General features: G+C 44.6%; 5 protein-coding genes across 31 annotated transcripts; 2 read left to right on the top strand and 3 right to left on the bottom strand.

The window, feature by feature from the left end:
• Positions 1 to 8,209: 8,209 nt before the first annotated feature.
• LOC110534562 (lymphoid enhancer-binding factor 1) lies at positions 8,210 to 65,419 on the top strand. 22 transcript variants are annotated; one of them, XM_090210282.1, is made up of 12 exons: positions 8,210 to 9,315; positions 11,390 to 11,456; positions 12,974 to 13,101; positions 38,896 to 39,028; positions 46,992 to 47,082; positions 47,884 to 48,003; positions 48,871 to 49,036; positions 50,162 to 50,269; positions 53,743 to 53,782; positions 54,823 to 54,888; positions 55,477 to 55,520; positions 63,890 to 65,419. In XM_090210282.1, exons 1-11 carry the CDS (start codon positions 9,115 to 9,117, stop codon positions 55,509 to 55,511), a joined length of 1,155 nt encoding a protein of 384 aa, XP_090066408.1. In that variant the 5' UTR covers positions 8,210 to 9,114; the 3' UTR covers positions 55,512 to 55,520; positions 63,890 to 65,419. The 22 variants fall into 22 exon arrangements, with proteins under 22 accessions (XP_090066408.1, XP_090066407.1, XP_036809966.1 ...); XM_090210281.1 differs by having other exon boundaries at positions 53,740 to 53,782; XM_036954071.2 differs by having other exon boundaries at positions 53,734 to 53,782.
• Positions 65,420 to 67,489: 2,070 nt separating this feature from the next.
• On the bottom strand, positions 67,490 to 70,883 carry LOC110497328 (hydroxyacyl-coenzyme A dehydrogenase, mitochondrial). The gene is made up of 8 exons (XM_021573383.3): positions 70,699 to 70,883; positions 70,007 to 70,135; positions 69,764 to 69,921; positions 69,102 to 69,228; positions 68,799 to 68,888; positions 68,557 to 68,629; positions 68,249 to 68,365; positions 67,490 to 67,941 (listed from the first exon to the last, which is right to left on the bottom strand). Exons 1-8 carry the CDS (start codon positions 70,813 to 70,815, stop codon positions 67,823 to 67,825), a joined length of 930 nt encoding a protein of 309 aa, XP_021429058.3. The 5' UTR covers positions 70,816 to 70,883; the 3' UTR covers positions 67,490 to 67,822.
• A 317-nt stretch (positions 70,884 to 71,200) lies between these two features.
• LOC110497324 (cytochrome P450 2U1) lies at positions 71,201 to 76,970 on the bottom strand. 4 transcript variants are annotated; one of them, XR_016488801.1, is made up of 6 exons: positions 76,346 to 76,970; positions 73,798 to 74,116; positions 73,257 to 73,591; positions 72,907 to 73,068; positions 72,527 to 72,630; positions 71,201 to 72,165 (listed from the first exon to the last, which is right to left on the bottom strand). XR_016488801.1 is itself a non-coding variant. In XM_036954057.2 (6 exons), exons 1-6 carry the CDS (start codon positions 76,794 to 76,796, stop codon positions 71,957 to 71,959), a joined length of 1,644 nt encoding a protein of 547 aa, XP_036809952.2. In that variant the 5' UTR covers positions 76,797 to 76,970; the 3' UTR covers positions 71,294 to 71,956. The 4 variants fall into 4 exon arrangements, 1 of the variants encoding a protein (XP_036809952.2); XR_016488802.1 differs by having other exon boundaries at positions 71,294 to 72,165; positions 72,527 to 72,694; positions 73,180 to 73,591; XR_016488803.1 differs by having other exon boundaries at positions 71,294 to 72,165; positions 73,180 to 73,591.
• A 111-nt stretch (positions 76,971 to 77,081) lies between these two features.
• LOC118941430 (phosphatidylcholine:ceramide cholinephosphotransferase 2) lies at positions 77,082 to 101,812 on the bottom strand. 3 transcript variants are annotated; one of them, XM_090210275.1, is made up of 6 exons: positions 100,660 to 101,812; positions 87,435 to 88,042; positions 86,913 to 87,030; positions 84,648 to 84,801; positions 84,026 to 84,192; positions 77,082 to 77,882 (listed from the first exon to the last, which is right to left on the bottom strand). In XM_090210275.1, exons 2-6 carry the CDS (start codon positions 87,887 to 87,889, stop codon positions 77,697 to 77,699), a joined length of 1,080 nt encoding a protein of 359 aa, XP_090066401.1. In that variant the 5' UTR covers positions 87,890 to 88,042; positions 100,660 to 101,812; the 3' UTR covers positions 77,082 to 77,696. The 3 variants fall into 3 exon arrangements, with proteins under 3 accessions (XP_090066401.1, XP_090066402.1, XP_090066403.1); XM_090210276.1 differs by having other exon boundaries at positions 84,131 to 84,192; positions 100,660 to 100,771; XM_090210277.1 differs by lacking the exon at positions 84,026 to 84,192 and having other exon boundaries at positions 100,660 to 100,771.
• Positions 101,813 to 101,830: 18 nt separating this feature from the next.
• On the top strand, positions 101,831 to 128,236 carry LOC110497325 (bifunctional 3'-phosphoadenosine 5'-phosphosulfate synthase 1). Its single transcript, XM_036954056.2, has 12 exons — positions 101,831 to 102,042; positions 102,760 to 102,874; positions 103,408 to 103,643; positions 103,897 to 104,035; positions 107,190 to 107,308; positions 107,605 to 107,718; positions 107,915 to 108,026; positions 110,371 to 110,576; positions 114,581 to 114,716; positions 114,837 to 115,105; positions 122,296 to 122,525; positions 126,630 to 128,236. The coding sequence occupies exons 1-12, from the start codon at positions 101,980 to 101,982 to the stop codon at positions 126,769 to 126,771; spliced, it is 1,881 nt and encodes a 626-aa protein (XP_036809951.2). The 5' UTR covers positions 101,831 to 101,979; the 3' UTR covers positions 126,772 to 128,236.
• The last annotated feature ends 1,539 nt before the right edge of the window (positions 128,237 to 129,775 follow it).

Below are 129,775 nucleotides of genomic sequence, written 5' to 3'. Positions count from 1 at the left end.
CACTTTGAAATGTCAGACTTGATTTGCCGTACAAAACATTTCCATTAATTATAATCCACATAATAATTCACATTTCCTGTTGCTGCAGGATTACAATGCCTGGCAAAAGTATTCACCCCCTTGGCGTTTTTCCTATTTTGTTAAATTACAACCTGTAATTTAACAACTGGTCAGAATTGAAGGAATGATGGATGGCGCTAAATACAGGGAAATTCTTGAGGGAAACCTGTTTCAGTCTTCCAGAGATTTGAGACTGGGACGGAGGTTCACCTTCCAGCAGGACAATGACCCTAAACATACTGCTAAAGCAACACTTGAGTGGTTAAAGGGCAAACATTTAAATGTCTTGGAATGGCCTAGTCAAAGCCCAGACCTCAATCTAATTGAGAATCTGTGGTATGACTTAAAGATTGCTGTACACCAGCGGAACCCATTCAACTTGAAGGAGCTAGAGCAGTTTTTCATTGAAAAATTGGCAAAAATCCCAGTGGCTAGATGTGCCAAGCTTATAGAGACATATCCCAAGAGACTTGCAGCTTTATTTGCTGAAAAAGGTGGCCTTACAAAGTATTGACTTTGGGGGGTGAATATTTATGCACGCTCAAGTTTTCTGTTTGTTTGTCCCTGTGTTGTTGTATGTGTCGAATTGCTACGCTTTATCTTGGCCAGGTCGCAGTTGCAAATGAGAACTTGTTCTCAACTAACCTACCTGGTTAAATAAAGGTGAAATAAATAAATAAAATAAAATAAATTATTTTTCACAATGAAAAAAATGTTGCATCTTCAAAGTGGTAGGAATGTTGTTTAAATCAAATGATACAAACCCCCCCAAAAAAAATCTAATTTAATTCCAGGTTGTAAGGCAACAAAATAGGAAAAATGCCAAGGGGGGTGAATACTTTCGCAAGCCACTGTATTTTCCTGCTGTAGCAAACTGGCTCAAATGAAGATCCTGCATCCGTATGAGACAGTATATAAGTAGACAGACTATGATGAAAACAACCTTGAAGGTCATAACACATAATACATCAACACTATAATTACATTGAAAAGATATGATTACATTGTGTTTTGGTGATTAAACCACTGTTCTCATGACATTTCACAATAAACTTACATTTTGAATCAATGGTTGTGTGGTGAGAGATGTTTACAATCCAAATGAATGCACAGTGACAGGTTTTGAATGAAAGACTGGCTGTGATACAAGTGTGACCAGGTTGGTGCTGTGAAAATGTACCACATACTTGTGAAAATAGCACCAACGCCATAATAACAACTGCAGTACATGACACTATAAACATTTCAGGAACCCTGAACTTATCAGCAGTTGTTAGTCAGACTATTTGGTACTTTCCCCCATGTAAGTTTGGCCTTGGAGGCTATAAATGGAGCTAGACAAGGAAAGGGTTAAAAGGCTGTCCACATGAGCCATACAACCTTGCACAAGCTCTGCTGATTTGCATACAGTACATTCCTCCAAACTCACATTATCCCACTGCTGTGAAGGCCTAGTGTACTGTACTGCAGTGCCCCACCTGGGTGAAGTTAGTAGGTAAATACCCTCTCTCTCACAGCCAGCCAGGTCCCTTGTTCCTCTCACAGCACCTGGGTCAGCCAAGTGTTAATCTGCCTATTCGTCTTCACAAGTGACATGGGGATAATGCTCCGTGCCGTGTGTGTGTGTGGTTGTGTGTGTGTGTGTGTGTGTGTGTGTGTGTGTGTGTGTGTGTGTGTGTGTGTGTGTGTGTGTGTGTGTGTGTGTGTGTGTGTGTGTGTGTGTGTGTGTGTGTGTGTGTGTGTGTGTGTGTGTGCCTGCATAGGCCAGTCTGAGCGACAGTGCTTTTTGAAGCCTGGAGAATGTAACCCAATAGCATCTGGCCTGGGAGAGCGGGCCAAGACAGAGGGGAGAAGGAGGGATCCTTACACACACCTCTCTCTCCAGGAGAAAGCTTACTCAGTGTCTCTCTGTGTTATGCATCACAGAGTGCTGACTGGAGAGGTGGAGTCTAAAGAATAGGGGGTTGGTTTTGTTTTACTTTTGTTCACTACAGATCTGTCTTGTGTGTACGATAAGTTATTTCACATATATACACATATCATAATAATGTGTTGGTATGAGTGGTATGAGTGTGTGAAGACCCTGGTGTACTGTACATATGTGTGTGTGTGTGTGTGTCCGCATGTTCCTGTGAAAACACTTCACTTTGGATACCACTTTGGGTTATTTCAAGGTACACCCATCTCACAAATCAAAGTCCTGCAAAAAAATATATGCATTTCATGACAAATTCCCCAACCATCCCCTCCCACCCTCCTTCCCCTGCTCTCCCTCTCCATCAAGGGGATCATTTAATTTTAATAACAGCTTGTCTCTCAGGCAGCCTCCTGCCTGTGTCTACCATAAATCACCAGCTCACAAGTCTGTTCCTCTCCCCTCGCCTCCCGCCCCCCCGCCCCCCATACCCCCAAGACACTTTCCTCAACTTCAAGAACATCCACTTGTCTTCAGTCTCACCAATCAAAGAGGAGCACAGAGGACCTCCCCTCCGTTTTGATTTCTTTACTGTTGATAAATGGGGCTCCTTCACTTTAAAATCTTTAATTGCACGTCTCTTTTCATCTTAATTTGATGTTTGCTTCCTGTCTTTTATTTTGGAGATGGCTGCAAGCGTAGAGCTATAATTTATAGATCACGGGGAGTTGTCATGAGTGCAGCAGGTGGAATCTAGGAAGGCCAACATTCTAGTCCAGTGCCAACATTCTATAACGGTTAGGAGAGAAGAGGAAGTGGAGGCCCCCAGTAGAGGTAACGTGCAGTCTGAGATAAGTCATCAAACTAATTTAATACTTCGCACTCGCTTTAAGGTGATACACAGAGTCATGCGAATGTGCGCACATACAAACACACACATGCACGCAAACACACACTAATTATTATGGGTAATTTCTCTTTGAAGTGTCTTCCTTGAAATTAAAATTAAAATAAATGAGATAATAATAGATTTAAGGAAAACCTTGACTGATTACTGTTCAGTGTTTTTCCATAGTTGACAAGCCAGTATTTTGTCTAACACAATACAAATGATTATTATTCAGTTACTCAGAACACTGAGAACACTGATAAATCCAGCTACCCACAAACCATGTGCATATATGGCACATAAACAATAATGGTCACATACACCAGATAGGTGCAGTGAAATGTGTTGTTTTACAGGGTCAGCCATAGTAGTACGGCACACCTGAAGCAAATTAGAGGTTGTGCCTTGCTCAAGAGCACATCAACAGATTTTCACCTTGGGTCGCCTTGGGTATTCAAACCAGCGACCTTTCTGTTACTGGCCCAATGCCGTAACCTAGGCTACCTGCCACTCCTATTATTATAATTTTAACCTCTAGTAATGGTAGTGGCGGAAAAAGTAACCACATTTTCATGCTTGAGTAAAAGTATAGACAGTATACCTTAATTGAAAGTTACTTAAGTAAAAGTGAATGTCCGCCATTAAAATACTACTTGAGTAAAAGTCTAAAAGTATCAAAAGTAAATGTAATTGCTAAAATATACTTATGTATCAAAAGTAAAAGTCTAAATAATTTGAAATGCCTTATATTAAGCAAAGCAGACGGCACCATTTTCTGAATGGATAGCCAGGGGCACACTCCAACACACCATATTTACAAAAGATACATTTGTGTTTAGTGAGTCTGCCAGATCAGAGGCACTAGGGATGACCACCTGTTCTGTTGATAAGTGCGTGAATTTGACAATTTTCCTGTCCTGCTAAGCATTCAAAATGTAACGAGTACTTTTGGTTGTCAGGGAAAATGTATGGAGTAAAAAGTACAATATTTTCTTGAGTAATATAGTGAAGTAAAAGTATCAAAAGTAAAGTACAGATACTCCAAAAAAACGACTTACGTAGTACTTTAAAGTATTTTTACTTAAGTACTTTCCACCACTGAGTAATGGGAAAAACCTACAATTTATCAGCAAATCAAAATCTGAAACCTGATTCCTCATCAATATAAGTAATCTACCAGCGTGTGCTCTCATCATCTCATCATGAAAACACTCACATTGAATGAAATGATGACTAATCTCCCCCAGATTAAAAACATATATCCTGCTCAGATTAGAAATTCAAACATAGATGTGGATAGATACAATATATTTATATACACTGAACAAAAATATAAACGCAACATGTAAAGTGTTGGTCCCATGTTTCATGAGCTGAAATAAAATATCCCAGAAATGTTGTGTACAAATTTGTTTATATCACCGTTTGTGAGTATTTCTCCTTTGTCAAGATAATCCATCCACCTGACAGGTGTGGCATATCAAGGAGCTGATTAAAGAGCATGACCATTACACAGGGGACAATAAAAGACCACTCTAAAATGTAATGTTTTGTCACACAACACAATGCCACAGATGTCTCAAGTTTTGAGGGCTAATGAATTTATTTAAATAGACTGATTTCCTTAACTCAGTAACTCATTTCCTGTAACTCAGTAAAATCTTTGAAATTGTTTCATGTTACGTTTATATTTGTGTTCAGTATATATTCCTGGTCCTCCTCCCTTCATTATACAGCGGCAAGTAGACTAGCAGTTAGAAAGTTGTGCCAGTAATTGAAAGGTTGCTGGTTCGAGTCCCTGAGCTGACAAGGCTCTGTCAATGTGCCCTTGAGCAAGGTACGTAACTCTAATTGCTCTGGATTAGAGCGTCTGCGAAATTACGTAAATGTTATATATGATATTATTATAGAACATATTAAATGCAGTCGCCCCAGCGTGAGAGACAACTAGATTCAGGTCACAACACAGCAGGAAGGCTTCCGTTTCATCTGAGATCCAGAGGGGTCACTCTTATGACCTCATTAGGAGAGAAATGCTAATGTTTCTCTTCTCTTTTTCCTCCCTCCTCTTTTTCCATCCCCTCTTTCGCCTGCTGTTTTTAAACATTCAGGCTGAAATAGGGTGAAGCGCCTCAGTGGATGCTGTTGTCGAGTGTGAAGTGTGTGTGAAATGTGTTGGTGACAGCGTGTGTGTGTGTGTGTGTGTGTGTGTGTGTGTGTGTGTGTGCGTGTTGGTGACAGCATCATGACATGTCAATGTTAGCCAATAGAGGATGATGCTTTTCTCTCTGCCTTGTTAGCAAGCCGTGGCGGTGTCCCTATCCTTGCCTATCCATTTCTTTACATTTATATTTAATAGAGAGTGTTCTGCAATCTTTGATCTGAATAGCATTTCCGTTCCCTTATACCTTTCGCGAGAGTGATAGTGAACTCTATTTTGGGACCATACAATTTAGGAGCCCTCTTCAATGCACTCAGCACTCAGGAGGCCATGATCCTCCAGTGGCCTTTCATCATAGCCAAGAGAGCATCCCTGTAATGGCAGGTCCACAGGTGGCTCATACCTAGGCCATCCACTCCCTTTCCCTTTCTCGATTCGATTCAAATGGCTTTATTGCAATGGGAAACATATGTTTACATTGCCAACGCAAGTGAAATAGATAATAAATAAACAACTGAAATAAACAATGAAAAATGATCAGTAAACATTACACTCACAAAAGTTTCTCTCTCTCTTTCCATCTCTCTCTCTCTCTCTCTCCCTCTCTCTCTCTCCCTCTCCCTCCCTCTCCCTCTCCCTCTCTCTCTCTCTCTCTCTCTCTCTCTCTCTCTCTCTCTCTCTCTCCCTCTCCCTCCCCTCTCCCTCTCTCCAGATACTGTTCTTTCCTTGCAGGCTTGATGATGTCAGGGAAGGACATAGCCACCAGGTGAAACGTTCCATTGGCTACTGGATGATCCTCTCTACCGTTTATGCACCAATAACTTGTTTATGGTGCAGTGCCAAGCATCTGACATTAGTGGTAAGAAAGTGATGCTGGTATCATTGGTGATATTGAACTCTACTAAATGTCTGCTTTGTTTTATTGTGAACCTCTTTTACCTCGTTGTCATCCAGACAGAATGTGGTTGAATAAATTCCAATGCAGAAAAAATGATTGAGTACAATTAAATAGTGAAGCAGTGCATTTTAGACAACATCTAAAACATTCAACTTTGATGTCAGTTCAGACTTGGATTATATGTCCTCATATGACCAGTGTATTTGTTTGATTGTGGACAATACATTTAGAATTTCACAAAATACAAATAATGCTATTTTTTTATGCATCTTCATAGGATCTCAACAATTCATATTTTAATGTTGGCAGAGAATTAGAAAATTGCGGAAAGGCTGATTTAAAAGGGGAAAAAATCTAATTGCACATGGCAGGCCTATTCCAAAAAATAAATCCATCATTCTCTTTGGCAGTGGTTCACGCCAGGATATGAACATTTTCGGTTAAAAGTTAGGGGATTTTTTGGGGACAAACTAATACAATTAAAGGACGTTATTCTATAAGGAAATAGAACCGGCAATTTCTAAGGAATGCAGAGCGGGGAAAGAGAGAAAGATGATTGTAAACACTGAAAATTCACAGGGTTTCAAACAAGAAATAAAACGTTAGAGGATTTTTAATGAAAGGTTTGGTTGTATTCAGGTCTGTCTGTATGTGTGAAATCTTTCTAATTAACTCACTATGTATGTGTGTGCATGTGTGTGTGTGTGTGTGTGTGTGTGTGTGTGTGTGTGTGTGTGTGTGTGTTTTCCGCTATACACTGGAATGCGGCCAGTCTCGGCTCTTTCGAATCCACACTCCGTTCCAAATCCAAAGCCTTTGATCTGTTTCGCTGTCTCCTTACCCGGAAGAGAACTCTTGCCTTCTCTCTCAGCTGGGATGAACGCACACGTGGAAATATTGGCCCGGTTCCAGACTCGTACCAAATTTAGTCACACAAAGGCGAAGGGAGCGCGAGGGGGGAAACCCGGGATGAAAGAGCCAGCCGCCAGAAAGATCAAAGGACGCGGCGGCTCCGCCCGCTAACCCCACCTCGGTGCTTTATAAAGATCTGCCTCCTACTCCAAAGTTATTCTCACGCAATCTCTCCACACACAGCGAGCCGCAGCAGCGACACATTACTTTATGTTGTTCTTCTTCTCTTCTTCTCTCTTTCTTGTTTTGTTTTCTCATTAAACATTTCCGACTCGAAGAAGCCCCCATGTTATTCATTTGCTTTATACAACTCTGAACTGTTGTCTGAATGATATAGGCTACTGCGCAAACTGTAAAAATAACGATTCAAAACGATCAGCTGGCTGTGTACTGAAACATTGCGGCTGAGTTATGCCCTATGCAATACATCATGTTCACGAGTAGTATGCATTATATTTCTATCCAGAAACTGAAACATTTCTCCATTGTCCAGTGAAATAAAATCTCGACATACTTTGCAGTCGATTTACAGACCGCTGTTTCTCCTTTGAACAACATCACGGTAAAAGCTACTGCAAAATATACAAAAGAGACATGGTGGTTCAATTAGCTAAATGTGTTACGGGACAATCTATTAAACTCAAAGTAAGGGGGGAAGAGTTGTCTTGTTTTGTGAGTAGGCGAAAATGTTGTTTTGTTGATTGTAAAATCTCATATGAGATAACATTATGTAACATATTTAAAATGCACTATTAGGTTCCAAGTAATTGAAAGAACATCCGACAACAATGGACCCCAATTTAGCCAAATTAGTCGATTTTCTATCAATTATGCACGCCCTTTCACTCACCGCTCTGATCAGTGGACCAAAGACAAACGTTTGGTTTATCAAAGTACTTTAAAATACCAATCGACAACTTTAGGAAATAGCCGAGGCTACTATATAGGCTATTTTGCGCAAACAAACAATCCAATGGTACTATTGATTCGACTGTAACATTCTTTGTGCCAACATGCTTTTTTTTAAATCAATAGGATTCAGGAACGTTTGCGCACGAATTAAACCACCTTAAAATACACATAGTATTAAATATATAGGCTGTTTATGATATACCTGGGCTCCCTAGAACATTTACTTAAAAAGTAGGAGAAAGGTGATGCATTGCCATGTCCTTTGAATTAGTTATTCTCAATCACATAGTCCACAGTGGTCACCATCCAACAGTAATTCTGTGTATCCAAACGTCACCCTTTGCTCTTTGTTATTGTTTTAACGTCATAGCAGTGAATCTGTCTATTATAGCCTCTTAGGCCCTACTCTATCATATGCATTGGCGTCAGCTTCATCACCGCTTCGACCCGCCCCCACTCCTTCCCTGTCTACCCATTTGTTGTGAGCTACAGTATGTATAAATCTCCGTACCCCTCGCTCTCTTAGGAGTATCAATCGGTGTGGTGTCAATCACAGCGGCGGCTTCCCTTTCATCTCGATCCTCCCAGTCGCTGCGAGAGAGAAGGCAGAGAGAGAAGAGACAGAGGACGGGGAAGGAGAGCTACATTTCTTACGGAGCGGTGCTCCAGTTTGGAAGTCGGTCCACAGCGTAGCGGTTTATAACGCACTCCTCGATCTTTTGTATAGTTTATTACTTTTGATTGAGCCGTTATTCAGTTCAAGTATGTATGTTCATTCTAATAGGGATAGATGCGCAGTATTGTTTAAGTGGGGGAAATAAATAGTGTTCTACTTGTGGCAAACAGGCAGCACGAGATTCAGAGACGCGTTTTTTAAATTATATTTTTCCTTTTTTTTTTCCACGAAAGGACTGCAACTCTCACAGGACCCCAGAAGGAGGAAATATAAGCAGAAGTTTTTTTCGACATGCACTTTGACCGTTAGCGGAGCTCCCGGGTGTGTGCCCTCCGCTGCCAAATCTAACGGCACATCTGACTCTCGTGATGAGGTTTTGACTTCTGACATTTTAAAGAGCCGAACTGGCGAGTGCCGCGGGTTGAGCGTGCACTACACATCCGCTTTTGCCGATAACATCTTCAATTTCGGATATTTAGAATTTGAATCATTGTAAGAATCCATAATATTTCGAAAAACAACGACAAAAAAGCATATCCTGTTAATTTAGCTAAAACAAAAAACGTGATCGCACGCAGTTTCCTCCAGGGTACAACACTTCAAGCCGCTTCAAGGAACATTTTTGGTTTCCTTTTGGGGATTTCGATAGTTCCTCCAATTTGGACAGTGCGAGTACTTCGACTGAATCAAAATGCCACAACTAGCAGGTGGTGGTGGTGGCGGGGACCCTGAGCTTTGTGCCACAGACGAAATGATTCCGTTCAAGGATGAGGGAGACCAAGAACAAATATTCGCAGAACTCAGTCACTCAGAGGAAGACGAGGGAGACTTGGCAGATATCAAGTCATCTTTAGTAAATGAGTCAGAGACGAGTCCAAACAGCAATCATGATGTAAGTATTTCCTCTCTTGTACTTAAGTCCAGTGTTACATGTTGCCAAGCTTTTATATAGGCTAGCCTAAATAAATGTCCATCAAATTTCTAACGAAAACATAATCATTCAAGGTCACCTGTCCCTAAATAATAGCCCCCATTTCAGGGGAGTCAGTTGGACATTTTATGAAAGTTAATAAAAGCTGAAAAGCTGATAAAATGACTGGATATTTGCCCAAACTGTGTTTGGTTTTGTCATAATTAAGAAGGTGATGTGCAGCCTAATATTATATGTGTGTAATATGACTATTTTAATCTGTAAATAGTAGCCATGTTCTGTTTGTAATCAGTTGTAAACAGAGGCTCATAAATAAATCTGCTGCACGTGGCTGCAGAGCTTTTCAAAACATTGTTGACGAATTATACCAAAGGTCAAAACATACAGAACAATTTAACGTGAGATAATATTTTTATACAATTCAGAGAACTGTTGTACAGTTTTTACGAGGTTATTTGATATTTTAAATTAAATATTGCACAGTAGGTGATGAATTCGTGAATAGATTCTGAATTATTTTGTTAGGCCTATTACAATATTAAATTAGCCCTATTGAATTATTATTATTATAGTTATTATTATTATTATTATTATTAGTAGTGGTAATATTATTAGTATAACAATAATTGTCTTGATAAAAAAAAAGGTACTGCCTTACTTATAATTATTACAGTAACAATATCAATATCGCTATGGGTTAGGTGATTTAATTAAACAATGTTTCACCAGGTCGGATAATGTAAACTATGAATAATATAAAATATGAAAGTGTTTTTGGATCAAATTCCTATTTGATATAAAATAAATGTTTTTTTTTTGTTCAAAGGGAAATCCAGATGAAATGATCTTCGAAGGAAAACCACACGTGACAAAATGTAGCACCTCTATATTACAGTGACACTCATGTTCCCAATGTGAAATAAGGCCAACACATTTCTGCGTGTTTTGTGGAGATTATGGCCATTTCATGGAGAGACAGCACATTGTTACAGGACGGAATTAAATTGGGGGGGATTAATGGAAATGTTTAGTTTTGATATAGATCGAATTCATATTTGAAATATGAAAGAAATGTCACTGCCACAATACAGGGTTGAAGGTAATGCTGGTAGATATTTTGTTCCCATTGCTTATGTATTTAAATCATCTGTCATTCCTTTATCTCAATCATGTATCTAATGCATTTATCAGAGCTGTAACAAGAGTAGTTTACATCGTTTTAGACCTCGTGACTGTCACGTCCCTCCTCAGTGCAGTGAGTTTCATATTCAATAGTAAGTTTAACTTTGTGTCTGAATATATCTTTTTTTATCTGGGCTAGGCAGCTGTTACTAAGTCTCTAGCTCTGGATGCTGTATGTATTCAAATGTAAACCTAGCGCAATTAGCTGTTGCCATTTGTCATTATCCAATGTTAATGGAATTAGGGTACCTACTGACTCTGGGCCGAGCTCATATAGTTACAGCTGTCACAGACGCAAATACGACGGAGGTTGAATGTTAATTGAGAATCCAGTGAAGTTCCGTGACTCTGCTGGAAGCCAGCCCCAGGGAAGTGAACTCCAAAAGGAGGTCTTTCTACGCGTTCCCATTCGAGGAGGGAGGGGGAAAGGAGATGCATGTGGAGGGGTTCACGGTATTTTGGAAAAGCAGTCGACTACACCGTAAACATCATCCCCTCTTCTCTATTTTCGCAGTTATTTTGTGTAGAGCACGTTAGTATTGGAAAGCATCATATGCTACCGTGATGCATTTGATTTTGAATTTGGTTGGAGCTTTGATTAAATTGGTTGGTGAAAATGAAAGCAGACTGATGCAAGTTAATTTGTAAGCTCCTTAAGGACATAAAGCTTAATTAAGTGGCTCGTTGAGGGGTTGATACAGACCGCTCCGTCAACCCTTCTCGCCTCACTGTGTATGTGTTCTTAAGTCGGGGGACAAGCTGAAAGCACAGGCCATAGCAGCGTGTGTGTGTGTGTGTGTTGGTGATTTTTTTACGAATTTAATCACCTAATTTCTGTCTCCGTCTCTCACAGGGAACTAGACAATCCCAAATATCCCAAGACTCATATCATGAAAAACACAGAGACCATCACGACGATGGTAAGTGACACACATCACATTAAATATTATCCTGTCAGTTATCAGCATGTTGTAGAGATCTGCACTTATATATGGGTCACATTGAGCCAAGATAACGGTACAATATTACAATCAGTTTCCAGAGGCTTGATTATTGAAAGATTTTATTTGTATTTTTAAAGGGAAGAAAGATGGTAGACTGGAAAAGCTTCCACCCACTTCATTTTCTGTTCAGCACCGATCAGTCACACCATGGTCCCTTTTCTTATCTGACCCCAGTTCATTCTGATGCAGAGATGATATGTGAATTGATTCTAGTCAGGACATGTACAAACTGAATGGGAAAAAATGTTCTATATGCAAGTCTTTTGTGGTCCGTAGGACATGTTATTATTTATGCAGAGAATTGTTGAATAATCCCAATGGCTGCGGCCCCTGGCCTGGTCATCAGAAAGATGCAATACCGATGCATTTCAATTGTTAAGTTGACATGAATAAAAACCTGTGAAGATAGGCAGTGACTTAAGCATGTGGCTCTCTGATACTAGTAGTGAGTGACTCTTAATATTCTCCTTGGTTAATTTTGTACACACACTCTCTGTCGCCGTATCTCTCTCTTTGTCTCTCCGTCTCTGTGTGTTTTGTCCTGTGCAACATGTTGCTGCTGTGCGACAGCACCAGACTAATTTAATGTCTTTATTTGGTCCAGACTGTATTCTGACCCCAGATAGAGCTGCGGGTCATGATAGGAGCTCTGTTCTGTTAAGAGTGGCTCTTCTTTGTTCCCCCAGCAGCCCTGAATAGGACCCCCTCAAACCAAACACCCCCTTTCCCCACAACAAGCCCATGTTGCTATCAATCTACCAGACACACACACCACCCCCTCTCCCCAGAAAGCGACAACCAACGGCCACCAAATAGTTTGTCGCGAGTTTCTATTCAGGCAGGGGGACGGACCCGAACAAATGCTCTCTCTTTAGGTCAGAGGCGTGGGGAACAGTAGGGGCGTCTCTTGTTTTGACACAGTCTGTATGTTCCTCCTAATTGACGCTAATTGGCACGGAGGGACGCCATTGTTATTCTGTATAGTACAGCCCTCCTCTCCCCTTTCTCCAAGACATGAGAGACAAAAGACTGGGTGCTGGGTCACAGCGGCCGACAGCGATATCATTACGCCATCAAGAGGCATGCGTGGAGCGATGATGCGATAGTCATAGTGCCAGATGAACCCAGTGTTGTTAGAGACTGTAACTTGGCAATGACTATTCACATGTAACTGTATTAGTAGGCTATAAACTACAGGAGATTTTCCCAATGACTCTGAACTGCTGAAGTTACGATGGCGGTGAATATTGCTGTTATGTTACTTGATCAGACTGTTGCTTAGAGATGCTATTCTATAAAAAGGCCCAAATCCTAATGGAGATTAATGTGCTTGACTCAAGTTCTCTAACAAATCTTCCATTAATGATCGTAAATGTACGACTTTTTACCAAGCCTCAAGTTCACACTTTTCTGTTTCTTGGGCCCGTTTCCAGGGAAACACCTAGACATGTACAACAAAGGTCACCCGTACTCTGGATACCCAGGTTACATCATGATGACTAATATGAACAACGACTCCTACATGAACAACGGCTCCCTGTCGCCGCCCATGCCCAGAACGGTGAGTCTAGTTACACTATACCTCTATCAATCAATCACTTCCACCAATCTGTCAAGCTAGCTAGCCCAGTTTGTGTCTAGTGCATTTTCACTGCGTCAAGTTTGATTCCATCTTAAATACTTAACCAGGTCTAAACCCCTAAGAAGAGCGTGCTCACCCTGGGGTTTCTTTTCAAGTATACCTGTGTATGGACATTCCCATTAATCTTTTCTACCATCTTTTCAACTCTAGAATGTTCTTTGCCTCAGTTCGACCGCCTTCCTAGTGTGATGTAGCCGGGTTTGTGATAGCCGTATATAACATGCACCCAGTAATGTTGTGATGGTCTGTCCCCTTGGCAACCACGTGATCTAGTCTCCCCCACATGCCTCTCATACTTTCCAGCAGATTAACGACATTTATATGATGTATTATTTCTCGCGCCTTGTTAACTTAATCAATGTCTGTTTACACATCGACAGTAAGCCCACCGATTACGCTGACGTGGTCGCGGAGGCCTAACGGCAACATCCCATTTGAAGATGGAGTTTGCGGAAATAGCCAGGGTTGCCGTATGTCACCATGTTTATAGTCCCTATAAGATAACAGTATTCATTTCAGGCTGTAGGCCCTGTGGCTGGCTTCCTGTGTCTGTCCCTTTTTGAACATTAGCAGCAAGACAGACGCAAAACGCCAGGGCATGCCAGCAGCTGTCCACCCTAATCCTGTTTGGTGTGTGGGTGTGTGTGTGTGTGTGTGGGGTGGAGTTGTGTGTGGTGAATACACCCAGTCTCGCTATGGCTCGGTGCCTCCCAAAGCCTGTCCCTGCACCCTTCTAGCACATAGACTAGAGGACACAGACATATACGTATTGTTCAAGGACCAAAGACTCTGGCTTATGTCTGCCTGTGTGTCTGAGTTGGTTTCATCATGAAATTCATTTGAAGGGTTGGAAGTCTGTGTAGCGACTGTGTGAACACGGCTGACAATACAAAGTGAATGGTGTTCTGATCTCGTGGCAGCGGTACCCACTTTGCTGTTGTATAGGAGTCCTCTGACCGGAGGTATTTTTTCAGACAATTTTCATCTCCAATATAATAGTTTTGGATACTTATGGAATGGAGAACTTCTCAAGGACTGAGGGGCTTCCATCCAAACGTCCTTAAATAAAGAAATGACTCCTGTGATTTGGCCCCTCCTCTCGCCGCCGGGACCGTTTTAAACACTCATTTCATTCACCGTGGCCGCCGCCCTCTTTTTGATTTGCCAAATTTCCCCGTCTTCAATAAATCGTTAGTCAATTTTATGTACGTTTCTCTCACTTATCCAATAAAATGGATACGGTTGGTGGCGGTGCAGTCATGGAAGTTGGAACACAAGTCTGATGTGAAATGTGTATGTGCTGCCTGACTGTTGATTGGCTGGATGTGAAATGTGTGTGCTGCCTGGCTGTTGTATCAAGCCTGCCGGGCCACCGCAGCCACAGTATCTGCAGGCCTAGGATCAGTTTTCACCCAGATCAAAGGCGCGTTCTCTCCCTTTCTTCCCTCCCTCCATCCCCCTCTACAGTTTAGATTGATTTTCATTGGCCATGGCATTCCTGTGCACGAGGCCCAACTGACAGAGCTGTTCAGAGTTGCTGATTGTCAGCAGATTTTTGGGAGGGAAGCAAGGACCTCTAAGGAGCTGTGCTAGATATTTTAAAGGAGAAGGAATGGATGTCCTTGGTTCGGAGGGTTTGAGTAGATCAGCTGTACATAGGGTTAGTGTGGTGGAGTCCCCACGACCACTAGCACATATGGAGATTGTCTCTGTGTAGCTGATTCCATAAAGTTCTGTGGAAGGACGAGATGATCTCAGTTGGATATCCCTTCATCTCTGGAGGTGGTTGTCCAGGTTTAGAGTGCAGTTGAGGTCATTTTTATTTATTTAACCAGGCAAGTCAAATTCTTATTTACAATGACAGATTTTTACCTTGTCAGCTCGGGGATTCGATCTAGCAACCTTTCGGTTACTGGCCCAACGCTCTAACCACCAGGCTAGCTGCCGCCCCAGGTCTAAAGCTTACATGGTGAAATGAAAAAGAATGCCTCATTATTCTTATTATTCTGATCTTTATTATAACAGATCAAGTGAGGGTTGTGTCATATTAGGGTTTTCTACTTGCTCAGTACATGGTCAGTACAGAGTTTACACTTCGTAGCAGTATTTGTTGGCTCTTGGTTGGTGTGGTTTGTTCCATTGAAAACCCTGCCTGCCACTATTTAGTCTTCCCAGAAGCCTAGTGAAGTAAATACATCTACTATTCTGTTTAAAGTGTTATCTACAGTTATACTGTATACTGGTGTCAGTTAGAACTGTAGTGACATGTTCTCGCGTGTGTGTGTGTGTGTGTTCTTCGAGTCTTCACATATAGGGTCGTGTGAGGTTTGACTGTTGCATATTGGATTATTTAAAGTGACTGTGCGTGTGTGATGGCTCATATTTCCAGCTCCCATGGCCAGAGGGCCGGACTGTACAGAACTCTGGGAAGAGACGGGGGATTGTGTTCCCTACTCTGGCCTCTGTTAAGTCTTTGTGAAGACCACGCTCGATGTCTGGATGGGCTGGCAGCTTGGAATCAAGCTCTCACATCTCTCTGGCTAAAATCTAGGACTTATCGAGCTAACACATTCCTGTATGTGCGTTAACGCGACCCCTCTGTTTTCCGACTGTAGAAAGTGCATGTAGAACTTGTGCACTGGAGTCAATGAGAAATGCTATTTGAGTCTTTGTAGCAGATGTATAGCTTCAGGATTGCTGTAGTTTAATAGAATGCTCCTCTTTGGATCCAGTCCTAGTTTAAACTTCTGTCACCTTTTCATCAAACATCTGAATTTGAGGATGACAACTTTTAACTTGGAACCACCAAGCCTGTAACAGTGGAAGCCATTTTCACACACTACCTTACTTTAAAACTAGAACTTGAATCCACTACCTTGTTCCGAGCATAAGTCGAGGATCTCCAAGCACCCAGTCTCCAGCCTGTCAGTGCAGCATTCGGGGAAGATGGAATCGCCATAGCTGATTTTAAGCTGGGCTTCTGGTGTGCAGAGAGCTGAGGGAACCATTCGCTGCCCCTCCCAGGCCATACCTCCCTCCCCCTGTCTTCCCCCTCGGTGGCGGGCCCTTGTGGTGTGTGAGAGCCCGTGGGGGGAGACTGCGGTTCCCCTTTGATGTCAGCGAGAACGTGACGGATCTCCTTGGCGGCGTTGCGCGGCGGTGTGGAATCACTAACCCGGGCTTACCTAACGGGATTTACCGCGCTCCCCTTTTCTCGCTTACATCCCAAATGGAACCATATTCCCTATATAGTGCACTACTTTAGACCAGGCCCCATAGGACTAGTCAAAAGTAGCGCACTAATAATAGGGTGCCATTTGAGACGTACCCCTCGTCACCCCCAGTGCCATGTGTATCTGTCCTCACGGTCTCAAACCCTGGCCCCATTCAGCACCGATTCCTGTTATGAGAATACCACATTTCCCAGGAGCCCTTCATGTCCACACGCAGTGTAGTCTGCGGCAACGTGCGGCGCCATGTGTAGTTCTTTACCCACGACTGCGGGTTTGTAAAGCGGTTCGAGGCGCTGAATCGAGCAGAGCGTTCTGTTGTGATTTGTGAAGCAGCTGGGATCTATTTGATGTATGAGTCTGCTGCTGGATGTCGTTGCCTAAAATTGGCCTACAAACATATACAATATTATTATATTACTATATTTTGTGACCAAACATGACATTTTGAAAAGAGTCAATTATTTAAAGTAAAAAAAATAAAAATTGGGGGAAGGGGGGGGGGGGTTAAATTTAAAGGACCATCAGAGGATCATTGTAGCATTGATGTCATCTGCTATGCAGGTCTGACAAAGAGCAGGGTGTGTGTGTGTGAGTGTGTGTCTGTCTGTCACACTGTGTAGACCTCACAGAAAGCTCCAGCATCCTCTCACCCTTTGTGTGATTCTGGGTCTCAGCTCTCTATAAACAGTATCATTGACACGGAGCGTGCGTCAAACTACTGTACTGTATGGTACATGGCGAGGAGGCTGGTCGACACATTTATTCCATATGGCGTTCCCTCCACGGTAATGATTCCATGTGGTTGCAATCCCCTTATCAAAGTCTTTCATCTTGTTAAGTGGAGCTGGGAGGAATTATCCTCTCCCTAAATTGAAACGACTGGTGTTTTTTTTCTTTCTCTCCCTGTAAGATGAGAAGACAAAATAAGTCCAGGCAAGGATGCACCAAGTGTTCACATAATGTGGTGTGAATTTGTGTTACGAACTGTGGGACTGTGTATGTTGGTCGCTCATGTTTTGACTATATGAACAGTGTGACATGTTTTTTTACTTTATTTTCTGAAACTTGTAACAGAGCATTGTGGGAATATGGTAAAACATCTATCGTATCGTTTGTGTGTGTGTGTGTGCATATTTGTGAGTGTTTGTTTTCATGTGCTCTCTCATGCTCTCACCAAAATGAGACTGTCATCATAGCTGAGGACATCACAACACTCTAGCCCCCCTCTCTTCTCCCTCGTTCATCCATCCTACTGAGGGAAAGATAGCCTGTCTCTGCTCCATGGAGCCAGCCAGCCTGCACAGGCGAGGCCGGGCCCAGCCACAGCACCTGCTGAGTGGGGCTTCACAGGGAATACGGAAAGGAGTGGACAGGCGTGTGCTTGAGTTGGGGTGGGGGGGGGGGTTGGGTGGGTGGGTGGGTGGGAGTGGAAGGTTAGAGAGGATAGTGGCTTTTTTTTGTTTATGTGTGGCGTCGGTTGTCGTCACTCCAGCTTGTTGTTTTGACTCCCGGGCCCGCGGAAGGGCCCCCGGTGAAAGTCCCTCCACTCCCCAGGCTGCATGGCTCCTATTGAAGCCACTCTGTGGGAGCTCAGTTCAGCACACAGGGACCGGAGCCCGACTCCTAGCCTCCCTCCACCACCTAAACACTGTTGATAAAACTGGCTCCACCACAAAGCCAAGACGCCAAGCTAAACCCTTTTGATGCCATTAGTTTTATTTAGTCCCCAAATAGTTCCTCACTGTTGCAACATTATCATAAAATCATCCCTTTTTTAGTTGAGTGAAAACCAGGTCTATATTTGGTGCTTGGTACCATGTAGTTCAGGCAGTAACTGACCGGGACAATGGGAGCTGCAGGGGTGAAACACTGAGTGTAACTCCTCCCAGCGCTCTGTACTTAAGAGAGAACCAGCAAACAGCCCTGACTTGTCCTTGTGTGACTTGATCAATAGCCGCTCTGTTACCGTCAAGTTACTCTTGTTTTTTTCCCTCCTTTATATTTTACAGAAGCTCATTATTTCTTTGTGTGTGCTGTGCTGTGGTGTGTGTGTGTGTATGTGTGTGCTGTGGTGGGTGTGAGAGCTAAAGAGACTCACATGCTCTGTGTGTGTGTGTGTGTATCTGACAGCGCTGAAAGATGAATTCTCCTCAGTGTAGAAGGTTGGGTATAGGGCTGGTATAGTTACTGTACAAAGGGGTCTGTGCTGCTCGCCTTGCCTCGTCACCAGGCTTTATTAACCCAGCTGTTAAATGGGTAGATGGATATAGCACTTTTTCTCCCTTTTTTTTGTTTTTGTTTTTGCTAGCGCACATCGAATGCGTCATTTTTTTCTCCCCTCTTAACTATTCACAACATATACTGTACACATACTGGCTGGAGTGTGAGAGCGACCGAGCGCGTGCGCGCACACACACTGCGGAAGACACATTTCAGTTGAATGCATTCAAAATGCATTCCACTGAGTAGGTATCCCCCTTTCCCTTTCCTTTCTGTTGGAGCTTGCAGAACTAGGGTGGACAGGAGGAGGGGTTTGCTGTCAGTTCATTTTGTGTGGTCTTGGCTATAAAAAAACATATGAAAAACAGCTCTTTGAATGGTCTTTAATTTTTGGGAAACCCATAAAAGTTTGCCGCTCCTTTGATATCGGCCTCGGAATTGAAAACAAATGCAGCATTCTCCCCCCTTCTCATTTCAACTGCCCTATTATGGAGTTGTGAAGAAAAAACATCAGCCGTAGATCTCTTTCTCTCCCTCCTTTTCCATCCCCCCATTTCCCTTTCCCCTCTCTCCTGCCTTCTTTCTCCTCCTCCCTCTCCCCCACTCCCTCTCTTTTTCCTCCCCCTTGTTTTTGAAGAAACCTACGGGGGGGGGGGGGGGGATCACTGATGTCAAAGTAAAAACCAAGAGCATTAAGAAAACTGGCAAAATGCAATACAGCTGCAATCCGACATGACGCTGGAAAATAGGTCTGAGGAGTAGAGAGCCTCCCCGTATCCGTATTCCCAGGGTGCACAACTGCTCCCGGCCTCGGCTTTGATCTCTTCAAAGCCTCCTACTAGCTGGAGAGTCTTGGCTGCTGCTCACGCTGGAGTGCCGGAGAAGGGGAGGGAGGGAGGAGGGGTGTATGCATGTCGGAGGGGAAGAGAGGAGAGGGGGGCGGGGGAGGGGGTCGTCTTTTCCTTTCCAGGGCTGAAATCAATCACAGTGCCGAGGCAATTATGTGTAATTCAACAGGGCCAGATTAGTAACTCTGTTACCTGAGTGACTGACTGCGTGTCTGTAATCTCAGAGACTCACTGACTGGCCTTCGCCAGCCAGCCAGGAGAAGTCACCACTGGGTCACGGACAGGGGAGGGAAGGAAGGGGAGCGAGGGAGAGGTGCTGAAAAGCAGGCCGCCATGCCGCCGTCCAGCAGAGCAGAAAATCGGGCCACAATGGAGTGATTACACTTGCAGATGTAGCCATATTTATGACTGAGGCGAGCAGAGGGAGAGAGGGAGGGGGAGAGAGGCAGGCAGTGATTGCCATGGAGCTCTAGCTAGCTAGCTCCGTCTCTCTAACGAGCCCTGTTCCCTTTGTGTTGGGGCTCGTGCCTGGTGTTGCCCCCTCACCACGCTGTTCCCTCCGTCCCCATTCAGTGTCATATCTCTACCCCTCATGCCCGGCGCCTCGGATGGCCCCCAAATGCCAGGCTTGGCCCAGGCTCACACCCCGGGCACCCAATTTGCCGTGGCTGGAGAAGGGGAGCGCGGCTGGAGAGATAGTCTGCATGGCTGCGGGTCACAGAGAGAAGAGGGAAACAGAGTAGAATGGGACTACTGCCTCTCTCTTTCTCTCTCCCCTCTCTTGCTATGGGTCTGGGCCGTACCACTGCTACAGTATGCAACACACACCACACCACGGCACTTAGCAGCAGGTCTTGGGTCCCGGGTCATGTTTTGTTGGGGAACGATGCTGAAATGATGCGAATCTTTGCCTCTCCTGAAGTGATTATGGCCACATGATTCTGATTAGTGTTCTGTAACCACTAGAATTGACAAACATCGCAATATACCAGCCGTCTATTATTGGAACAGATGACCTCATTTAAAGGGAAAGATATTCTCTCTTCCTCATGAAGACCAAAACAGCTCTTTTGTTTAGCTGTGCTCGGCGGAGAGTCACTTGATGCCGGGTGATGAAACCCATAAAGATATCCAGCAAGAGTGTGTTTGTTCATCTGATGAGCTACACTCTGTTCTCCTCTCCTCCCTCCTCTCTCCTCTATTTCCTTTGATCATCATTTTCATCTGGGGCTAGTCTGGTGGTGATGGAAGGGAAGGCTGTTATTTTCTCCTGGGGATACACACAGACACACATTAAGGACATTAGATTTACACTGGTGTTAAGACAAGGGGTGGAGTAGAGCTGGGCCGATATGGACAAAAATCCATATTATGGTAAATCGACTGAATTCTCATGATAAAGACCAATTGAACGATTGCGTGTATAACATTAACGCACACCAAAGTTATTTTTGGGGCATTTATATTACCCTTAACTGCTGTTACAACTACTTTGGATGTTGTAGCTATCGATTGTCCCATTTAACAATCAACCAAATTAGCATTTAACACATTTCTCTAGTTGGGCCCTAGAGGTTATTTTTCCTAATGAACGATATCAGCCAAATGTCCACGGTAAGTGGTTGGTTTGGTCAGCGTCAATCATTTTCGGTTTGTCGTCCCAGCTCTAGAGTGGGGGTACCAGTGATTATATGATGACGTTGATTGTTTTATAAAGACAAACTGAAATGGTGATTAAATGAAACAGAGTGGATTGACTAGGAACTAAGTCTTGACTAGGAACTAAGTCTTGACTAGGAACTAAGTGTTGACTAGGAACTAAGTCTTGACTAGGAACTAAGTGTTGACTAGGAACTAAGTGTTGACTAGGAACTAAGTCTTGACTAGGAACTAAGTGTTGACTAGGAACTAAGTCTTGACTAGGAACTAAGTCTTGACTAGGAACTAAGTCTTGACTAGGAACTAAGTCTTGACTAGGAACTAAATGTTGACTAGGAACTAAGTCTTGACTAGGAACTAAGTCTTGACTAGGAACTAAATGTTGACTAGGAACTAAGTCTTGACTAGGAACTAAATGTTGACTAGGAACTAAATGTTGACTAGGAACTAAGTCTTGACTAGGAACTAAGTCTTGACTAGGAACTAAGTCTTGACTAGGAACTAAGTGTTGACTAGGAACTAAGTCTTGACTAGGAACTAAGTCTTGACTAGGAACTAAGTGTTGACTAGGAACTGTGTTGACAGTCTTGCTATTCTGTATTGAAAATATTGGAAAATACATGTTTTGATTTATAATTATTGATAGGCAATGTGAGACAAGGATTGAGCTCTAAAATTAGAACATTTAAGGGAGCTACAGTGGAAAAAAATGGCTCAGTTGGTGTGGCGTCTGTCTGCCCAATCTACCCACCCCAGTACATAGACCCTCCGTTTCGCTCGGGGAACCAGGTGAGACTTTTCATGTCTCCCGTCAGGGGAGACTTCAGAGGGACGTCCTCGGCTTTGAGCTCCCCGTCATCAAACAATGCATCCAAATATCAAATCGATCCAGAGCCCCAACCTCATCCCCCTCTGCCGCCCGCCACGCACCTATCTTTGAGATGAAAGGGGACGAATAAAGCAAGTGACCCCCCCACTACCTCCTATCCCTCCTCCTCATCCCCCTCTTCCGCCACCAAGAAAAGAGGAATCAAGATGGGTGCCTTGGTGGAGAGAGGGACGCTTCAATTGCTATTCAATCCCACTCCACCCTTCATGTGAACCCTATACACAGACAGGGTCTTCTCTCTGCACAGAGATGGACAGCTATAATAATGATGGGATATGACAGGTTCATAGACGTTTCACCGAGATTCTTTGACTTCATAAAAGTCCAAGGCGCACCAAGCCTGGCTTTGGTTAATTCATACCTCTGATATGGCAGGAGATCTGGATAGAGGTGTGAATGAATGCTAGGCTAGTCGCCCACCGGAGTGCTGCGTTCTCTTTGTGTTCCTGTGTTTTGACTGTATTCAGACCACAGAAGCTTTTGAGCATTGTAATGGTTTAATGCAATTACATACTGAGGTGCTATTCATGAGTCGGTGATCTCTGTTGATCTCACGCTATCTCTCGCCATGCTGGAAGAGAGACACTACGGTTGGCTCATACGAGATAGGCCTTGTAGTGTAAAGAGTGACGATTGGACTGATGGGAACATAGCTACCCCCCACTAAGTCTAAAATGAGACTCTGATACACAAAGGAAATACTGTACAAGTCCATTATTTTCAAGAGCCACAGAAAATGGAATTGAATTATAACTGTGTTGTGTTCATTTTGTTGTCATTCTGCATCTATTTCAAGTGTAGTGTCAGCTGAATGAATGGTGCTCTCGAGGCTACATGTGTTGGGCTTGGGCCCATGCAGTTTCTTTCTTTACAATCAGGATTTGAATATATCATGACAATGTAAGACGATTACCATTTCTTAAGGTGTGGTTGAGAGAAAGGTTCGACCGTTGTTAGGGACCATGTTTTAACACGGTCATTGTTTCGGTTTGCCTTACCTCTCTACAAAAGCGTCTCACAAAAGTAACCAAAAGGGGCGGAGCTTTTCTTGGGATCGGGTTGATCCTGGAAAGGCTGGCTGAAGTGCTCCCTCGTGCGCATTGCAAATGGCAACCTATTCCCAATATAGTGCACAAATTTTGACCAGAGCCTCAGGGGCCTTGTTAAAAGGTAATACACTATAAAGAGGATAGGGAGTCATTTAGGACGCGGGCCTAGTCATACATGAGTGGAGAATAGCCATTTGTTCCGAGGGGATTACGCCTTTTAGAATAGCTTTGTTTTCATTCAGATCTGAGGAGACTGGCCGTGTGTGTGCGCGCGCGCGTGTGTGTGTGTGTGTGTGTGTGTGTGTGTGTGTGTGTGTGTGTGTGTGTGTGTGTGTGTGTGTGTGTGTGTGTGTGTGTGTGTGTGTGTGTGTGTGAAGCTGAAAATGTGGGGTTTTAATGACTAATTCCAGGCTGAAAAGCAGGTGTTTAGTGTCTCACCGGTTAATCCTTTAAAAATGAGGAGTTGCACCTAAACAACAGTTGGGCTGCTGGTCGGACCTATTGTACTTCTGTCCTTTACTTTATAAAAGACAAGAATGGTTTGTAACCAGATCCACAATGATGAATGCTTTGGTTTATAGTAACGATGACTGGGCTTACAACACTATATCTTGATACAGGGCTAGAGAGTAAGATATATAGTAGTTTAAAGCCTCTTACGTAGAAACACCCACATTTTTATCAAAACATGCATTTAAAAAAAAATGTTGACTGACTTTGTAGGTTCCCCCTTCATATTTGACGACGAAGCTGAAATGACTCACTATAGGTAATCCTATAGCCTGCTGAAGTCTATTAGCTGCCTAGCCAGTGGGAGTAGACAGCTAGGAGGCGTTGGTCTTCAAAAAGCAGAGGTGCGCTGAGGTGAAAAGGCCATTGATCATGTGACTATGGGGTCAGAAGTTCACATGTAAGATCGCTAGGACACAGGCGTCATGGCTCTGGGGAAGAATGGATCCTCTGAGTTGCTATGGTTAAAACAGGAGCAAAATGATGGTCAGCAAAATTATTTTTAATGTAATATTCATTAATATACAATAGGTGTGCATACAACACATTTTTCTACATTAGTATATGTATGGACATATTTCACTGCCTTTTTAGATTACTAATATAAATATATATCAGCAGACGCAGAGTTAGCTCACTCTGTTGCTCTGTTGTCATTGAATTTAGATACCTGCCATTGTGCCAGAGTGTTTACTTCCCCAAGGTTGTGTGTGTGTGTGTGTGTGTGTGTGTGTGTGTGTGTGTGTGTGTGTGTGTGCGCACGAGTGAAACTAGGTCAGTACACTCCCCAGCTCAAGCGGCACCCATTCAAATCACTCACCCCTGATACACGCTCCTCTCCTCAACTCATGCCGTTTCAAACCATCCTCGTAAACATTCACTCCCCGCCAGCCTGTCGCCAAATGCCCCCCACTGGCTCTCACCTTTTCCATGACCCTATGGCTAAGCAACCTACCCTTTCCCTCAATGGCTAGTGTTTACTGGTTAGCGCTGTCAAAGAGGACTACTGAGTCAGTGGTTCCAAACCTGTTATTGTACCACCAACTGAATTCTGCTTTTCCCAGAGTACCCCTGAAGTACCCCCTCATTTTACCAGTAGGCCAGGCCTATGGTCTCATTATTCTTCAGTGGGAACCACTATACTACAGTGGGAACCACTATACTACAGTGGGAACCACTATACTAAGAGATGTTAGGCTAGTGTTACTGTATGAGTTATTATGACGCTAGCGCTTTGAGTGCGGTCTGCTACCTGCCTACAGCTCTCAATATCACATGTTAGTTACTAGTTAGCATGGAGCTAGCTAGCGCTCTGAGAGGGGTCTGCTACCTGCCTAGAGCTCTCAATATCACATGTTAGTTACTAGTTAGCATGGAGCTAGCTAACGCTCTGAGAGGGGTCTGCTACCTGCCTACAGGTCTCAATATCACATGTTAGTTACTAGTTAGCATGGAGCTAGCTAGTGCTCTGAGAGGGGTATGCTACCTGCCTACAGCTCTCAATATCGCATGTTAGTTACTAGTTAGCATGGAGCTAGCTAGCACTCTGAGAGGGGTCTGCTACCTGCCTACAGCTCTCAATATCACATGTTAGTTACTAGTTAGCATGGAGCTTGCTAGCGCTCTGAGAGGGGTCTGCCAGCTGACTGCTGCTTCCAGCTCTCTCCTCCACAGGTAGAGCCAGGCACAAAGACCCCCACCACTCCAGCCAGACTCCATTCTCCCCCCTCAACACTGAGCTCCTAAATCCAAACTGACAGCCATTCATGCCCAGAATACCTGGCTGAGAGCAGGGGGGGTGCACTATCTAGGTGTAGCAGGCAAATCCTCTCTTGTTCCTTGCTTTCTAAAACGTGGCGCATGAGGCTGACTTTCTCAGCACTTTTTCTCCCAATCATTCTGTGGTGTTTTTCTCTCTTTTCTCTCCATTTCCCCATTCTGTTATTGTGCTGTGAAGACTCAGGCTTGGGTTTTAGCGAGCGCTAAACATTAGCTTGCGCTGCGTTTTCATTTGTGTGCCCTTCTAAGGGTTCTGGCTCGCTTACCGTTCGTTGTTGTGAATGTGGCGATAACTTGGCATGAATGTAGCAACTCGGCAATCCAAAAGGTTTCTAGTGATATACCATGCAGTGTGTTCATGCAGCAGTGGGGTAGTAGCTAAAAATGGATCGACAGGTAGAAAAAAAGACTTGCCGTTTGATTCAATAAGAAAAATAAAGAGCAGTGCCAGATTCGTGTGCACAACATCTACTTGTTGTCAGCTTTACCGGTTACCCGATGCAGACCAGAGGTCTCTAGAGTTCCATTTCTCTCCATCACCTCATTAGAAACCAGTATTTCTGTCATCTTAGCTGATATTGTAGCCAACTACATGAAAAAATGTACACTCGATTTTAGATTTTACTCTATAACAAAATGTGTTGTGGGGATCCCTAGATGGCCAATCACAATTTTGCTTGACATTTTAGGTGAAGTGGGTGTGTGGGAGAGTTTGTGTGTTCTCCCTCTCCAATAAACTCTGCCAGGAAGAAGAGCTGCAGTCTGTTGTGTGACTCATTCATTGTGGGGGTTTTCCACTGTGTTTGCCTGGGCTCGTACATGATAAGTAGCGATTACGTTATATAGGTAACAACAAAAACGTGTGTGTGTGTGTGTGTATGTGTGTGTGTGAGCACACTTGCTGGTCTTGGTCAAGCTGGTAGGGGGAAGCCAGGCCTGCTGACAGTGGCACTTCAGTGGAATGTTTGCCCTTTCCTCAGCTCTTTGATGTGACCAGGTCCTGCTGTGATAATGAGGCCTGCACCCCGCCGCAAGGTGAACATCCTGCAGGGTGCCCCGGGCTCTGCCAAAACACACCCAGTCCAACCCCCACATAACGCTCTGTCAACCTTCACACAATGCTCCGACAACCTTCACACAACTACCAGGCAAGGCACTAAAAGGCTTCAAAACATTGGCCCAGCAGTGACATCATTTGAGTCAATTGGAGGTGTACCTGTGGATGTATTTCAAGGCCTACCTTCAAACTCAGTGCCTCTTTGTTTGACAATATGGGAAAATCAAAAGAAATCAGCCAAGACCTCAGAAAAAAATTGTAGACCTCCACAAGTCTGGTTCATCCTTGGGAGCAATTTCCAAACGCCTGAAGGTACCATGTCCATCTGTACAAATAGTACGCAAGTTTAAACACCATGGGACCAAGCAGCCGTCATACCGCTCAGGAAGGAGACGCGTTCTGTCTCCTAGAGATGAACGTACTTTTGTGTGAAAAGTGCAAATCAACAACAGCAAAGGACCTTGTGAAGATGCTGGAGGAAACCGGTACAAACGTATCTATATTCACAGTAAAACGAGTTCTATATTGACATAACCTGAAAGGCCGCTCAGCAAGGAAGAAGCCACTGCTCCAAAACCGCCTTAAAAAGTCAGACAGCGGTTTGCAACTGCACATGGGGACAAAAATCGTACTTTATGGAGAAATGTCGTCTGGTCTGATGAAACAAAAATAGAACTGTTTGGCCATATTGACCATCGTTATGTTTGGAGGGAAAAGGGGAGGCTTGCAAGCTGAAGAACACCATCCCAATGTTAAAGCATGGGGGTGGCAGCATCATGTTGTGGGGGTGCTTTGCTGCAGGAGGGACTGGTGCACTTCACAAAATAGATGGCATCATGAGAGAGGATGATTATGTGGATATATTGAAGCAACATCACAAGACAGTTAAAGCTTGGTCGCAAATGGGTCTTCCAAATGGACAATGACCCCAAGCATACTTCCAAAGTTGTGGCAAAATGGCTTAAGGACAACAAAGTCAAGGTATTGGAGTGGCCATCACAAAGCCCTGACCTCAATCCTATAGAAAATGTGTGGGCAGAACTGAAAAAGCATGTGAGAGCAAGGAAGCCTACAAACATGACTCAGTTACACCAGCTCTGTCAGGAGGAATGGGCCAAAATTCACCCAACTTATTGTGGTAAGCTTGTGGAAGGCTACCCGAAACGTTTGTCCCAAGTTAAACAATTTAAAGGCAATGCAACCAAATACTAATTGAGTGTATGTAAACTTCTGACCCACTGGAAATGTGATGAAAGAAATAAAATCTGAAATAAATGATTCTCTCTACTATTATTCTGACATTTCACATTCTTAAAATAAAGTGGTGATCCAAACTGACCTAAAACAGGGCATTTTTACCAGGATTAAATTAAAACAGAGTTAAAACGGAGTTTAAATGTATTTGGCTAGGGTGTATGTAAACTACCTACTTCAAATATATGTACATTACTGTATGTATACTTGGGTATTATTTTTCAATAGGAAATGTAAAAAAATAGCTGTAAAGCATCTTTAACCCATTTGACGGGGATTATCATCTCTATAGTCCTTTAAGTGTTTCCCCATAGAGAGTTCAGCGACTTTGTTTTTAGAACGCAGTGCTTCTAATGACACAAGGAAAGAACGGAGTTTCTACACTTTGAGAAAATGAAACCTGGGTCTTTTCATCAGAGCGGACTTTTTTACCTCTTCATAAGAGGTGAGTGCGAGCCAGTGTGATTGCTTCTCTTGGGGCAATACACTTGAAGCCGTAGGGTCAATGAGTTTGGGTTATGAAACCCCCCATTCAGCCTCTGTTGAATCCTCAATCTGAAAACTCAAGGATGTTGGGTAATACCTCCTAATTCATCTGTGTCCTATTCAGAGCTTCTGTTTGGTGATATGGAGAAATTACACTTAGCTGTAAATGGGGCCCTTTGTTTGCATATGCAGGCAGAGCAGGATGACTGTGGGTATGGGGGAGGGGGGTGGGTGGGTGTGTACACATGGGAGTCTAATCTAGAATGTGTGTGTGTACATTAGTATTTGTTTTGCGGGCTGTATGTGTGGATAGCGTTTCGCTATATGCCCGTCGTGTGGTGTCTCGCTGTGCATTAATGTACGGAGTTTGTATGTTCTCACGGTGGCGTTTGTTGTTTAAGGGAGGACTTATGATAAGTGACTGCTTATTCGCGTGTTAGATTCCCACTGTAATTCAGTCCACATCACTGTCGCATTGAAAAATGGTTTTTAATGTAAGGTTTTGGAATAACTAGTTCAGGCAGCAACGAGCTGGCTTTAGATGCAAGACTAGGCTGAACTATTGGACTGTCACTGACGCTATGAGATTGAGGACAGGGGTGAGGGGAATGGGGGGGGGGTTCCAGTTCATAGATGTACATTTCTCTCCGGGGCAGGCTTTCATTTCCTCCTCCACTCCTCTCTATCCCCTCGTTCGTTCACTCCTCCGCTCCCCTCGTTCCTCTCATTACCCTGGGCGCGTGGCGCTCCCCCTTTCCCTCCCTCTCCTCCCTCCCTCCCTCGCTGGCGGCCTGGCTTTCTTCTCTTATTAATTGGGTTTCGTTACATTAAGCCCCCTGGCCAAAAGGCCATCCTGCCAATAAAACGTTCAATTTTTAACACTTCACCGAGAGCTGGGCTGGCTGACTGACTTCCTGGGGGTTCAAACCTCTCTGGGAATAGTAATTGGTTATTTATTTAAACTTCACCCGGGTTGGTAGTGTGTTTTGGTGGAGAGGTAGTGGAGAGAGGAGAGTGGCGGTCCCTTTCTTTCTGTGGCCTATAAATGGAGAGACACTGGGAGGGGGACGTTTTTGGGGGGGGTGTATTTGCTCAACTTTGTTGTGCAAAGGTCAGGCATTCCACACACACAGAGCCACTGAGAGGGAACACCTGGACAGACTATGCATGTCTCCATAGGGCTTTAGTTTGCCCCACGCCCACAGTTCTCTCTATCTAATGCCTTTGTGTTCACAGCTTTTTACAGTAGCCCTGTACGGAGTCATCAGTGGCACTGTGTCTGAGAACTGTTTAAACAAGCTAGGAGAGGCAGGATCTGGGCTGGTTTTGCTCTCGTCTTGGTTGGTCTCCCCATTCTTTACTTTCAGATGAATTCTCTCTCAGCTGAGAAAGACTGATATAATTTCAGTAGAGGCTGAAGTGTCATGACGATCTAGTCTACATTAATGTACTGTATGTATACACTGAGATTTTCCTGTATACTGTATGTATACACTGTGATTTTCCTTTGTACTGTATGTACACTGTGATTTTCCTGTATACTGTATGTATTTACATTGATTGTCCTCTAACATGCTAGTATGTGCTGACTGACTCATAGACAGATTGTGTGTAGCTTGTCATCAAACAGTCCCGCCTGAAACACAGACCAAAAGGTCACGTGTGGTCAAGCAGGTGTGCTGCGATACAGACAGCAGGATAACGCAGCGGGAATATGTGTGTGAACCGGCCAAGAAGAGTAATCGTCAAGCTAACCAGAACATTAACCTAACGTAGCAGGTGTAAAAGAAAGGCCTGAGCGGGCTCAGACGAAACCGGAAGCATCTGGTTTTCAGGCTTCACCTCTTCTCTGCGTTCCTCCTGAAAAACAGGATGCTTCCGGTATCTTCTGACCCTCTGAGGGTGCCAACACATTCTGTTGTCTGTGGTTATACCTTTGATCTCTGTCTGTCTGTCTGTCTGTCTGTCTGTCTGTTTCTGTGTGTGTATTTACAATGGTGTTTGTTCTTGTGGCAACAGGTCACATATATTTATCTCTCTCTCTCTCTCTGCCTCTCTCTCTCTGCCTCTCTCTCTCTCTATGCCTCTCTCACTCTCTCTCTCTCTCTCTCTCTCTCTCTCTCTCTCTACCTCTCTCTCTCTCTCTCACTCTCTCTGTCTATGCCTCTGTCTCTCTCTCTCTGTCTATGCCTCTGTCTCTGTCTCTCTCTCTCTCTCTCTCTCTCTCTCTCTCTCTCTCTCTCTCTGTCTATGCCTCTCTCTCTCTCTCTCCCCTGCCTCCCTGCCTCCCTCCCTCCCTGCCTCCCTCCCTCCCTCCCAGAGTACGTGATTGGACTCAATCGGTAACAGTGTGTATTTTCAGGTGTGGCTGTTAAGGGCCCTGGCTGCATAACAGAACAGCAAGGAGCTGAGGAAGGGCTTTTCAGTCAGCGGATTTAGCAGCATGGGGAATCATGGGAATCTGCTACTTTAGTCTCTCCGTCCTCGATGGTTTGTGGAAACACCCCACGTGGTTCCGACACACACTTGATTGTAGCTACGGGCACGCTGAGTCCTCATTGCATATAAATTACAGAAGTGGGAAGCGATTATTATAAACTTCCCCTTTTTTTATTTTTCCTTCCCCCCTCACTCGGCAGACGATGGATAATTGAGTGGAGCACAAAAGGCAAGTGGTGGGGTGGGGGGTGGAGAAGAGTTAGAGATGCCAAGCAGGGCAGTGGGGGAAGGAGAGGTGGTGGGGGGGTGGAGAATCCCTTCCCATCTGAGACTGTACGACAATGTTAGCCAACTGTCAACTAGCGCTGTACACGATGCAAGGGAAGGGGTGGCGATATTAGTGTTAGGCATTAGGGTTAGCAGTGTGCTTAAGGTTAGATTTCAAATCAGAATCTAGGACTTTGTGGCTGTGTTGGCTAGTGACCACTGCATACATACTGAAAATGTATCAATCCCTACAAAAATGACCATTTAATTATAATCCACATAATAATTCACATTTCCTGTTGCTGCAGGATTATTTTCCTGTATGAGAAACTGATAAAATTTAGATGGGACTTCTGTATATCCATGCAGGTATACACACACACACACACACACACACACACACACACACACACACACACACACACACACACACACACACACACACACACACACACACACACACACACACACACACACACACACACACATACACACACACACACACACACACACAGAGAGAGAGAGCAGCACGCCAAGGCATTGAGCCTCCCTGTTCTGTTACAAAGCAAAGAGTTGGCGCTAGGGTTTCTCCTCTCAAACACCGTGGCTCTCTGCCATCTCCAGTTCCGCGCAATGAATTTCTTTTCAAACCACATCTGAGGCCGCTTGAAAAGGGCCGGCCAAGCCCGGTTATAAAATTCTCAAATGGAACGTTTATTTCCAAATCCGTGCCCTCTGTCTGTCTCCGTGTGTGAAATATGAATAGAAAAGAGAACCTAAGCCTATTTCCTCCCTGACGTTAAAAAAGACCGCTGCCGCCACAGTTTGAGCCATCGTCCCGGGGGACAAGAAGGGGAGATCAAATCGCGGCGACATTGCATGACCCTCAATGGTCGTGGTCAAGTCAGAGCTGTGCAACCACTTCCTCTAACTGTGTAGTACAAAAGTATATATAAAAAAAAGTTTATTCTTTGTAAACTTGGCATGAAGCAGGGAGTGGTTTAAAGGAAGGAAGGTACGGCTAGTCCATAAGAAACCACCTGAACTATTAAAGTTTTAAAATGGCAGCTCCTTCAGTTGTACCCGGTCACCTCCAATGACTTGTTTTCTGGGCGAACAGAAATACACCTTCCTTCTCCTTGTGCAAGTCAAGTCCCCCAAAACTCTATGTGTCCATTTAATATTGTGACAATTTAGCATTTTATTTTGGCATCTGTATACAGACATCTTGGTGGATGGTGCTGGCTAGTGGCTAGTAGTGGAGCTATGGTTTAGTTAGAGGATGGTGCTGGCTAGTGGCTAGTAGTGGTGCTATGGTTTAGTTAGAGGATGGTGCTGGCTAGTGGCTAGTAGTGGTGCTATGGTTTAGGTAGAGGATGGTGCTGGCTAGGGGCTAGTAGTGGGCTATGGTTTAGTTAGAGGATGGTGCTGGCTAGTAGTGGGCTATGGTTTAGGTAGAGGATAGTGCTGGCTAGTGGGTAGTAGTGGTGCTATGGTTTAGCTAGAGGATTGTGCTGGCTAGTAGTGGTGTTATGGTTTAGGTAGAAGATGGTGCTGGCTAGTAGTGGTGCTATGGTTTAGGTAGAAGATGGTGCTGGCTAGTAGTGGTGCTATGGTTTAGGGTTTAGGTAGAGGATGGTACTGGCTGGTAGTAGAGCTATGGTTTAGGGTTTAGGTAGAGGATGGTACTGGCTAGTGGCTAATAGTGGTGCCACGGTTTAGTCAGAGGATGGTACTGGCTGGTAGTAGAGCTATGGTTTAGGTAGAGGATGCATATGTGCCTCCTAGATTCAGTAAAAGCTGTGTCGGTCACAGAAGCCCCCAGGTTTCCCCTGGTGGATTTAGCCTTAAGGACAGCACACAATGGAGGCACAGTTTATTAAGAAGTTGAGAGAAATGGGCTGTGACAGCTGCAACTGGGAGAGCACAAAAGAGGTCTTCTCCAATATGGTGGAGGCAAGGGCATTTCAAAAGCTCCTCGGCTTTCTCAGGTGCCAGAGAGTCCGTCAGCAAACGGGCCATGTTGGTTTTTCTGCCATGGGATGGAGCTGGAGATATAGGGGGAAGTGTGTGCACGGGTTTGTGTGTGTACCTGCATCAATGACTGCATGCTTGTTAAATTGTCTAATTTATATGGTTTAGGATCCTCTCTCTTTCTCTCTCCCTCTCTCTCTCACTCTCTCTCCATCCTCACTCTCTCTCCGTCTGTCGGAAAGAGAACCCGAAGACTGGAGAGCTTAAATGAAAATCCTCCATCCAGGTTCTTATCTCGTTCCCGCAGGGAAGCAAATGTGAGCTGAAAGGCGTAACAATTAAGAGAAGAGGGGTGAGGATGGTATAATTTTAGCCCCAGTTAGTACAGGCATGTCTCTGGCTGCTCCAGGCCCAATTCAGGCCCTCTATTTGGGAGTCCTCTTCGGTCCTCATCCTGGTGGGATAAAGTGCCATTAAAGCTATTCCAACACACAGATTATCCCCTGACCTTTGACCCTGGCTGGCCTGGGTTCTCCTGGGCTTGAGACGTCAGGACTTTAGAGACAGGGTTTAGGGACTAATTAGTTGCTATGAGTGAGCTAATTTGGTTTGAAGTTGGATTGAGAATTTTTTGTAGTTGATACTCACTCTATTTTTGATCAGAACCCCTTTTTTGGTGTTTTTCATTACTATGCAAATTAGTTCTGAAAATGTTGGACTATTTTGAGGCAGGATCCAACATTACGTAAGAGATGGTCAAGCCAAACGTACTTGATATGTGTGTGTGTGTGTGTGTGTGTGTGTGTGTGTGTGTGTGTGTGTGTGTGTGTGTGTGTGTGTGTGTGTGTGTGTGTGTGTGTGTGTGTGTGTGTGTGTGTGAGTGAGAGCAAAAGAGAGAGGGCTGGAGACCTGGGGGTCTTGATGCATAACCAGGCTTTGGAATCTGACACGCATGAAAGCCATTTTAGTAAGGTGTGCATATCTGAGATCCACCCCACCCTACTGCTAAACCCCTGGTTAGGACATTCCCAGAGGGGGTAGGGGGAGAGGTGCTAGTTTGGTGCTAGTCTGTGAGGGGTCCGGTCCGGCAACACAGGAGTCGTGGCTCTGCCACAAATTAGCATGCTGAGAATGTCACCTTAGCACGAATCGCCTCGCTGCAAATCAAGCCAATGAAAGTTACCTAGTGGTGTTTATATATATACAGTTGAAGTCGTAGGTTTACATACACCTTAGCCAAATACATTTAAACTCAGTTTTTCACAATTCCTGACATTTAATCCTAGTAAAAATTCCCTGTTTTAGGTCAGTTAGCATCACCACTTTATTTGAAGGATGTGAAGTGTCAGAATAATAGTAGAGAGAATGATTTATTTCAGCTTTTATTTCTTTCATCACATTCCCAGTGGGCCAGAAGTTTACATACACTCAATTAGTATTTGGTAGCATTGTCTTTAAATTGTTTAACTTTTTGGATAGCCTTCCTCAAGCTTCCCACAATAAGTGGGGTGAAATTTGGCCCATTCCTCCTGGCAGAGCAGGTGTAACTGAGTCAGGTTTTGTAGGCCTACTTGCTCGCACATGCTTTTTCAGTTCTGCCCACACATTTTCAAAAGAATTGAGGTCAGGGCTTTGTGATGGCCACTCCAATACCTTGACTTTGTTGTCCTTAAGCCATTTTGCCACAACTTTGGGAGTATGCTCGGGGTCATTGTCCATTTGGAAGACCCATTTGCAACCAAGCTTTAACTTCATGACTGATGTCTTGAGATGTTGCTTCAATATATCCACATCATTTTCCAACCTCATGATGTCATCTATTTTGTGAAATGCACCAGTCCCTCCTGCAGGAGAGCACCCCCACAACATGATGCTGCCACCCCCGTGCTTCACGGTTGGGATGGTGTTCTTCGGCTTGCAAGCCTCCCCCTTTTCCCTCCAAACATAACAATGGTCATTATGGCCAAACAGTTCTATTTTTGTTTCATCAGACCAGAGGACATTTCTCCAAAAAGTACAATCTTTGTCCCCAGTTGCAAACCGTAGTCTGGCCTTTTTATGGCGGTTTTGCAGCAGTTGCTTCTTCCTTGCTGAGCGGCCTTTCAGGTTATGTCAATATAGGACTCGTTTTACTGTGGATATAGATACTTTTGTACCTGTTTCATCCAGCATCTTCACAAGGTCCTTTGCTGTTGTTCTGGCATTGATTTGCACTTCTTGCACCAAAGTACATTCACCTCTAGGACACAGAACGTGTCTCCTTCCTGTGCGGTATGATGGCTGCGTGATCCCATGGTGTTTAAACGTCCGTACTATTTGTACAGATGGACATGGTACCTTCAGGCGTTTGGAAATTGCTCCCAAGGATGAACCAGACATGTGGAGGTCTGCAATTTCTTTCTGAGGTCTTGGCTGATTTCTTTAGATTTTCCCATGATGTCAAGCTAAGAGGCACTGGGTTTGAAGGTAGGCCTTGAAATACATCCACAGGTACACCTCCAATTGACTCAAATTATGTCAATTTGCCTATCAGAAGCTTCTAAAGCCATGACATAATTTTCTGGAATTTTCCCAACTGTTTAATAGTAGTAGATGTGCTAACCGACTTGCCAAAACTATAGTTTGTTAACAAGAAATGTGTCGAGTGGTTGAAAAACAAGTTTTAATGACTCCAACCTAAGTGTATGTAAACTTCCAACTTTAACTGTATATACATACAGTATATATATGTTTGTTTGTTTAGGGATAGCATTTGTTATATGTTGGGCAAGATTGGGTGTAGTCAAAATGAGTAGGATGGGTTGATGGATGCCTTTCAGATCAAACGTATAGCCTTCTGAATATCATGCTATACGTTTACCCATCGTTCTTATACACACCCGAATAGATTGATCGTTTTTTCAGACAAAGCCGTATATCCTTTAGAAATTCTGTTTTGGCTCTACAAGTCAATCAGGTCCAGGGTCAGTGCTGGGTGCTCTGATTGTGAGTAGTAGATTTAGCATGGCTAAGCAGTACCATGTGTTCAGTGCTGTTGGAGCGTGTAAGCGGCTGGGGGGGCTGCCTGAGTTGGAGGGGCAGGCCTCTGTGGGGGGTGCAGGCCTCTGTGAGTCAGCCTAAGGGTGGGGGGTGGTAGGGAATTGGGTGCTGTGGCCAGACCACTGCTGACGTGATTAACCCTGCCTTTTGGTTCTACTGCAGACGCGTCTATGAGATCTCTCTCTCATTCTCTCTCTCCTTCCCTTTCTTGTCCTTCTCTTTCAATTCAAGGGGCTTTTTGGCATGGGAAACATGTTCTTTCTCTCGTCCTCCTTCCGTGTCTTGTCATCCTTCCCTCTTTCTCTTGCCCTATCATCACCCCTCCTCCATCGCTCATCCCTCCTTCGCTCCTCCTTCCCCCGGCTCTGGCTCTGTAATGAACTCCTCTTATTCACCGGCTAATGACTGCCTTTGATCTCACTGCTAAGACCTCTGCTCTAACGCTACCCTGTGGGGCTTTCTCTTTCACTCTCCCCCTTCTTTCCAACCCCCTCTGCCCTTAGGCAGGAAATAGGGGCAGTACTCACTGACCAAGGCTAAACAAAGTTTTGAGGTGTTGGGGAAAGGCTGGAAGGGGAGTACATTGAGACCTCCCTTGCGGGAAGGTGTTTTATTTTTTACTGTGCCATTAAAGCCCCCATGCAGTCTTTTTTTAATATAATTTTTTAGCATCACATGTGTTTAATAAATCACTGTTTATTTCAGGAAAATAACTCCATGCCACTTGAGCAAAATATATTTGTAATAATTTATTTCCCTGAGCCTCCTTTTGCCATTGAAATGCTCAGTCTGATCGTATGGGTGTGTTGATACAAATTTAAATATATTTACAGTGCCTTGCGAAAGTATTCGGCCCGCTTGAACTTTGCGACCTTTTGCCACATTTCAGGCTTCAAACATAAAGATATAAAACTGTCTTTTTTTGTGAAGAATCAACAACAAGTGGGACACAATCATGAAGTGGAACGACATTTATTGGATATTTCAAACTTTTTTAACAAATCAAAAACTGAAAAATTGGGCGTGCAAAATTATTCAGCCCCTTTACTTTCAGTGCAGCAAACTCTCTCCAGAAGTTCAGTGAGGATCTCTGAATGATCCAATGTTGACCTAAATGACTAATGATGATAAATACAATCCACCTGTGTGTAATCAAGTCTCCGTATAAATGCACCTGCACTGTGATAGTCTCAGAGGTCCGTTAAAAGCCCAGAGAGCATCATGAAGAACAAGGAACACACCAGGCAGGTCCGAGATACTGTTGTGAAGAAGTTTAAAGCCGGATTTGGATACAAAAAGATTTCCCAAGCTTTAAACATCCCAAGGAGCACTGTGCAAGTGATAATATTGAAATGGAAGGAGTATCAGACCACTGAAAATCTACCAAGACCTGGCCGTCCCTCTAAACTTTCAGCTCATACAAGGAGAAGACTGATCAGAGATGCAGCCAAGAGGCCCATGATCACTCTGGATGAACTGCAGAGATCTACAGCTGAGGTGGGAGACTCTGTCCATAGGACAACAATCAGTCGTATATTGCACAAATCTGGCCTTTATGGAAGAGTGGCAAGAAAGCCATTTCTTAAAGATATCCATAAAAAGTGTCGGTTAAAGTTTGCCACAAGCCACCTGGGAGACACACCAAACATGTGGAAGAAGGTGCTCTGGTCAGATGAAACCAAAATTGAACTTTTTGGCAACAATGCAAAACGTTATGTTTGGTGTAAAAGCAACACCCTGATCACACCATCCCCACTGTCAAACATGGTGGTGGCAGCATCATGGTTTGGGCCTGCTTTTCTTCAGCAGGGACAGGGAAGATGGTTAAAATTGATGGGAAGATGGATGGAGCCAAATACAGGACCATTCTGGAAGAAAACCTGATGGAGTCTGCAAAAGACCTGAGACTGGGAGGGAGATTTGTCTTCCAACAAGACAATGATCCAAAACATAAAGCAAAATCTACAATGGAATGGTTCAAAAATAAACATATCCAGGTGTTAGAATGGCCAAGTCAAAGTCCAGACCTGAATCCAATCGAGAATCTGTGGAAAGAACTGAAAACTGCTGTTCACAAATGCTCTCCATCCAACCTCACTGAGCTCGAGCTGTTTTGCAAGGAGGAATGGGAAAAAATGTCAGTCTCTCGATGTGCAAAACTGATAGAGACATACCCCAAGCGACTTACAGCTGTAATCGCAGCAAAAGGTGGCGCTACAAAGTATTAACTTAAAGGGGCTGAATAATTTTGCACACCCAATTTTTCAGTTTTTGATTTGTTAAAAAAGTTTGAAATAGCCAATAAATGTCGTTCCACTTCATGATTGTGTCCCACTTGTTGTTGATTCTTCACAAAAAAATACAGTTTTATATCTTTATGTTTGAAGCCTGAAATGTGGCAAAAGGTCGCAAAGTTCAAGGGGGCCGAATACTTTCGCAAGGCACTGTACATACACAACCCTGATTGTCAGATAAGATCGTTTAGAGACTCTAGAGCCTACCGCAGTTACCCCTTCAAAGTAGGAGGATACATATGCAAATAAAAGATTACTGGTCATTGGTCAGAATAATCAGATCAGATTGTGATGTCATGCCGTTGGCCAGAAACTCCATGCCACCTGAACAGGCTGAAATTCCAGGGGGGTTTACATTTCCAAAATCTGTTACACTAAAAGAGCATTTTCACAATTTCAGTCTTATTTCGACCTCATGGTGTGGAAATATAATTAAAAACAGGAAAATTGTGACTGCACCACCCCTTTCATCTTACCAGATCCTTTGTGTGTGTGTGTGTGTGTGTGTGTGTGTGTGTGTGTGTGTGTGTGTGTGTGACCTACACAAATCACCAAACAGCCGTACCCTTGTCATTTGAGAGAGGGCCGGGACTTGATTTTACACTGTAAAACTCTGTAAATGCTAGCTGCTAACTGAAATGAGGAAAGGTAATGTAATTCCTTGTTTAATGTGCTCGGCCTCTCTCATTGTGTCTCTCTCTCCCTCTCCATTCCAGTCCAATAAGGTTCCGGTGGTGCAGCCGTCACATGCGGTCCATCCGCTCACCCCCCTCATCACGTACAGCGATGAACATTTCGCCCCCGGACCCCACTCCGGACACCACCCCCAGGACGTCAACCCCAAACAAGGTAGGCAATGCCCCCCTCCCCTCAAATCACTAAAGCAGTGGACATCATTAACCATGGTAACACAAAGGAGACACATTTTGTACACAAATTTGTTTACATCCCTGTTAGTGAGCATTTCTCTTTTGCCAAGATAATCCATCCACCTGACAGGTGTGGCATATCAAGAAGTTAATTAAATTGCATGATCATTACACACCTTGTGCTGGGGTCATTCAAAGGCCACTCTAAAACGTGCAGTTTTGTCACACAACACGATGCCACAGATGTCTCATGTTTTGAGGGAGCGTGCCATTTGCATGCTAACTGCAGGAATGTCCACCAGAGCTGTTGCCAGAGAATTCAATGTCCATTTCTCTACCATAAGACACCGCCAACATCGTTTTAGAGAATTTGTCAGTACGTCCAACCGGCCTCACAACCGCAGACCCCATGTAACCACGCCAGCCCAGGACCTCCACATCCGGCTTCTTCACCTGCGGGATCGTCTGAGACCAGCCAACCGGATGGCTGATAGAACTGTGGGTTTGCACAACGAAGAATAGTCACAAACTGTCTCATAGAAGCTCATGCAGTTCTGTGTCGTAACTGACTTCAGTGGGTAAATGCTCACCTGTGATGCTCACTGGCGCGCTGGAGAAGTGTGCTCTTCACAGATGAATCCCGGTTCGTCTGTACCGGGCAGATGGCGTCATGTGGGCGAGCTGTTTGCTGACGTCAACATGTGTTCCCCATGGTGGCGGTGGGGTTATGGAAGGGACAGGCATAAGCTACGTACAATTAACACAGCATTTTATCGATGGCATTTTGAATGCACAGAGATACCGTGACGAGATCCTGAGGCCCATTGTCGTGCCATTCATCCACCGCCATGTTTCAGCATGATAATGCACGGCCCCATGTCGCAAGGATCTGTACACCATTTCTGGAAGCTGAAAATGTCCCAGTTCTTCCATGGAAGATAGAATACTGCATACTCACCAGATATGTCACCCATTGAACATGTTTGGGATGCTCCAGTTCCCGCCAATATCCAGCAACTTTGCACAGCCATGAGGCAAATGGTGGTCACACTAGTACTGACTAGCTTTCTGATCCACGCCCCTACTTTTTTTTTTAAAGGTACAGTGCCTTGCGAAAGTATTCGGCCCCCTTGAACTTTGCGACCTTTTGCCACATTTCAGGCTTCAAACATAAAGATATAAAACTGTCTTTTTTTGTGAAGAATCAACAACAAGTGGGACACAATCATGAAGTGGAACGACATTTATTGGATATTTCAAACTTTTTTAACAAATCAAAAACTGAAAAATTGGGCGTGCAAAATTATTCAGCCCCTTTACTTTCAGTGCAGCAAACTCTCTCCAGAAGTTCAGTGAGGATCTCTGAATGATCCAATGTTGACCTAAATGACTAATGATGATAAATACAATCCACCTGTGTGTAATCAAGTCTCCGTATAAATGCACCTGCACTGTGATAGTCTCAGAGGTCCGTTAAAAGCCCAGAGAGCATCATGAAGAACAAGGAACACACCAGGCAGGTCCGAGATACTGTTGTGAAGAAGTTTAAAGCCGGATTTGGATACAAAAAGATTTCCCAAGCTTTAAACATCCCAAGGAGCACTGTGCAAGCGATAATATTGAAATGGAAGGAGTATCAGACCACTGAAAATCTACCAAGACCTGGCCGTCCCTCTAAACTTTCAGCTCATACAAGGAGAAGACTGATCAGAGATGCAGCCAAGAGGCCCATGATCACTCTGGATGAACTGCAGAGATCTACAGCTGAGGTGGGAGACTCTGTCCATAGGACAACAATCAGTCGTATATTGCACAAATCTGGCCTTTATGGAAGAGTGGCAAGAAAGCCATTTCTTAAAGATATCCATAAAAAGTGTCGGTTAAAGTTTGCCACAAGCCACCTGGGAGACACACCAAACATGTGGAAGAAGGTGCTCTGGTCAGATGAAACCAAAATTGAACTTTTTGGCAACAATGCAAAACGTTATGTTTGGTGTAAAAGCAACACCCTGATCACACCATCCCCACTGTCAAACATGGTGGTGGCAGCATCATGGTTTGGGCCTGCTTTTCTTCAGCAGGGACAGGGAAGATGGTTAAAATTGATGGGAAGATGGATGGAGCCAAATACAGGACCATTCTGGAAGAAAACCTGATGGAGTCTGCAAAAGACCTGAGACTGGGACGGAGATTTGTCTTCCAACAAGACAATGATCCAAAACATAAAGCAAAATCTACAATGGAATGGTTCAAAAATAAACATATCCAGGTGTTAGAATGGCCAAGTCAAAGTCCAGACCTGAATCCAATCGAGAATCTGTGGAAAGAACTGAAAACTGCTGTTCACAAATGCTCTCCATCCAACCTCACTGAGCTCGAGCTGTTTTGCAAGGAGGAATGGGAAAAAATGTCAGTCTCTCGATGTGCAAAACTGATAGAGACATACCCCAAGCGACTTACAGCTGTAATCGCAGCAAAAGGTGGCGCTACAAAGTATTAACTTAAAGGGGCTGAATAATTTTGCACACCCAATTTTTCAGTTTTTGATTTGTTAAAAAAGTTTGAAATATCCAATAAATGTCGTTCCACTTCATGATTGTGTCCCACTTGTTGTTGATTCTTCACAAAAAAATACAGTTTTATATCTTTATGTTTGAAGCCTGAAATGTGGCAAAAGGTCGCAAAGTTCAAGGGGGCCGAATACTTTCGCAAGGCACTGTATCTGTGACCAACAAATGCATTTTTGTATTCCCAGTCATGTGAAATCCATAGAATCTATTTCAATTGACAGATTTTCCTAATATGAACTGTAACTCAGTAAAATTGTTGAAATTGTTGCACATTTTTTAAAAATGTTTGTTCAGTGTAGTAAAGATTTTCACATCACACCGTATTCATCACTACCAATCTCCACAAAGAGGCATTAAGCCAAAGCTATTCCTCAGAGGGAAATGTAACATATAAGTTCACCCAGCCACCTACACAAGGTGGTTGGGTGACGTTCTGTCTCAGAGAAAGAAAACTAGAACACATTCCTCCACACAGCGTATCGCATCTTCCCACCTACCTGAATGAAGCAGAGCTCCTCAGACAGGCAAGGCTGTCGGGGATTTACCACACTGCACTGCTGAAAACCCTTTTCTTTCTTCTCTATCGTTCTTTATCTTTCTCTACTCTCTTTTCTACCCCTCCATTTGTCACCCTATATAATACTATTTCCCTGTCTGTCTGGGTAAAAACGTCACAGTAAAACCCTTGACAGACTGTCTGTCTGGGTAAAAACGTCACAGTAAAACCCCTGACAGACTGTCTGTCTGGGTAAAAACGTCACAGTAAAACCCCTGACAGACTGTCTGTCTGGGTAAAAACGTCACAGTAAAACCCCTGACAGACTGTCTGTCTGGGTAAAAACGTCACAGTAAAACCCCTGACAGACTGTCTGTCTGGGTAAAAACGTCACAGTAAAACCCCTGACAGACTGTCTGTCTGGGTAAAAACGTCACAGTATAACCCCTGACAGACTGTCTGTCTGGGTAAAAACGCCACAGTAAAACCCCTGACAGACTGTCTGTCTGGGTAAAAACGTCACAGTAAAACCCCTGACAGACTGTCTGTCTGGGTAAAAACGTCACAGTAAAACCCCTGACAGACTGTCTGTCTGGGTAAAAACGTCACAGTAAAACCCCTGACAGACTGTCTGTCTGGGTAAAAACGTCACAGTAAAACCCCTGACAGACTGTCTGTCTGGGTAAAAACGTCACAGTAAAACCGCTGACAGACTGTCTGTCTGGGTAAAAACGTCACAGTAAAACCCCTGACAGGCACTAGAGCACAAAGGCAGTTGGAAAGCCCAGGCACAGTCAGGGTGAGACTTTGGCAGAGGTTCATAGGTCTTGTACTGGTCTGGCCCCGGCACTCCATATGCGCTCCCCTCCCCTCCCCTCTTCCTTCCGGCTGCTACGCACCGCCCCCTACTTAAAAGCAGGAGGCAGACCAGACAGGATGCGATGTGTGATGACGGGGCAGTTGAGTAAATAATCCAATATGGCCGCCATACACCAGCTCCATCCAGACATCGTAGTGATCTTATGTACCTGTACACAGCAGGACAACTGAATAGGAAAGTCATTCACTTCCCTTGTAGCTACAGGATTTCTTTACAGTAATGCTTTCCATAGGGCTCTGTTTTTTGAATGTTTTGGTCCTCGTTTACAGTCCTCATACATTTTGGTCTGAGTAGTCCCCAGGGATTGAGAGTTGATGATAAAACATAGCACAGGATGGAGTTATATGAAGAAACCGCTGCAGGAGATCTGAGTCTGAATCGATCCACACACTCCCATAGCCTGGACTGGTCCATGTAGAAGAGATGTGCTAGATGAATTAGCTGTAAATTAAGTCCCCTGGCATTTCCACGTCTAGATACTGTAAAAGAGCTAAAGATATGTAGGAAGCGGAGAGGGTAGTCTCTATCCATCTCTCTCTCTCTCTCTCTCTCTCACTATCGATCTCTCTCTCTCTCTATCCATCTCTCTCTCCCTCTCTCTCTCTCTCTCTCTCTCTCTCTCTCTCTCTCTCTCTCTCTCTCTCTCTCTCTCTCTCTCTCTTTCTCTCTCTCTATCCATCTCTCTCTCTATCCATCTCTCTCTCTCTCTCTCTCTCTCTCTCTCTCTCTCTCTCTATCCATCTCTCTCTCTCTCTCTCTTTTGCCTTCTCGTTCTCTTGCTCACTCGCTCTCTCTCATTTCATCAGCCAATCGGCTCGCTGCACTCCATAGCTGGATCAGGAATTTGATCTTCTCGTTTATTATTTCAGGAATCATGTATGTTCTCATTATGGGTCCTAATAAGCTGTAATATGTGCCGGGCGGTAACGTTGGATCCAAAGTCAAACTCCAGAGCCCTTTGAACACTTCAGACTTCACATTGTAATTTACAATGGAAAAATTTAACACTTAAAATATCATGTTTTAATACGAGATCATATTTTGAAATACAAGTTATGTCTACACGTGGATAAGGTTCTGAAAATCATTCAGATGAGAACGTGAGCGAGTAATTACGCACCTTTTTAGTGCCTTGAGTGACCGTGTTAACACTGAGCTCCCCTCACTCCATCTCTATCTCTCCCTCACTCTCTCCCTTCCCTCCTGACTTTCCTATCCTTCACTACCTTCTCACTTTCCCTCCGCCCCTTGCTCCTTACCCTTCCTTACATCCCCCATTCTTCTCTCTCCCCTTCCTTCCCTCCCTCCCTAGTGCCCTACAGAGCACCCTGAGACTGGGGTGGTGAATAAGTGGGCTGGGGGTGCTGGAATCCAGCGTTGCTACAGTGGCTTTGGAGATAAGCCTCCTCTCTCTGCCGCTCCGAGGGAGTTAGACCCCTACAGACTGCAGCCTGAGAAGAAAGAGGGGGGGGTGGAGAGAAGGGGGGGGGGAAGCATGGATCCATCTGGGATTAGGAGATGGTGTTAATCTGGAGGCGTTTGCCTTCTTCCTCTTCTATGTGTGTGTGTGTGTGTCACTGTAGGGCCTTCTACACGGGCCTACACAGCACTCCCTTGACCATAGCTCCCAGTCTGACAGATCCATTTACCTTAATTTCCTTCACCCTCCCCCTCCTCCCTTTCTCCCTCCTTCCATCCCAGTTTAACTTCTCGCCAGCCTCTACAACAAGCTGAGGGAGGCTGAGAGCCCTTGACCTTGAAGCCCAAGAGGCCTAGCGTTGATGAAGAGAGGGAGAGCTTAGCTGTGTTGAGGATCCAGTGACAGGGCAGGGCCCCAGTGAATGCTCTCTGTAGGGAGCATTACAAGAAGCACAGAGAGAGACTGGCCTTAATGAACACTCTGACTGGAGGGACTAGAGGGCTACATGGGGGGTACTAGAGGGACAAGAGGGCTACATGGGGGGGACTAGAGGGACAAGAGAGCTACATGGGGGGGACTAGAGGGACTAGAGGGCTACATGGGGGGGGGACTAGAGGGACAAGAGAGCTACATGGGGGGGACTAGAGGGACTAGAGGGCTACATGGGGGGGACTAGAGGGACTAGAGGGCTACATGGGTGTGGGCTAGAGGGACAAGAGGGCTACATGGGGGGACTAGAGGGACTAGAGGGCTACATGGGGGGACTAGAGGGACTGGAGGGCCACATGGGGGGACTAGAGGGACTGGAGGGCTACATGGAGGGACTAGAGGGACTGGAGGGCCACATGGGGGGACTAGAGGGACTGGAGGGACTAGAGGGCTACATGGGGGGACTAGAGGGACTAGAGGGACTGGAGGGCACATGGGGGGACTAGAGGGACTGGAGGGACTAGAGGGCTACATGGGGGGACTAGAGGGACTGGAGGGCCACATGGGGGGACTAGAGGGACTGGAGGGCTACATGGAGGGACTAGAGGGACTGGAGGGCCACATGGGGGACTAGAGGGACTGGAGGGCCACATGGGGGGACTAGAGGGACTGGAGGGACTAGAGGGCTACATGGGGGGACTAAAGGGACTAGAGGGACTGGAGGGCCACATGGGGGGACTAGAGGGACTGGAGGGACTAGAGGGCTACATGGGGGGACTAGAGGGACTAGAGGGCCACATAGGGGGACTAGAGGGACTGGAGGGCTACATGGGGGGACTAGAGGGCTACATGGGGGGACTAAAGGGACTAGAGGGACTGGAGGGCCACATGGGGGGACTAGAGGGACTGGAGGGACTAGAGGGCTACATGGGGGGACTAGAGGGACTGGAGGGACTAGAGGGCTACATGGGGGGACTAGAGGGACTGGAGGGACTGGAGGGCCACATGGGGGGACTAAAGGGATTAGAGGGACTGGAGGGCACATGGGGGGACTAGAGGGACTGGAGGGACTAGAGGGCTACATGGGGGGACTAGAGGGACTGGAGGGCCACATGGGGGGACTAGAGGGACTGGAGGGCTACATGGAGGGACTAGAGGGACTGGAGGGCCACATGGGGGACTAGAGGGACTGGAGGGCCACATGGGGGGACTAGAGGGACTGGAGGGACTAGAGGGCTACATGGGGGGACTAAAGGGACTAGAGGGACTGGAGGGCCACATGGGGGGACTAGAGGGACTGGAGGGACTAGAGGGCTACATGGGGGGACTAGAGGGACTGGAGGGCCACATGGGGGGACTAGAGGGACTGGAGGGCTACATGGGAGGGATTAGAGGGACTGGAGGGCCACATGGGGGACTAGAGGGACTGGAGGGCTACATGGGGGGACTAGAGGGACTAGAGGGCTACATGGGGGGACTAAAGGGTCTAGAGGGACTGGAGGGCCACATGGGGGGACTAGAGGGACTGGAGGGACTAGAGGGCCACATGGGGGGACTAGAGGGACTGGAGGGACTAGAGGGCTACATGGGGGGACTAGAGGGACTAGAGGGACTGGAGGGCCACATGGGGGGACTAAAGGGACTAGAGGGACTGGAGGGCCACATGGGGGGACTAGAGGGACTGGAGGGACTAGAGGGCTACATGGGGGGACTAGAGAGACTAGAGGGACTGGAGGGCCACATGGGGCAAATGTGAACCTTTCTGTATCTATTATAATAATACACACTTGGCACACACATGTACAATTCATATACTGAATTCCAACGCTGCATGGCACAGATGTCCTTGTCATGTCAGTGACATGCAGGATCAAACCATTCAAAGATGCTGGAGAAACCATTCAAAAGATGGGAGTGTACACACACACCCAAATAATACTGGGTGGTTACCCCTCATTCACGGTCATTAAATGTTCTAACAATAATGTACAGTATCAATAACAAGCATGTCTCCAAACACTTACAATATGGTATCTAATACAGCAACATTTCAACAACGTTGGGACAACGCGTCATCTTCATGGTCATTGAATGCATGTTCTGTTCCTTTTCATACAGGACAGTACCACTCATCCTGTCTCTCTACAGGCATGCAGCGGCATCACCCCGGGCCGGACATGACCAACTTCTACCCCCTCTCCCCTGGAGGAGTGGGACAGATCACGCCCCCACTGGGATGGTACGTTTAGGATGACACACACACACACAACCACCCAACCAACAAGGGAAGATTGAGACCAACTATATACAGTACTGTACATGTGGATCCATTGAGAAGGGTGACCAGACAGACAGACAGACACACAGAGGGGAGGGAAAATAGAGACCTTGGACTCTGTCTCATCAGTGCTGTGGCCTCACCACACTGGTTCTCCCTGTGCCCAGCACATGTCCCACAGACCAGTCCAACAGACAGCCCCATACGTGCTCCCGCATATTCAGCTGTCTATTTAGCTGCTCAAAAGACTCCCTGTGTCAGACTCCCTCTGAGCTGCACTATGTTAGTCGCTCTCGTATGAGGCTTCGCTCTCTCTCTCTCTCTCTCTCTCTCTCTCTCTCCTACTCTCTCTCTCTCTCTCTCTCTCTCTCTCTCTCTCCTACTCTCTCTCTCTCTCTCCTACTCTCTCTCTCTCTCTCTCTCCTACTCTCTCTCTCTCTCTCTCTCCTTCTCTCTCTCTCTCTCTCTCTCTCCTACTCTCTCTCTCTCTCTCTCCCCCCCCCCCTCCACTGGATTCTTTATTGCCATATCTCTCTTTCCTTCTCATTTCTCCCTCCCCCTTCTCTGGTTGGTACATGCCAGGACAGTCCTGGTATAGACAGGAGAGGCTTTGGACCCAGATGCTTCCCTACTGTGTTTTTCTCAAACCTCTCTCCTGTGTTTTATTTTAATATCTTTTAACTCTTATTTCACCTAGTGTGAGTATGTTGGGGAGAGAGAGAGGACGAGGTTCTAAAATTATTGCATGGGTTCTTGTTCCAGGTTCTCCCACCACATGGTCCCGGGTCCCCCCGGCCCCCACGCCACAGGGATCCCCCACCCGGCCATCGTCAACCCCCAGGTCAAACACGAGCCCCAGCACGACAACGACCTGATGCACATGTGAGTCCCCCAAACAGTGGCCCTGTCTGGGTCCACTTCACACAGGGCCAGCCGTGAGTAGAGTGTGGGTGGCTCAAACAAACCCTCATATGCCCCTCTATACTGTTATGCTGAAAACACACATTCCTACCAAAACACACCTCACTATTCTACTCCTTATGGTATTAGCAGCACATTGAGTTCAGGATACTTCCAGGTATTTGGCCACTCAACCACATGTCCCAACAACTCAGCAGTCCAGCCTCCCTTCTCTCCTATCACCTTGATGTGAGGAGATAAGCAACAAGGGACTCACAGAGCTGATAAGGGACCACCACGCTTCATTTGGCCCCTGGCATCACAACATGCATACCAACAGAGACACACACACACACACACACACACACACACACACACACACACACACACACACACACACACACACACACACACACACACACACACACACAGAGAAACAGAGACACACAGAGACAGAGACACACACACCACACACAGACACACATTAAGGCCCTGTGACTCTAGAGCTACTAAGCGATTGGCAGTGTGTGTGCTGGGGGGGGAAGGTTTAGTTGCCATTACTGGTGAAGTAATCTCTCTCTCCGCTTGAAAGCTCCAAGACTGTATGACTGTACATGATTAAAGATTCCTGGCGTGGCGGAAACGCCTCGCACGCACACACCCTCGCTCCCAATTGGCTGAAGTGTAAAACAGACCCCTTGCCGTTTGTTCTCACACTCCGGAGGCGCCCAGTTTCACCGTCGCAACCCTCCCTCCTCCGCCCCCCTCTCTTTGTTTTAGCACCGCTGCCACGCCCTTCTTCTTCTTTACCTCGCTCCCTTGTTCTTTTCTCGCCAATTGTTTTGCCAGGAAGCCTCAGCACCAGGATCAGAGGAAGGAGCAGGAGCCCAAGAGACCCCACATCAAGAAGCCGCTGAATGCCTTCATGCTGTACATGAAGGAGATGAGGGCCAACGTGGTGGCAGAGTGCACGCTCAAGGAGAGCGCCGCCATCAACCAGATCCTGGGACGGAGGGTACGTATGCGAGAACCCAGGATAGAGCACCCTGACTGGGGTGGAGAACGGTTAACCACCCCCTGTTCTGTAATCACGGGTCTGAAACCGTGACAATGTGATGATGTGTGCCAGGGAAATGGCCATAAGACACCGTTTGTGTTCCTGTGTTAACCATAACCACCTGACAGCATCTCTCGTTCAGCTAGAGGGCTTCGAGATCATAAAAATAGAATCCATAGAACGGACCTCCCCATGCAAATCATGGAGAGTGTAATAATGTCATATGATGTACTGGTTTCTCTTTTGTTTCGTATGTAACGTAAGTGCCTTAGTGTGTTTGGACCCCAGGAAGAGAAGCTGCTGCCTTGGCAACAGCTAATGAGGATCCCTAATAAATACAAAAACAAATGATGTCATGATGGGTGGACTGGTTAGAGGTTCCAAGACCTTTCTCTGGATTCTCTTTCTATGTTTGAGATGTTCCTTCAACTCTTCCACATCAAGGTCCTTCAAGGGACTAATCCCGATGACCATCTCCTTGTCCTAACCTGTTACTTCCCCTCATCAGACAGATCCCCTTTCTACCTGACTGACTAGCGGACATTCCACCAAATGGGTTTTTTCTTTAAACTTACCGTAGATAATAATAGTGTGGTTTGGAAATGACAAAATGTGTTCCTTTTGAGACTGGGAGTAGAAGAAAGAAAGTGAATGAGAAAGAGACCGATAGAACGTGTTTAAAGCCTTAACAGAAAGCCCTGGTGTTTGGGCCAGCCAGCCACAGCAGAGCTCTGTTTGCGGCCTGTGTTTGGTAATTGCCCGCTGACATAGTCTGAAGCAAAAGCGCCGCTAAATTGGAACCAGTGTTTTGATATGAAATCAAAGTATTTTTCTCTCTCTCTCTCTCTCTTTCTCTCTCTTGCCCATATGCTAATCTCTTCATCATGTTCGCCCGCTTTAAAAACAGAAATGATTCCTTATTTTTTTTCACCAAGCGTTTGTACATTTTTGTAAAGGATTTTTTTTCTGTAGCAAAACACTAGCACCCGTGTCTTTGGAGGGCTCTTTGGAGGGAACTTGAAAGTGCAGACCAGTAATTGACTGTGTGCTGTTTTTTCTTTTTTCTCTCTCGTACTGAATCAGTGGCATGCTTTATCCAGAGAAGAGCAAGCTAAGTATTACGAATTAGCCCGCAAGGAACGGCAGCTCCACATGCAGCTCTACCCAGGCTGGTCCGCCAGAGATAATTATGTAAGTATCATATAGAAACGGATTGGCAGCGGAGAGGTGTGTTTGTGTGTGGGATTTTTGTCAACTGGGATCGTATTTTTCTGACCGGGGTTCAAATAGTATTTGACATTTTTCAATTACTTTTGAGTGTTTGAGTCTGCCTGGAGTGCCAGATGAGCAGGGTTTGCACTTTTGGGGTTATTCCATTGATCATATTTATCCAGGCAAGGTTGATCAAGCACCGCTAAAGTATTTAAAAGATTTAAAATGCTCTTTGAACCCAGGCCTGTTCAGTTTTGACGTAGGCTATATGTTGTTTAAGAATTTCAGAACAGTAGCTAGTATTCTGTGTTAGATTTCTAAAGACAATGCTAGCTACAACATTCTAATAAACATTAGCCTTTTCCATGATAATGGTGTCCGTTTTTAGCTGCTATGCTACAGCCTAATGTGTAATTCATAGCACTCTACTTCCATGCTATTATTACCACCATAAAGGATTCTAGTATCAGACTCAGTATTATGCGACACTGAGAATAGTGGCCTGTGGATGGTGCTGCCAGTCTTTGATGTTCCGTATCAACATGGAAGCCTTGGATATGTAAACAGAGTTGATGCCCCTACCAAGAGCGTAGACACTTAGTGACGAGTAGATTACTGTGTGATTTCAGATGGCACAGCACCAAGATGTGTGTGTGTGTGTGTCAGGGCACCTGTCATGTTAGTAATATGTCAAGTTCATCTAGGTGTGTGTGTCTGTTCCATATATGTGTGTGTGAGACTGTTCCGTGTGTGTGTGTATGTGACTGTATGCTAGCGCCTGCCGTTGTTAAAAAGTGTGGCTCCAGCACTCACTTTCACTCCACCACCACAGGGGCTCTTTGTAGTGTTCATCTGCCTTCTCTCTGGACAGCCCCGCTCAGCACCTCTCACCTTCTGCCTCCGCCGCCCCGCCGCCACCACACCACGCTGGGGGAAACACTGCAGGACAGGGAGTAGAGGACAGGACAGCATAGGGCAGGACAATACAATGCAGTACAGACTTTAGTCTCTAGCCCTTACCCCATTGGTGTTGACAGATCTGAAAGGACTGATCTGATAGGCTAAAGCAATAAGCTAGGAAGCAGTGGATGACCTCCTGGTGTGTGATGGCCTCTACTACCGTATACCTGCGTTCGAATACTTATCCTAACCGTACTATTGTGACGTAAATTGAGTATGTAGTATGGACATAGTATGGAGGTTAGTATGCCAAAAGTTCCCGGATGTCGTACTAAATTCGCCAGAATATGAAAGCAGTGGACACTATTTCTGTGCTTTTAGGACCCATAATGAAATTATTCAGAAAATAGGCGTGGCTTCACAACATTTCCAGATTTGAAGAAAATGGCGGTAAATATGCAGCAGAAGTCAGACAAGAGCGGATACATATTCGTTGCTTTAACTAATTATGACAAATGTTAAGAAAATGTTGAGCAATGTAATAAAGTAATGACTTTTCAAATAAGTTACCTCACACGTTATGTTGGCTGACAATTTGTTAGCTACGCTGTCCTTACGAACCACATAGCATATCATTACAGCAGTATGGACAGGTATGTTAGCTAGCTACCTAACCTTAGTTGGCTACTAATACATTGTTGAACTTGCCAGTATATTAACTATATGCTATCTAATTAACTACCCAACTTCTATTGACTTATTATTCACAGCATTCTTAGCTTAGCTAAGTGGTATAGTCGGTGTGCGTTCTCAATGGACTGGCTATCTATTCCGATTTCAGAGCACTCTTGTCTGAGTGTGCCAGAGTGTAGAATAACTGATGAATTTACAAACGCTCAACACCCGTTGAATATGGCCGGTGTCAGTAAACATCGTCGGCAAAAAAGCATAATTAAATTGTTGTCAGCAGCACAGTTAGTCACCAACGCTCTGGATAACATAAAAACAGCCTAACCAGCTCTGCTAGGGTGAGTAAAATGGTCAGAGTGAGATGTTCTCTCATTTTTGTCTGGAAGTAGCTAACAGGTTAGCCAGATAGCTTGGGTGCTTGACTGCCGTTGTGAGGTCAGAACGCTCAGATCAATCCTACTCCCCGGCAGAGCGTCCAGTATGCGATCTGAACGCTCTGAATTAACGAACGGACAATCTGACAAAGCTCTAAATTTACGAACGCACAGAGCGCTCTATGGCAGTCCAGATTGAATTTACGAACACACATTGTAAGATGTCTAGCTAGTAATTTGTTATGCTAACAAGCTAGCAAGAGGTTGCATAGCAACAGCATCAACTTCCGGTAGACAGGCGAAGCGCTAGTACGCTTAACTGAAAGCATACTGCTCATTTACAGTATACTAAAATGAACTAGTAGTATATAGTACGTAGTATATACTCATTAAGTATGTAGTATACTGTATGTTTTTATGGGTATTCGAACACAACTTATGAGTCTCATAGACACTTAACACCAAGCACCCCTCCGACATAAACTAAGCCTTTCATAGTACTGTACCACATACACACACACACACACACACACACACACACACACACAAACACACACATACACACACACACACACACACACACACACACACACACACACACACACACACACACACACACACACACACACTGTCATAGACTACTGTACACATCACCTGCCCCCCCCCCCCCCCCTCCTCTCTCTGTCTGCCACAGCGGTGTGAGAGGAACCCAGATTAGCTCATCATAAATAAGTGGATTAGTAGACTTTGCAGCAGGAAACCAAAGTGCTGCTCATATTTGACTAGAATGACTGTTATGCTGCTATCTCCACCTATAGTCCCCCTCCCTAGGGGATTTGGGTATAAGCTATAAATCCACACACACTTACTCACAGTGGAGCTCAGTGAACAGCGCTCGCTGGAGGGGGGTTGACTGATGCTCTCCATGGTAATCAGTCGAGGACCAGCTCTCCCAAGTAATATATAGCCACATGTTTATGTTTTAATTACATATTGATGTTTGGTGTTAGGAGACTGAAAAAGACTACATACGCTGCTGCTACACGTTCAGTCTTTATATAAGAATGGTGATGGACGTTTTGTTCATTATAGGTTGTTAGAGAGCACACACTGATACAGGTGAGGAGAGGACAGCCAAGTTTGCTACTTGCTCCGATTGGAAGGCAAGGGTGGGGTTCAAAACCTAACATTCTAGAATGGATCCTACCAAACATGTCTGTTTGTTAGAGAGCACACTATACTGAAGTCAGGTGTGGAGAGGATGGAGACAACCAGCTCTCATAGGCAGGGAGTAGAGATGGTCAGCCCCTCTGACCAATCCCAGCGTGGTGATTGGCTGCAGGCCCAGAGAGCGAGGAGTGCTGGTTGGCTGCCCGGCGGGGGATGAGTGAACAGGGCAAACGGCAGCAGGACTAAGCGTGGTGGAGTGAGGGTGAGTGCTGGAGCCACACTTTAAGCGTTCACCTCGATATTTTCTAGGGAAAGAAGAAGAAGCGGAAGAGGGAGAAGATACAGGAACCGGCTGCAGGTAACCAACCTCTCCCCCTTTTCCTATCTCTTCCTCTCCTTTTCCCAATTTCGCTCTTTCTCTCTCTCCCTCTTTCTCCCTCTCTTTCTCTTCCTATCTTTCTCTCCCTCTCTTTCTCCCTCTCTTTTCCTCCCTCTCGTGCCAACCCTTTCTCTCCCTGCCTTTCTCTCCCTCTTTTTCTCTCTTTTCCTCCCTCTGTCTCTCCCTCTCTCTCTCCCTCTGTCTCTCGCTCTCTTGCCCTCCCTTTCTCTCCCTCTCTCTTTTCCTCCCTCTCTTTCTCTCCCTCTCTTTCTCTCCCTCCCTTTCTCAACCCTCTTTCTCTCTCTTTTCCTCCCTCTCTCTCTCTCTCCCTCTCTCTTTTCCTCCCTCTCTTTCTCTCCCTCTCTTTCTCTCCCTCCCTTTCTCAACCCTCTTTCTCTCTCTTTTCCTCCCTCTCTCTCTCCCTCTCTTTTCCTCCCTCTCGCACCCTCAATTTTCCTCCCTCTCTTTCTCTCCCTCTCTTTTCCTTTCTTTCTCTCCCTCTCTTTTCCTCTCTTTCTCTCCCACTCTTTTTCTCCCTCTTTTCCTCCCTCTCTCTCCCTCTCTTTTCTTCCCTCTAATTCTCTCCCACTCTTTCTCTCCCTCTCTTTCTCTCCCTCTTTTCCTCCCTCTCTCTCCCTCTCTTTTCCATTCTCCCTTTTTCCTCTCGATTGTTGTTCTATGAGGTGATGAGTGTTCAGTTTGTCCTGTACAAACTCTCCATGCAGTCTATTTTGTGTTCGTCTCTCACACTAGCCCAAGTCATTTTAACACTACATGCACCACAAGCAGTAAAAGGTCTTGTCACTGTGAAACAGACCCCTGTAATGCTGAGATAATCATAGCCAGGTGTTGTGCCATGCTTGTCGCACAGTATTGGGGAAGTTATAGCTGCATTTCCCTAGAAATAACCAATCAAGAGGCCCCACTTTGACCATGTGGGTAGTTTCACCTGGAATATGCATGAAAGGTTTCAGCCCCATCCGCCCATAACCACCCCTCTCCTCCTCCTCCCTCTCCAGACCCCCATAGAACTCCATTCGACCCCTCCGCCCTCACTAGAGTGGGCTTTCAGAACCACCATGCAGGTACCAGTGTCACTCAACCTGCACCTCTCCTTTGTACTCCCTCCCTCTCTCCTTTCTCCATCCATCCATCCCCCTCTCTCTCACCCCCCTCTCTCTCACCCCCCGCTCCACTCCACCTACTTTGGGATTAGTCTGTAAATGCTGGTTGGCTTCTTAACTGCTCTCTGGGCTTTGCACTCTATTGGTTGACCTGCTGTATGTCTCTGCCACTGTGCTCTTAGCTTAAAGCTCTATGTAAACACTGCACCGTTGTGTAGGAACCTATTGGGGGAGAAATATATATTTAGAAATCTAATCACTGTCGGCCCAGCTATAACGTAGACCGCGTGCTATATTACCATTTCCATATCTATTATCAAGTTGCTTCTACATCTGCATTTGCTTGCTGTTTGGGGTTTTAGGCTGGGTTTCTGTACAGCACGTTGTGACATCTGCTGATGTAAAAAAGGCTTTATAAAAACATTAGATTGATTGAATTTCTGCTGTCGTTTGTGGTGAGACGCTCCATTAGCCCAATTGGCTTTCTTTTCCTCACCTGGACATGCCTTATGTAAAGACAAACATGTTAAAAGATGCCATTTTCTGCAGGTACAGGCCAGAGAATGAAAACGGCGTACATCTGAGCATAAATGGTAAGACCCCCCCCTCCAGTCATGCCCATCTGGTCTGGTAGTATGTGTCAAGCCTTGTACACTGTTTACAGACTAATCCTACAGGGTCCACCCTCAACTCACCATGGTCATTGTGTCACTCAGTGGAGGCTGTTGAGGGGAGGACGGCTCATAATAAGGTCTGGAACGGAGCCAATGGAATGGCGTCAAACCATGTGTATGATACCATTCTGCTTATTCTGCTCCAGCCATTACCATGAGCCCATCCTCCCCAATTAAGGTGCCACCAACCTCGTGTGTGTGTGTGTGTGTGTGTGTGTGTGTGTGTGTGTGTGTGTGTGTGTGTGTGTGTGTGTGTGTGTGTGTGTTCTGGGTGTATATTGACCTGGCCACTCCATTGACAGTCTTTTGTCTGGCTAGTGAGATGACCATCTGAATCCTCTGTGTGAACGTTGGCAGTGCATGGCTGAGAAACTGTTGTTGTTGAGTCCTGTCTTAAATCCAAACTGATGTCCTTATTAGATGTAACTCCAACACGAATATGGACAAAGTGCTCTGCATTATCGCAAGATGTTACAGAACAGACCTTTTTCTAGTCTGGCCTCTTCACAGCAGCAGATATTCCTGGAGGAGTGGGAGGTTCCGTCCCAAACGGAACCCTATTCCCTACATAGTGCACTACCATACCCCTATGGGCCTAGTGCACTATATGGAATAGGGTGCCATTTGGGAGGCATGCAGCCTAGACCCAGATGGTCTGCATGTTTTCTGTTCTACCCGACACTGAATGGAGACTAGACCTTCCAGACTACATCTGGGCTCAGGAAAGCTATGAAACACCACGCTCCACTAGAATACTGTCAAATCACATCGTTTGGTAGAGATTTGTTGGCGGTTTGGTGTGAAGTGTGGAGGGTCTTGCTGTGTACGAGCACTATAACACATAAAGCACTACGTAATCAGTCAAATGTTGTGGGGTTGTTCTTTGTGAAAAGTGTCAGTTTGTCATTGGGTAAGTTGTGACCAGCGCCAGTAACAGACACAAACATGTAGAGCTTTTGAACCAAAGTGTCACCAGGCTTTAAACGGGGTAAAATAAATGAATGCCCTCATTTCTACCATTAGGTATCTCTCTCTCTCTCTCTCTCTCTCTCTCTCTCTCTCTCTCTCTCTCTGAGGTTAATCTTATAACATCCTGCTGTCTGCATTTTTATGGCATCCTCTTTCTCTCTCTCTTTTGTCTTTCTCTCTCTCTCTTTTCTCTCTTTTCTCTCTTTTCTCTCTTTTCTCTCTCTCTCTCTCTCGCTCTCTCTCTCTCTCTCTCTCTCTCTCTCTGAGGTTAATCTTATAACATCCTGCTGTCTGCATTTTTATGGCATCCTCTTTCTCTCTCTCTTTTGTCTTTCTCTCTCTCTTTTCTCTCTTTTCTCTCTCTCTCTCTCTCTCTCTCTCTCACTCTCTGTAGGGCAGAACTTACAACGAAATCAAACCCTGAACCAGACAAAGGTTTTCTGCTTGATTGATTCTTGACCGGTGGCTCCCCCCGCCGTACCTAAATTGGACCGCTTTTCTCTTATTCGTCGGCCGCACTTCGCCTCTGCCTCTTTTCAAAGGCGGAGAGACTTTATCCGTGATCCAATAATTAGCTGGGTCTATCCGAGGCAGGATGGACACCACGGCTGATTCATTGTGACAACCTTAAACTCATATGCATAATACCAGAGAGGACTGCCACGACTCCTCAATTTATGTAGATCCCAAAGAGCCTGGATTGAGGTTAGCGTTTGGCAATGCAGACTTCAGGCAGCGAACGTCTTTAAATGAACTTACTTGTCTATTTCTTTTTTATATCCACCCTCGCCTCGATTGCAATGGTTTTGTAATGGTTTTGTAATGGTTTTGTAATGGTTTTGTAGTGGTTTTGAAATGGTTTTGTAGTGGTTTTGTAATGGTTTTGTAATGGTTTTGTAATGGTTTTGTAATGGTCTTGTAGTGCATCTATCTATTCACTTTGAAAGGACACACTGGATGTTCGTGTTTATTTTTGTTGATATTGTTTGCATATTCATTTGCAGGGCATGATGAATCAGAATCCCCTTTTAAAGGAGAGTAGGGTAAGGATCAATACAACTCTTCTGTAAAGATGTAAATGTCTGGCTGAAAAGGTCACACCAATGAGTGCAGCAGTTCAACAGTGTTTCATTTCTTGGAGTGGATTGTTTGTTATCCCCAGTGGGTCAGACACCAGACCCAGCAAACAGCTGGTTCTCTTACCCCGCAGTTAAATAGCTCTCTGGGAATCCAGCTATTAGTTTGACATTGTGAAATGTGTATTTCCTCCCTCCCTCTCGCTCTCTCTCTGACACTAAATTTCTCTCGCACTTCCTCTTTCTTTGACACGTTCTCTCTCTCTCTCTCTGTTCCTCTCTCTGACACTTTTGTTCTGACACATAACTTTTCACTCTGTCGCTCGACTCATTCTCTCTCTCTCTCTCTCTCTCTCTCTGTTAGTCTCATTGTCTGACTCAGCCAGTCTGATTCACAGGGAGATGTTTATCTGATCGGGAAACACACATGTCCTTAAGGCTATCTACTTTTCAGCCACTGCACATTTGTCACAAAGGGAGGGAGACGACTACTAACAAAGGTGGCCTTTTCAATCTGATGAACAGCGTGGGCCATGAGTCACAAACTTTCATAAAAACTCCCCAGCGTTGTAACTGACAGAGTCATCTCAGTCTAACTCTTATGAACGTGCTCTTTTGTTTCCACCCGGTAACCGGATAGCTCTGTGAGAGCACACTTGAATTTCCCCAGTTTTTTCGTGTGAGTCAGTAAATCTGTAGCTCTACGTTTTGCATTTAGTTTTTTTGGGGGGGATTCAGCTTGGCTGTTAGAATGTCTTTTTTTCAACTGCCCCAACTAAAAATGGTTTGGAGGCCAAAGATGGTGTGTTTGTGTCGGTAGCTGGTGAACTAGTGCGGTACGAAGCGTTGACTGTAGTGGAGAGACCTCTCTGTGATGTGTGGAGGCAGAAGTCAGCTGTCAGGCTTTGATGAGCAAGGAGTGGGGGGGAGCAAGGGGGAGGGAGGGAGAGGGCAAAAAAATAAAATTCCTCTTGTGCTCGAGAGTTCTCCTTCTCCCAACTGTCGTTCCACTCTCTCTCTGCCCCTCATCCCTCTCTCTCCTCCCTTTCTCCCCCTCTCTCTCAAACAGCCAGCCGCACTCTCCGGCTGCAGTCAGGCAAGGTTCAGAGTCTTACCTTCAGTTTGATTTGGTGCTGGTTGCCTTAAGGCCACAGTGGAGGACACACACACACTCCACCACCACAGCATTATTAGTGACCTGGGATAATTGGAATGGTTTCGGGGGGCTGTGAAACACACAGGGTCTGGCTCTGAGTGTCTCAGCTCAGCAGAGTAGAGGAGAGGGATCTCCTGCCTCCTCTTTAAAACTAGACTTCACAAAGAAGGAAAAAAAAGAGTGGCCTTGGCATAAATCAGGGCGACAGCCACCGGCTAATGTTACTGTGGGTTAGGAAGTAGAAATGGAAATGTCCCCTCTCGCGCTCGCTCACTCACTCTCAATCACACACACACACACACACACACACACACACACACACACACACACACACACACACACACACACACACACACACACACACACACACACACACACACACACATACACACACATACACACACACAAAGCAGAGCCCTGTGAAGGAGAAAAAGACAACCTCAGCACTTGTGGCCTTCCAGGGGTGTAGCAGCTGTAGTGGAATGTCTAAACTATGCAGGTGTGTTTTAGTCAAACCCTGGACATAATCTCTTGCCTCTCCTCCTTCAGAGAAAAGGGCTCTCTTTGATACTTCTTAGGGGCACTTGGGGACTTCTAGTTTATGTGTGCGACTGAACTGTGCATCCCCAATCCCCAATGGCACCCTATTCCCTTTATAGTGCACTACTTTTGACCAGAGCCCTATGGGTCCTGGCCTAAAGTAGTGCACTATAAAGGGAATAGGGTGCCATTTGGGACACAGAGAATCACCTAAAGTGGGGCTTTCTGTTTAGACTGGGTCTGTCTGGGTCTTGTTTTGGTTGAGTCACTGGCCTATTGTGCCGAGGTCTGGCCAGCTGCAGGGAGCCTCTCCCTCCCTGCTAGGTTTTGTCATGTCTTCTCTACTTCCTCTCCTTCCTCCCTCCCCCCTTCTCTATCTCTCCCCGGTGGCTCCTTGAGACTGCAGATTGAGGGGGTGGTGGGGGTGTGCTGCCTTGTAAAACGTCCCCCCTTCTGAGTCGTTATCTCTGGATCATAAAAGGCCCGCAGGTAACAGAGGGAAGAGATGGGAAGGGAAGAGATGGGAAGGGGAGAGATGGGAAGGGGAGAGGTGGGAAGGGGAGAGGTGGGAAGGGGAGAGATGGGAAGGGGAGAGGTGGGAAGGGGAGAGATGGGAAGGGGAGAGATGGGAAGGGGAGAGGTGGGAAGGGGAGAGATGGGAAGGGGAGAGATGGGAAGGGGAGAGATGGGAAGGGGAGAGATGGGAAGGGGAGAGATGGGAAAGGGGTCGCAGGAAGATGTTGTCTTTCTTTCTCTATTTAATAAACACAAAACTCTGTTTTGAGATGTGGCTGAGTTTCTACTTCTGCTGAACAAAATGTGGCTCCTATTGTAGGTGGGTTTCTCTCCCTCTCTTTCCTCCTACTCTCTTTCTCTCTCTGTCCCGTCTTTCCTCCCCGTTCTCCCCTCTCTTCCCTCTTCTCCCTCCCTCCCATCCGATGGTGAGTCTGAGTGGCGGTGGAGCTCCTTTGAAGTGCGCCGCGGCAGAGGGAGCAGTCATTGTACGAGCCCTTTGATAGTGCCGCCCTGGCCTCCAGCCCTCAGCTCCAGCTTTGTAGCTGTGCAGTACTGCGGGGGCACACCACACTACACCACGCCGCGCTTGGCCAGACTTCAGCAGCTCGGGCCCCCAGCGACGGCGCATCAGATGTGGGTAGAGGGGTAAGGAGACAGGGCTCCTACCCCCAGACCCCCAACTCTACCCCAGTCTCACCAGCACATGCCTGAGGTTTGGGCTTTTGGTGGCTCGGTGGGCGGGAGCCTTACCCCCTACCGTTCCTCTCCCCACAATCAAAAACCCTCCCCTCTCCCTTCATCTAGCCTCGTATAGACAGAAACCTCCTTTACACACATCCCTTTCTCTTTTCTTCTCATCCCCCTCTCCCTCGTTCTGTTTCAAATGAACCCCCCCCCCCCCCCCCCCCCGGTACATCCCACCGTTATCAACAATACCATTGTCCGTGGTTCCCAGCCCAGACAAGAACAACAACGTTTCTCCCACCAAACCACCCTGACTTTTGGTTGGAGGTTAGAAATGACTGACACAACTATTCCTGTTTTCCTGTTAACGTTCTGTCCCCCAGCCAGAGAAAGTGCTGACAGGATGAAGCCAGTTGTTTAAAACATCAGTTTGACCTCTTCGGTTTGACCTCTTCCTTCTCAAGCTGATGGCTGCCAGTTGTGGCATTGTCACAATTGAATAGAGAAAGTGAGACTGACTGAGCCGAGAGGGTGTCGCCAAACAAAACCATAGTTTAAACTCTTCACAGCAAGGTGATTATCTCACCAAAATGGAGCACAGTCAGTGCAAAGGTTGGCCATCTCCGTTTTTTTCCTGGTTGTTTTGACTATGTTTCCTGAACTTAATGCTTTGTCTCAATCACTGGGTGGATTTGAATAGCCGCCATTTTCCTTTTCTTTCCACCCAGCCAATGCTGTGTTAAAACCTGATTCTGACCATTTAGGAGACTTGGCAGAGAAAATTACAAGAATTTCAGGTTTATTTCCAGATTTGAATGCCATCTTGGAGTAAATTCCAGTCGAGATGTACAAGTTCCTGGGTTTCTGTGATTTGGAGTTGATCTCTGAACTCATATTTCATAAAATAAGAACATTGTCTGTCTAGGTTGCTGACTTTGTGGTCGAGACAGACATGGCAACAATCAGTCAGCTGATTTGGCATTTCTTCCTCTCCTCTCTCTCCCAGAACTCTTTCTTTCTCTTTTTCCTCTCCTCCTCCTCCAAATGTCCCTCTCTCCCTCTGCCATGGTAAAGTCTACAGTCCTGCCTGTGTTGGAGACACCTCGCTCCATTTGGCTTATTTTCACTAATTTGTCGGCTGTGTTTTCCTTTTTCATGGAACCAAAAGAAATCCCAGAGCACCGCTGCAGCGAAGGGAAGGAGGGGGGAGGGGGGGAGGAAAGGAGAAGGGGAGGAGTAGAGGAAGGCAGGCGGGACGGGCCCAGCTGCGGGCTCTTTGATTTGCCCCGGTAAGGTGGAGGCGGCGATTGAGAGACGAGGGGCCGTGCCAGTTATCTTAACCTCCCACGCTTCAAAGACCCAGAGCCTGGGCCCCGTTGGTCTCAGTCGCTCCCCCCACCTCCCATCCCCTCCCTGGGCCAAGGAGAGAGAGAGCCAGAGCCAGGCCCCGGCCTCCACTGGAACAGAGGAGCGTTTCATTTCCTGCAAAGAAGTCCAGCCGGCATTCCTGAGTGCTAACTGAGGGGAGGGGAGGTGGGCAGAGGGAGAGGGGGCAGGGAAGGGGTCAAGTTGCTTCTGAATCCCGGCGTTTGTGTGTTGGTGTCGGGTGGGTCTGCTGTGAAGCCCTGGCCTGATGCCCCCTCCTGACCCAGCACCATCACACCCCTCCATCGCCCCCTCCACCCCCCAGCCCCCCAGGCTTTTTTTCCCCAAGACAGGAAGGACTAAGCCAGGGCTTTTCATCTTGTGGCCGGGAGGGAAGGAAAAAGCTCCCCAGGACGGGAAGGGGGTGCTGGGGCTGAGGGCTGGGCTCTCAGATCCTGGGATAAAAAGGGGGCAGTGGAGGTAAATAAACAGCGACAGAGGCTCTTTCTCTCTCTGCGGCCCTCACTACAGTACCTCCTCTCCTCCGCGCGGGAGGCTCAGGGTCAGCCATCCCTGGGAAAGGCGGCCTCCGTCCCACTCCCTTTCATCCACATGTGGTAAAGCAATCTGGAGGGAGGGGAGTGTGTGTGTGTGTGTGTGTGTTTTTGTGTGTGTGTGTGTGTTTTTGTGTGTGTTTTTGTGTGTGTTTTTGTGTGTGTGTGTGTGTGTGTGTGTGTGTGTGTGTGTGTGTGTGTGTGTGTGTGTGTGTGTGTGTGTGTGTGTGTGTGTGTGTGTGTGTGTGTGTGTGTGTGTGTGTGTGTGTGTGTGTGTGTGTGTGTGTGTGGTGCCAGGGTGGAGTTGCAGGGCTCAGCTGACTTCTCAACCCACAAAAACACACTTCTTCTCTGACCTCACCACAAGGGAGCGGTCCTTCCACTAATACACCTTCTCTCTCTTTTCTCTCCTCACATCTTTCACTCCCTACCCGGTCAGACATCTACCTCTGAATCTCTTTCCCCTCTCTCTTTGATCACGGATTCTATTTGATGCTGGAAAATAACCAACACCGCCCGTCCGTCAATAACTGAGGCTAACTCTTTTAGCTATGTTCGCCGTAGACTAGTATTTTGAGCAAAACCACTTTTGTGGTTTGACAAACAATTTCCCTTGCATGGATGGGTGGATGGTGGCCGGCGGGGCTTTTTAGAAGGCCCTGTAAAGTGCCTTCTCAGCTTGAGAAGACTCTCTCTACCTCCCCACAGCCCACACACAGCGGTGGCAGCAGAAATGTCAACAAGAAGCTGTATCCTAACTAGATAGCTGGTTGCGTTCAGAGAGAGAGCGGTAGCAGTAGGTAGATGACATCAGGGTGTCAGTCAGAGAGGGGGGCAGAGCAGATGGAGCCAGCTTGGGTCACAGTGACCTGATGTCAGAGTGAGATCAAAGCTAATGCCAACCCACATCCTGTCACTAACCTACGACCTAATGTTCAGTCGGCAACGCCATTACTGCTCTCTGAAGATGGCAGAACTGTAGTGCTCCTTCACTCGTCCAGGTCCTCTGTAGTGTGTGTGTGTGTGTGTGTGTGTGTGTGTGTGTGTGTGTGTGTGTGTGTGTGTGTGTGTGTGTGTGTGTGTGTGTGTGTGTGTGTGTGTGTGTGTGTGTGTGTGTGTGTGTGTGTGTGTGTGTGTAGCATTGTGAGGATGCAGCACTCATTCAATGTATGTGGGATGTGTGAGACTGTCTGGTTTCAGACGACGTTGACAGCAATGTGTTGTTGTGGCTTCATGTGTTTCAGCTCCTTTTTAGTTAGTGAGGGATTTTCCCTCAGACTGAACGGGTGCATTGCATCTCTCTGTTTCTGACCAGTATGAAAGACAGCCAGCACTCGCAAATGACCTATAACAGCAATCACTATGGACACGTTTAGGCCATCTGTTGTTGCCCATTGAACTGACAATGTTTCTCTCTCTGTTCTTCAGGAGGAAAACGGAACGCTTTCTCCACGTCGTGCAAAGCGAAGGCAGCAGCTATGGCCCCTCTGTTAGAGATGGAGGCCTGCTAGATTCCATCTTATCCCCGACCCCCAAGCCTCAACTCCTGTTCTCAGAGGAACTTGACTTTATACTCCTCTCCTGCAGTGACTCTCATATCTGCTGTAGAAACTCTGAGCTGAACAAGACAATCACTACTAAAGACCATCATCCAACCGCATGCAAACTCCCCAGCCCCCTCACTCCCCAGCCCCCTCACTCCCCAGCCCCCTCACACCTTTTTTTTCCTTACAAGCAGCTCTATCTCAATCCAAGGCACTGCACTGAAAACAGTTCAGCGATTTCACTTTGTCAAACACAATTAACACCTCCCCAAACATACCCCAACACCTGTTTCTAAGTTATTCCTAAGTTATTTGCCACCTCCGTTCCTTTCCTTTGTACAGCCCACTATGTTCGACCCATCAACACTCCCCTTTCCCCTCTCTCACTGGATTTCAGACCACATGTTTGGGTTGCGGCCTGACCCAACACCTCTTTAGACTGACTGCACTATCACAAGGAAGATGGAGGGATGTCAATCACATGTTGTCAAGGAAACATCCTCTCACGGCTCCTGTCCTCCATTTTGTTTTTTATTAACGACCAGTTGGTGCAAAAAATATCAACATTTTATGATTATAGCTTTTACTTTTGAGTTGGAATTAATTGAATGCTTTTTTTGTATTTTGAACTTGGTTTAAATTTCTCGGTGTATATTTTCAGTGAATGTTTTTTTGTTTTTTTTATATATATATATATACTGGTATATATGAAAATAAGCTTTGAACACAGGAAAGCCATTTGTTTTCTTGTTAAAGCGTCTTGCAGAAAAATGAAAATTAAGGCTTCTTTTGATACTATTTGTAACAAATAGTGACCTTGACTCGAGTCTTGCTCAGATGTAAGATAAAGCTCAGTATGTGTACTTTTTAAAGAAACTGTCAGGATATGTCACTTTTCTTGGTATTTTTACAGGCAACGTTAGGACAAAGGCAAGTGGTTGCTCAGAGGCCTATATTTTATTGTTCTAAACTGACAAATGAAGCAGATATATATTTACCCCAGCACTTGGCAGTGTTCATTTTATTGCGATCGCGGTTGGGGTCAATTCCAGTCAATTCAGAAAGTTAACCAAAATCCAATTGCAATTTGACATTTTCCTCATTGGAAAGCATTGAAGAGAAGTTGGAGTTTCAGTGTACTTCCTGAATTGACCCCAAGCTTGATTGTGATGGACTTTTCTCTTCTCTATCTGGTAACTGTGGTCTTTTTGCCCATGTTGTTTATTCCATGCATTTCTGTAACATTTCATTGATTTTATGCTCTATTTTTAGTATTACTTGATGCATTTTTTATTCATTGTCGTATTTTGAATCACTGTCATCTTGGCATAAGCACTTTGCTTCCCAAGTGGTCACATTTTAACAGTTTCAACATGTTTTGTTTTTTTAAGAAAAATAAAAAGGCATTGGCTCATTTGATCTCCCGACCAGATTTATGCGATAGAAGGTGTACCTTAATTACAGGAGAGAGATTAAACCTAGTCTTAGTTCAGTCTAAGAACCGATTCTTCATTGAGCATTGTTTTTAGTCTAGGGCTAAATCTCTTTCCAGAAAACCAGCCCAATAATCTTGTAGCTTGTCGGCCCATCATATGATTCCTATCCAGAAATTCTGCATTTGACAACACTGCCACTTAGTGGTCTTAAATAGAACTACCAAGTGGAATTATTGACTATAAATCATTCAAATCTCGAGGGGAAACTTCAAAAGGCCCTAAAACCAACCAATTAAAACTCCAGCAGCATGCCGAGACTGAGGTTACGTTCATACAGTCTTACAGCTATGCTGACAAAAGGGAAAATCTACCTCGAGTATTGAAGCTGCTCTTAAACTGTGAAATCCATGGAAAAGGGTGAGGTGTGATGTCTCATGTATCCAAGATGATCAATTTAATGCCGGGATATAAAGAGGGTAATATTTTCGAATTGAGTAGTAGGGATAACATCAAAGGAACTCTTGAAACAATATTGGAAATTAACAGTTGGGTTGAACACACAGGGGTTGTTGACTGACCATACAGTTCATTCAGAAAGTATTCAGACCCCTTCCCTTTTTCCACATTGTTACATTACAGCCTTATTCTAAACATTTTTTTTTTTTAAATCCCTACTCAATCTACACACAATACCCCATGATAAAGCAAAAACAGGTTATACATTTTTGATTTTTTTTTTTTAAGTACATAAGTATTCAGACCCTTTGCTATGAGACTCGAAATTGAGCTCAAGTGCATCCTGTTTCCATGTATAATCTTTCAGATGTTTCTACAACTTGGGAGTCCACCTGTGGTAAATTCAGTTGATTGGACATGATTTGGAAAGGCACACCTGTCTATATAAGGTCCCACAGTTGACCGCATGTCAGAGCAAAAACCAAGCCAAAACGTTGAAGGATTTGTCTGTAGAGCTCCGAGACAGGATTGTATCGAGGCACAGATCTGGGGCACATTTCTGCAGCATTGAAGGTCCCCAAGAACATGGTGGCCTCCATCATTCTTAAATAGAAGAAGTTTGGAACCATCAAGACTCTTTCCAGAGATGGCTGTCTGGCCAAACTGAGCAATCAGGGGAGAAGTGCCCTGGTCAGGGAGGTGACCCAAAACCCAATGGGCAACCATCTCTGCAGCACTCCACCAATCAGGCATTTATGGTAGAGTGGCCAGACGGAAGCCACCCCTTAGTAAAAGGCACATGACAGCCCGCTTGGAGTTTGCTAAAAGGCACCTAAAGGACTCTCAGGCCATGAGAAACAAGAATGCTAAACGTCACATCTGTTTTTTAGCGGCAGGGACTGGGAGACTAGTCATGATCGAGGGAAAGATGAACAGAGCAAAGTACAGAGATCCATGATGAAAGCCTGCTCCAGAGCACTCAGGACCTGACTGTAGCCAAGGTTCACCTTCCAACAGGACAATGACCCTAAGCACACGGCCGAGACAACACAGGAGTGGCTTCAGGACAAGTCCCTGAATGTCCTTGAACCCGATCTAACATCTCTGGAGAGACCTGAAAATAGCTGTGCAGCAATGCTCCCCATCCAACCTGACAGAGCTTGAGGATCTGCAGTGAAGAATGGGAGAATCTCCCCAAATACAGGTGTGCCATGCTTGTTAGCATCATACCCAAGAATAAGAGGCTGTAATCGCTGCCAACGGTGCTTCAACAAAGTACACAGTAAAGGGTCTGAATACTTATTTAAATGTGATATTTCCATTTATTTAATACATTTGCAAAAATTTATAAAAACCTGTTGTTGCTTTGTCGTTATGGGGTATTGTCTGTAGATTGATGAGGACAAAAAACAATCCAATACATTTTAGAATAAGGCTGTAATGTAACAAAATGTGGAAAAAGTCAAGGGGTCTCTACTTTCTGAATGCACTGGGTATCATTAATGGCAGGGTGTGTTGGCTCAAATGTCCAGAGGCAAATCCATCCCTAGAAAACAACTGTATGAATAGAAATCTCAGAACAACCTATGGGAAGCATTTGGAAAAGTCAGTTTAATGCCACAAACTCAGTTACTTACAAACCACACATAAAGATGACATTCAGAATATACAGTCAAAAGACAGATTTGAATTGATAACACCGGTCTACCATTCTTCAGGAAGGCACCGTGGGTGGTACGACCTGCATCTCTGTTCTACCGTTGTCAAAATTAACCCGCGTTTTTTTCTATTATCATTCATGCCCTTATCAGTACTGGGAGGGACTACATGATCTTGTCCAATCGGAAGCGCTTATTTTCATTTTCCGTTTTGTCACGGTGTGCCTTAATGAACAGGCTCCAGCTCGTGTTGATTCTGGGGTGGGGTTACTTGTACTTGTAGAAGCCCTCTCCGGTCTTCTTGCCAAACTTGCCCTCGGCCACCAGCTTGTTCAGCATCTCACTGGGCTGCATCAGCGGGTTGTCAGGATCCTTCTCAACCCAGCCTGGAATCAAGTTATCAACACAAACTGTTCACTTTAACTAACTGCTTTTGCATTGGTTTTACACTACCTGCATCTACTTCATTTGATGTTTTTGTTTCTTCAAATTATTCATCACCATTTTCAAAGACCACCGGCACCTCTCGTCCATCTCACCATTCTATAACCAAAACAGTGCTCTGCCCCTGTGCCATATGACATGCAGTTATTTCGATTGGGCCTGTTCCTAGCTGCTAATATAGTCCTATTTTAACTGGTACTGAAATCACTCTGTAATCGGAACACACTTGTGAAGCAGCCCAACACTCACCGTCCATGATAAACTTAGCCGTGTCCAGTCCTACGTAGTCCAGCAGCTCAAAGGGCCCCATGGGATACCCAGCTCCCAGCTTCATGGCAATATCAATGTCCTCCTTTGACCCGTGGCCTGACGAGAAGAGCACACACACACACACACACACACTCAGCCATTGACTTTGAATAAAGGGTGACAACGGTTTCATATACAGACAACTATGTTTTGTTAACCATAGATGTTCATACATAACCGTTTGTCACATCCCTCTTGGCGCCGATGCAATTTTCATTCATATACAGGCAAAACATTTGGTGGTGTACCTCTCTCATGTAGCCTGATGGCTTCCATCATGTAGGGCACCAGCAGGCGGTTCACAATGAACCCAGGAGTGTCCTGGAGATGAACATAACATACTGACGTTAGTGAACCGTTTATAACGCATCTGAACGGCATATGATGAACATAATGTATGGTGTAATATGGTATGTCACTGCATTATCTTTAAAAGGTGTACAATACTAGCGAAATACTTTATTTTTGTTCAAATGAGTGAGGATCTTACTTTGCAGGACACTGGCGTCTTTCCCAGTGCTTTGCTGAAAGCGAGGAGGGAATCGAAGGTGTCCTGGCTTGTGGCTGATGTTCCAATCACCTGAAGAGGACACGTAAACTACTTAACATCTTTCAATTGAATCTTGATGATAAGGAGAGCAAGCCCAGTGTCATTTTTTAAAGCAACTTACGTACGTTTCTAATTTAAACATCGCCATCATGACACAAAAAATAACTGCTTTGCGGGAGACTATATAGAGACTAATCATAGGGAGAGATGTCCTAAAATGTACACCGCACTATTGATCCTTACCTCTACCAGTTTCATCATGGGGACGGGGTTGAAGAAGTGCAGCCCTCCAAATCTGTCCAGCCTGCTGGTGGAGCTGGCTATGTCGGTGATGGGCAGAGAGGATGTGTTGCTGGCGAAAATGGTGTGTCTTAAAAAAGAGGAACCAAAAACATCAGGCAACAAGCAAACCCCCATGAGGTGCATCCCAATTAGTAACATCAATTATGTGGGACACACAATGCCTTTCCTTTTGAAATATTTTATTTAAATTAGAATAGTTTTAAAATAGTCTATTTTAAGCACATTTCAAGGATACCGGCATAGCTTTATAGTAAGATTAGAAAAACAAGCTCAAATGCAGATAAAGGAATTTGGATATTTAGGCTACACATTCAAAACGGCAACAACAAATGTTTTCTCATCAAACAGCACTTGCTCTGGCTTGACGTTCATCTCAACACTGATCATCGATCGCTAACTCCTATGGTTATTGACAAAGTCACAGGCAGCGGAGACAGGACAGTGCTTATGTGGTTTGGATTCACACTCGCCTGGCGAGTAACCTTCAGACCAAAGACATGGGTTGGACCCACATCCTAATGCCTAGGATTCAGCTCAGTGGGGTAAGACAGTCTTGTGGTGTGTAGGAGACACAGGTTCAAGCCCTAGTCGGTCATACTTACGCTGGTGCCACTTTGTCCAGAGCACCAAAGAGGCCCTGTTTGATCTTGAGGTTCTCCACGATGGCCTCCAGCACCAAGTCTGTACTCCCCACCACAGACGCTGCGTCTGTCGATATGGACACGTTGGCCATCACCTTGGCAATAAACTCTGCTCCTGCCTGTAACATACATGATGACTGTCAAATGAAGTTCTGCCAACATTTCCTCATTGGAAACAGCAACATTAACATATTAGTGACCAACATCTGGCTTGTCAGCGAACTTCTTCTTGACCACCCTCTTCAGGCTGCCTTCTATTCCCTTGGCGGATTTTTTCAGGATTTCCTCATTTGTGTCAACTAGCACCACCGAATGGCCTGTTGTAGCAGCAACCTATTAGAAAGGGGGAACACAAGTGCGAGTAGTGAGTGGGTGGGACAGGTGTTCACCAGGTTGGACTGTCAAAAAGTCACTTTGGTAATAGAACTCCTGAATTGAAGGACATTTCAGGTAGGTAACAAAATCCCTTCTATAACTAGCTAGCTAAAGTAGATAGAGGTCAAAGGCCACCTCCTGCTGCTGTCTTCACCATCTGTGTTGTGCACTGATCAACCTGAGACAGTTTGTGAGACATACTGTACTTCTTACCCAGACATGAACAACCGTTGCTTATAATACAGAGTTGTGTTACTGATTAGCCTGCACAACTTATCCCCTGAATTGCCTTGGTTGGCTTCTCAAGTGGGTATCTAACAAGCTAGCTAATGACAAGGTAGCGTTTAACTAACCAACAGTAGTCGGTAAGTTCGTGCACTTCATTGCTATATTTAACTGGCTTGTTAGCTAGTCTTGCAGCGTTAGCTACACAGCTGGTTAGCTTACAAGATAGCTAGTTAGCCTCTGTAGCAAGCTAATGTTAGCAAACAAACTTCTGTCATTAACAGTTAACTAACTACCTGTGCGATACCTGCACCCATCTGACCACCCCCGATGATCGTAACGTGTTTGATCGCTGCATTTCGGACTGCAGAAGAGGAGAGACCTCTGATGACTTGGTGAGTGAAGAAAGCCATGGTTTGCAATGCGGAGAGGACCGCACCAGAACGAAGGAGCTGGCTGTGGCTGAACGTGCAGACAGACACTCAGACACCATGGAAAGTAGGAAGGTCGTTGTGTGGCAGTGGTCACGTGACTATTTAGCCCGTTCCATGACCTTTCACACAGTTTTGATGTGGTGTGTTTTATTAGATTCCTACTATTGCTCTGATATAGAAATTAGTCAATAATATCATTGTAGTTTGATAGGATGCAAGAGCACTTTCTATTGAAAGACAAGAATAGTGTGCGCAACAGATGCATTAAAGCACATCAAGATCATAATGCAATAGATATTCAAAATAATTTTAGATTTTTAAACTTATTTCAGTCCAGTGAAATACAAATGACAAAATACTCAAGTAATTGAAATACATATTTCAAAAACATGTAACAGAATACTGGCCATCAGTAACAGTGGATTAACGCACCAAAATACAAAGGGTATGAAAAATATAAGCTATGTAAAATATTTTATTACATGACAGAAGGTTTTTGTCTTTAATATTTACTGTTGCCTTGTTTAGAAGATAGAGCTGAAGGAAAAAAATGGTTGAGGGAACATTAGGCCCTGGGAACATGGGGCCCTGGGAACAGTAGGCCCTGGGAACATAGGGCCCTGGGAACATGGGGCCCTGGGAACATAGGGCTCTGGGAACATTAGGCCCTGGGAACATGGGGCCCTGGGAACATTAGGCCCTGGGAACATAGGGTCCTTGGAACAGACATGGTCCCACTGCATTGCACCCATTTTGTTTAGAATGAACTCCCGGTACCTTTGCATAGCAACTATGCAAAAAAAAATGAAGACTGGGTGGCATCGGTAGCAACATGACAAAAATAACTAAAAACCTGATTTTTGTCTGGACTACATCTTCTGGTGGAAGAATTAAATATTATGACTTATCAAACTACTGTTTTAATTCAAATATGTAATTAATTGTTATTTTAGCAACAGTTTTATAAAAGCAATAAGGCACGAGGCAGTATCATGAATACAGTCACAGACAAATGGGTTGACTGGCTGATGCTGTCGCATCGGGCCAACTAACGCCGTTTACCTGTGACTGTATTCATGATACACCACTTCCTCTTGTGCCTTATGGCTTAATTACAGTGTCAGCGGTTGTTGTTCGTCTGGTGGCCTGACCGCCGGGGCCTCACAGTCACAGTGTATGAGCAGGGGGCCAGGGTGAGGCCAAAGCGCCCGTGCATGGGAGGAGGGGCCAGCCCCTCGGGCAGTCTGAAACTGAAGGCCTGCAGCAGGCTGGTGAACATCAGAAACAGCTCCATCTTAGCCAGCTGCTCGCCCATACACACCCTGCGTCCTGGGAAAGAGAGGGAGAGAACACTGTAAAGATGCACATTAAGTCATGTGTCATACTAAGTGCATTCCAATAATCAAGTAAGACTGTGAAATCAAATGATTGAAATGTTCAGTCGTGGCCTAACTGCTTCATACTCATGTAGGGGTAGTATGGGACTTCAACAATCCAGTGAGATTGTAAACTAACCGTTTGAACCTTGTTTCAGTGGATTTTACAGGAGCCTAACTGTAAATGTCCACAGTAGAAAGGCTTCATACTCCGTGTATACCGTGTAACTACACTCCCGTTTGCCAATCGTAGAGCAAGTCGCTAATGGGACACCCCACATACGTCTGTCGAGAGAGACTGCCGAACAACCTACCTATTCCGAACGGTATGAAGCACTCTTTCCTCAGGAGATTCCCCTGGTCGTCTAGGAAACGAGAGGGGTTGAAGTCGTCTGGCTCCTCCCACACAGTGGGATCCCTATGGACAGACCACAGGTTGGGGATGATCACTGTGCCCTTAGGGATCGTATAGCCACGGAACTCTGCAAGACAACAACAGACGAACCATAGCGAAAGGGTTGTACTCTCCTGTTTCTGCTGCAGCACCCTGTTGTAGTGTTGGTCTGGTGGAACTGACTGACCAAGTTGTTGAGAAAGCAATTCAATACAACTTTATTGATCTGACTGTGCATAACGGAAGAGTCAGGTTCTACCATAGAATTAGAATGACTAGTATGGGTTTCTCTCTCCTCACCTGTGGTCTCTGAGGCCATGTGAGGAATGGCCAGGGGGACCACCACAGTCATCCTCTGCACCTCCATGATGGTGGCCTCCGTGAACGGCAGGCTGCCTTTATCAGTGAGAGACGGGACCCTGTCTGGGCCCACCACTGCATCGATCTCCGCCTGCACCCTCTCTGTGGTGTGAACGGGTACAAATGACATGGGAAACATTATTACAAAGCAACAAGCATTGGGAAACAGGACACTGGATATGTTACACATAGCATTATGATTGGGTACTGTACTTCATCATGCTTCAACAAGGAGTTCTCTTTAGGTTCCATTGAACTGGTCCTCCACACCCCTCTTTCTGATGTAGTACCTTGGATATCTGGATATACGACCATGTAGAGCATCATCCACAGCACTGTGTTGGTGGTGGTATCAGTACCAGCGATGAAGAGGTCTCCTATGATGTAGAATAGATAGTCCTCTGAAAAGCTACTGTCCGTCTCCCCAGCGGCCTCCTGGGCCAGCATCTCTACCAGGTACATGTCTATGAGATCTCTGGGGTTGGCTGGATCTAACGTCTCCCTGTGTCTGGTGATGATCTGCTTCAGGAAGGCAGTGATGTCCCTTTCCACTTGCCGTACCTCTCTGAAGACACCGAAGGGCAGGTAGTAGAGCAGGGGGAAGACATTGATGAGGACCGCCGCGCTGTTAGAATAGAATAGAGTAGAATAGATACGTTACTGCCTGTTTTCTGGGAGAAACTGAAATGTGTTAAGCGCTTAAGGGCACACAGCAGGAACTTCTACTTGAGATCAGAGGACCAGCAGCACTCCAGTTATCAGTTCAGTTCCCACGTCTTTGAACCAGTCAACCTTCCGGCTACTGATCCACATCTCTAACCTCTAGGCTACCTGTTGGCGATGATCTCTAGGCCGCGGGCCATCAGGTCCAGCAGGGCGCCAAACTCCCGGTCAGTGTGGTGGAAGCGCTGGCCCAGGGCGATGTAGGAGATTACGTTGGACACAGAGTTAGTTATCAGAGGGGTCAGGTCCACTCCTGAACCCTCAGTATCTTCCTCGCTGAGGCGCAGCAGCTCAGATTTGACCACAGCCAGCCCCTCAAGGATACAGGGCTCCAGGCTCAACTTGCCCAGGCCAAAGTTCCGCAGCGTGGTGTGGCAGAACTTGCGCTGCCTTCTCCATACTGGTCCATAAGGTGCAAAAACTATGCCTAAGGTTCAGAGAAATGATAAGACGTGAGGACGGTTAATAGTGATGTCACTATGCACTAGTACACATATGGAATTATTTACAGAGCAAAATTAAATGTCTCTTTCCTTTTCTGCTTCGAAGACTTTTGATGAGAATAATAGAATATAACAATATAACAGACCATTATAATATCACAATAGAATATAACAATATAATATAATAGAACAATATAATATAACAGACCAATAGAATATAACACTATAATATAACAATATAATATAATAGAACAATAGAATATAACAGAACAATATAATAGAACAATAGAATATAATATAGCCATAGAATATAATAATAGAATATAACAGACCAATAGAATAGAACACTAGAATAGAACAATATAACATAAAAATAGAGCAACAGAATAGAAAATACCAATAGAATAGAACAGACGAATAGAATAGAACAATAGAATAGAGCAATATAATAGAACAATACAAGAGAACAATACAAGAGAACAGACCGATATAATATAACAATATAATATAACAATATAATAGAACACTAGAATGGAACAGAACAATAGAATAACATAACAATCTAATAGAACATACCAATCAAATAGAACAATTGAATAGAATAATAGAACACTAGAATAGAGACAAAGGAGATGAGGGCTTCTTTTGTTTATAGTCCATCCATGAGGTGCTCTTTGATCATGGGATGAAATACTATAAAACAAAAAGAAGTTGATGCTGGATAGTATACAATGCCAGAACAGCCTTTGTTCAAACACACTTCCAATCAAGGCCCTCTCATGTAGTGGAATATTTTTTAAAGCATTTATGTTTTACGGCTTATGCGTGGCAAGAATTTAAAAAAACAGACGTGTTGTGGCTACAGCCTTCATCAAGGTGACAAAGAATAGCGGTGAACAAACAGGTGTATATCCCAACTCTCACAGGAAGTGATTCAATTCATTACCATACTGTATGGAATTGATGAAGTAAAGAAACTTGGAGAAAGACAACACATTCAAGATATGAAGATAAACTAAATGAACATGGAATAACAATAACAAGAATGCAACACCACAAAATAAATGCAATATCATAAAAGGGAAAAAATAACTGTGTACATGTGACCTCATGTTACCAAACTTAAGAATGGAGAACCAAACAATAAACCCCATCTTTTACAGGAAAGGAGAATAATCAATTTCCTCATTTAGACCTGGCAATACAGTGGCCTTTAGTTTAAAGATCCAGAACGTTTTGCATGGTGGGAGGTGTTTGAGATCCCTGCGAGTACTCTGGACCACTTCAATGGCCATGGCTTTCAGAGAGTGTGGGCTGCCTATGTGGTGTACAGGCTACCCAGGTGGGTGCTTTTACATAGGAAGTACTTAGAGAAGGCTCAAGGACAGGGTGTCTGAACATGCCTACGCTATAAGGACTGCTAACGACATATATCCTTTGGCTAAACATTACAGACAGATTGGCCATGCCAGCCCAAACCCTCTTAAAGCCATGGCCATTGAAGTGGTTCCTATTTCTCGCAGCTGGGGGGTGATAGTCTCAAACGCCTCCTAAAATGCCAAACGTTCTGGATCTTTAAACTAAAGGCCACTGTATTGCCAGGTCTAAATGAGGAAAAGGATTATTCTCATTTCCTGTAAAAGATGGGGTTTATTTTTTGGTTCTCCATTCTTAAGTTTGGTAACGAGCTCACGTGTACACAGTTTTTTCCTTTTATGATATTGCATTTCTTTCTCTTGTTATGCCATGTTTATTTTTTTCATCTTTGTATCTTGAATGTGTTTTTCCCCCCAATTTTTTAAAAACTTGATCAATTACATATGGTAATAAAGTGAGTCACTTCCTGTGAGAGTTTGGATATACACCTGTTTGTACACCACTATTCTTTGTCACCCTGATGAAGGCTGATATAGCCGCAACACGTCGGTGTAAGCCACGACGAAGGCGTTTACATTTTTCTGTTACATGAGAGTGCCTTGATTACTTCTGGAAGTTCGTTTGCACAAAGGCTTTTCCGGCATTGTTTACTATCCAGCGTCAACTTATTTTATTTTTTAAATTTTTATTTTTTTATAGAACAATAGAATATTCACCGGGCACAACGCTCATCCAATACCGCTCATACGTTGAGTAAAATCGACTCAGCAATATCGATGGACTATTGCGCTTTCATGCGTTATTACGCACAGGTTGAGTCTAGAAGCAGCACTTACCTTTCCGCTTTGTCATGATGGTAACGGTGGGAATCTCTGGTCTGTCGGAGAACACATCTGCCCGGTTTGAGAGGGCATCCCTGACCACTTCATATCCGTTCAGTACTACTACCAGCTGACTCCCTACCCACATACTGTAGATGTTACCGTAAACCTTAGCTTGTTCCGTGATAATAACTTGAGGCGAAATTAGAGCTCGTGTCTTGGACTTTGGGACGTCCTTCCCTCCCCAGCCACCAAACCTCCTCCAGATGAAATTGGGAACCAGAAACCCGCCGAAATTTCCAACTATTGGCCATGGTTTAGGACCAGGAGGAATATTGGAGAAATCCTGGTGTTTGCGAAATGTGTGCATTAGATAATAGACGGCCACGAATACTGTCAAGGCCAGAATGCAGACATGGGACGGCGCAGAAGTGCCCAGGAGCTCGTGCCATAATTCCATAACCATGGGGTTTATATCGGCTGCAAAGCACAAAAAAATACCTCGTAATCCTTGGAAACGAGTTGAATATTTAGACTATTCGAAGTATATTTTGAAAATTTAAATATGCTTTTCAGAAGGGTCTGCCATGTTATTTGTCTGTGTTCGCAAACGACGCATGGGGATTCCTAGCTTCCTATTGGTGGGTGAGAGAACGGGTGGTGTGATTGGTGCGTTGATAGATGACGAAGGCAAAGGGGTTGACCCATGCGAGCTTCATACTTCTCCTAGTATCTGCACTTTGGACAAAACTGAAGTCAACGTGTTGTTTTTTTATTCTGAAGGTATAAATGATGGTACATTAGGACACACAATCATATGAGACTAAAGACTAAATGCTAATTAAATTAATACACAATATAAAACATTGAAAACAAACATCTTAAAGTTTGCAATTTAAAATTGCATGCATTTGTATTTAAAGGCACATTTTGGAAAGTATATTTTTAAAGTACTTAATATTCATTCAATCTAATTGATGTAAACGTAATAATGTATAGCTCTATAAAATTCAATTTTTATGTTGGAGTTTTGAGTAAAGCTGCAAGCCAGTGGCAAAGCGCTGCATGACATCGCAACATGTTGACTTCAGTTGAGTTTGTTACAGTAACATTCACAAGAATAAAGAACATTTTCAAATAAACTGACCTCATAAATAACATACATTGTAGTGGTGAAGTACACAAGGACCCAATGTGGACTATGTTATTCTTCTCACATACTTTCCCTATATGACCATTTCCTCACAAACTTCAACTATCCTTCACAATAATACTTGAAATCACATAATAGAGCATAAATCCTGCATGAATACAAAATAGGTTGGGGTGTTCAAAGGACCCTGAACTGGGGTGGAGTCCCTTCTCCCTACTCCTCCCGCAGGCTCTGCACTGCACTGTACTTCTTACAGGAGTTCTTAAGGCAGGCAGGGGGCCAGGTGATTGGCCAGCAGAAGGAGCAGGGCACCTGGGTCTGCACGTTCCTCTCAAAGAAGTTGAACACGGGGTTCCACCAGGTGTTGGTGAGGTAGTTGTTGGGCGAGCACCGCAGGGCCTGTCAACAAAAACAACAGACAACTTAAACGTGAGCATTACATCATGAGACTTCAATCGCTGGTACTGATACCACCACCAACACAGTGCTGTGGATGATGCTCTACATGGTCGTGTATCCAGATATCCAAGGTACTACATCAGAAAGAGGGGTGTGGAGGACCAGTTCAATGGAGCCTAAAGAGAACTCCTTGTTGAAGCATGATGAAGTACAGTACCCAATCATAATGCTATGTGTAACATATCCAGTGTCCTGTTTCCCAATGCTCGTTGCTTTGTAATAATGTTTTCCATGTAATTTGTACCCGTTCACACCACAGAGAGGGTGCAGGCGGAGATCGATGCAGTGGTGGGCCCAGACAGGGTCCCGTCTCTCACTGATAAAGGCAGCCTGCCGTTCACAGAGGCCATGATCATGGAGGTGCAGAGGATGACTGTAGTGGTCAGTTAAGAACAAATTCTTATTTACAATGACAGCCTACCCCGGCCAACTTTGGGCCAATTGTGCGCCGCCCTATGGAACTCCAAATCACGGCCGGATGTGATACAGCCTGGAATCGAACCAGGGACTGTAGTGACGCCTCTTGCACTGAGATGCAGTGCCTTAGACCGCTGCACCACTCGGGAGCATTAGCACAACAAACAAAGATGAGCCTTACTGAAGAATAAATAGTCCTCTTTTTAATTTTTTTGTCTTTTAGCAGATGCTCTTATTAAGAGTAACTTACAGGAGTAATTAGGGTTAAGTGCCTTGCACAAAGGGCACATCAACAGATTTCACCTAGTCAGCTAGGGGAATGGAACCAGCAACACCTTTCAGTTACTGGTCCAACCTATTAACCGCTAGCCTACTACCCAGTGTGGCAAAAGCCCAAAAAGATCAGACCCCTCCCTCAGTAGCCGGTCCAGATCCAGAGCCACATTTATGGGCTCTAAGACCAACTATTGACTGGGGAATAAAAGGAGAAACTGATACAACAGCATGCGACCAGCAGAGGGAGCCAAATGCACAAGAACTACAAGTACTGAGCATTAAACAAGAACCAACCTACAGGAAGACTGAGGAGGAGTGGTATGAACAGACCTACCAAACCAACGCCCCAACGGAAGAATACTTATGGGCATCAGTGCTGAAGGAACTAACATTGGACTAAGTGCTACATAATCTTGAGCACGCGGCAAAGAAAAGTGGCAAGGACATAATGTAATGACACCCTGTGTTAAGATAGAGGGAAGATGTTCGGGAGTGCAATCTAACTGAGTGTCTAAAAGAGGTATAAAAGGAGGAGAGATCAGTGCCTAGGCATGATCCTCAACCCATATGATTTGGACATCATAGAGAATCATCAGACAAGGTATATTACCTTTACTATACTCTGTTTGTATTGACTATTTTGACATCAAGGCACGAGCAAACTATTGACTGGTATATCTTAAGAATTGTGTTGTACACTGGAAGCTCACACCACATAAAAAGAATAAGAGAACAAGGTTGTGAAAGAGAGAACTTCACCCCTCAACAGCGCGAGGCGTAGAGAACTCTTGGGAGCAACAAGTTCCATCTTTGGTGTGTCAGTGACAATTGCAGTTTGGCAAGATTGAAAAAGCCCAGAAATAAGTAAGCCTCGTAGTAGCCACGGGTCGATAAAAGGGAATCAATATCTAAACAGTAGGCAGGAAATAGTGTAACCATAGGAAATTCGGACTAAATAAGAAAATTATAGTATTATAAAACAGGGGAGGCTGCAAAAATATTACTACTCTTATAAAGAAAGACCAGTTTCGGGAAGGACCAAGGGAATAGAGCTTCAAGGTAAATATATGGGTGTTTGCTTTGTTTAAGAGTTATAATAAGTGTGTTAAGCGATTTACATTTGCAATATTATCTGGCATAGTATAGCGCATTAAGGATTGATTGAGCATTATTGATGTATTAGGAAACTGTAGAACCATTGAATTGTAATAACGTGTATAAGACAAAAAACAGAGTGACTTAATAAAAGCTTGAAACTTTGACAACTAGGCCAGATTAACGATCTGGAGAGCAAACGCCTCTGACACTCTCACTGAACAGAAAGTGACCCTGGTTATAGGTTAAAGTGATTGCTCTAAAGAATATTTCATTGTGTGGACAATAATATACAGTGGCTTGCGAAAGTATTCGGCCCCCTTGAACTTTGCGACCTTTTGCCACATTTCAGGCTTCAAACAAAGATATAAAACTGTATTTTTTTGTGAAGAATCAACAACAAGTGGGACACAATCATGAAGTGGAATGACATGTATTGGATATTTCAAACTTTTTTAACAAATCAAAAACTGAAAAATTGGGCGTGCAAAATTATTCAGCCCCCTAAGTTAATACTTTGTAGCGCCACCTTTTGCTGCGATTACAGCTGTAAGTCGCTTGGGGTATGCCTCTATCAGTTTTGCACATCGAGAGACTGACATTTTTTCCCATTCCTCCTTGCAAAACAGCTCGAGCTCAGTGAGGTTGGATGGAGAGCATTTGTGAACAGCAGTTTTCAGTTCTTTCCACAGATTCTCGATTGGATTCAGGTCTGGACTTTGACTTGGCCATTCTAACACCTGGATATGTTTATTTTTGAACCATTCCATTGTAGATTTTGCTTTATGTTTTGGATCATTGTCTTGTTGGAAGACAAATCTCCGTCCCAGTCTCAGGTCTTTTGCAGACTCCATCAGGTTTTCTTCCAGAATGGTCCTGTATTTGGCTCCATCCATCTTCCCATCAATTTTAACCATCTTCCCTGTCCCTGCTGAAGAAAAGCAGGCCCAAACCATGATGCTGCCACCACCATGTTTGACAGTGGGGATGGTGTGTTCAGGGTGATGAGCTGTGTTGCTTTTACGCCAAACATAACATTTTGCATTGATGCCAAAAAGTTCAATTTTGGTTTCATCTGACCAGAGCACCTTCTTCCACATGTTTGGTGTGTCTCCCAGGTGGCTTGTGGCAAACTTTAAACGACACTTTTTATGGATATCTTTAAGAAATGCCTTTCTTCTTGCCACTCTTCCATAAAGGCCAGATTTGTGCAATATACGACTGATTGTTGTCCTATGGACAGAGTCTCCCACCTCAGCTGTAGATCTCTGCAGTTCATCCAGAGTGATCATGGGCCTCTTGGCTGCATCTCTGATCAGTCTTCTCCTTGTATGAGCTGAAAGTTTAGAGGGACGGCCAGGTCTTGGTAGATTTGCAGTGGTCTGATACTCCTTACATTTCAATATTATCGCTTGCACAGTGCTCCTTGGGATGTTTAAAGCTTGGGAAATCTTTTTGTATCCAAATCCGGCTTTAAACTTCTTCACAACAGTATCTCGGACCTGCCTGGTGTGTTCCTTGTTCTTCAGGATGCTCTCTGCGCTTTTGACGGACCTCTGAGACTATCACAGTGCAGGTGCATTTATACGGAGACTTGATTACACACAGGTGGATTGTATTTATCATCATTAGTCATTTAGGTCAACATTGGATCATTCAGAGATCCTCACTGAACTTCTGGAGAGAGTTTGCTGCACTGAAAGTAAAGGGGCTGAATAATTTTGCACGCCCAATTTTTCAGTTTTTGATTTGTTAAAAAAGTTTGAAATATCCAATAAATGTCGTTCCACTTCATGATTGTGTCCCACTTGTTGTTGATTCTTCACAAAAAAATACAGTTTTATATCGTTATGTTTGAAGCCTGAAATGTGGCAAAAGGTCGCAAAGTTCAAGGGGGCCGAATACTTTCGCAAGGCACTGTATCTTTGGAAAAGTCAATACATATAACGATACTAGTTTCCAAGTGACTACTAGCTGACGAGCATAATAACTAACAGAAAATAAGTTATTAGGTATTGATATATAAGAGAAGAAGACAAGGTAAGGGAGTATAGGAAGAATCTATAACCATAAAGTAATAAAGTACTCATCTATCCAAGGCCCCATACTAGACCGGGAAATAAGGGAGTGACAACGTGAACGAAGGAACAGACTCAACTCACGCGAAGGGCCATTACGAATACATAGAAGGGTTGGTAGGGCCGCACGGCTAGGCCCTTGTTACACCGAAGTGACTAAAATCCTACAGTACTTTGCCCAGCCAGAGGACGGGGTAGAGGCTTTTACTGCAGGCGAAAGGGCAAAAGTCAGCACCGTGACACCAGCCAAAAACAATGGTAGACTTTGGCATAAACATTTATCAATAGTAGTAATATGGATATGTAGAACATCTAATTTTGTGCAATTCAATAATCAATGAAATGGTTGACAGTCAGGCAATTGACACAACTACAAGGGAAGGAGCTGTAATAGTAAATGTCAGGCCCTATTATGATGTCAGTCTTAGTTTTGACCAGCAGAGGGAGTAACACCATGCCAACACATTATAGCACTTCTATAACCTACACGTTGTGCTGACACTGCTATCAAACAAACGTTCACACTTGTAATTCACAGAACTATGGGACGTTAACACAACATTTCCCTGAAACATGAAGGTCATTACGTTAACATTAGGTTAATCATTATGTAAACATGCAGAAAGCGGTCGTCTTTTGAGGTGAATCTCACAGGGTGGGTAGAGCCATCTATCATGATCCTAGCCAGGCCTAATGGATGAGGATGAGGGTGTACTCAGTCGTATAAACACTGTGGTAGGTGGTTCAGAAGTGTGTGTGAGTGCTTCTGGCATTGCACATGCACACACACACACGTACAGCTAACCTTGTGGGACACACAATTCAGTCCCATTAAAAATCCAATTTTCCCTAACCCGTACTCTTACCCTAACCCTAGCTCCTTACCCAAACCCTTAACGTAACCCTAACACTAATTCAAACCTTAACCCTAAACCCCCTAGAAATAGCATTTGACCTCGTGGGGACTAACATCATGTCCCCAGTTGGTCAATTTATTGTTTGTTTACTATTCTTGTGGGGACTTTTGGTTTAGAACCATTTCTTATTGGTCTATTAACTTATCACCTGGTGATTTCACCAGGCAGGCAAAAACTACATCCCACTAAAATTACCTGAAATTTCATCCTGCCTTTTCAAACAGCTCTTACATTACAATGGCATTATCATAATTTCACATATTATTCCAACCTCCGTGTCACAATGTACATAAAACACAGGTAAATCAAGTTTTTGACTGCACTGGGCCTTTTAAACTGCTGTATTGTCAGTGTTTTCTTGCTCATCCACCAATAGGTCTACAGAGAAAGCAGTAGAGACTGAACAAGCTGCTTGTCAAAAAGGGACACTTTTTGTACTTTGTCTCATTCTCACTGGTGGGTGTAATTCAATTAATATTGTAAAGAAGATTCTAAAGCAGCAGTATTCAACTCTGACCCGACGAGATCCAGAGCCTGCTGGTTTTCTGTTCCACCTGATAATTAATTGCACACACCCGGTGTCCCAGGTCTAAATCAGTCCCTGATTTTTGGGGAACAATGAAAAAAATGCAGTGGAGCTGGTTTCGAGGTCCAGAGTTGAGTTTGAAGGTTCTGAAGCCTGGTAAGCCGTTTCTGCTGGATAGTATCAGTCCATCTGCAGTATCATCAAGAATCTACTTTATCATCTGCTGTATTATCTATCTGCTTCCACTACATGACAGTATCATGTCACCTGGACGTTGGCCATGGTGTGGTACCACCAGAAGAGAAACGATTACTCTATCTACATCACAGGAGGTTGGTGGCACCATAATTGGGGAGGACGGGCTCGTGGTAATGGCTGGAGCGGAATAGGTGATCTAGAATAGGGGATTCCATTTGTTCCGTTCCAGCCATTATTATGAGCCGTCCTCCCCTCAGCAGCCGACTGATCAAGATCTCACCTGGATGACGAGAAGAGAATGTGTCATTTATTTTTAAGATGTTACATGGTCACATACACCAGATAGGTGCAGTGAAATGTGTTGTTTTGCAGGGTCAGCCAATGTAGTACGGAGCCACTGGAGCAAATTAGGGTTAAATGGCTTGTTTAAGGACACAGACAGATTTTCACGTTGGGTATTCCAACCAGCAACCTTTTAGTTACTGGCCTACCCCTCTTAACCCCTAGGCTACCTGCCACCCCATTACTATATCTAGTATCAGCATCATTCTAGATCCTACAGTGTCAGCATGTCACCTGGACGTTGGCCATGGTGTGGTACCACCAGAAGAGGCGTGAGGTGATGAAGTAGGCCACCACCACATCCACACTGTAGTGTTCGTGGGCCACCAGAATACACACCACTCCCACAGCAGCCAGCAGCCAGCACATCAGGTGGTACCACCAGAACGTCCGCGGGGAGTCTGGACGAGACAAAACACACACAGGAGGTCCTTTCATTTTATAATCTGGTCAATGTTAAGTGGATGGCCATATAAACACATGAGTCTGGAGGAGAGAGTGGGGGGGGGACAGACACACACGGGGTTGTGTATGTCGTCAGTAAGGTCAGACGTTGCATCCTCTTGAACAAGTCCCACACAGGAGGGAAGGTAATAGATAGGGTTTGGGAAACACTGTAATAGAGGATCAGGCCACACCTGGAAAATGTCCCTCCATCAACCAAATGTATATCTGCCCGGTAACATTACTACATAATCCAGAAAATGTTCAGAGATCATGATGCCGAAGCTATGGGACCTTGTTTGCCCTAACAGATAATCTAACCTAGATGAGAATATGATATACTTGTTAGTTATCAATAATGAACAGTATTTAGATGTGTGTGTGTGTGTGTGATATTTTATCCAGCACTCACACTCTTTAATAAACAGGTAGGTGAGGGTAAGCATGACGGTGTGTCCGCTGTAGAGGAAGTCACCACACATGAGGTGGGAGCCGGTGATGGACAGACCACCGCCGGAGATCAACGTCAGCACACGCTGCATCTTAGCGTGAGAGTCCCCATACAGCTGAGAGAGGGATAGGAGGGAGAGAGAGAGAAGGGGGGGGGGGGGGGGGGGGTTGAGAGAGAAAGAGATAGGAGAGAGAGATTAGCTTGACAGACAATACAAGCAGCTTCAGTTAGAGGAACATTATACAGAACGTCATTGTAACATCACTGCAACACAAACGATGTTCCCGTGTGGCTCAGTTGGTAGAGCATGGCACTTGCAATGCCAGGGTTGTGTGTTTGATTCCCACGGGGGACCAGTACAAACAAAATATTAAAAAGTATGGACTCGCTACCGTAAATCGCTCTGGACAAGTCCATCTGCTAAATTACGCACAGTTGAAGTCGGAAGATTACATACACTTAGGTTGGTCATTAAAACAATTAGGAAATCTACTTTAAACAGCTTGGGAAATTCCAGAAAACTACGTCATGGCTTTAGAAGCTTCTGATTGGCTAATTGACATCATTTGAGTCAATTGGATGTGTACCTGTGGATGTATTTCAAGGCCTACCTTCAAACGCAGTGCCTTTTTGCTTGACATCATGGGAAAAATAAAAAAAAATCAGCCAAGACCTCAGAAAAAAAAATTGTAGACCTCCACAAGTCTGGTTCATCCTTGGGAGAAATTTCCAAACGCCTGAAGGTACCATGTCCATCTGTACAAATAGTACGCAAATTTAAACACCATGGGACCAAGCAGCCGTCATACCGCACAGGAAGGAGACACGTTCTGTCTCCTAAAGATGAACACACTTATGTGCGAAAAGTGCAAATCAATCCCAGAACAACAGCAAAGGACCTTGTGAAGATGCTGGAGGAAACCAGTACAAAAGCATCTATATCCACAGTAAAACGAGTCCTATATCGACATAACCTGAAAGGCCGCTCAGCAAGGAAGAAGCCACTGCTCCAAAACCGCCGTAAAAAAGCCAGACTGCGGTTTGCAACTGCACATGGGGACAAAGATCGTACTTTATGGAGAAATGTCCTCTGGTCTGATAAAACAAAAGTAAAACTGTTTGGCCATATTGACCATCGTTATGTTTGGAGGGAAAAGGGGGAGGCTTGCAAGCCGAAGAACACCATCCCAATGTTAAAGCATGGGGGTGGCAGCATCATATTGTGGGGGTGCTTTGCTGCAGGAGGGACTGGTGCACTTCAAAGAATAGATGGCATCATGAGGGAGGAAGATTATGTGGATATATTGAAGCAACATCTCAAGACATCAGTCAGGATGTTAAAGCTTGGTTGCAAATGGGTCTTCCAAATGACCCCAAGCATACTTCCAAAGTTGTGGCAAAATCGCTTAAGGACAACAAAGTCAAGGTATTGGAGTGGCCACCACAAAGCCCTGACCTCAATCCCATGGAAAATGTGTGGGCAGAACTGAAAAAGTGTGTGCGAGCAAGGAGGCCGACAAACCTGACTCAGTTACACCAGCTCTGTCAGAAGGAATGGGTCAAAATTCACCCAACTTGTTGTAGGAAGCTTGTGGAAGGCTACCTGAAATGTTTGACCCAAGTTAAACAATTTAAAGGCAATGCTATCAAATACTAATTGAGTGTATGTAAACTTCTGACCCACTGGGAATGTGATGAAAGAAATAAAAGCTGAAATAAATAATTATCTCTACTATTATTCTGACATTTCACATTCCCAGTGGGTGGTGGTGATGCTAACTGACCTAAAATATGGAATTCGTACCAGGATTAAATGTCAGGAATTGTGAAAAACTGAGTTTAAATGTATTTGGCTAAGGTGTATGTAAACTTCCGACTTCAATTGTAAATGTTTGGAAGTGCTAATATGAGCCTGTGTTAATGGATAGAATTGTACCTATCCAATGAAATTGCATTTAAACTCGCCAGTGTCGTCATCTTTCTCCCATCAGGTCACTGTACCACAATACCCAGAAAACCTCGATTCCCTGGGGCATATATTTCCAATCGAACTCAAGACCGGATGCGATGATGTTTGTGTCTCCAGGATTCGAATCCAAAATGGCTTTTTTATGAGCAGCTATTGAGCATGGCAGGCAGCTCGATATGAGTTCTGGAGGGAGCCAGGATGAGATCACGGCAGGACGTGGTTCACATGCCACAGCTGACACACACACACACACACACCTTGGGGGCACAGGTGAAGTGATTGCCGGGTACAGGAAGGGTTGTGATGTACATGGTGACGCAGCGGTACAGGTAGAGGGTGCCAATCAGGAAGAAGAACCTCCGACCTGCAATCGACCTGGAAACAAACACACAAAGGGAAAATAAATGATGTCATCAAACAGGCCACTGTTAAAAGGGCTGTGGAACATTTCTCTTGGACATAGAACAGTGGAGGCTGCTGAGGGGAGGACGGCTCATAATAATGGCAGAAACGGAGCCAATGGAATGGCATCCAACCATGTGTTCGATGTATTTGATACCATTCCACCTCCCCAATTAATTCCTCCCAAATTAACGTGCCACTAACCTCCTGTGACATAATAATAATGAAAATGTCATGTTCAGCATACTGTAGCACTTCATATAGCCTACAATCACTGTCTTATACTGTTAAACCTGAATGTTGTATAGTCTGGTTAGAATTTCACATACATGGGGATAGCCTTTGACACAGATATCCCAAGATAACCGTTCTCTTACTTGTATCTGAGGAAAAGCCACTGTATAACCCAGATTCCCACCAGGAGCATGCCGTTGATCTCGGTGACCGTGAACGCCCACTTCACCCGGTCGATGTAGTCAAAGAACTTATCGGGCAGTGGCGGGCTGTTCTCCTTCTCCGGGACCCTCTCGTGGACGACCGTGATGACCACGGTGGTCAGGACTAGGTTGAAGATGGCGTAGAAGAACGCTATGGCTGTCTTCCACCACTCCGTGGGCAGCCGGTTGCCCTTGGCGTCTGGCAGCGAGATCTTGACGTAGTCCCTGTGGTGCCCGATGACCTTGCGTAGGCATCGTTTCGTGTCCTCCGGAGTGTTTTGCCCGTGTTTGGGGCAGTTGGCGTTAGGGAGGACCCCAAAGACACTGGCGAGGACCCCGCTCTCACCATCCATGCCCGGGTCCAGATGGGATGCAGTCGGGTCCACGAGCGCCATGGTCCAACACTGTCTACTGTCCACACACCAATGAAGAGCTCTCTGGTTCACCCAAAGTCAGCTAGTGCCTCTGAGGGGCCTGGATAAATGGAAATTAGTCCTTGTTGTTGGGCCTACTGTATTTAGTTTGACTGAGGCAAAGATGTCTTCCCCCTGAAGAAGAACAAGAGGTTAGGATTTCAGTTTCATTTTGGTTCAAAAGGTGTTTACTGTGTGCTTATTTCATGCAGGAGAAAGAAGACACTGGAGAGACTTGAGCCGTAATAGAAGGATGGAATGCCTATCTGTGGGTAATTACTGGCTAATGTTCCCTCATTGTCTTCAATTTGGCTGGAGACAGACATGTCTGTTGGAAACTCATGACAACCTCTTCTCATTCTTCAGTTAACAACAAGCAGCCGTACAGTACACTAATATCCACCACCATTCCATTAGCAAAAGGACAGTTGTAAACTGAGATACTAATTAATAATACCAGATGTCAAGGAAGTCATCATTGTGAAATGCTAGTAGGCTACATATGTAGGAGCTTAATCTGATCACTCTGTTGCAGGAGAACGTTCCTGCAATGCAGGACATTTAAAATGTGCAGTATATTTGAGGTTTAAAATGGCTTCTGAAATTTGTGATTTCCAATTTGAAGTTTCAGACTTGATTCTGCCCATCAAAAAAATGTATCAAAACCTACAAACATTTCCATTAAATATAATACGCATAATAATTCAAATGTCCTGTTGCTGCAGGATTATCTTCCGGCTATATCCTGCTATATATTAAAAGTAATTTCCTCACCATCTTAAATAAGCATGCCCCTTTCAAAAAATGTAGAACTAAGAACAGATATAGCCCATGGTTCACTCCAGACCTGTCTGCCCTTGACCAGCACAAAAACATCCTGTGGCGGACTGCAATAGCATCGAATAGTCCCCGCGATATGCAACTGTTCAGGGAAGTCAGGAACCAATACACACAGTCAGTCAGGAAAGCAAAGGCTTTTTTCAAACAGAAATGTGCATCCTGTAGCTCTAACTCCAGTTTTGGGACACTATAAAGTCCATGGAGAATAAGAGCAGCCACTGCACTGAGGCTAGGTGACACGGTCACCACCGATAAATCCATGATAATCGAAAGTTTCAAGAGCATATCTCTACGGCTGGCCATGCTTTCCTCCTGGCTACCCCAACCCCGGCCAACAACAATCTGGACCCTCTCTTTTTAAAATTATCCGCCGCCATTGTTGCAACCCCTACTACCAGTCTGTTCAACCTCTCTTTCATTTCTTCCGAGATCCCTAAAGATTGGAAAGCTGCTGCGGTCATCCCCCTCTTCAAAAGGGGGTGACACTCTAGACCCAAACTGTTACAGACCTATATCCATCCTGCCCTGCCTTTTTAAAGTATTTGAAAGCCAAGTTAATAAACAGATCACTGACCATTTAGAATCCCACCGTACCTTCTCCGCTGTGCAATCCGGTTTCCTAGCCGGTCACGGGTGCACCTCAGCCACGCTCAAGGTACTAAACAATATAATAACTGCCATCGATAAAAGACAGTACTGTGCAGCCGTCTTCATCGACCTGGCCAAGGCTTTTAACTTTGTCAATCACTGTATTCTTATTGGCAGACTCAATAGCCTTGGTTTCTCAAATGACTACCTCGCCTGGTTCACCAACTACTTCGCAGTTAGAGTTACGTGTGTAAAATCGGAGGGCCTGTTGTCCGGACCTCTGGCAGTCTCTATAGGGGTACCACAGGGTTCAATTCTCGGGCCGGCTCTTTTCTCTGTATATATCAACGATCTCGCTCTTGCTGCTGGTGATTCCCTGATCCACCTCTACGCAGACGACACCATTCTGTATACATCTGGCCCTTCTTTGGACACTGTGTTAACCAACCTCCAAACGAGCTTCAATGCCATACAACACTCCTTCCGTGGCCTCCAACTGCTCTTAAACGCTGGCAAAACCAAATGCATGCTTTCAACCGTTCGCTGCCCGCATCCACCCGCCTGACTAGCATCACTACTCTGGACGGTTCTGACCTAGAACACGTGGACAACTACAAATACCTAGGTGTATGGCTAGACTGTAAACTCTCCTTCCAGACTCATAACAAACATCTCCAATCCAAAATCGGCTTTCAATTTCGCAACAAAGCCTCCTTCACTCACTCCGCCAAACTTACACTAATAAAACTGACTATCCTACCAATCCTCGACTTTGGCGATGTCATCTACAAAATAGCTTCCAATATTCTACTCTGGATGCAGTCTATCACAGTGCCATCCGTTTTGTTACCAAAGCGCCTTATACCACCCACCACTGCGACCTGTATGCTCTAGTTGGCTGGCCCTCGCTACATATTCGTCGCCAGACCCACTGGCTCCAGGTCATCTACAATTATATGCTAGGTAAAGCTCCGCCTTATCTCAGCTCACTGGTCACGATAACAACACCCACCCGTAGCACGTGCTCCAGCAGGTATATCTCACTGGTCATCCCCAAAGCCAACACCTCTTTCGGCCGCCTTTCCTTCCAGTTCTCTGCTGCCAGTGACTGGAACGAATTCCAAAAATCGCTGAAGCTGGACTTACATTTCCCTCACTAACTTTACACATCAGCTATCTGAGCAGCTAACCGATTGCTGCAGCTGTACATAGTTCCTCTGTAAATAGCCCCTCCAATCTACCTACCTCATCCCCATATTGTTTTTATTTACTTTGCACACCAGTATCACTACTTACACACCATCATCATCTGCTCATCTATCACTCCAGTGTTAATCTGCTAAATTGTAATTACTTCGCTACTATGGCCTATTTATTGCCATACCTCCTCATGCCATTTGCACACACTGTATATATACTTTCTTTTTTTTCTATTGTGTTATCGACTGTATGCTTGTTTATTCGTTGTTTCTGTCGCACTGCTTTGCTTTATCTTGGCCAGGTCGCAGTTCTAAATGAGAACTTGTTCTCAACTAGCTAACATGGTTAAATAAAGATGAAATAAAATTAAATATCAAACTAGAAAATCCTATATCTGTATGTCCCTTTCATTACTAACTCGTCAACTATCAGCTCCTGTCCTGTGATTTACATAGTTTGGGTTTAAACACCACATTTTTAAATACCACATTCATTAGAATGATGAGCAGGGAGGTGGTGGAAACTTCAAGATGTTTACTGTGATTCCACTACTCTTTATATGTAGGATTAGCAAATTAAGGAGATAGAGTTTACTGTACTAGTCATTCCTGGCTGTATCAGCTTAAATGTTTCTTTTATCAAAATGCCCTTTATGGTGTTTACAACTGCAGGCTACTCTAGGGTGTTGACGTGAGTGTTTATTTGAACCTTTTGTAGTTGGATATTTCCCAGAAGCACTGGCTCATTTACTCTTTGAAGGCTCTTATTTTGATGACTCTGACAATTGCACCAGACAGCCTACTTCTCAGACCTGAGTTCAAATACTATTTGAAACCCTATTGCTTTATTTGTGGTTCATTGAGCTTGCATGGCTTAATGGACCAATAGAATAGTCCAAAAACTACAAACCCCACCCACCTGGCATTCCAGGCAGACTAGAGCAAACACTCAAAAGTATTTGAAAGCTTTCAAATAGTATTTGAACCCAGGCTTTTATTTGACTGCAAGTTTGTTCTTCTGTCAAGGAGGATCTGGAACGCTGATCAAACCATTTTTGCTCCGCCACGGCAACGTAGTTCTCTTTCTGTCCTCCCCTGCCTGAGATTATATACCCAGCCTCCTCTCTATATCCCCAGCTGCCAGGAGCGGTCCAAATGCAGGCTTCACATGTATAGACTATATGTTCTGCAAGACTGCCTCAAGTAGTTACAGTGTAGAAGCTGCTCACTGAACACCATGTCACATGGCTTGTGTCATCCACCTTGCATGGATGTTAGGAGATACAGGAAATGGCGATTGGTTGAGAGATGTGTGTAGTACATCTGTATGTAGTTGCTGTATGAAGTGTGCTGGCTGGACAGACTGTCACTGTACTGTAGGCTAGGTCTGAGACTTGAGAGAGCAGAGAGAGGGAAGACTTGGAGAGGAAGAGGGAAAAAAGAGCCAGAGAGGAGAGGTAGAGAGAGATAATAGGTATAGAGGAGGAAGTAAACAAAGAGAGAGAAGAGGGAAGGAGAGACAGAGGGAGGTAGACATAGATGGGTAGAGAGAGAGAGAGGGAAAGAGAATAGGTAGAGAGGTCGATGGGAGGAGAGAGAGAGGAGAGAGAGAGAGAATAAGTAGAGAGGTCAATGGGAGGAGAGAGAGAGAGAGAGAGAGAGAGAGAGAGAGAGAGAGAGAGAGGTGTCTGTGGGAATGACTTAGAACCTATGGACTCTCTCTCATAAAGGGAGGACACCAATCAGAGGGGCTTTGTCCCAATGCACAAGAACACACAATCCCATTGTACCAGCTGCCAATCCAGGTAAAAGACACACACACACACTCACTCTATACCATGCATGCACACATGTTCAAACACACACAATGCATAGGCACATTACACCGACTGCACTGTACTTTTGAGGTTTCTTTGAGCTAAGAAAAGAGAGCCCAGCCCATTGCTTATCCAGCTCTCAAAGTGAGGGCATCTGGCTTGATTGAAGAGTCCTAAGCTAAGTATAACCTCTGACTCCAAGGCCTACTACAAATGAAATCTTCAGCCAGGGGGTGGATGGATGACTGAGATCACAGAGTTGGTATCCTCTATCACAGATACAGATGACAGTCTTAGTATAGGGAGGCTCCAGTGTACCTGCGAGATTCACATGGCCAAAGAGCAAAGTGTGTGTGTGTGTGTAACCTGAGACTGACTGAAACTTGTTGACAGACACACCTCTCCTGCATCACATTCCTCCAGGTGCACACACACACATACACTGAGAGCAAGGGGTCGCCTTCTGAAATTCAAAGTTAATTTTTCTCTGTTGTCTTTAATTATTAGAGAAAATGTTATTGCAACCACATGCTTAAACTCTCAAAAAGTGAACAACTGTAGCTACAAAAATAAAGAATTGTTCATTTGATGTGGGAGTAATAGACAGTTTACTGTCAACTTTCCAGACGTGGACAAACTAGCCAAAACAAAGGACCATGACTTACCTAAAGCCACAGGTCCGTTGACTAGTGGTTTCCATTCGCGCGCCAGAATAAAGCACAGATTCTTGGACCATGAGTTTATTTGGGACTGAGCCTTTTTTCTTGTTTCTTTTGTGTTGAAGGAGACCCCCATTTAAAGCATCCATGAGGTCTGAGGTGTTAGACCCTGGTGCCAGGTCCTTACTAACTAGTGTGTATATATCTGGGATTGATTTAGTGACTCAAAGGGGGTGATAATAATGGTTGGTTAAATACATGTTTCCAAGTTTAGTTGTTTATTGAAACTGAATTGATATGCAGACTTCACATGTATAGACTATATGTTCTGCAAGACTGCCTCAAGTAGTTACAGTGTAGAAGCTGCTCACTGAACACCATGTCACTTTGCTTGTGTCGTCCACCTTGCATGGACGTTAGGAGATACAGGAAATGGAGGAATAATAATTCAGAACTTTACCTTGTGTTTGTGTTTATTCTTAAGTTAAAAGGAATAGATTGTGTTGTTTCATATACTGTAGAGGCGTGTTATATTTCCTTAGGTGGACCATGTTCTTAGAGGCATTTTACCCACTAGGTGGAAGCACTGCACAATTTTATGTATGGTTTTCTAATTGATGTAGTTCTGTCCTTGAACTGTTCTGTATTATGTCATGTTTCATGTGTACCCCGCGCAGAGTAGCTGCTACTTTTGCACCGGCTAATGGGGATCCTAATAAAATACCAAATGGTTAGGCCAACACAGTCCACATGCTGTCTCTCTACCCACCCTAGATACAACTTTCAAACTGATATGAACAGGTCCCTCAGAAGAGAGGGCTACTCACGGAATTTGAATAGCAAAGTAGAGTACTTTGCACCTGACCTGAAATAGGCTGCATCCTGGTGTTCCAACTGAGCCTTCTAGTGTACTGTTTAAAGAACTGTACGGTGGAGTCATAACTTTGCCTTAGGCAGATTGACCCGACAGTACAAAACACGGTTTCATTCACCGGGGAAAATCGCCCCACCACAACACTGAAGGAGAAAATGATTAAGTAATAAGGCCCGAGGGGAAGTGGTACATGAGCAATATACCACAGCTAAGGGCTGTTCTTAGGCACGACACAACACAGAGTGGTATAGTAAAAAGGAAGAGAACGCAACACAGCATGGTATAGTATTCCACTATTCCAATACAGGAGACATGAACCAAAAAGGATGCCAGTAAAATGTACTTTAAATGGGGATAATCTCTGCCTGTTCATGCTCTCTAACTCTTTTCAGTTCATGATGTGAGAGGACTTCAGGAATGGCCTTTTTCTATTCTCCTGCACTTCACAAGCTTCTGCCGCCTTTAAAAAGGTGCGAGTGCATCTCCGGCTTCCAAAATGCATCTTATACTGAACAAAAATATAGAAATGCAACGTGTTGTGCTGAATTCATTTTTTTAACCTTTATTTAACTAGTCAAGTCAGTAAAGAAGAAATTCTTATTTTCAATGATGGTCTAGGAACAGTGAGTGGGTTAACTGGTCTAGGAACAGTGAGTGGGTTAACTGGTCTAGGAACAGTGAGTGGGTTAACTGCCTCGTTCAGGGGCGGAATTGACAGATTTGTACCTTATCAGCTCGGTGATTCAATCTTGCAACCTTTGGGTTACTAGTCCAACGCTCTAACCACTAGGCTACCTACCGCCCCGAGATCCCAGAAATGTTCAATGCGCACAAAAAGCTTATTTCTCTCAAAAATGTTTCCACAAATTTGTATTTCAACCCTATTCTTAGTGAGCATTTCTTTTTGCCAAGATAATCCATCCACCTGACAGGTGTGGCATATCACAAAGCTGATTAAACATTACACAGGTGCACCTTGTGCTGGGGGCAATACAATGTCACTGTAAAATGTGCAGTTTTGTCACACAACCCATGTATCAAGGTTTGCAATTGGCATGCTGACTGCAAGAATGTCTACCAGAGCTGTTGCCAGATAATGTTCATTTCTCTATCATAAGTCGCCACCTCCTGCCAAATTCTCTAAAATGGCATTGTATGTCCAACCGGCCTCACAACCACAGATCATGTGTATGGCATCGTATAGGCGAGCGGTTTGCTGATGTCAACGTTGTGAACAGAGTGCCCCGTGGTGGCGGTGGGGTTATGGTATGGACAGGCATAAGCTACAGACAATGAACACAATTGCGTTTTATAGATGGCAATTTGAACGCACAGAGATACCGTGACGAGATCCTGAGGCCCATTGTCGTGCCATTCAACCACCGCCATCACCTCTTGTTTCAGCATGATAACGCATGGCCCCATGTCGCAAGGATCTGTACACAATTCCTGGAAGCTGAAAATGTCCCTGTTCTTCCATGGCCTGCATACTCACCAGACATGTCACCCATTGAGCATGTTTGGGATCCTCTGGATTGACATGTACGACAACGTGTTCCAGTTCCTGCCAATATCCAGCAACTTCGCACAGCCATCGACGAGGAGTGGGACAACATTCCACGGGTCACCACAATCAGCTCGTTTCGGATAGAACACCACCTTCCTGACTCACAGATGTTTCGCTTTCTCTGTAACAAACTTCTGAGAGGATGGCTGTAAACCAATAACTACTTCCTGACTGTTGCTCTCTGAACAAAGCTCTATTAGGAATCCTATATCAGTAAATGATATAGACAAGTAACCACATCAAAGGCAACATGTCCTTGTCAAGAAGCCTTCTCTGTCTCCTCTCCTTCTGTAGCGCTGAGGCCAATACTCAATGTTTTGATGGTTCACTCAAGGCTATTAATCACTGGCAGGTCCCTCAAGGTTACAGACAGTGCAGAGAGCATCATAAGGGCTCAAATATGCTACAGGGCTTCTATGAGTAAGTAAAGGTGTGGATATAAGTCTATAATTTATTTATATTCATATTTACTCTGACTAATATTTTTCAGATGAGATTGAAGATATTTCTTTCCAATGGTGTCCTCCGCATGACTGTACTGTGTACTGACCTGCAGGTCAACAGATAGCCTCTCCACCAGGCTAGTTTTCCACTGGTCCTCCCAGCTGTGTGCACAGCACAGCCTGTTTTTCCACCAGTCCCTACTGCTGCACCCAGTTCTCTCTCTGAGTCTACAGGGATGGGTGGTGATGGGAAAACTGGCAGCCAAACCTATCCCACATGCTCACAGACTGAGTAATGGATGGCACTCCACTCTCCTTATGTTAGCTATACCAGCTATTTCTAGAGAGGAGTCACCCCAGTTGCCATGAAAGCTGTATTTTACTCTAGAGGAGTCGTGAAACTGCGGCCACCATTTTGGGCCCCACATAATGACATGTTACATGATAGCTGTCCAGTTATTTAGTCAGATTCACCATCAAAGGGAGTGTTAAAAATAAAGCAGAGTCAGTACCAGAAGTGACTCGGCCCTGTGGAGATCAGAGCTCATCATAGTGAAGAGTCATATCCGGAATACTATTTTCCCTAACCTTAACCCTAAAACTATACCTAACCCTCAACGTAACCCCTAACACTAACCTTAATTCTAACCCGAATTGTAACCCTAACCACCCCTAAAATAGCATTTTTCTTTGTGGGGAGTGGCAAAATGTCTCCACTTCAGGATAGTTAAACACACACAGTTAAACACACACACACACAGACATGCACACACACACACACACACACACACACACACACACACAGCTCCCACAGAGAAAGAAACATACACTATTCAAGAGCTTTGCAGTTTAGTTTAGAAATGTTTGGAAAGCAATCATCATCATCATATTTGAGGAGACATTTTATGGGGAGCTCTAAGTGGACTATGATGCTAAATGCAGCTTCGAAAATATGTACGTATGTTTAGAGAGCAGTTAATTATGCATTTTTAGACAGTGGTTTACATACACTGTGAAGGCTTTACGGCACAGCACACACTAATGGAATGAATGATGGCAGGTCAGGAATCAGTGTATGTCCTTTCCCACTGTCCAATCAATGCGGTTGATTTAAATCAAGTTCAGTCAGTGAATAGATAAATGCACAATAATCAATATGAGGTACTACCTAACAGAGGAATGTTGACATATCGTTGTCTGTTAATAAGACCTTTTTAGAAACAACCCACATTTCCACATTTACTTTGCCTTCTTCAAATTTCTTAGATTTGAGCTCTTAATCATCGAGTCTTCTTCTTATTGCAGTGATCGCTCTCTTTCTCCGATACCTCTCCTTCTCACTCAACAATAGGGGCAACAGCATTGGAAGGTCGGCCAATTTAAATCCGTTTACCAAATTTTTACCAGCATGTCACATGTGCAACCAGAGGGAAAAAATCCTAGACCACCTTTACTCCACACATAGAGACGCATAGAAAGCTCTCCCCCGACCACCATTTGGCAAATTTTACCATAATTATATCCTTCCGATTCCTTCTGAAAGCAGGAAGTACCAGTGACTCGCTCAATACGGAAAGGGTCAGATGACGAGGATGCTACACTACAGGACTGTTTTGCTAGCACAGACTGGAATATGTTCCAGGATTCATCCAATGGCATTGAGGAGTTCCCCACCTCAGTCATCGGCTTCATCAATACGTCCATTGATAACGTTGTTCCCACAGTGACTGTACGCAAGAATATCCTGCTATGCCCTCAGACGAACCATCAAACAAGCAAAGCGTCAATTCAGGATTAAGATTGAATCCTACTAAACTCGCTCTGACGCTCATCAGATGTGGCAGGGCTTGCAAACTATTACAGACAACAAAGGGAAACCCAGACGCGAGCCTACCAGATGAGCTAAATGCTTTTTATGCTCGCTTCGAGGCAAGCAACACAGTAGCATGCACGAGAGCACCAGCTGTTCTGGATGACTGTGTGATAACGCTCTCGGTAGCCGATGTGAAAAAACCTTTAAACAGGTCAACATTCACAAAGCCGCTGGCCAGACGGATTACCAGTGCGTGTACTCAAAGCATGCGCAGACCAACTGTCAAGCGTCTTCACTGACATTTTCAACCTCTCCCTGACCGAGTCTGTAATACCTACATGTTTCATGCAGACCACCATAGTCCCTGTGCCCAAGGAAGCGAAGGTAACCTGCCTAAATGATTACCGACCCATAGAACTCATGTCCGTAGCCATGAAGTGCTTTGAAAGGCTGGTCATGGCTCACATCAACAGCATCCACCCGGACACCCTAGACCCACTCCAATTCGCATACTGCACCAACAGATACACAGATGGCGCAATCTCAATTGCACTCCACACTACCCTTTCCCACCTGGACAAAAGGAACACTTATGTGAAAATGCAGTTCATTGACTACAGCTCAGCGTTCAACACCATAGTGCCCACGAAGTTCATCACTAAGCTAAGGACTCTGGGACTAAACACCTCCCTCTGCAACTGGATCCTGGACTTCCTGACTGGGGCCCCTCAGGGGTGTGTACTTAGTCCCCTTCTGTATTCCCTGTTCACCCGTGACTGCATGGCCAAACATGACTCCAACACCATTAGGTTTGCTGACGACACAACAGTGGTAGGCCTGATCACCGACAATGATGAGACAGCCTATAGGGAGGACGTCAGAGAACTGGTAGTGTGGTGCCAGGACAACAACCTCTCCCTCAATGTGAGCAAAACAAAGGAGCTGATCGTGGACTACAGGAAAAGGCGGGCGGAACAGGCCCCCATTAATATTGACGGGGCAGTAGTGGAGCAGGTCGAGAGTTTCAAGTACCTTGGTGTCCACATCACCAACGAACTATCATGGTCCAAACATACCAAGACAGTTGTGAAGAGAGCACAACAAAACCTTTTTGCCCTCAGGAGACGGAAAAGATTTGGCATGTGTCCCCAGATACTCAAAAAGTTCTACAGCTGCACCATCGAGAGCATCCTGACCGGTTGCATTACCGTCTGGTATGTGCAACTGCTCGTTATCTGAACGTAAGGCGCTACAGAGGGTAATGCATAAAGCCCAGTATATCACTGGGGCCAAGCTTCCTACTGTCCAGGACCTATATACTTGGCGGTGTCAGAGGAAAGCCCATAAAATTGTCAGACTCCAGTCACCCAAGTTATAGACTGTTTTCTCTGTTACTGTACGGCAAGCGGTACCGGAGCATCACGTTTAGGACCAAAAGGCTCCTCAACAGCTTCTACCCCCAAGCCATAAGACTGCTGAACATTTAATAAAATGGCCACCAGACTATTTTCACTGACCCCCCCCTCCTCCCTTTTGTACATTGCTGCAACTTGTTGTTTATTATCTATGCATAGTTACTTCACCCCTACCTACATGTACAAATTACCTCAACTAACTGGTACCACCTGCATATAGCCTCGTTACTGTTATTGTGTTACTTTAAAAAATATATTATTTACTTTAGTCTATTTGGTAAATATTTTCTTAACTCTTCAACTGCACTGTCAGTTAAGGACTTGTAAGGAAGCATTTCATGGTAAGGTCCGCACTTGTTGTATTCGGCGCATGTGACAAAGTTTGATTTGATTAGCATTGTAAACAAGGTCAAGCCTGTCTTCCATCAAGACATAGGACCAAATAACATGTTCCTACTCTTTTACATGGAAAAATTATTCACAGGCAGCACATAGCAGTAACTTTATCCTTCCCCCTTAGAAGACCAACATGGGCAGGTCTCCGGTCGGCTGAAACCACTCCGTTACACCCTGGTGGCTTAGCCACACATGGGTGGGTGCCTGGTGGATAATTTCAGGGTATGGAGACTGCCTGGGTTCCAGGATTACAGGGCGCTGCGGCGGGGGTGTGTCTGTGTTCTGAGCAGCAGGTCTCCACATTTAACATTTACTTTTCAGGAACAGCCCTGGTTAGTTAGTAGGACACAGCACCCCCCACCTTCACTTCACTTACTTCACTTGTTCTAAAAGGGGCACCAGGGTGAGGTGAGGGTTCCACCATGGAAATAGTCATTGTAATTTTAAGGGTTCCATGAGCTGTTCTGTCTCTTGTAACTCAATGGAAGGCCATTTCCAGACTTTCATAGACCTGCTGCAATTGGAAATGGGCCGGTATTGGATTAATGTAATGTAATTATACCAAGAAACATTTGAACATCTACTGTAGCCTACGTCATTGGCTTGTACATTAAACGTATTCTATTCAAATACTGTATAGTTAGCATAGTTTAGACGTTCAAAAAGAACATATCACCTGTAGAAGTGTGCCTTGTCTACAGTATTTCCTGTTCCACGTCATGCTGCCAATGAATGATAACGAACCTGTTCTCTTGGCTCTAATAAAGTATCTTCACATGATATCATCATTTCGTGCACAGTATTAGGCTAGTATTCTTTCACCACTGAGGCATCTTTGCTTGCTAATTTAATATTGGGAAAGATCATGTTTTAATTTGGAAAGTAGGCTATTTGGAACTGTCCATGACTATAGGCTACACAGTGAATGAAAGAAAACGTATTTTGTTGTCGAACTACAATGACGTGACCTACTGGCAACATAACATAAATTGGCGATACCAACCTAGATCACAATAATTATCTTCACACGTTGTAATATTCATTCCATATGATGCAATTCACTCTAGGCTATTTCGTAGCCTAGCATACGTGCATTTGGTTATAATTCATTTTATATAGAGCATATCGTTTATCAACCTACCTGTCTTGCTTGGGATCCTCTCCAGTTGTGCGCCTTGTTCTTTCAGCGATCAAACTCCTAATGTTTACATGGCTGAAATGAACTCTGTCTTTGAGCGTGCGCTCCTCCCACATGCAAACATACAGTGGTCCAACCCCTCTCTGTATTACTGTACAGCCTAGCCTACAGTCAGCTGCAGAAACTGTCGCCAAAAACATCACTTATTTACGTACCTGCCCACCCCTTTGTATAAAGATTATTTAATAGCAAGCATACAATTGTTTCACCTGACCAGAGGTGATAGACATGATAAAGCAACCTTCCAATTCCCACCCATTCAAAGATATATTGCATAGCATGTTGAAGTGCAAGATATGCATTTCAATCTTTTTCTAACTTCCCATAATGAATTAGGACTACAATGTACACAACTGGATATTTGATTGCAATTCAATTTATTTAAAAAAATATTTATATATTTTTTAACTCTCATACAAAACATCTAAGAAATAAACATGCTTTATTTAAGCCAGATTGTTCACGCTTCAAAAGAGGTAAAGCCTAGTCTTAGCCAACTAGGCCTACATGATGATTAAGAAAAATAGGCTATTTATTCCCAGGCCTGTTCTGTAATGAGGACATTGGATAAGTACATAGCCTATCATCACACTTCTTTCTTTGATGTGGGGTTAGGCGTTTTCCAAAGAAGCAAACTACAGGGCCAACCATATGCAACATTTAGTCGGCTACAAGTTTTAGTTTACAGTGCAATTCTTCACAGATTGCTTTTAATGTTTTGTAATCAAGTCTGTCTTTACGATAATTGTTTTATATGTTGGATAATATTTTGTATGTATTTTTTTATGAGTAGGATTTGCCACAGTACGTGATATAGTTATTTAAATAAGTTATTTCCAATCATATAATTGAATTGGAAAAAATCGAACTGGAGCCAACAAACTAAAATGTCTAATATGAATGAATATGTATTTTATCCAATGTGCATTCCGTACTTATCTCCGCGATGCACACCACAGGTAATAAATAACTGGTCCAGGATATGTTATGTAATCTAGCTCTGTCATCCATAGATGTCATCACCGTGTCGTTTGAGACTTGCGCGGATAAAACTGATTCAAAATCAGTTTTCAAAGAACAGACAGTTCACCAGCCAATAGACATCACTTCCGATTCTGATGACGTAGGTCGTCCTCCTCGGTTCCTGTTTGAGGTTCCTCCATTCAAAGAGATAACTGTCCGTAAAAATATAACGTTTTAGTAATTGATTTAGTAGGTCGCATATACCGTAACTGGTGACGAAAGCGTTCATTATAGACCGTTATGGAGACTTCCGGAAACTCTCACAAGAAACCGAAGCTGAGCAACTCGTCCAGCGAGAATTGGGTGAGTTGTTGTATTCATTCCTACCCCGACGACCACTGCCACGTCAACAATATGCTGCTGAACTATCAATGTTGTCTCTTGTTTCTGCAATTTCTGTTCCCAGTAAAACATTTACTGCTATAATTAAATTATGCAATACTTTCTTAGCTGCGCGGAATGGCAGTGTTACTAGGATTGGAGGAATGCAATTAGTTAGCGTCTTAGTCTTGCCACCAAATGCCAGACAGACAGCCATTTGTATCAAGCTATAGCTTGCACGACATTTCAAAAGCAAGCTGTTCTGCCATATAGCAACTGCTATATGCTGCAGTTAGCTAGTTAACTATGAGATACTGTATCTGCTGCAAAATGATCTGTCGTCATCACGAAGACCCGTGTACCTTGACGAATTTTTTTTGTGTGACTCTCAAAATGCTTCTTGCTAATCTACTCAGCAGGAGCCTAGTGACAGAGCACATGCATTGGAATGTAGACCTATGTCACCTTACTGTACATTAGGGTCAAACCAGTCCTTTAACGTTTTTGTCATAATATTGCTGATGACCTTTTGCTTCATGAGTAAGAAATGTGCCTGTCCTGGACTCAGTGCAAGTCATTGTGGCTTCTGTATGTTGCAAAGTCACAGTCAGTGTTGGCTGCAAATGCAAAGGAACAAATGGGACTAAGTCAGTGTAATTTGATATGAAACTAAAGGACAGAACAATATTGTGATTGCAGGGAATGCAGAGGGCGACTAATGTGACCTACCAGGCTCATCATGTCAGCAGGAACAAGCGTGGTCAGGTGGTGGGGACGAGAGGGGGCTTCCGTGGATGCACTGTCTGGCTCACAGGTATACAGAATAACTAAAGTTCAGTTTGCCTGGTACCAGATCTGTTTGGACTGTGTTGTCAACTCCTAGGGTCATTGGTTGTTGTGAGACTGACCATAGGAGTTGGAAAGACCACACAAACAGATCTGGGACCAGGCTATCGTCAGTTAGTCTTCAAAGAAATACAAACGCTTTATTAAGCCTTTCAGTCACTTTATATTCACTCACACTAACTCACCATTGAACAAGGTTTACTAAATACTTATGTATTTAGGTTTCAAGTACTACCAAAAGACAATATTAGCATTCAATCAACAGTAGCATTTCTAAAGACTTCATTCATTCATCCACGCTCTGCCTTCAATTCTAATATTGTCAGGCACCATTTGTTATCATGCATTCAAAGCTAATATTGACAGCCACAATTTTCATCATTCATTCAATGCTAATATTGACGCAATGCTAAAATGGGGGTATTGCTAGTTGGCTACACTCAATACTAATATTGACCAACCACCATCAACACCTATTCCTCGCCACTCTCTCCCACCCAGGTCTGTCTGGGGCTGGGAAGACCACGGTGAGCATGGCCCTGGAGGAGTACCTGGTGTGCCATGGCATCCCCTGCTACTCGCTGGATGGAGACAACATCCGCCAGGGCTTAAACAAGAACCTGGGCTTCAGCCCTGAGGACCGCGAGGAGAACGTCAGGCGTATAGCCGAGGTGGCCCGCCTGTTCGCCGACGCAGGGCTCGTCTGCATCGCCAGCTTCATCTCTCCCTACGGACGGGTGAGTGAGGGGTGGAACAAGTGAGAGAAAGAGGAGAGGGAGGTAGAGACAGAATAGAAGAGGATATAGGAAGACCGAGGGGAAGAGGTGATAAGTCATGAGAAAGAGTAGAGGAAAGAGAGCAAAAAGAAAGATGGAGAGAGTTAATATGCTGCTACTTGTGTTTTGCCTGTAATTCCCAGTTGACGATTTCAAATACACTTATCATCATCGTCAGGAGTTAACTATCCCGTTGTTTCTCTCCATCGTCCAGGATCGTGTGAACGCCAGGAAGATCCACGAGGCTGCAGGCTTGCCCTTCTTCGAGGTGTTTGTTGACGCGCCGCTTGACGTGTGTGAACAGCGAGACGTCAAGGGCCTCTACAAGAGAGCCAGGGCTGGAGAGATCAGAGGTAAGGCCAGATAAATAACACATGCTTATTAGAGGTCGATTAATTAGGGCCAATTTCAAGTTTTCATAACAATCGGAAATCTGTATTTTTGGACACTGATTTGGCTGATTTTTATTTTATTTTTTACTACACCTTTATTTAATCTTTATTTAACTAGGCAAGTCAGTTAAGAACACATTCTTATTTTCAATGACGGCCTAGGAACAGTGGGTTAACTGCCTCGTTCAGGGGCAGAACGACAGATTTTTACCTTGTCAGCTCGGGGATTCAATCCCGCAACCTTAGAGTTAACTAGTCCAACGCTCTAACCACCTGATTACATTGCACTCCACGAGGAGCCTGCCTGTTACGCAAATGCAGTAGAAGCCAAGGTAAGTTGCTAGGTAGCATTAAACTTATCTTATAAAAAACAATCAATCAATCATAATCACTAGTTAACTACACATGGTTGATGATATTACTCGTTTATCTAGCGTGTCCTGCGTTGCATATAATCGATGCGGTGCGTATTTGTGAAAAAGGACTCTCGTTGCTCCAATGTGTACCTAACCATAAACATCAATGCCTTTCTTAAAATCAATACACAAGTATATATTTTTAAACCTGCATATTTAGTTAATATTGCCTGCTAACATGACTCGTTGCGAACTGTGAAGACTATTTCTTTTTAACAAAGACAGCCAACTTCGCCAAACGGGATGATTTAACAAAAGCGCATTTGCGAAAAAAGCACAATCGTTGCACGACTGTACCTAATCAGAAACATATTTTTAAACCTGCATATTTAGCTAAAAGAAATCCAGGTTAGCAGGCAATATTAACCAGGTGAAATTGTGTCACTTCTCTTGCGTTCATTGCATGCGGAGTCAGTGTCTATGCGACAGTTTGGGCCACCTTATTTGTCCGAATTTTACGAAATTGTGACGTAACATTGAAGGTTGTGCAATATAACAGGAATATTTAGACTTAGGGATGCCACCCGTTAGATAAAATACAGAACGGTTCCGTATTTCACTGAAAGAATAAACGTCTTGTTTTTAAAATGATAGTTTCCGGATTCGACCATATTAATGACCTACGGCTCGTATTTCTGTGTGTTATTATGTTGTAACTAAGTCTATGATTTGATAGAGCACTCTGACTGAGCGACGGTAGGCAGCAGCAGGCTTGTAAACATTCATTCAAACAGCACTTTTGTGCGTTTTGCCAGCAGCTCTGCTGTTTATGACTTCAAGCCTATCAACTCCCGAGATTAGGCTGGTGGAACCGATGTGAAATGGTTAGCTAGTTCGCGGGATGCGCGCTAATAGCATTTCAAACGTCCCTCGCTCTGAGACTTTGAGTGGTTGTTCCCCTTGCTCTGCATGGGCAATGCTGCTTTGAGGGTGGCTGTTGTCGATATGTTCCTGGTTCGAGCCCAGATAGGAGCGAGGAGAGGGACGGAAGCTATACTGTTACACTGGCAATACTAAAGTGCATATAAGAACATCCAATAGTCAAAGGTATATGAAATACAAATCGTATAGAGAGAAATAGTCCTATAATTCCTATAACAACTACAACCTAAAACTTCTTACCTGGGAATATTGAAGACTCATGTTAAAAGGAACCACCAGCTTTCATATGTTCTCATGTTCTGAGCAAGGAACTTAAACGTTTTTACATGCACATATTGCACTTTTATTTTCTTCTCCAACACTTAGTTTTTGCATTATTTAAACCAAATTGAACATGTTTCATTATTTATTTGAGGCTAAATTGATTTTATTGATGTATTATATTAAGTTAAAATAAGTGTTAATTCTGTATTGTTGTAATTGTCATTATTACAAATAAATAAAAATCTTAATCGGTATCGGCTTTTTCTGGTCCTCCAATAATCGGTATCGGTGTTGAAAAGTCATATTCGGGTGACCTCTAATGCTTTTAGGCATTTTACCATAACTCTTATAGCATTAGTAAGTATGAAAAGGTTGGAGAGAAGTCTCTAGAGAAAGTATGTAAAGTGTATTGGTTTGGACCAGCAGGAACATGAGATCTCATGTCTTTGGCTGTTGTTACCAGAGGAAGTGCTGTGTCATTTATCGCTTAGTGAAACAGTGAGTCACAAGCTAAGGAAGCTGCTGGGACAAGATCTTCATCTAGTCTAGTGCACCCTGCTGAGCTCGGAGTCAGTTCATTTTTCATATGCACAGTATCCACATGGCGTGCACAGTATCCACATGGTGTGCACAGTATCCACATGGTGTGCACAGTATCCACATGGTGTGCACAGTATCCACATGGCGTGCACAGTATCCACATGGCGTGCACAGTATCCACATGGCGTGCACAGTATCCACATGGCGTGCACAGTATCCACATGGCGTGCACAGTATCCACATGGCGTGCACAGTATCCACATGGCGTGCACAGTATCCACATGGTGTGCACAGTATCCACATGGCGTGCACAGTATCCACATGGCGTGCACAGTATCCACATGGCGTGCACAGTCCAATGAAATGCTTACTTACAGGTTCCTTCATGCTAAGCTCTGAGCTGTAGGCATGAGACAATATACTGTGAAGTCTAGTTAAGCTCTCCAACTAGTCAAGACATGATCTACCAGGTGCCATATGTCAGGTAGTAGAGTGACTAATTGAATGGGGGGATGGGGTGGGATTCAGCCCTGTTCGAGTGTGTCCTCAGACCACACTATTAAGAATCTTGTCTCTTCCTGTCACGCCAATCTGGATAATAAGCTGTGTGAACCATGTCAACAACAAAAAAGCCTGTCTAGATTTCAGTTAAGTTGTGTGACTTGTGCAGTGTTTCCAACCAGAGGTACAAGGGCCCCTGGGGTTACTTGGTCTATCCACAGTGGTACTTGAGAAGACTCATGAGACAATAGGGTTGCTGTTCAAATGCACATGAGGGGGTACTTCAGGGGAACTCTGTACCACCAACTGAATTGTGCTCTTCCCAATCACTGATAATGTTTGTGAGCCACTGACTCAGTGGATAGATATTACCTTCCCTGCAACATTAATGAAGTCACAACCTTTCTGCAAATTACATATTGTTTCATATTCAGCTATTGTTATTCATGCCAATTGAGGGACTGATTTAGCTATTCCATAAATGAATTGTGACTGTTTTCTCCATGTGTCAGGTTTCACTGGGATAGACTCGGAGTATGAGAAACCAGAGGCCCCAGAGCTGGTGCTGAAGACTGACTCCTGCAGTGTCAACGAGTCTATACAGCAGCTCATTGACCTGCTACATGAGAAGGTGAGAGAAACAACCTTCTCTTTCATCCATCCATTGATGAGGTTTGGCATAAACAGATTCATTGAAACCTGTAACATGGAAGCATGCTGTCACATTTAATTTCCACCACTAGAGGGCAGTGTCTTCACACTTTCAGATTGGGATTCACATTTCCAAAAATACTAACGCCTCACAGCTGAATAACCCCCACTTTCACACCCCTGAATTCTTATCCAACATGATCAACCTCTTGGATGTTCTTGTTTTGCGATGATATTTTGTGCATTTTCACTGGTATAATGAATGAATATTTGTAGGATATAGTGCCGGTGGATGCTTCCTATGAAGTGAAGGAGTTGTACGTAGTTGAGAACAAGCTGGACCTGGCCAAGACGGATGCTGAAACACTACCTGCTGTGCAGATTGGAAAGGTAACCGTTCTCATCAAATACCATTTTTACAAACACCTACTGGTGTTTTCCGAGAGTCTACGGGGGATGGATAGATTCTAAAGGCCTATGTTAAAGTGATAAGGGAACATTTCTGAAAGTGTGATCCATGTTCGACCACACTTGGAATGCCGTTGAACCATTATTTGAGTGCTGATTGACCGCTGTTTGACCACAGGTGGACATGCAGTGGGTTCAGGTGCTTGCTGAGGGCTGGGCCACCCCTCTGAACGGCTTCATGAGGGAGAGGGAGTTCCTGCAGTGTCTCCACTTTGACTGTCTGCTGGACGGTAAGATGGCATCATGGCCCTTTCTCAATAATCTTTCCTTGATCCCTGATGTTTTCCTCTTGTCCTCTTCTCAAAATGTCTGCCTTAGAGTCCTTTCCTTGCCTACTTCTCAATGTCTGCCTTTCTTAATCCTCTCCTCACTTCTCACTGACATTTTGAGAAGGAGGTGCTGTGATAAATATGTGTATTTCTCTGTGAAGTCAAATAAATTGATGGATGTTATGCTCTATAATGGCCACTAGAGGGAGATGAAAGCTCTCAAAAGGACATGTTCAAATCAAATCAAATGTTATTTGTGACATGGCCGAATACAACAGGTGTAGACCATGCAGTGAAATTACTTACAAGCTCTTAACCAACACTGCAGTTAAATATATATATATATATATATATATATATATATATTTTTAAGTGTTTAGTAAAAAAATAGACAAGTTAAAAATAACATAGTTAAAGAGCAGCAGTAAAATAATGTGTGGAGGTAATATGTACATGTAGAGTTGGAACAAGTGGTCTTGATTAGCTCATCATTACCTCAAAATGACCGACTACACTAGTTAATCAAAAGTAAGTCTGATTTTTAGATGAAAGAATCAGAGGGATAATCTTACCATGGTATTGTGTTGAGTCATCGTGATCCTTTTACACTTCAGGCTCAAGACTTTTAATTCTCTGGAAACAAATGGAACCGGTACCTTTTGAGTTGGGCTGAAGGAACACCGCGGGGCCCAGTCTTTGGTATTGGTGAAACTGTGTAATTACACCAATTTCCTACACAGAGTTTGAATTTCCAAAAAAGAGTCAATTTGCTTTTATTGCCCACATAACACTGACCCTTAAGGCGACGTGTGTGATGTGTTGCCAATACATACTGGCACACACACACACACACACACACACGCGCAGCATAAAAATGTGTTAAACAACAGAAATGATAACCAAGCCAGTGTTTCATTAGCTGTCCGATAATCACAGGTGTTCCTTACAGCAACAACTCTCTATTCTTCACAGCACCAACGAGTCATTTTTGGATCAGGTCTTGTTGGGTTTTTCTTTAGATATGATTTCAATATGTTTTGGACCAGAGCTAATGGTGACTCTATGCTGTGGTAAATAAGCGGAACTGGGCCTGTGTACTTGGTAGAGAACGCTGAATGACGTGTCCATGTGCAATGCCCTCACTCGGGTTTCGCTTGTTTGTCCTAGCGAGGGAAATGTGAGCGGAGGAAAAGGATGAAGCCTCAATATTGATTGCCTCCACAAACTATCATTTGTCTATTTCCAGTTCCTTCTAGGGATTTTACAGTGGCTGACCCTTACGGCGCTGGAGGAGCTTCCGTTCCACACAATCACGACTGAACCAAACATGACTGGATAGAAGTCAGATCATTTCTTCATTTAAATAACACAACTTTTGTAGTTAAATGACCCTTTTACCCTCACTTTCACTTCAGGTTGCCACAATTCTGGTGACTTTCCCAAAATTCCCCAGTTTTCCAGAAATTTTGGTTGGGAGATTCCTGGAAATAAGCAGGAAATATGGGAATCCTCCAACCAGGATTTCTGGTAAAGCAGGGAATTTTGGGAATGTTACTGGAATTTTACAACCCTACTCTCACTTCATTGTAATCCATCCCTGATGTGGAGTCCCAGTTAATAGGATTGACAAGGACACCAGCATTTCCCTGGTAGATGACTGTGTTGTGTGTTTGTGCCAGCTCCTTGTTTGGCATGGGCCAGGCTGGGACAGCAGGCATGTGTGTGTGTTCACGTGTCTTATTGAAACCAGCTGTGTGTGCTAACTCTGTGACAGAGGACAGAGGAGTGGTGGCGGGGTGGTTGGCAGCAATGGCATCCCATCCAGCAGCACACCCTCTGATCCAATAGGATGTGAAAAGCGTGCTGGTCATGTTGGTTTAATCAAGGTGTAGGGCTAAATGAATCTGCCAACGTCATGTCAACACGGGGCCTCTCTTTCTTTTCTCTTTCTCTCTCTTTTTCTTTCTTTCTGCGCGGGTCAGAAACCACCTGAATGCACAAGACTGGATGGTGTTTGTTCCCTAAACACCTCATATATCTTAAATGTCTAAATATTCCCTGGTATAGTATGCAGTAGATGGGCTGTACTTGAAGTTATTGTAGGAGAGACAGTTAAAGTGATGCTGCAGGTTTGCTGATGGGGCTGTCTGGTTTCTGACCGATCAACTTCCTCTGTCAACAGTCTGACGTTGATTTATTCTGTGTCTCAAAGCACTAACATGGCTACCTTCCATGTCTCCTTTCCTTAATTCAACCTCTGACCCCCTCAATGAACCAAACCACCTGTTCCCCTCCCGTCCCCTAGGCGGCGTCATCAACCTGTCTGTGCCGGTGGTGTTGCCGGTGTCGGGGGCGGACAAGGACCGTCTGGACGGCGTCACGGCCATGGCCCTGGTGTACGAGGGCCGCCGTGTGGCCATCCTCCGCAACCCCGAGTTCTACGAGCACCGCAAGGAGGAGCGCTGCGCCCGCCAGTGGGGCACTACCTGCAAGGACCACCCCTACATCAAGGTCAGTGGTTAGTTCCAGAGACCCCTACCACATAGACAGACAGGGCAGCCACGGTCCAGTCCACTGCACCGCGAGGGGTGTTGTGCCAGCAAATGCTGTCAATGTTAAAAACTGTTGAGTAACACTCCTACATCAAGGTCAGTGGTTAGTTCCAGAGACCCTATCACAACAACGAGCAGGGGGGGCTACGGACCGTTCAACTGCACAGCAAGGGGTGTCTTGACTTTCCGACGAAAGCTGTCACTTTTGAAAACTGTCATGTAAACATGTCAAAACGACGATGTTTGTTTTCCTTTGAGTTTTTCTTATCTTTGTTTGGCTCAAACCGGTGCTCTTGACAGCTTCATCTGACAGCTTCATCTGACAGTTTATGTCATGTGACAGGGAGGAGCCTTGGCGTTCCCACCACGTTTATTATCATTCACCCACACCTTCTGTTACAGCTCCAGTCTCCAGAGCTGTATAGAATGTCTCACTGGTAGTTATTATGAAATGGAACCCTGGTGATAATGCTGAACAATGCAGGCACGGCCCCTGAGATGGTTACCCTTAACGTGATGTTTGATAAACACCCTCCCCATGTCCAACCCAACCAACTCTCCCCTTGTACGCGCACACACACACACACATTGGTTCTAATAGAAGACAGATCCTAGGTGACCCTTTTCCTCAGTGCTGCTTATGGAAGGACTGAATAAAGTGGAGTAGTGTTGTACAGAAATGAGTTGCTGCTGCTCTCCTTCCCCTGTCAGAAGTGCTTGTGTAATCGCTCCATCGCCCTCGGACCGCCCTCAATTTGCACATGTGTTTTATTTGGATCGTAGTCTCTCTCGGCCCCCTCTCTCCATCTGGCCCCTTCAAACCGCCTTTTATTTACACAGGGCTTTTAGTAAAGCTGTCCTGGACTTGGAGCTGGCCCTGCTGAACACATTACCCCTCGCCAGCAGCCACCCACCTCATCCATTCCAAATATACCTGCGCAAAGATGGCAACAATGGTTTCTTATTATTATGGACTGTTATTATATCAGTGGGCGCTCAGGTAGACTTTGTGGCGTCCTGAAATGATCCCACCCCCCTGCTTTTAAAAAAAACTACAGGCGCCAGCCCAGCCGTGGCGAGGGATCAGACCTGGGAAAGCTGTCTTGCACACACACAAGTGTAGTCACACACACGCCGCCACGTCACACAACAGGACTGGAGATCTATAACCGGGGAGGACAATTGTGAAATTGCATTTTTGAAACACTATCTTCAAGACTGATGGTGGCAGGAGCCGGGCTAGGGTTATTTTTGCTATCTGTCTCGGGACAGTTTGGGCTCCCATTGTTATTATGGATTAGTGTGGGTTTGCGCACACACACACACACACACACACGCACAGAGGGAGCTGGAGTAGTGCTATACTGTCTTCAGCCCAACTCGGTCTGATTTTAAACACACTGAACAGAAACACACTAACACCACGGTGGCTCATTTTAAAGCCCTGCCCTGTTGAGTCATTGGCTGGGTGAGATGCTGTGAATTTGCATCTCCTGTTTCACTCAAAATGCCCTTCAATTCAACAAAGTTGAACAGCCAACACTATCTTCAGCGTCTCTGTTATCCATTCTGGGTTGGTGTTCAGTTGTAGGCACTGTCAGTTTACCAAGAAAGCAGCGTAGTTGGCTGTCCATCAGCTACCCATAATCCTCTAGTGCGTCTGTCTCTGGCGGCTCTGGCCCTGCTGCAGGCAATGCATGCTGGGTAGTGGGTTCTCCCAGACCTGTCACTCACTCTGTTTCTCCAACGGTGCCTCCTGTCCTGTCTCCGCTGTGTGTGTGTGTACAGCTTGCTATGATTAAGGTGTCACTCGTTTAACACACACACACTTTAACTCCCGGCGCTGTAGCCGATCCGTCAACACACCCCTCGCAGGCGGCAGCCCCTCATCCCGTCTCCGTCTCTCTCTGAGACGAGGAATAACCTGCTCCGTATTACTTCGCGGTCAATCCACGTTTCCTGTTTACTCCTGTCCGTGCCGCCAGGGAGATGGGAGCCTTCACGTTGGAAACTACAGCATGCTGAGTTGTTTAATTTAGCAGGAGTCCCTTTGTATCTAAAACAGTGTGTGTGTGTTATCGTGTAAATGCAGCTTTGGGTTACCCCTGAGCTAGCATTCTACTATCATTTTCCATCTTAGAATGTTTAAAATATCTACTGTGTGTTTGGGATTTGAATTGAAACGTTTTTTCCTCAGATGGGTCTTTCATGTCTCAGCCGCCAAAGTGAGGGTTATTCGTCTTCTTTGCCACTGATCTGGAGCCAGTAGATCAGACTAGTTGGTTCAAGTGGAATGAAAGGCACCTCTTCACACCGTTACACTGAACTCCATCCATCCTTCCTCTCTGGCTTATTGATGAACACAACAAGAGGGCAGAGTTTTAGCAGCCTTCGGTTCTCTCAATGTTTTATTGAACACTGAAGATGTATGCAGTGTATATAACCTTGTGGATAATACTTGCGCCATCTCTGTTGTGAAAGACGTCCTACTACAACTTACAAAGACTTGGGCGAAATGCACTACCAATGTCTGTCGGACAGTCAGCGCTACTGTGGAATCCTCCTCAGAATATAAATTATAGTCTGTGGAATCTAAAGACTCCGCCCCCATACAGTTACATCCATAGGAACCCACCCCCTTTAAATCCAAACCATTACATGCCACTGTGACTGTTTTTATATGGGACATCAGAACTGTTCACTAGTAGGCTGGTATTGTTTTCTAACTTTGACTCCTTGAGTAATATTGAATAGCCGTTCTCTATAAGACACATTTGTGTATATGCTTCTGGGCCCCCCTGGTCCTGCCATAGTCTATCTATAGTCCTGATGCTTTGATGGCTTTAGTACCTACCCTGCAGTGTGTACTCCATAAAGAGCCCAGTGGTTACAGCACCGGCACAGTACATGCCCAGAAAGGCAGACCAAGAGTTATAGCCTGAAACAAAGCTGGCTTTGCCTGCGTTTAGCAGTACTTTGGGGACATTAGAACAATATTGTAAGGGGGGGGGATCGCTTCAATGTGGTCCATGAACTCATCGTGGATGGTGTCTCGTTGTGGATTACATTACACGTCATATTTTGTGTTCCTCGTGAGTTTTTTTTCCCGCTAAAGTCGAGAGAGATGCGGTCAGAGGCATAAAGCAAAGTGGATTCTTCATTCTTCCTGGGCTCCAATTTGTAGGAGTCTCAACTTTTTTAGATGTTGTATTTCAAGTTGTCTGGGGGCTGTTATTGATTTATCCATAATCCCGCCCCTCTTTCAGCGGTTGCCAGGTTGGGGTGGTTTACTGTTTTGAAACAGTCCTTGATGGCTGTTATAACCGCAGTATGAACATGGTAGAGGAGTTAGAGAAGGCCACTTGTTTAGCATCAATTTCAAATTGATCCATAGCCGCAGGCACTTCATGTACCTCTGACAGGATTGGATAGTTATAAGCCATATGGTCATTACGGCACCTCTCTCTTCTTTGATAGGCTGAAATGTTCACCATATTGCTTACAGCTATCCAGTCTTTTCAGATCTGCACAATAACCGGGTTGAAATAAGTTCTGGTAAAAAGGTCATTGAAATGTCCTGGAAAAATATTTTTTGAAAAGTGGGAACCCTGGAAAATATATGAGTCACAGTGAAGTGGGTGTGGTATTGTATGATGCTAATGGTCAGAGTGTTGTCTCTGTCTGGTCCGGATGCTAATGGTCAGAGTGTTGTCTCTCTGTCTGGTCCGGATGGTAATGGTCAGAGTGTTGTCTCTCTGTCTGGTCCGGATGGTAATGGTCAGAGTGTTGTCTCTCTGTCTGGTCCAGAGGGTAATGGTCAGAGTGTTGTCTCTCTGTCTGGTCCAGATGCTAATGGTCAGAGTGTTGTCTCTCTGTCTGGTCCAGAGGGTAATGGTCAGAGTGTTGTGTCTCTGTCTGGTCCAGATGTTAATGGTCAGAGTGTTGTCTCTCTGTCTGGTCCAGATGGTAATGGAGAGTGGAGACTGGCTGGTAGGAGGAGACCTGCAGGTCCTGGACAAGATCAGCTGGAACGACGGCCTGGACCAGTACAGACTCACCCCCACTGAGCTCAAACACAAGTTCAAGGAGATGAATGCAGGTAACGGTAGAGAGTTAGATCTCTTTCTCTATTTTGCTCTCTCTGTTTTAGAAAACCAGGATGTCTCAATAAAGATGCAGCATCTAAATCAGTCTTTCTCTGACCTCTTTCTCCCTCCAGACGCGGTGTTTGCCTTCCAGCTGCGTAACCCGGTGCACAATGGCCACGCCCTCCTCATGCAGGACACCCACAAGCGTCTGATTGAACGGGGCTACCGCCGGCCCGTCCTACTGCTGCACCCGCTGGGCGGCTGGACCAAGGACGACGACGTGCCGTTGGAGTGGCGCATGAAGCAGCACGCCGCCGTGCTGGACGAGGGCGTGCTGAAACCCGAAAACACCATCGTGGCCATCTTCCCGTCGCCCATGATGTACGCCGGCCCCACTGAGGTAAGCTTAGCAGTAACCTGACCATAGAACCCCTAGAACGGGCTTCCCTATTCAAGTCAATGGTTGAAATAATGGGAGGACTGGCAACCAAGTCCATTCTATGGATTCTATTTCTATGGACCTGACAAAGTCTGTAACACAAGCCAAAGTAATGAGTACACTTCAAGAATTGGAGGCTACTTAAATTGCCTGACTGTCAATGATGTAATATGATGGGACGGTCTACACATGACTTATGAAATCAGCTTAATCTAACATGGATGGCAATTTACATTCAGAATTAGAAAGTTCAATATAATCTCTGTCACTTTGTATTCTACTTACTTGATGCCTGTCTAGCCGTTTGAAGTCTCCTGCTGTCCTTTAATCATGTAGTCAGGGTTATGGGGAGACGATCATTGAGACCAGACTGAGCTCTGTTCTGTTCTGGGGAACACGATGCAGCCCGAAAAGGCCCATCATCTGTCTGATCTTACAGCCTGACATCAAATGCACCACAAAAGCATCCTCATTGTTAAAAGTAGAACCAACCCGTTTCTGATTTTTTTTTCGGAGCCTTCTGAGAATAAATAAACGTTTTATAATGTAATTCCATTGTCCTCCAAGAGTTCCTGCATGTTCTCTGTAATTCTGGCACCTTTGTTGGATAGCGAGGTAGTGGTAGAGATCCCTTCTCTTCAGATGGACTTCACCCATAAAATAATAAAATACTTCTTCACCCTGAAATAATACAACAGGCTTAAGATCAGTCCAGGTCCGTACATTTAGGAGAAGATGAACGATCTTCCGGACTCATCTAACACCCTATGAAATGATTTGTGTGTTTGACTACATATGCTGTATTCCCAGTTTATTTGTCGTACAGTACCTTCAGAAAGTAGTCATACCTCTTGTCTTATTCCACATCTTGTTGTTACAGCCTGAATACAGCCTGGATTAAATATATGTATTTCTCACCCATCTACACACAATACCATTATGAAAAAAGCAAAAACGTGTTTAAAAAAAACATTTTTGCAAATGTATTAATTAAATGCAGAAACACCTCATTAACATAAGTATTCACACCCCTGAGTCAATACATGTTAGAATCTCCTTTGGCAGTGATTAAAGCTGTGAGTCTTTCTGGGTAATTCTCTAAGAGCTGTACACATCTGGATTGTACAATATTTGCCCATTATTTTGTTCAATATTCTTCAAGCTCTGTCAAATTAGTTGTTGATCGTTGCTTGACAACCTGTTTCAAGTCTTGCCACAGATTTTCAAGCAGATTAAAGTCAAACCTGTAACTCGACCACTCCGGAACATTCACTCTCTTCTTGGTTAGCAAGTCCAGTGTAGATTTGGCCTTGTGTTTTGGGTTATTGTCCTGCTGAAAGGTAATTAATCAGCCAGTGTCTGGTGGAAAGCAGACTGAACCAGGGTTTCCTCTGTATTTAGATCCATTAGGTTTCTTGATCCTCTAACTCCCCAGTCCTTAACGATTACAAGCATAACCATAACATGATGCAGCTACTACTATGCTTGAAGATATGGAGTGTGGCACTCTTATGTGTTGTCCTGGAAGTGCCCCAAACATATTCAGGACAAATTATTTGCTTTCACACATTTCTTGCAGTATTACCTTAGTGCCTTGTTGCAAACAGGATGCATGTTTTGGAATATATTTTTTGTTATTCTGTACAGCTTCCTTTTAACTCTGTCAATTAGGTTAGTATTGTGTAGTAACTACAATGTTGATCCATCTTCAGTCTCCTATCACAGCCATTAAACTGTAACTGTTTTATCGTCCCCATTGGCCTCATGATGAAATCCCTGAGTGGTTTCTGAGTTATGAAGGATGCTTCTATATTTGTAGTGACTGGGTGTATTGATACACCATCCAAAGTGTAATTAATAACTACACCATGCTCAAAGGGATATTCAATGTGTGCTTTTTCTATTTTTACCCATCTACCCATTGGTGCCCTTCTTTGCGAGGCATTGAAAAACCTCCCTGGTCTTTGTGGTTTAATCTGTGTTTGAACTTCACTGCTCGACTGAGGGACCTCACACTTATCTGTATGTGTGGAGTACAGAGATAAGTCATTAAAAATCGTGTTAAACACTATTTCACACAGAATGAGTCTATGCAACTTATTATGTGACTTGTTACTCCTGAACTTATTTAGGCTCGCAGTAACAACGGGGTTGGATACTTAGTGACCTAAGACATTTCAGCTTTTCATTTATTAGTTCGTAAAATAAACATATTTCGACTTTGATATTATGGGGTATTGTGTGTAGGCCAGTGACACAATCTCCATTTAATACATTTTAAATGCAGGTTATAACAACAAAATGTGGAACAAGTCAAGGGGTGTGAATACTTTCTGAAGGCACTTAATGCATAGGATACACATGGTACGCAGTACAATGACGTGCTTACCTACAGGTTCCCTATCCACGATGCCACATGATACGCAGTACAATGACGTGCTTACCTACAGGTTCTCTATCCACGATGCCACATGATACGCAGTACAATGACGTGCTTACCTACAGGTTCCCTATCCACGATGCCACATGATACGCAGTACAATGACGTGCTTACCTACAGGTTCTCTATCCACGATGCCACATGATACGCAGTACAATGACATGCTTACCTACAGGATCTCTATCCACGATGCCACATGATACGCAGTACAATGACGTGCTTAACTACAGGTTCTCTATCCACGATGCCACATGATACGCAGTACAATGACGTGCTTACCTACAGGTTCTCTATCCACGATGCCACATGGTACGCAGTACAATGACGTGCTTACCTACAGGTTCTCTATCCACGATGCCACGTGATACGCAGTACAATGACGTGCTTACCTACAGGTTCTCTATCCACGATGCCACATGATACGCAGTACAATGACGTGCTTACCTACAGGTTCTCTATCCACGATGCCACATGATACGCAGTACAATGACGTGCTTAACTACAGGTTCCCTATCCACGATGCCACATGACACGCAGTACAATGACGTGCTTAACTACAGGTTCTCTATCCACGATGCCACATGATACGCAGTACAATGACGTGCTTACCTACAGGTTCTCTATCCACGATGCCACATGATACGCAGTACAATGACGTGCTTAACTACAGGTTCTCTATCCACGATGCCACATGATACGCAGTACAATGACGTGCTTACCTACAGGTTCTCTATCCACGATGCCACATGATACGCAGTACAATGACGTGCTTACCTACAGGTTCCCTATCCACGATGCCACATGATACGCAGTACAATGACGTGCTTAACTACAGGTTCTCTATCCACGATGCCACATGATACGCAGTACAATGACGTGCTTACCTACAGGTTCCCTATCCACGATGCCACATGATACGCAGTACAATGACGTGCTTAACTACAGGTTCTCTATCCACGATGCCACATGATACGCAGTACAATGACGTGCTTACCTACAGGTTCTCTATCCACGATGCCACATGATACGCAGTACAATGACGTGCTTAACTACAGGTTCTCTATCCACGATGCCACATGATACGCAGTACAATGACGTGCTTAACTACAGGTTCTCTATCCACGATGTCACATGATACGCAGTACAATGACGTGCTTACCTACAGGTTCCCTATCCACGATGCCACATGATACGCAGTACAATGACGTGCTTAACTACAGGTTCCCTATCCACGATGCCACATGATACGCAGTACAATGACGTGCTTACCTACAGGTTCTCTATCCACGATGCCACATGATACGCAGTACAATGACGTGCTTAACTACAGGTTCTCTATCCACGATGTCAAATGATACGCAGTACAATGACATGCTTACCTACAGGTTCCCTATCCACGATGCCACATGATACGCAGTACAATGACGTGCTTAACTACAGGTTCTCTATCCACGATGTCACATGATACGCAGTACAATGACGTGCTTACCTACAGGTTCTCTATCCACGATGCCACATGATACGCAGTACAATGACGTGCTTAACTACAGGTTCTCTATCCACGATGCCACATGATACGCAGTACAATGACGTGCTTAACTACAGGTTCTCTATCCACGATGCCACATGATACGCAGTACAATGACGTGCTTAACTACAGGTTCTCTATCCACGATGCCACATGATACGCAGTACAATGACGTGCTTACCTACAGGTTCTCTATCCACGATGCCACATGATACGCAGTACAATGACGTGCTTACCTACAGGTTCCCTATCCACGATGCCACATGATACGCAGTACAATGACGTGCTTAACTACAGGTTCTCTATCCACGATGCCACATGATACGCAGTACAATGACGTGCTTAACTACAGGTTCTCTATCCACGATGCCACATGATACGCAGTACAATGACGTGCTTACCTACAGGTTCTCTATCCACGATGCCACATGATACGCAGTACAATGACGTGCTTAACTACAGGTTCTCTATCCACGATGCCACATGATACGCAGTACAATGACGTGCTTAACTACAGGTTCTCTATCCACGATGCCACATGATACGCAGTACAATGACGTGCTTACCTACAGGTTCTCTATCCACGATGCCACATGATACGCAGTACAATGACGTGCTTACCTACAGGTTCTCTATCCACGATGCCACATGATACGCAGTACAATGACGTGCTTAACTACAGGTTCTCTATCCACGATGCCACATGATACGCAGTACAATGACGTGCTTACCTACAGGTTCTCTATCCACGATGCCACATGATACGCAGTACAATGACGTGCTTACCTACAGGTTCTCTATCCACGATGCCACATGATACGCAGTACAATGACGTGCTTACCTACAGGTTCTCTATCCACGATGCCACATGATACGCAGTACAATGACGTGCTTAACTACAGGTTCTCTATCCACGATGCCACATGATACGCAGTACAATGACATGCTTACCTACAGGTTCCCTATCCACGATGCCACATGATACGCAGTACAATGACGTGCTTACCTACAGGTTCTCTATCCACGATGCCACATGATACGCAGTACAATGACGTGCTTAACTACAGGTTCTCTATCCACGATGCCACATGATACGCAGTACAATGACGTGCTTACCTACAGGTTCTCTATCCACGATGCCACATGATACGCAGTACAATGACGTGCTTACCTACAGGTTCTCTATCCACGATGCCACATGATACGCAGTACAATGACATGCTTACCTACAGGTTCCCTATCCACGATGCCACATGATACGCAGTACAATGACGGGCTTACCTACAGGTTCTCTATCCACGATGCCACATGATACGCAGTACAATGACATGCTTACCTACAGGTTCCCTATCCACGATGCCACATGATACGCAGTACAATGACGGGCTTACCTACAGGTTCTCTATCCACGATGCCACATGATACGCAGTACAATGACGTGCTTACCTACAGGTTCCCTATCCACGATGCCACATGATACGCAGTACAATGACATGCTTACCTACAGGTTCTCTATCCACGATGCCACATGATACGCAGTACAATGACGTGCTTACCTACAGGTTCCCTATCCACGATGCCACATGGTACACAGTACAATGACGTGCTTACCTACAGGTTCTCTATCCACGATGCCACATGATACGCAGTACAATGACGTGCTTACCTACAGGTTCTCTATCCACGATGCCACGTGATACGCAGTACAATGACGGGCTTACCTACAGGTTCTCTATCCACGATGCCACATGATACGCAGTACAATGACGTGCTTACCTACAGGTTCTCTATCCACGATACCACGTGATACGCAGTACAATGACGTGCTTACCTACAGGTTCTCTATCCACGATGCCACATGATACGCAGTACAATGACGTGCTTACCTACAGGTTCTCTATCCACGATGCCACATGGTACGCAGTATAATGACGTGCTTACCTACAGGTTCTCTATCCACGATGTCACATGATACGCAGTACAATGACGTGCTTACCTACAGGTTCTCTATCCACGATGCCACATGATACGCAGTACAATGACGTGCTTACCTACAGGTTCCCTATCCACGATGCCACATGATACGCAGTACAATGACGTGCTTACCTACAGGTTCTCTATCCACGATGCCACGTGATACGGTTAAGAGGACGCAAGTTAAGAATGATACAAAATAAGATCAATGTAATAAAACGTTTAGTACATTTATCAGGAATATAAATACAGGGAAGGCACAGTAGGATATGTGCTGGGGAGGGGCATAAAAATAGAATAGCCGCCAGGTTGGAGGGAGTGGGTTCACATGGCCCTGAGTGTCCATCTTAAGACTCGCTTCCAACCTGGCAGCCAGCTAACAAAACAATGCACTCCATCCCTCCCTCTCCAGACTGCCTACAGAGTTTAACTGTCGTTTTTTTCTTCTCCTCCTAACTCCCTTTGTTCTCTCATCAAGGTCTTTTAGTTTAAGACCAGCGTTTTTAAGGTTGAAGACTTCCAATGTTAAAAGTAGGATGGGAGCGTATGGGTGGTTAAATAGTGGGATTGGCCAAAAGAATGAAGTCTTGTTTTCTTTAGTCATTTGAAACTTCCACTCAAGAGCTCCGTTTATTGTTGTTTCTGTAATGTGTTGTAAAACCGGATTCTCGCATGTCGACGGTGGGCGCTACGTTCGGGGGGGGGGGGGTTGAGCACTCCTGTCCAAACGTCATTACCGTAATTGGCTGTTTATTATTGCAGAAAGTGCTTTGTAATGTAATTATAGGGGGCTTGCGTCCATGTCCATCGGTGGTAGCAGCGAGAGCGATGTCCACTCGTATTTAGGGTAATTGTGCTCCACCGTACGTGATTACAAATCAGTCAAGGTAATCAAGTGCTGTTTTCCCTTCCCATCGGTCTCACCACAATGTGCCTGTTGTGCCAAGGCTTCCTTGTTTCTCCAACCCACTGAAAGAGCTGCCCGACCACTTCCCCTTCTCCTGGCTTCCCATTAAAACGTTCTGAACGTTCTCATCCTCTGAGTGACCAGAGGGGGTTTTCCCATTCTAAATGCTAAAAGGTAGAATTGGCGCTAAATCAGAATTACCAGCTAGTATTTTCACCCATTGGAAATGCCAACATTTAACGTTGACATTGCTTTAGTTACTCAAAACTAAACTTCTTATTTTTTCCCCCATAAAACCACAGGTGCAGTGGCACTGCCGAGCCCGAATGGTGGCCGGCGCCAACTTCTACATCGTGGGTCGCGACCCGGCGGGCATGCCCCACCCAGCCACGGGAAAGGACCTGTACGAGCCAACCCATGGGGCTAAAGTCCTCACCATGGCGCCTGGACTCATCACCCTGGAGATTGTACCCTTCAAGGTGGCCGCCTACAACAAAGCCAAGAGGGCCATGGACTTCTACGACCCCAAGAAGTAAGCCCTGTCACTCATCGTTTGTTTTTCAGTCTCCGTTCCATCTCTTTATTGTATTTTTTAGGGGGTAGATCAGCTTTAATATTGTAGAAAGATGATCTCCTTATTGTGTGTTGTCTGTCTGCCATTTTGTGTTTACGTGAAGGACAGGATGATTAATCCCAGTGGAATTGTTTTATTTATTTTTATTAAACCTGAAAGGCAAGTCAGTTAACAAATTCTTATTTACAATGACGGCCTAGAAACAGTAGATTAACTGCCTTGTTCAAGGACAGATTTTTACCTTGTCAGCTCAGGGATTGGTTCTGGCAACCTTTCGGTTATTGGCCCAACGCTCTGACCACTAGGCTACCTTCCGTCCCATAATGAGTGTCTTTATAAACAAATCTCTACTCTCAAGGTTCGAAGAATGTAATCGGTGGATGTCACTCGTAATACCAGTGTTCTTCAACAACGGATGTAATGAAGTCCAAATGTTACATTCTTGAAGGTTTTAAGATGTTTCTAAGTTCGCATCAAGATGATGAGTCCTGGTCATACAGGTGACCTTTCTCAACCAATCAGAATTAGTCAACATTTAGTCACACTTTTTCCTAGAAATCAAAATACTATCAACATGTATATTCTGCCGTACAATCTTGACGTGGGTAAGCAGGGTGTGTTCATTAGGACATACAACATAAAACGTTTTGCAACGGAAAACAAATGAGCGGTTCTTTTTTTATTTTTTTCATCGGTGGCAGGAATGTTGTTCCACAGCCTGTAAACATTATCATGCCTAACTCCAATAACCCAAATTGATCATTCATTAAGCTTCTCCACTGAAACCTCCCATGTGTTTTTCTTCCTTATCTACGGCAAACGGCAAAGCCAAGAATAACAGGAACTCCTTTGCTTTCTTATGCTCTTTACAAAGTTTTGTGGCTTTCTCAGAGCTTTTGAAGTCGTTCGGAAATCACAGAGAACTGCTATTAATTAAAGTCTGTAAAAAGTCTGTGTACGGATACTGCAGCCGATGACTAATGAAAATCGTGCAATCTCTGTGTGCTATGGGCTTTAATACCGTCCACGCTATCACTTTATAGCCATGTCTGGCTTAGAATATCATGACTGAAAACTGATCTGACTGATTAAAGGAATATGATGACTTAAAAAGTAGGAACTGATTGATCAGAAGGGGTACACCCTTTTTCCATGGCGCATGTTTTGATATCAGAATAAATTGAGTTGACAAGATAAATATAGTATTTGTATATCGGGGGGGGGGGGGGAATCACAATCACCAGGAGAACTAGTCTGAAAGGAAATATTTCCCCACACCTAGTTGGGTTTCACCTAGGCATGGGATTCAGAAATGGAGCACAGAGATATATTTCCTTCCTGGATTGAAAGCAGGAGAATTACTCAACAATAAGAGCCACAACTGACAAGGTGGTTTATAATCTGTCTCTCCATACCAGTAGTCCAGTATGTTGATAAAGGCTCACTCCAGAACCATTTGGTATGTTATAAAGGTACAATCAATGAGTATTTCTCTATCAGCTTGTCTTCTACTTCGAGTGGCTGAACTATCCATTATCCAGTGTTTTTAATCTAGTTTTACAGTTGGATAAGACCGTTTGGATAGCAGTAAATCTTCCTGCTAAAGCGTGAGAATTCTGCAGTGTGACTCAGTGGACATGTAAGAGTAATGGGACAAAGGTCCTATAGTGGTTACTATTGTGCTCTTCTCAACAAGCCCCCTTAAGAACTGCCGAGTCAGCAGTCTGGCTTGTCAAGAACCTTAACCACGTTATATTCTACTCCTTCCAGGAAAGTAATTGTCAGTTTTCTGACTGTCACAATAACATTATATAACAGGCGACTTAATTTCAGCTCAATTGTGTTGTTTTTATTAATATGAAACCTGAAGACCCGAAAAGAGCTACGCCAGAAAATGTCAAAGCCGCAATGACTGGCTCTTTCTGACCGTATCAGTGCTAGGCTAGCAGCTAGGGAGAGCTGAGAGAAAGTAAACGCTAAATCACCATTTCAAAGGCTCTGGTTGGCGCCTTGTGAAATTTATGGCATTCCGTCTGTTCTCGACCACTCCTTGTGCACATTGTGCCGGCCGGCGCTGCCAAATGTGAGAGGAATATAGATGCTAGGCCTAATTGCCAACGATCGCCCTTAAAGTCTGCCTCTATAGTGTAATGGCTAAAATCAGCGCAAGCTGTTTCTCATTTGACCGCATATTAAGTGTTCCTCCTCCGCCGAGTTTGGAGTTTGTGCTCCCCCTCCCCCCTCGCTCTTTCTCTGTGTGTCTCACTCTCTCTCTGCCCTGTCATTTCCACCTATTGTAATGAATACAAGTCCTCCACAATCAGAGTTCATCAAAGTATTTCATCAAAGTTTTTAGGACCAGAACACATTGAGCGTAGTATACAGTAGAACAGGTTCTAGAATGTTCTAGAATGCAATTCTAGAATGTTTATTTCTTCCCAGCGAGACTGCAAGTGTTAGCCCCATGGCCTGAGCTATAGATCTGATAGGAAATAGGACAATATGATAAAAAGGTGTGATTTTCCAGTACAAAATTCACTAATTTATGGGGAGAATACAGTAATTTATGGGGAGAATACAGTAATTTATGGGGAGAATACAGTAATTTATGGGGAGAATACAGTAGTAGATGTGTTCAACAGTGGGTTTGCATTACGGAGGTCAGGAGGAAGGTGATCCCATTGCTGCCTATGGAGATGGAGAAGCGGACTCGTTGGCACACCTGGAGTGTCAGACATACACGGGGTTCTGGGTTCTGCCACCTGGCTGTCAGCCTGGTCTGCATTGTACTGTCCTGCAGGCTCAGGACTCACTGTCGTGCAGAGGAAAATAACATGACGGTTAGTCAGCAGTACTAGGGGAGGAATTAGGGAGGTTATTTAACTGGTCTATTCAGTTGATTTGAACAGGGACCATGTACTACAAAAACACACCTTTCAGGACACCTGACAAATCATACATTTGTATCAGATTTAGCTGACAGCTGATTTACATCTGCAAGTGGGTTCAAAGAATAGACCAGAACCCAGAGTCCTTAAGAATGAGATTCATTGACTCATTTCAAGTCCAATTCAAGAATGGAGGGGAAAAAGTGACATTTTCTGAATGAAATTGAACCCCAAACCAACCCTTAAATTGTCTGCGGGCTTCAATATGTAGTTTCAGGAGTGAGGTAGACAGGAGAGGACACTGCAGAATATGTGTACCTGGAGTTTACATCCTACTACAACTCTGCTGGTCAGGAATCCATGATGAGGTTTAATGTGTGGAAACGTCGTGACTCTTGCTGCGGCTCTAACAGTACAAATCCGTACAAGACGCGCCGCTGCGCACAACAGTCCACACGACCGCAAGCCGCTGACAAACGAAACCACATTTGACAAATGTGATTATTATGAGGAAAGTGCATTGTAACAGTGGCGAGAGAAGGAATGTGATTGAATGTTGCCCCCTTTGTCTAAATGAAGGAATCTACAGTAGTATCTAATGAATCTAATCATTGACAAATATTTAATTTATCCCCTACTTGTGTGTGGCGGAGTCATGGAAGATTGTATTTAGACTAGTCTGTTTTTTACAGGAATTTTCTCATTTTGGTTTGAGACTAATTAGCTGTGTTTAGACAATTTTTTTGGCCCGTGTTTATTTTTGAACCAGTTGTTTAAACTGAGAAGTCTAACAGAAGGTTTGAATTTGACGGCGAAGGTCTGACGTTTAGGTTGCGCTCGCTCTTTGCCGCTGGCTTGAAGCAACGTCTCTGTGTGCTGCTGGTTCATGTGTCTGAGGTTCTTTTGATATCCCAGGTCCCCTGGCATAAGGGGGCTCGAGTGCGTGTTTACTTCAATTACAGAAATACATGGCCTTTTTTTTCAAGCATATGAAGTGCATTTTGTGAAGTTCCCTCGACGAACTCTTCCTAAAGTGTCCTTGAATTGAGTTGGTCATACCATTCATCCACACAGTAAATTAGAAGATCGTTCCTCACTTACCAGACAACATTTCAGGGTCAGGCTGTTGAAATGAGACGGTGCCTTCTACATTTTTTTCTTCATTTTCTTTCAGCCATCAAGACTATGACTTCATCTCAGGGACACGGATGCGTAAGATGGCTCGCGAAGGACAGAACCCTCCGGAAGGCTTCATGGCCCCCAAAGCCTGGGCTGTCCTGGTGGAGTACTATCAGTCCCTGGAGAAGGCTACCTAAGGTCAAATGTGGTCAAAGGTCAAAATGGGGAACATCAGGGTCGTATTCATTAGGGCACACCATAGTAAAACTTTTTCAAACGTTTTTCACCAGGAAAAACGAAAACAAGCGGTTGTCATTGGACAAGTCCAGATAGTCCCTGCCTGCTTCAGTCTGTTTCCCTCTGTTTGGTGCCTAATGAATACGACACAACTATCTCCTCTAAAACAGTTAAAAGATTAATACGAGGACCACTCAACAGCTAGATGTCCCTCTCCAACGCACACACCTCTTATTCTCCCCTTCTCCTGTATTTTCTCCTACTCTCTCCTCCTCCTCTCTCGTTCTGCTGCTACTGCCACTGGGCTTCAGTCTTACCACACTGAGTATGTACTTTATTTCAACTCACCATTAGAAATTGGTTTCTCTAATTGTGCAACTATCAGTATTTTTAAATGTGTTTTAAACTGGGTTCAACTGTTCATTTTAAAAGGTGTGCAGAGGCAAAGATTGTTGTTTTTAGAGAACGATGCAAAAAGTTTCCTCATGGTGTAACAAGATGTGGTTTAGTTGAGGATGAAAACATGATACATGTAGGAAGTCAATGCCCCTCTTAGTAATGTTTCCTACAACTCTTACCGTGTCCATGGCTAACGTGATCATATTGATTCTTTTGAGTGTTTGGCTTTGTCCCTTTGTCCCCATGCACACTTCAAATAAGTCAGTGGAAAGCGTAGACTCATTTAGTGATCTTAAAACAAGCCATCGCTGTGTAGCTGCAGTATGTGGGCAACTGTCATCTGACGTTGTTGGCCTGACTGGAACTGTGGTTTGAATTGGAGTTTGCGGTTGAGTGCCTTGTCTTTGTCAATCGTTCTCACACAGAGACATTGCATTCCCCCCCCCCCCCCCCCCCCACACACACACACACACACACCTGTTCGTACTCCCACTCTGTTACATTAAAGCGGTCCAATAGATCCAGGAAGCGATCTGATGAGAACTGAACTAATGACTAAACCTGTTTTACCATTGGCTTTATTTCTCCATACTGATAAATGATGGTCTCTTTTTACCTTGATGTAGCATGTAGTGAAGTGTTTACCACCTGTGACTGTTTTAGTGAACTATCAGTATTTATTTTTTTAGTGGATGTTTATCACACAGGAGGTTGGTGGCATCTTACTCTGGGAGGACAGGTTGGTGGTAGAGACTGGAGCAGGATAGGTGGAATGGTATTCCATTTGGTCTGTTCCAGCCATTTATTCTGAGCTGTCCTCCCCTCAGCAGCCCCCTGTGGTCTGTCACTATATATATATTTTAGTTTGTTTTCTTGTTTTAATATTCTTTGTACTGAGTTATGATATTTTCCATTTGGTTACTACTGTACAAACATGGGTCTGCTCTGCCAGTATGGCCGGAAGAAAAGACATCGGTTTATATATTATTGTCCATGTTCTCCAATAAAGCATTTTTAGCAAATGAATATATTTTGTATTTAATTGTTTTGTTGGTTAGCCACTGGCCACGATAGCTACATATAAATAAAATGCTTCCAGACTCTCAAATATACTGTGTCAAAGAATTCATGTTTAACTCAGAACAAAATCTAATTTGCTTCAAGAAGAACTACCATTGATGAGCTTTTACTGACTTAAACCAGAGTAGGTGATCTCATTCCCAATGTATACCGTTAAAATACCCTGCCATCTCCCATCAGGCACATATAGTGCTGACGTATGTGTGACAACCTGTAATGTTTCAACTGGTCCTGTTGTACGTCTCAGTGCCTCATGTCCACACGTTTTATATAGGAGTTTCCATTCGTTTTTAATATTCTCAGACCCGGTACATTGTGCTCACTGCTCAATCACGGTAAAGAGCCCCCCTTGTGCTCCATCTCTCTCCTTCTGTCTCTCCCTCCGTCTCTGTTTCTGACACACACACACACACACACACACACAGTCCCAGCTCCCAGCTGTGGCCCAGATGCGTGGGCCCTGTGAAAGTGGAACACACAGGGTAAAAGCATGGCCTTAAGTCGCCCCTCTCAGACAGGAGGACCCTGGATATTCCATCTAAGCCACCTCATGGAGACGTCCGTAACCAATAGACCTGCCTGCCAGCAGTCATTTTTCTACACCGCGTTGCCAGACCTGGTTCAATCTCAAATGGTAATCAAGCTCGGACCTCAATACCTCTTCAAAGGGAGTGCTGTTGTTTTTTTAGCTGTAAATGAAGGAATGCTGTAGGGATTGGGAAGCTTGCCTTACATTTTGGTTGTCCTTTTAACTTTCTCTGGGGGAATGAGGGGGTGTAGTTCTCTTGGGGGGGACGGGGGATTCAGGTGTGCAGAGTTATACTGCAGATTCCCTTCAACCCTTGTGATGTTCTAGATGGATCACACACATTGTATAAGAAGTGATTATACCATCTATCACTCCTTTTCATCTGTATGAAGAATCGAGACAATTTTTCAGATGGCTCTACCTTTAATCAGATGTGGCTTTGAACTTTTGTCATCTCTGATTTCATCAAATTTGCCAACGAGTATTCCTTTACAACATGGCTGGCTGCCAGCCCCAAATATACTACTTGAAAGATGTTAATGCTTCTACTAATGTTACTGTGCCATGTACCTGTCTGTCTACTCACCTGTCTGTCTACTCACCTGTCTACTCACCTCACCTGTCTGTCTACTCACCTCACCTGTCTGTCTACTCTACTCACCTCACCTGTCTGTCTGTCTACTCTACTCACCTCACCTGTCTGTCTGTCTACTCTACTCACCTCGTCTGTCTGTCTACTCTACTCACCTCGTCTGTCTACTCTACTCACCTCGTCTGTCTGTCTACTCTACTCACCTCGTCTGTCTGTCTACTCTACTCACCTCGTCTGTCTGTCTACTCTACTCACCTCGTCTGTCTGTCTACTCTACTCACCTCGTCTGTCTGTCTACTCTACTCACCTCGTCTGTCTGTCTACTCTACTCACCTCGTCTGTCTGTCTACTCACCTCGTCTGTC

Source organism: Oncorhynchus mykiss, chromosome 19 (genome assembly GCF_057628025.1).
Source record: "Oncorhynchus mykiss isolate SJ-2025 chromosome 19, ASM5762802v1, whole genome shotgun sequence".
NCBI lineage: Eukaryota > Metazoa > Chordata > Actinopteri > Salmoniformes > Salmonidae > Oncorhynchus > Oncorhynchus mykiss.
This window is presented reverse-complemented; position numbering and strand designations above follow the sequence as displayed.

Coding starts and splice junctions, on each gene's coding strand:
- LOC110497328 (XM_021573383.3), bottom strand. CDS start 70,815: ATGGCTTTCTTCACTCACCAAGTCATCAGAGGTCTCTCCTCTTCTGCA. Junction 68,630..68,798: donor AGACGCCAGTGTCCTGCAAA/GTAAGATCCTCA, acceptor GTTCATCTCCAG/GACACTCCTGGGTTCATTGT. Junction 67,942..68,248: donor GGCTAAGTTTATCATGGACG/GTGAGTGTTGGG, acceptor ACTTGATTCCAG/GCTGGGTTGAGAAGGATCCT.
- LOC110497325 (XM_036954056.2), top strand. CDS start 101,980: ATGGAGACTTCCGGAAACTCTCACAAGAAACCGAAGCTGAGCAACTCG. Junction 103,644..103,896: donor TCATCTCTCCCTACGGACGG/GTGAGTGAGGGG, acceptor TCCATCGTCCAG/GATCGTGTGAACGCCAGGAA. Junction 122,526..126,629: donor GACTTCTACGACCCCAAGAA/GTAAGCCCTGTC, acceptor ATTTTCTTTCAG/CCATCAAGACTATGACTTCA.
- LOC110534562 (XM_036954062.2), top strand. CDS start 9,115: ATGCCACAACTAGCAGGTGGTGGTGGTGGCGGGGACCCTGAGCTTTGT. Junction 9,316..11,389: donor GTCCAAACAGCAATCATGAT/GTAAGTATTTCC, acceptor CGTCTCTCACAG/GGAACTAGACAATCCCAAAT. Junction 47,083..47,883: donor ATCACGCCCCCACTGGGATG/GTACGTTTAGGA, acceptor TTCTTGTTCCAG/GTTCTCCCACCACATGGTCC.
- LOC110497324 (XM_036954057.2), bottom strand. CDS start 76,796: ATGGTTATGGAATTATGGCACGAGCTCCTGGGCACTTCTGCGCCGTCC. Junction 74,117..76,345: donor CATCATGACAAAGCGGAAAG/GTAAGTGCTGCT, acceptor TCTGAACCTTAG/GCATAGTTTTTGCACCTTAT. Junction 73,069..73,256: donor CGTATATCCAGATATCCAAG/GTACTACATCAG, acceptor TTCACACCACAG/AGAGGGTGCAGGCGGAGATC.
- LOC118941430 (XM_090210275.1), bottom strand. CDS start 87,889: ATGGCGCTCGTGGACCCGACTGCATCCCATCTGGACCCGGGCATGGAT. Junction 84,802..86,912: donor ACTTCACCTGTGCCCCCAAG/GTGTGTGTGTGT, acceptor TCCCTCTCTCAG/CTGTATGGGGACTCTCACGC. Junction 77,883..84,025: donor ACACCATGGCCAACGTCCAG/GTGACATGCTGA, acceptor TTTTGTTGACAG/GCCCTGCGGTGCTCGCCCAA.